Raw genomic sequence first — 121,398 nt, forward strand, 5'->3', positions numbered from 1 at the left:
CTGTGTTTCTGATTCTAGTTGCCATAAATCCCCTGCTGTTTTTGATTTCCTCAAGCTCTCTCTGTCTCCACTGCTGTTTCTCTTGTCTACAATTAAGCTCCAGTGAGAAAAGCATTGACATATATACACTGTCATATGCAAAACAGATAGCTAGTAGGAGCCTGCTGTATAGCTCAGGGAGTTCAGCTTCATGCTCTGGGATGACCTAGAGGGGTGGAGGGGAAGAGGGGTAAGAGAGAGGCTCAGAGGGAGGGGACAAATGTGTCCATACAGATGATTCACTTGGTTGTATAACTAACACAACATTGTAAAGCAGCTATCAGATCAGATCGGTCGCTCAGTCCTGTCCGACTCCTTGCGACCCCATGAATCGCAGCACGCCAGGCCTCCCTGTCCATCACCAACTCCCGGAGTTCACTCAGACTCACGTCCATCGAGTCAGTGATGCCATCCAGCCATCTCATCCTCTGTCGTCCCCTTTTCCTCTTGCCCCCAATCCCTCCCAGCATCAGAGTCTTTACCAATGAGTCAACTCTTCGCATGAGGTGGCCAAAGTACTGGAGTTTCAGCTTCAGCATCATTCCTTCCAAAGAAATCCCAGGGCTGATCTCCTTCAGAATGGACTGGTTGGATCTCCTTGCAGTCCAAGGGACTCTCAAGAGTCTTCTCCAACACCACAGTTCAAAAGCATCAATTCTTCAGTGCTCAGCCTTCTTCACAGTCCAACTCTCACATCCATACATGGCCACAGGAAAAACCATAGCCTTGACTAGACGAAACTTTGTTGGCAAAGTAATGTCTCTGCTTTTGAACATGCTATCTTGGTTGGTCATAACTTTCCTTCCAAGGAGTAAGCGTCTTTTAATTTCATGGCTGCAGTCACCATCTGTAGTGATTATGGAGCCCAGAAAAATAAAGTCTGACACTGTTTCCATTGTTTCCCCATCTATTTCCCATGAAGTGGTGGGATCAGATGCCATGATCTTTGTTTTCTGAATGTTGAGCTTCACGCTAACTTTTTCACTCTCCACTTTCACTTTCATCAAGAGGCTTTTGAATTCCTCTTCACTTTCGGCCATAAGGGTGGTATCATCTGCATATCTGAGGTTATTGATATTTTTCCCTGCCATCTTGATTCCAGCTTGTGTTTCTTCCAGTCCAGCATTTCTCATGATGTACTCTGCATATAAGTTAAATAAACAGGGTGACAATATACATTCTTGACGAACTCCTTTTCCTATTTGGAACCAGTCTGTTGTTCCATGTCCAGTTCTAACTGTTGCTTCCTGACCTGCATACAAATTTCTCAAGAGGCAGATCAGGTGTTCTGGTATTCCTATCTCTTTCAGAATTTTCCACAGTTTATTGTGATCCACACAGTCAAAGGTTTTGGCATAGTCAAGAAAGCAGAAATAGATGTTTTTCTGGAACTCTCTTGCTTTTTCCATGATCCAGCGGATGTTGGCAATTTGATCTCTGGTTCCTCTGCCTTTTCTAAAACCAGCTTGAACATCAGGAAGTTCATGGTTCACATATTGCTGAAGCCTGGCTTGGAGAATTTTGAGCATTACTTTACTAGCGTTTGAGATGAGTGCAATTGTGCGATAGTTGGAGCATTCTTTGGCATTGCCTTTCTTTGGGATTGGAATAAAAACCTACCTTTTCCAGTCCTGTGGCCACTGCTGAGTTTTCCATATTTGCTGGCATATTGAGTGCAGCACTTTAACAGCATCATCTTTCAGGATTTGGAATAGCTCAACTGGAATTTCATCACTTCCACTAGCTTTGTTCATAGTGATGCTTTCTAAGGCCCACTTGACTTCACATTCCAGCATATCTGGCTCTAGGTCAGTGATCACACCATTGTGATTATCTGGGTCGTGAAGATCTTTTTTGTACAGTTCTTCTGTGTATTCTTGCCATCTCTTCTTAATATCTTCTGCTTCTGTTAGGTCCATACCATTTCTGTCCTTTATCGAGCTCATCTTTGCATGAAATGTTCCTTTGGTATCTCTGATTTTCTTGAAGAGATCTCTAGTCTTTCCCATTCTGTTGTTTTCCTCTATTTCTTTGCATTGATCGCCGAAGAAGGCTTTCTTATCTCTTCTTGCTATTCTTTGGAACTCTGCATTCAGATGTTTGTATCTTTCCTTTTCTCCTTTGCTTTTCACTTCTCTTTTTTCCACAGCTATTTGTAAGGCCTCCCCAGACAGCCATTTTGCTTCTCCAATAAAAAATAATTCATTTTACAAAAGCCTCCATCACCTGGCACCTGAAGAAAAAGATTTTAGCTTTTGCAGGATATCCCTAAATCACTGCATTCTCCTTTCTTCTGGTGCCCATTTCAGCTTCAACCTACTTCTTGAGTCTGTCTGCTTCTTTTATCTTCATTGCCAGGTTGCTGGTCCAAGTTATCATTAGTTCTGGACTAATATACACTAAGTAAGTAAGTGAAAGTCATGCTCAGTCATGTCTGATTCTTTTCAACCCCATGGCACTGTGTGTAAAATAGGTAACTAGTGGGAAGTTGCAATATAACAGGGAATTCAGCTCAGTGCTCCGTGACAACCTTGAGGGGTGGGATGGGGGTGAAGTGGGAGGGAAGCTCAAGAAGGTGGACATATGTGTATAATTTATAGCTGATTCACATTGTTGTATGGCAGATACCAAACAACATTGTAAAGCAATTATCCTCCAATTAAAAATAAATAAAAATAAAAATTAAAAAAACAAAAACAGTATGGACTCCCTTAATGCCCTTCGGCCCCCTCAACCCACTTTCCAAGTTGCCTGGAATATTCTTCTCTCTGCCCCCACCCCCAACTATTTCACTCCTATTCATCCTTCGGGTCTGAGCTCAAACCTCCCCAGGGATCTTTTCTTGACCTCAAATGAGGTCATATTCCATGCAGGGCACCTTGTTTCTTCCTGCTGAAGCACTGACTCAGTTTGTGATGATTGATCCACTTACTTTGGGTCCCAAAAATCAGTGCCTACATCTCCCATGAGACCCTAAGATCCACAAGCACAAAGCTTCTGCCCCCTTGCTCAAGTTCATGTCTACAATGAACGGTACAGGTCCCAGCCTTTCTCGGGAACTTGGTAAATACTTTCGTCAAATGTCAATCTTTCAGAAGGTTGGACCATAAAGAAGGCTGAGCACTGAAGAATTGATGCTTTCAAATTGTGATGCTAGAGAAGACTCTTGAGAGTCCCTTGGATTGCAAGGAGATCAAACCAGTCAATCCTAAAGGAAATCAGTCCAGAATATTCATTGGAAGGACTGATGCTGAAGATGAAGCTCCAATACTTTGGCTACCTAATGGAGAAGAGCTGATTCACTGTAAAAGTCCCTGATGCTGAGAAAGATTGAAGGCAAAAGGAGAAGAGGATGGCAGAGGATGAGATGGTTGAATGGCATCACCAACTCAATGGACATGAATTTGAGCAAATTCTGGGAGATAGTGGAGGACAAGGAAGCCTGGCACTCTGCAGTCAAGTTCAGTTCAGTTGCTCAGTCGTGTCTGACTCTTTGCGACCCCATGAATCATAGTACGCCAGGCCTCCCTGTCCATCACCAACTCCCGGAGTTCACTCAGACTCACGTCCATCGAGTCAGTGATGCCATCCAGCCATCTCATCCTCTGTCGTCCCCTTCTCCTCCTGCCCCCAGTCCCTCCCAGCATCAGAGTCTTTTCCAATGAGTCAACTCTTCACATGAGGTGGCCAAAGTACTGGAGTTTCAGCTTTAGCATCATTCCTTCCAAAGAAATCCCGGGGCTGACCTCCTTCAGAATGGACTGGTTGGATCTCCTTGCAGTCCAAGGGACTCTCAAGAGTCTTCTCCAACACCACAGTTCAAAAGCATCAATTCTTCGGTGCTCAGCCTTCTTCACAGTCCAACTCTCACATCCACACATGGCCACAGGAAAAACCATAGCCTTGACTAGACGAAACTTTGTTGGCAAAGTAATGTCTCTGCTTTTGAATATGCTGTCTAGCTTGGTCATAACTTTCCTTCCAAGGAGTAAGCGTCTTTTAATTTCATGGCTGCAATCACCATCTGCAGTGATTTTGGAGCCCAGAAAAATAAAGCCTGACACTGTTTCCACTGTTTCCCCATCTATTTCCCATGAAGTGATGGGACCAGATGCCATGATCTTCATTTTCTGAATGTTGAGCTTTAAGCCAACTTTTTCACTCTCCTCTTTCACTTTCATCAAGAGGCTTTTGAGTTCCTCTTCACTTTCTGCCATAAGGGTGGTGTCATCTGCATATCTGAGGTTATTGATATTTCTCCTGGCAATCTTGATTCCAGCTTGTGTTTCTTCCAGTCCAGCGTGTCTCATGATGTACTCTGCATATAAGTTAAATAAGCAGGGTGACAATATACAGCCTTGATGTGGACTCCTTTTCCTATTTGGAACCAGTCTGTTGTTCCATGTCCAGTTCTAACTGTTGCTTCCTGACCTGCATACAGATTTCTCAAGAGGCAGATCAGGTGGTCTGGTATTCCCATCTCTTTCAGAATTTTCCAGAGTTTACTGTGATCCACACAAAGGCTTTGGCATAGTCAATAAAGCAGAAATAGATATTTTTCTGGAACTCTCTTGCTTTTTCCATGATCCAGCGGATGTTGGCAATTTGATCTCTGTTTCCTCTGCCTTTTCTAAAACCAGCTTGAACATCAGGAAGTTCACGGTTCACATAGGATCACAAAAAGTCAGACATGACTTAGCAGCTGAAAAAAAAACAACAACCTTTCAGAAAGAGAAGGCTGGACTTATGGTCCCTACTCCCTGATTCTCATTCTCTGCTCATCACCACAGCTCTTCCAGTCACATGGATGACTTCCTAATGGTCAATACTATCTGCCTTCAAGACACCACACTCTCCACGTCCTCCTAACTTCCAGGATAGGTTTCTGCCCTCCTTATCTTTTGGCCTCTTTCCCAAACTCCTCTCACTTCCTCCTTAAATGCTGATTTCCCCTCAGAGTCTGACCTTTTTGCTCTAATCTATCCTTATCTATTCATTGACCTTTGGATACCTCCCAGGATCTGATCAAAGTTACAGACACATTCCATTGCAGCATGACAAGTGGAAACTCACAGAGAACACTGTTTGTCTCTGCTGGTTGTAGAGTCTTGATATGTCCTCCCATGGACAGAGGAGCTGAGTGGGCTACAGTCCACTTGAGTCCTAATCATGGAACCACTGTGGATCCCAGTTAGGACCCCCTTCCACCCGCTCTCCTGGCACCATTTCCCAATTCCAACAACTGTCTGCTAAATTTCCTTCTGGCTCTGAATTCTTGAAATGAAGCCCTGATTTCAATTCATTCTTTCCATTGCTTTCTAGTTGGTCTACAAACACTGTCAACAAGGAAACTCTTATTTCTTTCTTCAAACCTGCTATTTTCCCCTTCTTTTCCCATCTCAAGCAGTTGCCCCAAAGTATGTATCTTTTTTACTTTAAAGAATATCTTTTTTTAATCCATGGTGTTTCTACAAAACCAGCCAAGATTCTTCCCAGAAGAAAAAAAGAAAAAAAACTTTAATTTTCTCAATCCAAATTTTTGGGGGGTTGTTGCTTGGTTTCTTTCTTTTTTTTTTATTTAATAATTGAAGTATAGTTGACTTACGATGTTGTGTTAGTTTCAGATCTCAATCCAATTTTTCCAACAGTTTTTCAAAATGCACTCAACCTCTTTCTTAAAAACAAACCAATTCTAAAACTAACGAATTAATAAAACACAGGTGCAAAGAAAGGAATGATGAAATCATATTAACAGACCCCACCCATTCGTCAATCCACCAAAAATATAATAAACGTGCTAAGGAACAAATGAGGAAGAAGAGAGTGTCCTGGGCATGAAATTGGGGGAAAAAAAGAAGTGCCATGAAAGTGGCCCACATCCTGATCACAGCACCTCTGGAAGTCCTCTTACTTTATGAGCTATCACAGTTCTGCTTCCCTGGTGGCTCAGTGGTAAAGAATCCACCTACCAAAGCAGGAGACATGGGTTTGATCCCTGGGTTGGGAATATGCCCTGGAGAAGGAAATGGCAACCCATTCCAGTATTCTTGCCTGGGAAATCCCATAGACAGAGGAGCTGCGTGGGCTACAGTCCACCGGGTTGCAAAAAGTTGGACACAACTGAGGGACTGAACAGCAATATCACAATTAGGCTCCAAAACATCTTGGCCCACCTCCTCCCTGACCCCTTACTTTGTCAAACTAACCATCAGCTCTGCTGTGGTCATTCCACCAAGGGTGCATCTCCACTCTGTTTTGGCTTTTCAAATTCTTCTCAGGGTCCAGGACAAAGGATTCATGTAGGGGCAGTCTGTCACCATCTAAAGACCTCTCTCTGTCTCAAGTAGAACTCAAGCTCCACCTTCTCAACAAAGCATTCCCGGATTCAACTATGTCAGCAAATGCTTACTGGGCCCTATTATGTGTATGGGCTTCCCTGGTAGCTCAGCTGGTAAAGAATCCAGCTGCAAGGCAGGAGACCCTGGTTCAATTCCTGGATCAGGAAGATCCACTGTAGAAGGGATAGGCTACCCACTCCAGTATTCTGGCCTGGAGAATTCCATGGACTGTATATTGGGTAGCAAAGAGTCGAACACGACTGAGTGACTTTCACTTTCTTTCACTATTTTGTGCCCTGTGGAAGGATGGTGGTGGTGAAAAGGGGCTGCTGAATGTACTAGAATAGAGAGGAGAATGAAAGGTGAAAATAACATAGCCTCCAACTCAAGCTGTCTATCGTCCAGCAGAACAGATTTTCAGAAACAGAACTAAAACCAAGTGAAATGCTAAGCCAAAAGGCACAGATGTTGTGGTCCAAGCAGAGCCAAAAATAGTTTCTCCTTTCTCCAAAACTGCATCGTATTTGTACTCCTTTGTGGTTCTATGATTCTTATGTGCTAAACACTCACAGTTGGTTCAGAAAGCTTTCTGAGGGCAGGAACAATGTTTTTCCTGTTTCTAAAGAAGCCTCAAGAACTGGTCTTTGAATGGAGGAAAGGGAAAGTGGCTACAGAAGGGATAAGAGGTCACCCCATTCAAAGGAATGTGAAGTGAAAATGAAAGTGTTAGTCACTCAGTCGAGTCTGACTCTTTCTGACCCCATGGACTGTAACCCACCAGGCTCCTCTGTCCATGGAATTCTCTAGGCAAGAATACTGGGGTAGGTTGCCATGCCTTCCTCTGGGGGATCTTCCCAACCCAGGGATTGAACCCAGGTCTCCTGCATTGCAAGAAGGTTCTTTACTGTCTGAGCCACCAGGGAAGCCCTTCTTTTTTAAGGAATGCACTATTTATGTGCCAAAGGACACACATCAGAATTTTCAACCAATGATGTTGTCAACTGCATTGGCCTCAAAGCATCCTCAGTTGAAAGCTAAGATAAAATGTCTTCCAAGATCTCTTAGTGGCAGTTGAGAACTACATATGAGGAAAAATGAATCACAGTATCCGTGTCTAAATCCCACAGTTGGACTTCCCTGGTGCTAAGACTCCATGCTTTCAATGTAGGGGGCCCAGGTTCAATTCCTGGAGAGGGAACTAGATCCCACATGTCACATCTAAAAGACACCATATGTCGCAACTGAGACCCGGTCCAGCCAAATAAATAAAAATGTTAGTTGCTCAATAGTGTCTGACTCTTTGGGACCCCAAGGACAGTAGCCCGCCAGGCTTCTCTGTCCATGGAATTCTTTGGGCAAGAATACTGGAGTGCATTGCCATGCCCTCCTCCAGGGGAGTTTCTGAACCCAGGGATCAAACCGGGGTCTCCTGCACTTCAGGTACCATCTGAGCCACCAGGGAAGCCAAAAATAAATAAGTAAAAATAAATTAAATTTAAAATAGAATAAAATAAACCCTATTGTTATCATCCCCAGAAGGTGCTAGCAATGATCGAAAGCGCAGTGAGCCAGGTCAAGTGGAAGTAGATGCAGCTCTGGGCGGTTGGCCTGGTACATGTCCAGCTGGTACAGTAGGTGGTTCGCTCTGGTCTATGAGTCACCCATGAGGGAAACTGCAGTTCTTCACCAGGACTGTAGGCGCTAAGATCCGGTATTTGCTTTTAGACCGTGGGAGCAAAGGAAAATACAGCAGAACAGCTGGGAAACAAATTCCCTTCTGACTCCACAGAAAGCTTGTTCCTGCCAAGTCCCTTTCCGTCCTAGAGACAGGGGTCCACAAGGATGTGTGCCTTCCTGTCCTTCAAGTTCATTTCTTTTGCCTCACGTATCACTACATCCCCCACTCCGTTAAAATGATACTGAGCTTCGGACTCTATTTTGTAACACGAAACATGACAAAAATATAACATTGGACAAGCAGCTGGAGACATTTCCATTTCAGTGTTTTTCTTTTCTCCCTGCCAATACTGCTTATTCAGCAATTTTGAGATTCCCAGATACAAAATATTTGTTAGCTTGTAGGCTAGCACAATTTTACCTCTTCCTATTAAGGCAGTTTCCTAACTTCATATGATTCTTGTCACCTGTGTGACTGAAATAAGTATTTGAACCCCATCAAACACTACTGGACAGAGAGAGAATTCTATAAGCCTTAGAGAATGCAAATTAACACTCCTTCTCTTGATTTCAAGAGAGGGTGAACAGCTTTGTCAGGAAACAATTCTCTTGGAAAATCACTTGAATTCCAGGAAAAACCCTGAATAATTGGAGTAAACCAGCTGTCAGAAGAACTCATGTGTTTTAGGAACTATGGTTTATTGTTCAGTGGCTAGAGTTAAAAGATTTTTTTTCTATATGGCTAGGCAATATTTTTTTTTTGTTTAACTCAATTCATTTTTCAATTCAAAGTTCTAACAACACATTTTTCCTTTACTAACATTCATCTTTGTGGCACACGCAGTCCTGTAGTTTCAGTGACACTTTTCCTGAGCTGCTTCTTCCTGTGAGATGTCAGTTATCAACCATATGTATTGGGGGCATTCCTATGGAAAGGATGATCTTCTTGTAGAGAATCTGCAAAATGCATAATCTAGTTGAGGAGAAGCAAACAAGCTAATTACGCCTCGAGGTAATATCCAGCCAGATAGGCATTGTCATCACCCTCTGTAGTTTTCCTGGCCTACGGCTCTGTTAAAATGAAGGAGTAACATTGCAGAAGAGAAAATGCAAAATCAGCAATATCTCACCTTCAGTTAATTGGAACTCTGCAGAGAAGAAGAGAAAGATTGGTCAACAGTCAAAACAGCAACAAAGGAGTCCATTAAGTCTCATCACACAGCAAGGAGCAGACACAAGGACAAGAAGTGGTGACTCCCTGGGACAGGAAAGAGAACCACTGTAGAACAAGCCAGTTTGGAGGCAAAAAGCTCGAAGTCTCTCCAGAGACCTCACATGCCATCCCTATAATGGGGTAGAAAAGCCACCTGCACATAGTAGGTCCTCAGGATGCATGTTTGATAAATGATGGAAAACGACTTTTTAAAAATATTTATGTATTTGGCTGTGTTGGGTCTCAGCTTGTGGTAAGCAAGATCTTTGTTGTGGCATGCAGGTTTCTCTCTAGCTGTGGCACTCAGGATGTAGAGCAAGTGGGCTCAGAAGAGGCGTGCGGGCTTAATTGCCCCAGGGTACGTGGGAACTTAGTTTCCCAACCAGGGATCGAACTCACATCCTCAGCATTAGAAGGCAGATTTTTAACCACTCAGCTATCAGGGAAGTCCACGGAGAATGACTGTTTTAATGATGATCTAAATAATGATCCAAGACCTCAGTAATGAGATCATTGTATTTAATTGTGCTTAGGTATGGCCAGAGGGGCTTCCCAGGTGGCTCTAGTGGTAAAGAACCCACCTGCCAATGCAAGAGACATGGGTTTGATCCCTGGATCCAGAAGACCACAGGGTCACAAAGAGTTGGACATGACTGAAGTGACTTAGCACACACACACACACAGGTATGGCCAGAAGCAGACAACACTTTACAATTTCTTTTTACAAAAAGCTTTTTATATAATAAAGCAAACATCAGGCCTGGACAACAGTTCTATTGGTTCTAAAACAGAATCCACGTGTTGTCTTGGAAGCAATGAAATTGTGTCCTGCTACAACAGGAAATGGCCAGGTGTAGAAATCTATATGATAAAGAATGCCTGCAATGCAGGCGATGCAGGAGATGCTAGTTCGATCCCTGTGTCAGAAAGATTGCCTGGGAGGAGGGCATGGCAACCCATTCCAGTTTTCCCTGGAGAATCCCATGGACCAAGCAGCCTGGCAGGCTACAGTCCATGGGGTCTCAAAAGAGTCACATGTGACTGAAGCGACTAAGCACACACAGAAATTTACACAAAAGGGCCTTTTTAATTTCCATTCCTATGGAGCAATTAGGAATGTGGTAAAATGTCTTTACCACATGGAGAGATGAAAGAAAATTGCTCTCTCTGATGTATTATTTTTAGAATTAAAAAGCATCCTGGATAACCAGTAATATCTCACATTTGTAGACGCCAACATCCTTGCTTGTCTCCCCAACCTTGCTCTCCTCGAAGTCTCTCTCCATCCCCTTATTGACAACTCCATCCTCTGGCCATTCAGGCCAAAACCCTAGGAATCATTGCTTTCCCTGACATCCTACACCCAACCTATCAGCAAATCCTCTTGGCCCTTCCTTCAAAACAGATCTAGAATCTCACTGCATCTCAGCACACCCGCCACCAGCACTCTGGGTCAAATCACCTCTGTCTTCCACTTTAATTGTCCCAAAGCCTCTCAACAAGCCTCCCTGCTTTAGGTCTTGCTCTTTTGAAGCAATGCCATACTCAGGTCAGAGGGACTCGTCTATCATGTATTTAGGCACTTCAGTGGGGCCCTGTGGGCTGCAGCCACCAAGTTTGGCAGTCCATGGGATTCTCCAGGCAAGAATACTGGAGTGGGTGGCCATTCCGTCTTCCAGCTCTTAACATGTACGATGGATCTACACCCCTCCTCTGCTCAGACCCTCCCATGGCCCCTTCTTATGCAGAATAAAATTCTAAGTCCTCAATTCCTCATGCTCTCCCTGCAGCTCACTCTGCTCTAGCCCACTAGCCTTCTTGCTGGTCCTTGAAAATGTCTGCTCTGCAATGCTGTCCTCTCTCTCTGGAAAGGTCTTCCCCAAATATCCTTCTAACTCACTCCCTCACCTCCTGCAGGTGCAAATGCCACCTCCAGGAAATCTTCCTTACTAACCTATTACAAACGGAAACAGACCCTCTACCTCCTCACCTGGCATTTCCTATCCTCTTTGTTTTTTCTTTTTAAACCTTTTTTTTTTTTTTAATTATTGAAATATAGTTGGTTTACAATATTGTGTTCATTTCGGGTGTACAGCAAAGTGATTCAGTTATCTATATATATTCTATTTTAGATTCTTTTTCACTATTGTTTATTACAAGATATTGAGTATAGTTCCCTGTGCTACAAAATAGGTCTTTGTTGGTTGTCTGTTTTATATATAATAGTGTGTACATGTTAATTAGAGATACTAAGGGAACATTTCATGCAAAGATGGGCTCAATAAAGGACAGAAATGGTATGGACCTGAAGGAAGCAGAAGATATTAAGAAGAAGTGGCAAGAATATACAGAACTGTACAAAAAAGATCTTCATGACCCAGTTAATCATGATGGTATGATTACTGACCTAGAGCCAGACACCCTGGAATGTGAAGTCAAGTGGGCCTTAGAAAGCATCACTACGAACAAAGCTAGTGAAGGTGATAGAATTCCAGTTGAGCTATTTCAAATCCTAAAGGATGATGCTGTGAAAGGGCTGCACTCAATATGTCAGCAAATTTGGAAAACTCAGCAGTGGCCACAGGACTAGAAAAGGACAGTTTTCATTCCAATCCCAAAGAAAGGAAATGCCAAAGAATGTTCAAACTACCGCACAATTGCACTCATCTCAAACGCTAGTAAAGTAATGCTCAAAATTCTCCAAGCCAGGCTTCAGCAATATGTGAACCATGAACTTCCAGATGTTCAAGCTGGTTTTAGACAAGGCAGAGGAACCAGAGGTCAAATTGCCAACATCTGCTGGATCATAGAAAAAGCAAGAGAGTTCCAGAAAAATATCTATTTCTGCTTTATTGACTATGCCAAAGCCTTTGACTGTGTGGATCACAATAAACTGTGGAGAATTCTGAAAGAGATGGGAATACCAGACCACCTGACCTGCCTCTTGAGAAACCTATATGCAGGTCAGGAAGCAACAGTTAGAACTGGACATGGAACAACAGACTGGTTCCAAATAGGAAAAGGAGTCCACATCAAGGCTGTATATTGTCACCCTGCTTATTTAACTTATATGCAGAGTACATCATGAGAAACGCTGGACTGGAGGAAGCACAAGCTAGAATCAAGATTGCTGGGAGAAATATCAATAACCTCAGATATGCAGATGATACCACCCTTATGGCAGAAAGTGAAGAGGAACTCAAAAGCCTCTTGATGAAAGTGAAAGAGGAGAGTGAAAAAGTTGGCTTAAAGCTCAACATTCAGAAAACAAAGATCATGGCATCTGGTCCCATCACTTCATGGGAAATAGATGGGGAAACAGTGGAAACAATGGCTAACTTTATTTTTCTGGGCTCCAAAATCACTGCAGATGGTGACTGCAGCCATGAAATTAAAAGACGCTTACTCCTTGGAAGGAAAGTTATGACCAACCTAGATAGCATATTCAAAAGCAGAGACATTACTTTGCCAACAAAAGTCCATCTAGTCAAGGCTATGGTTTTTCCAGTGGTCATGTATGGATGTGAGAGTTGGACTATAAAGAAAGCTGAGCGCAGAAGAATTGATGCTTTTGAACTGTGGTGTTGAAGAAGACTCCTGAGAGTCCCTTGGACGCAAAGAGATCCACCCAGTCCATCCTGAAGGAGATTAGTCCTGGGTGTTCATTGGAAGGACTGATGTCGAAACTGAAACTCCAATACTTTGGCCACCTCATGTGAAGAGTTGACTCATTGGAAAAGACCCTGATGCTGGGAAAGATTGAGGGCAGGAGGAGAAGGGGACAACAGAGGATGAGATGGTTGGATGGTATCACCGACTCAATGGACATGAGTTTGGGTAGGCTCCGGGAGTTGGTGATGGACAGGGAGGCCTGACGTGCTGCAGCTCATGGGGTCGCAAAGAGTCTGAGTGACTGAACTGAACTGAACTGAACATGTTAATTCCAAAGTCCTAATTTGTCCTCCCCTTTCCCCTTTGGTAACCATAAGTTTGTTTTCTATTTCTGTGAGTCTGTTTCTGTTTTGCAAATTAATTAATTTCCATCATTTTTTTAGATTATGCAGATAAGTGATATGGTATGGTATATTTGTCTTTGACTTCACTTATATGACAATATCTAGGCCCATCCATGTCATTGCAAACAGCATTATTTCATCCTTTTTATGACTGAGTAATGTTTCATGGTGTATAAATATTTCATCTGTTGGTAGATATTTAGGTTGCTTCCATGTCTTGGCTATTGTAAACATTGCTGCAATGAACACTGGAGTACATTCATCTTTTCAAAATAGAATTTCCTCCAGATACATGCCCAGGAGTGGGATTGCTGAATCACATGGCAACTACATTTCTAGTCTTTTTTATGACCGTTCTCCATAATGGCTGCACCAGTTTACATTCCCACCAACAGTGTAGGAGGGTTCCTTTTCTCTCCTGCCTTCTTATTCTCTAACACTTGCCATCAGCTTACATACTCCACATCTGGCTTTGTTTACTAACAGACTCTCCCGACTAGGATATAAACCCCAAGAGAGTAAGAATGTGCAGCTGCATGTTCATCGCTGTGTCTCCAGCCCCGACAACAGTGCCAGACCCAGAGTAAGGGGATCAGTATCTGAACAAATGAGAACTGTGATAGATTCAATGTTCTGTTTTGGGCTAGGTTCCCTTCTATTTCAGTGAACACAGACCTGGCACCTCCTGCCAGGTCTTACTCCTGGAGTAAGGCACACGCTTTACTTCACACCATCTAGACGTGTAGAGTTGACAGGGAGAGACCAATCCTGCCTTCGTGGAGCTGACATTCTGGTCTAAAGAAGGAGACGTTAGAACAGCAGTGCCAGGAAGTGCCAGGAATAGAGATGTTCAGGAAGCAGGTCACAAGGACCCTCGGTCTAGCCTAAGGAGTCAGGAAAGACCTGCCATAAAGTGATATTGAAACTGAGAACCTGTTGACAGTACCATTGGCCAGATACAAAGAGAAGAAGGAGTATTACAGGCAGAGGAAAGAGCAGGACAAAGTTTGGGGCTGAGAAGATTAGATCCAGCTCCCTGAAGGGTAATGAGAGGACAACGACAGAGACAGAGAGACATAATAAGGAGCAGCAGCTCCAGAAGAATCCTGGACTTGGTTTTTGGGCAGGGAGAAGTCAGGCTTTAAGTGATATCATCAGATTTGCAAGTTTGTAACATTTGCTCTAGAGTAATGGAAAGGAACTGGGAGACAGGCAAGAATGGATGTGAGCAAATAATTTAGGTGGCCAGAGCTGATAGAAGCTTGCACTAGGCTAGTGGTTGTAGGAAAGACATACCAGCAATGTAGTTTATGAGTTTATATAAAAAAATTCACCCTTACTTAGATGCTCCGTGTCCCTCAAACCTTCATGATTCAAATCACCCAACAACCTAAACAATGAGAGAAGAGAGCTATAGATGAGCTAAGATCAAAATGATTCTTTTATTACAATTGTATGTATTATTTTAGAAACACTGCAAAGTATGTTAATAGTATCTTATTATTTATTTTGCAAGAGTAATCAAAACAAAATATTTTAGAACATTCACCAAATTAAATGTGCCATTAGCAAAGTACAAAAATGACTTATTAATGGTGCTGAAGAAGGGAAAGCCCAGAGAGGTAATTTATTTCATTTTACAAATGAGGAAATTTAAGCTTAGAGACGTTAAATCACTTTCCCAAGGTAACACAGCAAAGAAGTGAGAAGTACTAGGACTTTAAGCTAGGCTTTTGGACACCAAGCCTGGTTTCAATCCACTGACTTTTCCATACAGAATCCATCAAAGTCCTTTAATGTATGACTCTGATTTAATGCCTTCTTATGGCAACCCACTCCAGTACTCTTGCCTGGAAAATCCCATGGATGGAGGAGCCTGGTAGGCTGCAGTCCATGGGGTCACGAAGAGTCGGACACAACTGAGCGACTTCACTTTCACTTTCACTTAGGATTTTACTAATGAGAAATAATTTCACTTGTGTATTAAGTGTAACCTATGTGCACAACCGGTCTCCCAGGTGGCTCAGTGGTTTAAAAAAATAAAAAAATTCTTCCTGCAATACAGGAGATGCAGTTTCCATCCCTGAGTCGGGAAGATCCCCTGGAGAAGGAAATGGCAACCCACTCCAGTAGTCTTGCCTGGAGAATTCTATGGACATTGGAGCCTGGTGGGCTGCAGTCCATGGTGTCGCAAAAGAATTGGACAAGACAGTGACTAAACAACAATATGTGCACAACGCCAGGCTCTCTGGACACAACGACAGATAAGACTAGAAGCTGACCTCAAGGGACTTGCAGCTTTATAAATAGACAATGATAACACTGTCAGCAAAATGCTAAAGGACACAAGAGTACAGGATGGCTAGGGTGTGTCTGGGGAGCACAGATCTGGGTGCAGGAAAGGGTAGGGGCAGGGAAAACTTCCTTGAGGAATTGTCATACAAGTTATTCAAAGATGGGTCTTCCAGGAATCACTAAAACCTCACTCTAGAATGAATTCCCAATGTGGAAGCACTTTCCTGCCTGTATCACATTTTCTTTCTAAAATAATGACTACAAGTTACTTCCAGAAAGAGCTTTAGAAAGTGATTCTACAAAGTGAGTTTGCACACAGTATATCATTGGATTCCCACAATTATCCTGGGGAAACAGGCCACCTAGGGGTTATAATTTCTATTTTATAAGTGGAGCAGACAGGGACTGGAGAGTTTAGATGACATTGTGCAACATCATACAACCAAGCAGAGAACTCAGTCAGAACCCAGGTTTCTATATTTCTGGTCAACCCTGTTTTCATTGTGTAGACAAGACATTCTTTCCTTCCTGACCACTTTCTTTCCTTCAGGCACTGTGTACAAACTGAGGCCCTCAGGCCTGTGAGCTGGCTGGTGAGAACATTCACAGAATAACTCACAAATGATCAGAAGATAAGTTAGTGCTTGGTAGGTACATTTGTAAATGAACCAATCAATTTAATTCAAAACAAACATGCCCTGGGCACACTATCATTAATTAAGAACTTTCCAGCAAGACCTTGATGATAATTTTGAAGGGAAGAGAGGGAGAAAGAACGACAGGAATGAACAGTGCAATCTACTCCTTTTTATCAGGCTGGGAACAAGATGTACTCCTAAATTCTAGGAGTACATGTTGTTTTTATTTAACTAATTAGTCACAGGTTAAATGAAGCAACTGAAAAAAGCAAATGGCAAGAAGGAATCCACACGCTGATGTTGGTCATCAGAGAAACAGAAAGACATGACTCGCCACCTATGAAAAGTATAAAAACAAATTCACCTCAAACAAAAATGTCAACTTCAAGGTAATTTTTTCTTAAGGGGTAATCTCATCAGAGATGTGAAAGGAATTCACAGCACTTAGAAAGAGGAAGGTTGTGAACTAGATTCCTAACATTTATCAATGCACTCCCAGGACACGTGGGTGTGCAGTGGGGCTCCGCTTTGCAGGGTCAGTTATTATGCACAAGCGTAGGACATTAGGGGACATGGTCTTAGATTTATGGGGGTGAAATATGTTCAAGGGACTTCAGGGGCCCGGCCTCACTTTCTAATGCTAGAAAGCCCTGGAATTCATTTTCTACAAGTCCCTTGTGACAGGGCAGGCAGATCCAAGCACTTTTTCTCTTGAACAAAGGAGCAGCCATGCCTCAAGCCCAGTCCAACCTGAAATACCAGATTTCCTAATGAGAAGTCAGCCCAGCGGCCTGCCCCAGCAACTTCCTACTCTGTTTAACCCCTTCCTTCCCTCCTGTAGGTCCCCAGAATTCTGCCTGCAAATACCATGAAGACTATTTGAATTTAAAATACATGTATATCTCTGAAAATCCTCATCTCTGACTACTTTTTAGATAGAAACATGAATCACATTCTCATACACACATCATCAACCCAAACAGCAAGTGAGAACACTGCAGGAGACAGTGAATAAAATAGTGCCGCCAGGGCTTCTCTGGTGGCTCAGTGGTAAAGAATCCACCTGCCAATGCAGGAGACATGGGTTCATTCCCTGATTAGGGAAGATCCCACATGTCTCGGAGCAGCTAGGCCTGTGTACCAGAACTATTGAGCCTATGCTCGAGAGTCTGAGAGCCACAACCATTGAAACCCGAGAGCCTGGAGCCCATGCTCTGGAACAAGAGAAGCCATGGCAGTGAGAAGAGCCCGCACGGCAACTAGAGAGTAAGCCCGCACTCGCTGCAACTAGAGAAAAAAAGCCTGAGCAGCAACGAAGACCCAGCACCGCCAAAAATAAATAAGTAAAAGTATTTAAAAAAAAAGAAGTACTGCCAATCACTATAAAGTTATACATGCATCTTTCTAATTCACATACTTTTTTGGATAAAAAGAATAATAGTTCCAATCATTTTTCTAACTAGATCACTGTAAAATTTTGAGCTGGTTCACAAATAATAACTGCCACTCTCTTGGCTCAGTTGGTAAAGAATTGGCCTGCAATGCAGGAGACATGAGAGATGTGAGTTCAGTCTTGCCTGGACTCATGGACAGAGTCCCACGGACAGAGGGGCCTGGTGGGCTACTGTCCATGGGGTCGCAGAGTTGGACAACCAAGCAGGCACGCACAAATAATATAGATCAGATGTCTCTTAAGTCACCAAAAATCCTATTATTAATAAAACTTTACACACTCCTCTCTAGTAATTGAAAATACCAAGTTCCAAACTGAGTTTCTATGATTCCGATGGTTGCAAATCCTGTTGTCCTTTTTAAAAGTCAGTCTTTAGGCTCTGGATTTTAAAGTCTCGTCATCTTTTTTAATCTCACTTAATACATGTAATAGCAGTATCTCTGTCTCTTCTTTTGTTTAACTTATGTAGATTTTGGGGGGTAAGTATTAGATATGAAAAGTTTTGGGAGTTAAAAATCCTGTGAACAGAAAAACTGAAATCTGAAGCACACCTTTTTAAAAACTAATAAAGAAATGTAAATGAGAGTTAAATGTTTTCTCCCCTGAAAGAATGAGCTATACCTTCTTTGTTTTTCCTATTTTCTTCTTTTTTTCTCTGCTTATGAATTTAGGAAAGATAAAAAAGCAAATACTCTTTGATAGCCGAAATATAGAGAAAATGAACATTTTAAAACACTACTGCTAAGAGTAGTGGTTTAGTTGATAAGTGATGTCCAACTCTTTTGCAAGCCCATGGACTGTAACCCGCCAGGCTCCTCTGTCCATGGGATTTCCCAGGTGAGAATACTGGAGTGGGTTGCTATTTCCTTCTCCAGGGGATCTTCCTGACCCAGGAACGAAACCTGTGTCTCTTGCATTGGCAGGCAGATTCTTTACCACTGACTCACCAGAGATGCCTTCGGTAAGAGTATAAATGAGTTTAAAAAAAAAAAAAAAAGAGTATATATGAGTAAAACCCTATTTGGAAAATAAGCTAGCAATTAGTATGCAAAGACTCGATCATTTCCTTTGATTTGATCATTCTGCTTTGTGCTTTGATCTATTTATTCTAAGGAAATAATTAAAGGTGCACAAAAGTTTTGGATAAAAGATGTTCATTTCAGCATCATTTATAACAGTGAAAACTGGAATCATCCATGGGAGAATTGAAAAATGAAACTGCATTTCCCTGACCACTAATGGCCAAGAGACCTGCCAGAAGTCTTTACCTCCTACTTCTGGAGAGCCAAAATATAGAGAAAGTGAACACTTTCAAACACTGTTGGTAAGATTTGTTGTTTAGTCGATAAGTTGTGTCCACCTCTTTTTTGACCTCATGGACGGTAACCTGCCAGGTTCCTCTGTCCATGGGATTCCCAGGCAAGAACACTGGAGTGGGAATACTGTACATTAATGTAGCTTAATCTGTGCACTGCATTCTTCAGGAACCAAGTCACTGAGTTCAATAAATTGTAGGCAATCTACCAATCAATCAAGGCTCTGACTAAAATAACTAAAATTCAAGAACTGCATTAAACTTTTCTGCCCAAGAATATACAAGCCCTTTATTTAAAAAGTTTTTCATTTTCCTGAGTAAGAACCCTACCAACAAACAGCAATTTGTTGTGACTGCCTTTAACATGATCCAATTCTTTATCTTACAAATAAATACAGCTATAACCTGGGAAGCCCTTTTATTTATTAACATTTAACTAATATAATTAAATGAATAATAAAAAAAATAAAGTATTTTTAAAGCACTTTCTCTAATGAGATCTATGCAATGCACATAATGACTTCCTCGAGGAATGAGCAATGTGACAACTAGCTTGTCACAATCAGTGAGTGTTCGAGGAATTTTACTTGCATTGATTCACTGAGACTTCACTGCAGTGGAGGAAGTGGGAGCTATTATTATCCCCTTTTACAGATGAGTAAACTGAAGTATGAGAGCTTGAGTAATTCACCCAATAACCTGGCTGGGAAACGACAAAGCTAGAATTAGAAACCAGGCAATCAGCATGGAGGTCTCAACCTCCTCAACCACATTGCTTTTAAAATACAATGATTACATACAAATGAAATAATTAAAACTTATATAACCTAGATTAATATTGAGAACACATTGGGCTTTTGGTAACATAGAAGCAGAGGAGGCAGGGGGACTTCTCTGGTGGTCCAGTGACTAAGACTCCACACTCCCAAGGCAGGGGGCCTGGGTTCAATCCTTGGTCAACGAACTAAGATCCCACAAGCTGCAATGAAGATCGAAGATCCCACGTACTGTAACTAAGACCCAGTGCAGCCAAATAAATAAATATTTATATATATATATTTTTTGAATAAATGAATATATATATATATATATCTGTATGTATAAAGAAGCAGAAGAGGGAAAGAAGAGTTGATCACAAAAGGTTTATCAAGGAGGTGATGATGCCAAACCCTTCACTGATCCTCATGGAGGGGAGGTGACTGGCAAGGGATATTCTAGGCCCACAGCACCATGTGATCAAAAAGACAAACCCAGGAGTGATGGGCTTGTCCCTGAGGCTGGAATACCAGTGATCAGGAGGAAAAAAGGGTGGGCAAGGATTAGAAGACAAGGTCTGTTTTATCTTGTCCCTATCTTTTCCGTGTGTGTCTCTCTGCTTTTTAAATTATTATTATTTTCTTTCTGGAAGAAATAAAGGTGAAAGAAATTTAAGTGGCGGAATGACATAACCAAGTATGTTTTCCAAGGCACCACCACTTGGGGAGCAGTGTAAGAGGCAGTTGAAGAACGGAAGATTTGGGAGTTATAAAGACCAGTTTGGGACTTCCCTACAGCTCAGATGGTAAAGAATCTGCCTGCCAACACAGGAGACATTGATCTGTTCCCTGGGTCGGGAAGATCCCCTGGAGAAGAGAATGGCTACCCACTCCAGTATTCTTGTCTGTAGAAACCCACTCCAGTGTTCTTGCCTGGAGAATCCCAGGGACAGAGGAGCCTGGTGGGCTGCCGTCTATGGGGTCGCACAGAGTCGGACACGACTGAAGTGACCTAGCAGCAGCAGCAGCAGAATCCCATGAACAGAGGAACCTGGCGGGCTACAGTCCAGGGGGCAACAAAGAGTTGGACACGACTGAGTGACTAAGCAGCAACAATAAGAACACCCATTAAAATGCAAGAAGTGAAAGCAGCTGCTGAGCAGCTGGATTAAGAGGAAGGGACAGATGAAGAGTTTTATTTACCAGACAGAGTTCAGGGCTTTGGTCACCAATTAGATGTGAGAGATGAAAGGAAGAGTGTGACAGATAACTGGCTAATGAAAAATTACCTAAATACATATGCATGCATGTTATTTTAGAGGCACCACGCTGAGTAAACTTCTTTTCAGAAGACCACATAAGTTTCAAAGAGGGGAATTTGCATTTTTTCCTTCCTTGTATTTCCCCTCCTTATAATAACATCCTGAATCACAAATGTTCTATTTTCACTTTTAATTACTGAGTCACCTCAAGATAAATACAGTATGAAAGAATTGGTTTCTCAATCATCTTTCCATCATCAAGTTTCCTTTGAACTTATTAAAGACCGATGGAATCCCATTGAATACAGACAATCCCTAGTAACCTTGTTTTTTAGAACATAAAAGTTGTTTTTAAAGTACAAACCTGATTCTGACATAGAAATGCCAATATCATTAAAAAAAAAAATCTCCACTTGACCTTTTTCAAATTTTATCCGTTAAGTAGTCAGTTTCCTAAAATACATTTAAAGGAATACAATGATACGTTTATGTTATGGAGTATAATTAAACAATGAGTTTGAGGATCTTCGTCGAGAGTAAACGTGCCTTTGTCTCATCAAATTTGCAATTTTCTGTCACTCAGGGGAGCAAATTGTCCAAATAGTTGTCAAAGACTGATAAAATTAAAAACTAAGGAATATATATTGACCATACACGATAAAAGCCTTTGAAAACTACTAAAAACACTAAAAAACAATTATTACTGACAACCAGAGAGTGGCATCTGAAAACCCCATATGAGACACAGTAAGGATGACACACCAGAGAAGCATGTAACAAATCCACTGTTCTCAGAGACAGGACACAGATCTCTGCTAAAGCTCTGTGTCCCGACCTCCATGGCTAGGAGGCTGAATTACAGCCTAATTAGAGTAAGAGAAGAAGGCTTTGTCTCTTTCTTCTCCCAAGAGGTACAAAGGTAAAGCTGGAATTGTAATTTGCTGGGCGGCCTAAAACTCCATCTTCTACAGTAAGAGAAAAGTATATAAGGGAAAAGCCTTAATGGGAATATAAGACATCAGAGCCATGACAAAGAAAGCAAGTTCAGAAAAATGACAAGAGTACATGTATTTTTTCTAAATCCAGTAACATGCCCTTTTAGCAATAAATGTTCTTACTAAGTAATAATGGAAACAAGAAAAAGTATACGGGCTTTGAAGGCAGACGGACCACCACCACTTGGGAGCTGTGTGACCTGAGACAAGTTACTCACCTCTCTGACATATCACTTCCTTCATCTGCAAAGTGGTGGAAATGATACCTGTAATTACAGCTTTCAAGACATTGTACAAAGATTAAATGAAATAATCAGTTCAGATCAGTCGCTCAGTCGTGTCTGACTCTTTGCGACCCCATGAATCGCAGCACACCAGGCCTCCCTGTCCATCACCAACTCCCGGAGTTCACTCAGACTCACGTCCATCGAGTCAGTGATGCCATCCAGCCATCTCATCCTCTGTCGTCCCCTTTTCCTCCTGCCCCCAATCCCTCCCAGCGTCAGAGTCTTTTTCAATGAGTCAACTCTTTGCATGAGGTGGCCAAAGTACTGGAGTTTCAGCTTTAGCATCATTCCTTCCAAAGAAATCCCAGGGCTGATCTTCAGAATGGATTGGTTGGATCTCCTTGCAGTCCAAGGGACTCTCAAGAGTCTTCTCCAACACCACAGTTCAAAAGCATCAATTCTTCGGTGCTCAGCCTTCTTCACAGTCCAACTCTCACATCCATACATGACCACTGGAAAAACCATAGCCTTGACTAGACGAACCTTTGTTGGCAAAGTAATGTCTCTGCTTTTGAATATGCTATCTGCTAAGTCACTTCAGTCGTGTCCGACTCTGTGCGACCCCATAGACGGCAGCTCACTAGGCTCCCCCGTCCCTGGGATTCTCCAGGCAAGAACACTGGAGTGGGTTGCCATTTCCTTCTCCAATGCATGAAAGTGAAAAGTGAAAGTGAATGAAAAGTGAAAGTGAAATCGTAAGTCGTGTCCGACTCTTAGCGACCCCATGGACTGCAGCCTACCAGGCTCCTCCATCCATGGGATTTTCCAGGCAAGAGTACTGGAGTGGGTTGCCATTGCCTTCTCCATGCTATCTAGGTTGGTCATAACTTTCTTTCCAAGGAGTAAGCATCTTTTAATTTCATGGCTGCAGTCACCATCTGCAGTGATTTTGGAGCCCAGAAAAATAAAGTCTGACACTATTTCCCATCTACTTCCCATGAAATGATGGGACCGAATGCCATGATCTTTGTTTTCTGAATGTTGAGCTTTAAGCCAACTTTTTACCTCTCCACTTTCACCTTCATCAAGAGGCTTTTGAGTTCCTCTTCACTTTCTGCCATAAGGGTGGTGTCATCTGCATATCTGAGTTTATTGATATTTCTCCCGGCAATCTTGATTCCAGCTTGTGTTTCTTCCAGTCCAGCGTTTCTCATGATGTACTCTGCATATAAGTTAAATAAGCAGGGTGACAATATACAGCCTTGATGTACTCCTTTTCCTATTTGGAACCAGTCTGTTGTTCCATGTCCAGTTCTAACTGTTGCTTCCTGACGTGGATACAGGTTTCTCAAGAGGCAGATCAGGTGGTCTGGTATTCCCATCTCTTTCAGAATTTTCCACAGTTTATTGTGATCCACACAGTCAAAGGTTTTGGCATAGTCAAGAAAGCAGAAATAGATGTTTTTCTGGAACTCTCTTGCTTTTTCCATGATCCAGCAGATGTTGGCAATTTGATCTCTGGTTCCTCTGCCTTTTCTAAAACCAGCTTGAACATCAGGAAGTTCACGGTTCACATATTGCTGAAGCCTGGCTTGGAGAATTTTGAGCATTACTTTACTAGCATGTGAGATGAGTGCAATTGTGCGGTAGTTGGAGCATTCTTTGGCATTGCCTTTCTTTGGGATTGGAATGAAAACTGACCTTTACCAGTCCTGTGGCCACTGCTGAGTTTTCCAAATTTGCTGGCATATTGAGTGCAGCACTTTCACAGCATCATCTTTCAGGATTTGGAATAGCTCAACTGGAATTCCATCACCTCCACTAGCTTTGTTCGTAGTGATGCTTTCTAAGGCCCACTTGACTTCACATTCCAGGATGTCTGGCTCTAGGTCAGTGATCACACCATCGTGATTATCTGTGTTGTGAAAATCTTTTTTGTACAGTTCTTCTGTGTATTCTTGCCATCTCTTCTTAATATCTTCTGCTTCTGTTAGGTCCATACCATTTCTGTCCTTTATCGAGCCCATCTTTGCATGAAATGTTCCTTTGGTATCTCTGATTTTCTTGAAGAGATCCCTAGTCTTTCCCATTCTGTTGTTTTCCTCTATTTCTTTGCATTGATCACTGAGGAAGGCTTTCTTATCTCTTCTTGCTATTCTTTGGAACTCTGCATTCAGATGTTTATATCTTTCCTTTTCTCCTTTGCTTTTCACTTCTCTTTTTTTCACAGCTATTTGTAAGGCCTCCCCGGAAAGCCATTTTGCTTTTTTGCATTTCTTTTCCATGGGGATGGTCTTGATCCCTGTCTTCTGTACAATGTCACGAACCTCCATCCATAGTTCATCAGGCACTCTATCTATCAGATCTAGGCCCTTAAATCTATTTCTCACTTCCACTGTATCATCATAAGGGATTTGATTGAGGTCATACCTGAATGGTCTAGTGGTTTTCCCTACTTTCTTCAATTTAAGTCTGAATTTGGCAATAAGGAGTTCATGGTCTGAGCCACAGTCAGCTCCTGGTCTTGTTTTTGCTGACTGTATAGAGCTTCTCCATCTTTGGCTGCAAAGAATATAATCAATCTGATTTCGGTGTTGACTATCTGGTGATGTCCATGTATAGAGTCTTCTCTTGTGTTGTTGGAAGAGGGTGTTTGTTATGACCAGTGCATTTTCTTGGCAAAACTCTATTAGTCTTTGCCCTGCTTCATTCCATATTCCAAGGCCAAATTTGCCTGTCACTCCAGGTGTTTCTTGACTTCCTACTTTTGCATTCCAGTCCCCTTTAATGAAAAGGACATCTTTTGGGGGGTGTTAGTTCTAAAAGGTCTCGTAGGTCTTCATAGAACCGTTCAACTTCAGCTTCTTCAGCATTACTGGTTGGGGCATAGACTTGGATTACTGTGATATTGAATGGTTTGCTTTGGAAACGAACAGAGATCATTCTGTCGTTTTTGAGATTGCATCCAAGTACTGCATTTTGGACTCTTTTGTTGACCATGATGGCTACTCCATTTCTTCTGAGGGATTCCTGCCCGCAGTAGTAGATATAATGGTCATCTGAGTTAAATTCACCCATTCCAGTCCATTTCAGTTCGCTGATTCCTAGAATGTCGACATTCACTCTTGTCATCTCTTGTTTGACCACTTCCAATTTGCCTTGATTCATGGACCTGACATTCCAGGTTCCTATGCAATATTGGTCTTTACAGCATCGGACCTTGCTTCTATCACCAGTCACATCCACAGCTGGGTATTGTTTTTGCTTTGGCTCCATCCCTTCATTCTTTCTGGAGTTATTTCTCCACTGATCTCCAGTAGCATATTGGGCACCTATTGACCTGGGGAGTTTCTCTTTCAGTGTCCTATCATTTTGCCTTTTCATACTGTTCATGGGGTTCTCAAGGCAAGTATACTAAAGTGATTTGCCATTCCCTTCTCCAGTGGACCACATTCTGTCAGATCTCTCCACCATGACCCACCCATCTTGGGTTGCCCCACGGGCATGGCTTAGTTTTATTGAGTTAGACAAGGCTGTGGTCCTAGTGTGATTAGATTGACTAGTTTACATGTAAATAAATAAAGCCTCTAACACAATGCCCAGCATATACCACAAACGTGTGATTGCACGTGTGCTCAGTCTTCTTCGACACTCTCTGACCCCACGGACTGTAGCCCACCAGGCTCCTCTGTCCTTGAGATTTCCCAGACAAGAATACTGGAGTGGGTTGCCAATTCCTCTTCCAGGGGATATTCCGGACCCAGGGATTGAACTTGCTTCTCCTGCATCTCCTGCAATGCAGGCAAGACTCTACTGCTGAGCCACTGGGGAAGCCCAGACCACAAATTGGTGTTACAATAGTGTGCCTGAGGTTTTTCCTTGACTTTGTATTTGTAAAAAAAAAAAAATCAGTTGTTAAATGTTTTCCTCTTTTAGCACAAAATAAAGCAAAGTTGACTCTTCTCTTCCTGCCTGTCCAACCCCAGCCTTGTCTTATGATTTGAATCAGGGTCAAAAAAAAAAAAAAAAGAGAGAGAGAGAGAGAAAGAAAGAAACACCATCACCACCACCCTTGCAAAACCCCAAATAAAAAAACTTGAGTGCTTTCTGTATGGGACCAGGATCAGACTAAGTGCTAGTGTAGACAAGAACACAGAAAAAGGATGATCTCTGTCCTCATGAGTCTTGCAATACAAATAAGAAAGTGAGATCTCCACAGACAAAGCATCTAGAATAAAGCTTAAAAAATAAAAGATCCAGTATAAGATGAGACGATACTGACAGAATCACCATGGTGACGCACAAGACGGGAGAATTGATGCTTTCAAACTGTGGTGATGCCGAAGACTCTTGAGAGTCCCTTGGACTGCAAGATCAAACCAGTCAGTCCTAAAGGAAATCAACTCTGAATATTTATGGGAAAGACAGATGCTGAAGCTGAAGCTCCAATACTTTGGCCACCTGATGTGAAGAGCTGACTCATTGGGAAAGACCCTGATGCTGGGAAAGATTGAAGGCAAGAGGAGAAGGGGGTGGCAGGGGATGAGATGGTTAGATAGCATCATCGACTCAATAGGCAGGAATTTGAGCAAACTCTGGGAGATAGTGGAGGACAGAGGAGTCTGGCATGCTTCAGTCCATGGGGTTGCAGAGAGTCCCACACAACTTAGCGACTGAACAAGAATAATGCTCAAATTCTCTATGGTGAAGGACCACTTTTAACTTTCAGTCCATCATGAACCAAGAAGTTGTTCTGTTGCCTGTGGCTGTAGAACATCTGGGGCCACATCCAACTCATCACTTGAGTTTGACAGCACTCGGGGGCTCTATGCTTTGTCAACAAGACGAATTCATCAGTCACATCCTTAGATGCTGGGGGTGATGCTAAATTGCCCAAGTCTTTAAATGCTGTTCTCTGCTCATCCTGTTGCAGACTGTAATAGTTTCTGGACTAGTTTTGAACTTGTACTCTGTGGACTACTCTCCAAGTTGTTTAGAGTTGGACCTAAGGGGCAGGCTCTTGGTTGTTGTAGTAGGAGCGGCAGTCCACAGGCTGAGAAAGTTTAGGGGCTGGGATGAGCCTTGCATGGACTGGGATAATTATTTTGATCACAACTGGGAATCAATCAGTAGAATTTGGGGCAGGACCTAAAAACATAGAGCAAGCAACTCTGGATATCTAAATTTGCTTCTATTGTTCAGTCGTTAAGTCATGTCCGACTCTCTGTGACCCCGTGGACTGCAGCACACCAGCCTTCTTTGTCCTTTACTATCTCCTGGAGTTTGCTCAAATTCATGTCCATTGATTTTATGATGCCATCCAACCATCTCATCCTCTCCAGCCCCCTTCTCCTCTTGCCTAAAATTTTGCCCAGCATCAGGGTCTTTTCCAATGAGTCAATTCATCACATCAGGTAGCCAAAGTATTGGAGCTTCAGCTTCAGCATCAGTCCTTCCAATGAATATTCAGGGTTGATTGCCTTTAGGATTGATTGATTTGATCTCCTTGCTGTCCAAGGGACTCTCAAGAGTCTTCTCCAACACCGCAATTCAAAAGCATCAATTCTTCAGCAGTCAGTTTTCTTCACAGTCCAACTCTTACATCCATACATGACTACTGGAGAAACCATAACTTTGACTAGATGGACCTTTGTCAGCAAAGTAATGTCTCTGCTTTTTTATACACTCTCTATGTTTGTCTTTTTTTCCCAAGGAGCAAGCTTCTTCTAATTTCATGGTTATAGTCACCATCCACAGTGATTTTGGAGCCCAAGAAAATAAAGTCTGTCACTGTTTCCATTGTTTTCCCATCTATTTGTCATTAAGTGATGGGACCGGATGCCATGATCTTAGTTTTTGGAATGTTGAGTTTTAGGCCAGCTTTTTCACTCCCTCTTTCACTTTCATCAAGAGGCTTTTAGTTCTTCTTCACTTTCTGCCATCAGGGTGGTGTCATCTGCATATCTGAGGTTATTGATATTTCTCCCTGCAATCTTGATTCGAGCTTGTGCTTCATCCAGCGTGTGGCATTTCGCATAAAGTACTCTGCATGTAAGTTAAATAAGCAAAGTGACAATATACAGCCTAGATATACCTTTCTGAATTTGAAACCAGTCCGTTGTTCCATGTCCTGTTCTAACTGTTGCTTCTTGACATTATACAGGTTTCTCAGGATGCAGGTAAGTTCAATTCAGTTCAGTTCAGTTGCTCAGTCATGTCCAACTCTTTGTGACCCCATGGACTGCAGCATTTCCAGTCCAGGCTTCCCTGTCCATCACCAATTCCTGGAGCTTGCTCAAACTTGTCCATTGAGTCAGTGATGCCATCCAACCATCTCATCCTTTGTCATCCCCTTCTCCTCCTGCCTTCAATCTTTCCCAGCATCAGGGTCTTTTCCAATGAGTCAGTTCTTCGCATCAGGTAGCCGAAGTATTGGAGTTTCAGCTTCAGCATGAGTCCTTCCAATGAATATTCAGGGTTGACTGCCTTTAGGATTAACTGGTTTGATCTCCTTGCTATCCAAGGGACTCTCAAGAGTCTTCTCCAACATCACACTTGGAAAGCATCGATTCTTTGGCACTCAGTTTTCTTTATGGTCCAACTTTCACATCAATACATGACTACTGAAAAAACCATAGCTTTGACTGGATGGACCTTTGTTGGCAAAGAGATGTTTCTGCTCTTTAATGTGCTGTCTAGGTTGGTCATAGCTTTTCTTCCAAGGAGCAAGCATTTTAATTTCATGGCTGCAGTCACCATCTGCAGTGATTTTGGAGCCCAAGAAAAGAAAGTCTGTCACTGTTTCTATTGTTTCCCCATCAATATGCCATGAAGTGATGGGACTGGATGCCATGATCTTCGTTTTTTGAACATTGAGTTTTAAGCCAGCTTTTTCACTCTCCTCTTTCACTTTCATCAAGAGGCTCTTTAGTTCCTCTTCACTTTCTTCTGTAAGGATGGTGTCATCTGCCTATCTGAGGTTATTGGTATTTCTCCTGACAGTCTTGATTCCAGCTTGTGCTTCATCCAGCCTGGCATTTTGCATGATGTACTTTGCATATAAGTTAAATAAGCCAGGTGACAATATACAGCCTTCTCGCACCCTTTTCCAAATTTGGAACCAGTCTGTTGTTCCATGTCCAGTTCTAACTGTTGCTTCTTGACCTGCATACAGATTTCTCAAGAGGCAGGTCAGGTGGTCTGGTATTCCCATCTCTTGAAGAGTTTTCCAGTTTGTTGTGATCCACACAGTCAAAGGCTTTAGCATTGTCAATGAAGCAGAAGTAGATGTTTTTCTGGAAATCTCTTATGTTTTCTATGATCCAACAGATGTTGGCAATTTGATCTCTGGTTCCTCTGCCTTTTCTAAATCCAGCTTGAATATCTGGAATTTCTTGGTTCACGTACTGTTGAAGCCTCATTTGGAGAATTTTGAGCATTATTTTGCTAGCTTGTGAGATGAGTGCAATTGTGCAGTAGTTTGAACATCCTTTAGCATTGCCTTTCTTTGAGATTGGAATGAAAACTGTCCTTTTCCAGTCCTGTGACCACTGCTGAGTTTTCCAAGTTTGATGGCATATTGAGTGCAGCATTTTAACAGCATCATCTTTTAGGATTTTAAATAGCTCAGCTGGAATTCCATCACCTCTGCTAGCTTTGTTTGTAGTAATGCTTCTTAGGGTCCACTCGACTTCACATTCCAGGATGTCTGGCTTTAGGTGAGTGATCACACCATTGTGATTATCTGGGCCAATAAGACCTTTTCTGTATAGTTCTTCTGTGTATTCTTGCACCCCTTCTTAATCTCTTCTGCTTCTGTTAGGTCCTTTTCACAATAGAACATAAACTTCAGGAAGGTGGGAACCATGTCTCCTGCTTGTCTGACCCTGGAAGCCCCAGAGCCTAGCCCAGTGCTTTGTATATAGTAAAGTGAAAGTGTTAGTTGCCCAATTGTGTCCGACTCTTTTCTACCCAATGGACTATTGAGCCCTCCAGGCTCCTCTGTCCATAGAATTCTCCAGGCAAGAATACTGGAATGGGTACCCATTCTCTTCTCCAGGAGATCTTCCTGACCCAAGGATCGAACCCAGGTATCCTGCATCGCAGGCAAATTCTTTACTATCTGAGCCACCAGGTAAGCATGTATACAGTAGGCACACAATAAACAGATGAAGAATTGGCAAAAAAAAAAAAAAAAAAAAAATAGAAGCTAATGAATGTGCTTACTAATTGAAGCCCATTAATCTCACCTTTTTCTTGTTTATACTCTGACTAGAAATATTTATATGCTTTATATGGTTAATGTTATGAAGAATATGTGAAAAGAAAATAAAGAAACACTGGGAAAATATGTGGGGTAAAAACTTGATCCATGTGGTAAGAGAAAAAACAGAGCCTTAGTATTCATAGGGGATATGCTTTAAGGTCATGGGAATAGAGAATTGTCACATAGGAAGATGACTGAAATATCTTTATATTATTTGGTAATCATTATGGGAGGTAGAAACATATTTAGATATGGCTGCCTTTTTCTCTTCTCCTCCTTCCCTCCTCCCAGTAAAAGCCAGACATATTTTTATAAGCTGAATTAAACTACTCTGGGGAATTCATTTACCAGTATAAGGTTATCTTTGTTCACTCACTTAAGCAACACTTGTGGGAACATACACTGTTTTAGCTTCCAGGAGCACAACAGTCATTAAACAAACTCAGTTTTGACCCGCGTGGCACTTCTGTGCCTGGTGGGGTAGTAGGACAAGACAATAAAGCAATAAATAGATTTACTGCTGGTGATAAATGCTATGAGGTGGTGTGACATAGAGTAATGAGAGGGAGGTTACATTGAAGCCACCAAGAATGAGAAGGCAACCATCAGAACAGCCAGGGAAAGAGCACAGGTGGCCAGAACATCATGAACAAGGGAAGAGCTCCACGCAGTCCATTCCTCTGATGGCATCTCTCACCACTCCACCTTGACTCACTGGTCCTCGAACACGCCAAGAAGGCTTTTGCCTCAGGCCCTTTGCCCGTAGTGTCTTCCAGCACTCTACTTGTTCACTTGACTCAGATCTATGCTCGATAAGGTAATGATGCTACAATATCCCTTCCTGTGTTAATTCAACACATATTGATTGAGCATCTATCACGTGCCAGGTACTGCTTCAAGCCCTGGGGGTAGATTGATCAGATGCAAGATTAATTTCCTGCTCTCACAGATCCTACATTCTACTTAGGGACAGAAAACAAACAAACAAAAAAACCCCATAAAATGTCAGATAGTGGTACATGTAAGAGGATGATCTTCTATTTTAGGTAAGGTGGTCAGAAGAGGCTTTCTTGAAGAAATAAGGTTTGAGCAAGGAGCTGCATGATCTAAGTAAGCCATGAGAAGACTGGGGAGTGGGTGGGGGAAATTAGAGACAGAAACACAGCAAATTCAAAGTCCTAAGACAGAAACTATCTTTCAGAAGACCGCAGGAAGCAAAGACTTCCCTGGCAGCCCAGTGTCTAAGATGCCTCCGATCTTCCAATGCAGGTGTCCTGGGTACTATCCCGAGTCAGGGAACTAGATCCCACATGCTACAACTCAGGGTTCCCATGCTGCAACTAAAGATCCTGCATGCTGCAGCTAAGACCCAGTGCAGCCAAACTTAAAAAATCAACAACAACAACACAGGAAGCTATCTCAACAAAGCTGTTATGCAAAAATTCCATTATAAATGCTGAGTCGCACACAGCTATATTTAAAATGGATAAACAACAAGAACCTACTGCATAGCACAGGGAACTCTGCTCGATGTTACATGGCAGCCTGGATGAGAGAGGAGTTTGGGGGAGAATGGATACATGTATATGTATGACTCCATCCCTTTGCTGTTCACCTGAAACCATCACAAACATTGTTTGTTACTTGTGCTGTGCTTAGTTGCTCAGTCATGTTCGACTCCTTGCTAAGACCCCACAGACTTTAGCTCGCCAGGCTTCTCTGTCCATGGGGATTCTCCAGGCAAGAATACTGGAGGGGGTTGCCATGCCCTCCTCCAGGGGATCTTCCCAACCCAGGAATCGAACTAGGGTCTCCTGCATTGCAGGAGGTTTCTTAACCAGCTGAGCTACGAGAGAAGCCCATCTGTTACTTGGCTATACCCCAATACAAAATTAACAATTTTTTCTTTTTTTTAATGTTGTGTCCCTCCAAAAGGATATGCTGAAGTCTCAACCCCCAGAACCTTACAATGTGATCTTATTTGGAAAAGGGGTAAGATAATTAGTTAAGATGAGATCATAGTGGAGCTAGGGGGACCCTTCATCCAATAGGACTAGTGTCCTTAAGAGAAGATCATGTGGTGATGGGGGCAGAGATGGCAGGAAGGCAGCTGCAAGTCAAGAAACTCCAAGGGCTGTTGGCCACCATCGGAAGCTGGAAGAGGCAAGAAAGAATCCTACCTCCAAGGAGGATGGCCGTGCCTACATTTTGACTTTGGAGCTGTGCACCAATATGTTTCTGTTGTTCTAAGCCACCCAGTTTGTGGTGCTTTGTTACAGCAACCCCAGGAAACAAATACAATGCCTATTAGAAATTCAAGGCCTGGAGCTGAGGGGAGAGTCTGCGGCTTAAAGAGGTCAGTTTGGAGATACAGTTAGAATACCATTAGCAAATAGACTAGACTTCACTATAGAGAAAAATCCACCAGTCTGCTACAAACAGACAACTGGAGTTACACATATGTGAACAGAGGTCAACTTTTGAATTAGCAAGATGGTCTATACTCTAAGACACCTACACAAATTTAAGAGCAGAGTGATCACCATAGTATCAGATTAAATCAATGCCACAGCAAGAGCAAAGCATAAAAAATCACCATATAATGGTAAACCATTAGACAATAAAATCATAACACCATGGGGACTTCCCTGGTGGTCCTGTGGCTAAGACCTCAGGCTCCTAATGAAGGGGACCCAGGTTCAATCCTTGGTCGGGGAATTAGATCCCACATGCCACAAGAAAGACCCAGGGCAGTCAAAATAAATAAATATTTTAAAAGCAAAACAAAACAAAACCATTACATGAAATTCATGTTCCATTGAATATAATAAAAATGTCTTAGGTGGTGAAAATGGGACCAATAAACATATATAATGGTACCTGGAATCTCAATACTTACCCAAGTGACAGGATTAAATATCAAAGAATTAGACAGAGAAAGTAACCCTGGGTGACACAAAAATGGGACAGTGAGCAGGTATAAGTGGAGAAAACTGGAAGGTCAAAGTCAACTTCCTTTAACAGTATACAATCTCTCTCCTAAAAGCTTCCGAATTCTAGAACAGAATTTAGTGATAGTCTTAGATCTAAATAAGACCCCAAAAATGAATGAAAAGAAAAGGTATCTTGAAGTAATCTAAACCTACATACTAGGAAACAACATTTTAGAATGGGATAAAATTTAGAACATCAGACTACTTTTCATAGTGACTACGAAAGATATAACACATCCATTTACAAAATGCTATCTTAAATTAGGGCTTCCCAGGTGGCACAGTGGTTAAAAAAATAATCCTCCTGCCAATGAAGGAGACGCAAGAGATGAAGGTTTGATCCCTGGGTCAGGAAGATCCCCTGGAGTAGGAAATGCAACCTTCTCCAGTATTCTTGTCTGGAAAATTCCAAGGACAGAGGAGCCTGGCAGGCTGCAGTCCATAGGGTCTCAAATGAAAGGTCCTGTTCATTAGGCTCTTGGGGGTGATGAAAGGTTGCCTGGGAAGATGGTCTACAGTGGTTGGCCTGGCTGACTGTTTAGGCTGGGTGCAGAGCTCCAGCCCCAGAGCTCAGGCCTCATCTGGAGGGAGTAGGCTGGGTTTTTCCTGGAGAAGCTGTTGTTCCCTTTACAGAAACTTTCCTACATTTTAATTTTTCTTTTCCTTTTCTAAAAAGTCTCTGAAGATGCCCATTTTTAACGAAATCTCATTGCATCTAAACTCCGGGTCCAAATTTGTATTCCAGCAGCCTGATAATCAAATTAAAAACTGTGTAGAATCCGTTCTAACCAACAATGATTCTCAGACTCCAGTGACTGTAAGTGGGTGTCTGGCAGCGAGAGGGATTTCCTGCCTGCTGTGTTTGATGAAATCTCTAGTTATGACATTGTTATGTCACCAAGACACATAGCTTGCCAAACCTCATCCAGGACATTTATGTGGGTTTTCCCGAATTCCCTTCAGCAGCTTAAATCCTCGATGCGATTGCCAGCTACCAGAGAAATTAAACAGGGAATATTCAGGAAATCTAAAGTGACTAACAGTTCACAGTTGCACAATCATTTCTCACAGCCATTTTCCGTGGCTGGGAAACAAACTTGAGGGTACAGTGGAACCCAGGAAAGTGTTCACACAGTCTGAGGTCCAGAGTCTACAGACATATTGCAGATATTTCTGGTTCTGTTCCTGGAAGGACAGGGTGTTTCTGTCATGAACGTCTCTGCCTGGGGCTTGTTCGATGATGTCCCAATAGTCACGATTAAACACAATCTGAACTGTGTTAGCAAAGGTCAGTGTTTAAGTCTTACAGGTACATGATCACCTTTCCCTCCTAAAAATAATTAATTCCTTGTGTTAGGAGCTAGCCAAATCTGCTGCTGCTGCTGCTGCTAAATTGCTTCAGTCGTGTCCGACTCTGTATGACCCCATAGACGGCAGCTCAGCAGGCTCCCCCGTCCCTGGGATTCTCCAGGCAAGAACACTGGAGTGGGTTGCCATTTCCTTCTCCAATGCAGGAAAGTGAAAAGTGAGAGTGAAGTCGCTCAGTCGTGTCTGACTCTTAGAGACCCCGTGGACTGCAGCCTACCAGGCTCCTCCGTCCATGGGATTTTCCAGGCAAGAGTACTGGCAAATCTAGACATCACTTAATAGTGTTACAGGACTTTCAGAGATAAAGGTGTCCAGGAAGCAACTATGATTCTTAGGAAAGTAGAAAAGATCAATGTCAGCTGTCTAAGCTCATTCCTAAGTGTATCCAAACAGAACAACCAAAGGCCAGAAAATACAACATACTACTGTTTGAAATGGACTGAAAAGATATCTTCCACAAAATGGAAAACAGAATTTTTGGATAAGGATTATAGACTTCTAGAATCCCCTCTATTTTTGGACATAATAAGAACCAAAACCTTCCATGAAAACTTAACTTTTTATAATAGGCTTGTTTAATCTCAGACTTTCCTGTGGCAGTTAATTTATATTTATATATAAACTGAATTATATATTAAGTTGTTTATTTGCAAAATAAGTTGCATGCGCTATCTCTGTCCCCATTCATCCTGTAACTAACAAAGAGAGGGTGGGGTAGGGGAACTCAAACTCTCTAAAATCCTGCTTGGGTAAAGTGTCCTTTGTATCTGCAGATCCATCTCACAAACTCATCAAATGTTACACTCAGCGCTTGTCTACCCTCCAGGATATGTGCTGCAGCCAGATGGAAATTCCACTGACTAAATTAAAACACACTAATTGGGCATCAAATTTCTCCTGAAAATGTTCCTTCCCAGCATCACAGATGAGGTATCGTGTGGGTGTCGGATGTACGACTAAGAGGAAATTCATTCTTTCTGCACAAATAAATCATTCAGATTCACTTTGCTAAACTTTCTTATTGGTTCCTGGAAATGATCAAACGTAGGGTGTGGGAATCTAACTGCTCAAACATTCAAAAGGTTTATTCAGTGAATGGGAAAACAAGAGTAGTCGAAACGAGACAGCTAAATCATTTATAATAGATAAGATGTGGTCTTCTGCAAAACAATACTAGAAAGTCAAAGGCTACATCTGAGACACAGAGGTGTACAGATCACAAAAGGGGATGTGCACAAGTATTTTTGCCCTCGAAATAATTTGTTAAATGTTTTGAAGAACCAATTTTAAGACTTTCTGTTCTAAGATTAATTCCTAATTTGTAGTATCACCAAAAACACACTGAATAACAGTAACCTTATAGTCAAGGAATTTTCATCAATGTATCATTCAGGTTCATGAATTGCAATGACTATAACAGTTCTCTAGCTATTGTGCAGCTTTCATGATGATTAAACGATAACTTGAGGCACCTTCCCTGGTGGTCCAGTGGTTAAGACTCCACCTTACAATACTGGGGAATTGGGTTTGATCCCTGATTAGGGAGCTAAGATTCCACATGTTGCAGAACAACTAAGCCCAAGTTCCACAACTACTGAGTTATCAAGCTGCAGTAAAGATCGCACATGATGCAACCAAAATCCTGCATGCCAAAACTGAGACCCAAAGCAGCCAAAGAAAGAAAAATACTTTTTAAAAAATAAAAATAAAATACAACTTGAACCTCCAAATTTTGCTCAGAATAGTTGACCTGACCTAAAGGCCACTGATGATGTTTATTTTATTTCATATTGGACTATAGTTGATTCACAGTGTTGTGTTAGTTTCAGGCACACACAAAGTGAACTGGTCATACATATATGTATGTCTATTCATTTTCAGATTCTTTCCTCATTTAGGTTATTACAGAATGAGCAGAGTTCCTTGTGCTATATAGTAGATCCTTGTTGTTCATCACTTTTATGTATAGTAGTGTGTATATGTCAATCCCAAACTCCTAATTTATCCCTCCTCCCAACCTTTCCCCTTTGGTAACCATACGTTTGCTTTTTATGTCTGTGAATCTCCTTCTGTTTTGTAAATAACTTCATTCGAAACCGAGGATGTTTATATAGACATTAAAAGGCTCTGGATTCCTGAGATCAAAGTCAACATCAACAGTGACAAATGAAGTTAATAGCCTTTTGACATGAATTCAGACTTAATAGGAAGTGATGAAGACCCTCCATGGTCTTCCTCTCCCAAACCAGTAACATCATGAGAAAAACACTTTTAGAGGTAGATTAGACAAAAACCTGACCAGTTCAGTTCAGTCCTCCTCAAAACTCAAAGATCATCAAAAACAAGAAAAATTTTAAAAACTGTCACACTACCAAGGAACCTAGGGGGACATGAAGACACAAGGCCATATAGTGTTCTAGGTGGGCTCCTGGAACAGATAAAGTACATTAGGTAAAAACTAAGAAAATCTGAATAAATGATTCACTTTAGCTGATAACCTATCAATATTGGTTCTTTAATTCTAAGTACCATAAAGTTTATTTTAAACATACTTATGGCTATTTTTTTATATGCCATAGCTTCATGTCTATCAGTTCAAATAAAAATTATATAGATAGAGAAAACCAAAAATAAAAAGATGAAAGTACTAAAATGTTAACATCTGTGGACTCTGGGTGAAGGTACTAGAGAATTCTTTGCACTAACCTTGCAACTTTTCTGCAAGTCTGAAATTTTGTCAAAATTTTAAATAATTGTCATAAACAAAAAGAGATATATACTAAAATGTATATACATATATTTGTAACATGTGCAATAGACAATGAATTAATTCATCAATATATAAATCATAAGAAAAAACAAGTGACACAATAAAAAAAGAGAAATGAGCAAATAAACCACAAAAGAAATATGAGAGCTAACCATCATATGCATATGTACGTATATATACATATGTACACATGGATACACACACACATAGATATATACATATATTCAATGTATATGTATATATATACATATATATGTATATATATTCATCTTCAGTACCAATAGGAGAAATGCCATTTTCTGAGAGCTATGCAAAAATTTTGTCTACTAAAGCAACCCTCAAAAACAAAGAAACAAGAAAAAAAAAATCTGAAATTAACCCAAAACTCCAAAGTTGAAGAGCATATCATTAACTGAACACTGTACTTCTACTAGGTGTCCCAAAAATCTGGTTGCCATTTAGCAACTGAAAAAGTTTTGAAAGATGATCCGTCTCTTTGATTCAACATTTTCTTTACATGGTAGAATTTATCCTGAGGAAAGAAGCAGAGAGATGGAAAATTACATACAAGGCAGTTCATTATAACATTATTTAGGGGACTTCCCTGGTGGTCCAGTGGTTAAGACTTTGCCTTCTAATGCAGGGGGTGCGGGTTCAATCCCTGGTCAGAGAGCTAGGACCCCACATGCCTCCTGACCAAAAAAAACAAAACATAAAAAGAAGTAGTATAGTGTAACAAATTCAATAAAGACTTTGAAAATGGTCCACATCAAAAAATCTTTAGGGCAAAAAACATTACTTATAATATTATGTTCAGAGTCTAACACTCGGGACTGGTCGGTCATCATACAGATACAATCGTGCTGTATCCGTATGATGGATTACGAAGTAGCTATGAAAAAATCCTGTTGTGAAAGGGTGCTTAGTGACAATGGGGATAATATTGTTGTTAACAATACATGCACTGTCAACAGCAGTTATCTTTGGGTGCTGTCATGATTTTGTGGGCAGTAACTTTCAGATACCATGAAAAGAGATTCTTCTACACGGTTGTAGGATATAAGCACAGCTGCGATTCTATTCTTGATGAATGCAATGGCTCTCATGGAGGCTGATGAGCCTTAGGAAGAGCTAAAGATGAGAAATGGCATGGGCTTCATGATAAAATACTGAATTTTCCCAACTTGAAAAAAATCTATATATTCACCCATTTTACAAATATCTAAGTAGTCAAAATCGTGTGCTAGGGGCTCTGTGAGGGAAGTGGAGAAATCTACAAAGTTGGATAAGGGATGTTCTCTGTTCTAAACGAGTTTACAATTTAGCAGGGATGGTCAAAACAATTTTACAAAAAACTATAATACAAGGCAGAACACTGGAGGAGAAAGTATATCCAATTGAGATGAAAATAAAGGACAGGGTATCTGAGAGGAGATCTGCAAAGAGACTCATTTTTTAACTGGCTGCCATTGCCATAGGAAACAGCAGGGATGAAATGTGCAAGGATAGTACAGGGAACAGAGTGAAAAGGGAGAGATGGGGGGAAAGGCTTATTCAAGAAAGGAAGTAGAGGACTTCCCTGGTGATTCAGTGGTCAAGAATCTGCCTGCCAATGCAGGGGACACAGGTTCGATCTTTGGTCTGGGAAGATTCCACATGCTGCAGGGCAACTAAGCCCATGTGCCATGAGTACCGAAGCCTGTGCCCTAGAGCCGGTGCTTCACAAGAGAAGCCACCAAAATGAGAAGTCCAAAAACTGCAACTAGAGAAAGCCGTAGTGCAGCAACAAAGACTCAGTGCAACCAAAAATACAAATAAATCATGTTTTTAAAGAAAGAAAGGGAGTAGAGGGAGCTAAGGATTGGAAAGATTTGCTAAAGACAGATTACAAAGACTTAAACACCCATCTGAGAAGTTTGAACTTAATATGTTAAGTAAAGTGAAGTGAAAGTTGCTCAGTCATGTCCAACTCTTTGCAATCCCATGGACTATACAGTCCGTGAAATTCTCTAGGCCAGAATACTGGAGTGGGTAGCCCTTCCCTTCTCCAGGTGATCTTCCCAACCCAGGGATTGAACCCAGGTGGCCCATATTGCAGGTGGATTCTTTACCAGCTGAGCCACAAGGGAAGCCCAAGAATACCAGAGTGGGTAGCTTTTCCTTGCTCCAGCGGATCTTCCCGACCCAGAAATTGAACTGGGGTTTCCTACATTGCAGGTGGATTCTTTACCAACTGAGCTATCAGGGAAGCCCATGTTAAGCAAATGTAGTTATTAAAGTTTCTCCCAGTGATTTGAAAGTCTGAGAAAACCTGCTACCTCAGTCTGTAAAGAATCTGCTTGCATTGCAGGAGACCCGGGTTCAATCCCTGGGTCGGGAAGATCCCCTGGAGAAGGAAATAGCAACGCACTCCAGCATCCTTGCCTGGAAAATCCTGTAGACAGAGGAGCCTGGCAGGCTGCAGTCCATGGGGATGCAAGAAGTTGGGCATGACTTAGTGACTTTCACTTTCATTTTCAAGATGAATCTGACTCTCATCGCTGACTTCCATCCAGAGAAATCTTCCCAGTGCGGAACAATGCAACTGCAAACAAAATATTCTAAAACATCCTCATAAATACGTTGCTAAACTGGCAAAAAAGTAAGTAAAATCTTCAGAGACCTGACAAAAGAAGAAAGCCTGACTCTAAGCAGGTAAGAAAATGATGAAGTTGGCATTTGCTCTGAGGGCATCAGCCATTTCCTGATGGCCTAGACCAGAAGTCAGAAAACTATGGCCCAGGGACTAATCTAGTTTATCACCTCTTTTTGTAAATAAAGTTTTATTGGAACCCAGCCCTACACATTCATTTATGTGTTGTCCCTAGCTGCTTTCATTCTAAAATAGCAGAGATAAGTAGATGCCACAGAGACCATGTGGTCTGCAAAGCCTAATATATTTACTCTGTGACTCTTTGCAAAAAAAGTTTGCTGACTCTTGGTCCTGAGTTTTCATGGGTTGAGTTTATGGGATTGGGGAAACAAACCCAGGCATGTGCATAGAGTACGATGCCTCATGAAAGAGTGAATAAAATTGGGATCCTAAAAGGTGACACCTTCTGTAGATGAATTAGGAGAATGCTTGTCTGAAAAGGGAGATGAAGGGGATACTTGCTTGTTCATATCTTAGCTGCAGTAGAAAGGAAAATGTTTTCTTTGAGAATTCCTACCCCAAGTCCATCCTCACATAGGTCAGAACCCACATTATCTCTGAGGTGGTCCAAAAAAAGTCTTAGCCAAAACTTCAGCTTATTGAAGTGATCCTGTCTCAGAAGTGCCCCTAGGTGTCTAGCATAAACAAACAGGAATCCTTGAATTCCCATAGATAAAGTTCCAGAGAATCAAAGTTTCAAATCAAAAAGCACAAAATGCATGAGGAAACAAGTTATACAAGGGAAAAATTTGTCAACTTAGAGTTTTATATACATGAAACTATCTTTTAAGAAGGAGGGTTTAAAAAAAGGACATCTATAAGCCAACCAAAACTGATAGATCTTTCAATTAACATATCACCCCAAAAGGAATGTTCAAAAGAAATATATTGTAGAGAGAGAGTAAAACTAAGTGGAAAAAACAAACATCAAGAGTAGACCCACAAAGACTGCTGATATTGGAATTATTAGAGACCAAATGTAAAACAGTATGTCTACTATAATTTTAAAAATAAAAGAAAATATCAGAGAAGAAAAATGAGATTATTAAAAATGAACAAGCATATTTGAAATAGAACCAAATACAATATCTAAAAATGACAAGTATGACATTGATATTGTTGTTGTTCAGTCACCCAGTCATGTCTGACTCTTTGCAATCCCATGGACTGCAGCACACCAGGACTCCCTTTTCCTCACCATCTCCCACAGTTTGCCCAAGTTCATGTCCATTGCATCAGTGCAATAATGTTGATATTACAAAGTACATTAATGTTAAGTAGCAGATGCAGTGAAAGAGAATAGTAACAGATTGGAAGATAGATGTGAAAAAATTACACAAAATCCAACACAGAGAAACAGAAATAGAAAATACAAGAGAGATAAGAGACACAAAGGACAGAATAAGAAGGTTTATTACTCATCAAACTTATAGAAGGAGAGGAAAGAATAGGGAGGAGGCAAAAGAAATAATGCCTAACATTTTCCCAGAACAAATGAAATACAACATTCCTCAAATATAAATGAAAGAACTTCCATAAACCAGCAATGATCAACAAAAAGAAAGTCTTTAAAGACAGAAAGAAAAGATGATACCTGCAAGAAAAGACAATTAAACTGACCAATAATTTTTCATCAATAATGATAATATTCAAAGACAGTGAAATAACACTTTCAAATTTCTGAGGAAAAAATTGTCAACTCAGAGTTGTACATACATGAAATCATCTCTTGAGAAGGAGGGTGATAAAAAAAGACATCTACCAGCAAACAAAAACTCATAGAATTTTCAATCAACTTATCAACTTCCAAGGAACTTTCAAAAGAAATATATAGTAGGGAGATAAAAAACTAACCCTAAATAACATCTGAGGGACAAAAAGGCATGATGAACAAAAAAGATATAAAGTTAAATTAAATAAATATTGACTATATAAACAATGATAACAATGTCTAATTAGGGGTGATGGAGAAAGGGAATACAATTATAAACAATGCAATGAAAAGTGGGAGGCAGCAATTTGAGTTAACATATTCCCAAAGTTTTTATCGTATTTTTCAGGAGGATAAAAATAATCTTTTTAGACTTTTCTATGTCAAGTATGCATTTTACAATCTATATAAGCACATTAAAAAAGAAAAACAGAAAGTAAAACTTCTAAATTGGGATGAGAAAAATATAATAAGTACCAAAAAAGCCTTTCCTTTCTCCAGGGGATCTTCCCAACCCAGGTATCCAACCCAGGTCTCCTGTATTGCAGGCAGATTCTTTACTATCTGAGCCTCTAGGGACGCTGAAAACCAAGGAACTGACCCCAAATCTGTGCATTTGTTTTTCCCTTTTCTTCTTATTTCGCATTCACTTTGTAATCACTGCCAAGCGTTGGTGCAGGTCTCCACATCCCAGGATTAGAAGAACCGATGCCCTAACAAGAAATGATAATGCAGAACTAGGAAGATAATTTAGCCGCCACCACAGCCCCTAATTAAAACTCTTTGGTCACACAATACCCATGGCAATAAGAGTGACATCTCTAACATGCAACTTAAACCTTTTTAATGCCCACCCTCCCCTATTTTAGCACCAAGTCTGAACTTCAGTTCTATGATGACCTCCAAGACCTTCTAGAACTAACACCCCAAAAGATGTCCTTTTCATCATAGGGGATGGGAATGCAAAAGTAGGAAGTCAAGTGATACCTGGAGTAACAGGCAAGTTTGGCCTTGGAGTACAAAATGAAGCAGGGCAAAGGCTAACAGAGTTCTGCCAAGAGAAAGCACTGGTCATAGCAAACACCCTCTTCCAACAACACAAGAGAAGACTCTACTGATCAGATGGTCAATACCAAAATTGGATTGATTATATTCTATGCAGCCAAAGATGAAGAAGCTCTATACAGTCAACAAAGACAAGACAGGAGCTGACTGTGGCTCAGATCATGAACTCCTTATTGCAAAATTCAGACTTAAATTGAAGAAAGTAGGGAAAACCACTAGACCATTCAGGTATGACCTGAATCAAATCCTTTACGATTCAACAGTAGAAGTGACAAATAGATTAAAGGGATTAAATATGATAAACAGAGTGCCTGAAGAACTATGGATGGAGGTTCATGACATAGTACAGGAGGCAGTAATCAAGACTATCACCAAGAAAAAGAAATGCAAAAAGACAAAATGGTCGTCCGAGGAGGCCTTACAAATAGCTGAAAAAAGAAGAGAAGTAAAAGGCAAAGGAGAAAAGGAAAGATATATCCATCTGAATGCAGCGTTCCAAAGAATAGCAAGGCAAGATAAGAAAGCCTCCTCAGTGACCAATGCAAAGAAATAGAGGAAAACAATAGAATGGGAAAGACTAGAGATCTCTTCAAGAAAATTAGAGATACCAAGGGAATATTTCATGCAAAGATGGGCACAATACAACAGAAGTGATATGGACCTAACTGAAGCAGAAGATATTAAGAGAGGTGGCAAGAACACACAAAAGAACTATACAAAAAAGATCTTAATGAACTCAGATAACCACAATGCTGTGATTACTCACCTAGAGCCAGACATCCTGGAATGTGAAATCAAGTGGGCCTTAGAAAGCATCACTATGAACAAAGCTAGTAGAGGTGATGGAATTCCAGTTGAGCTATTTCAAATCCTAAAAGATGATGCTGTGAAAGTGCTGCACTCAATATTCCAGCAAATTTGGAAAACTCAGCAGTGGCCACAGGACTGTAAAAGGTCAGTTTTTATTCCAATCCCAAAGAAAGGCAAAGCCAAAGAATGTTCAAACTACCTCACAATTGCACCCATCTCACACACTAGCAAAGTAATGCTCAAAATTCTCCAAGCCAGGCTTCAACAGTATGTGAACCAAGAACTTCCAGATATTCAAGCTGGATTTAGAAAAGGCCAGGGGAACCAGAGACCAAATTGCCAACATCTGTTGGAACATTGAAAAAGCAAGAGAGTTCCAGAAAAACGTCTATTTCTGCTTCATTGACTATGCCAAAGTCTTTGACTATGTGGATCTAACTGTGGAAAATTCCGAAAGAGATGGGAATACCAGACCACCTGACCTGCCTCCTGAGAAATCTGTATGCAGGTCAAGAAGCAACAATTAGAACCTGACATGGAACAGACTGATTCCAAATTGGGAGAAGAGTATGTCAAGGCTGCATATTGTCGCCCTGCTTATTTAACTTATATGCAGAGTACATCATGTGAAATGCCAGGCTGGATGAAGCACAAGCTGGAATCAAGATAGATAGGGGAAATATCAATAGCTTCAGATATGCAGATGCCACCATCCTTACGGCAAAAAGCGAAGAGGAACTAAAGAGCCTCTTGATGAAAATGAAAGAGGAGAGTGAAAAAGTTGGCTTAAAACTCAACATTCAAAAAACAAAGATCATGGCATCCAGTCCCATCACTTAATAGCAAATATATCGGGAAACAATGGAAATAGTGAGAGACTTAATTTTGGGGGGGCTCTAAAATCACTCCAGTATTCTTGCCTGGAGAATCCCAGGGGCGGGGGAGCCTGATGGGCTGCCATCTATGGGGTCGCACAGAGTTGGACACGACTGAAGAGACTTAGCAGCAGCAGCAGCAGCAAAATCACTGCAGGTGGTGACTGCAGCCATGAAATTAAAAGATGTTTGCTCCTTTGAAGAAAAGCTAAGACCAACCTAGACAGCACATTAAAGAGCAGAGACCTTACTTTGCCTACAAAGATCCATCTAGTCAAAGCTATGTTTTTTCCAGTAGTCATATATGGATGTGAGAGTTGGATCATAAAGGAAGCTGAGCACCAAAGAACTGATGCATTTGAACTGTGGCGTTGGAGAAGACTCTTGAGAGTCCCTTGGACTGCAAGGAAATCAAACCAGTCAATCCTAAAGGAAATCAGTCCTGAATATTCATTGGAAGGACTGGTGCTAAAGCTGTAGCTCCAGTACATTGGCCACCTGATGCAAAGAACTGATTCATTGGAAAAGACCCCGATGCTGGGAAAGATTGAAGGCAGGAGGAGAAGGGGACAACAGAGGATGAGATGGTTGGATGGCACCACTGACTTGATGGACATGAGTTTTGAGCAGGCTCCGGGAGCTGGTGATGGACAGGGAAGCCTGGCAGGCTGCAGTCCATGGGGTCGAAAAGAGTCGGACACAACTGAGTGACTGAACTGAACTGAACATCTAATGGCAGAAAGGGAAGAGGAACTAAAGAGTTTCTTGATAAGGGTGAAGGAAGAGAGTGAATAAACTGGCTTAAAACTCAACACTCATAAAACAAAGTTCATGGTATCCAGTTCCATCACTTCATAGCAAATAGATGAAGAAATAGTGGAAACAGGGACAGATTTTTATCTTCTTCGGCTCCAAAATCACTGCAGACAGTGACTGCAGCCACAAAATTAAAAGACACTTGCTTCTTGGAAGAAAAGCTATGACAAACCCTTGACAGCATTTTAAAAAGCAGAGACACCACTTTGCCAAAAAAGGTCCATATAGTCAGAGTTATAGTTTTTCCAGTAGTCATGTATGGATGTGAGAGTTGGACCATAAAGAAGGCTAAACACTGAAGAATTGATGCTTTCCAAGTGTGGTGTTGGAGATGACTCTTGAGAATCCCTTTGTCTGCAAGGAGATCAAATCAGTCAATCCTAAGGGAAATCAACCCTGAATATTCACTGGAAGGACTGATGCTGAAGCTGAAGCTCCAGTACTTTGGCCACCTGATGCAAACAGCTCACTCACTGGAAAAAGACCCTGATGCTGGGAAAGATTAAAGGCAAAGGGAGAAGAGGGTGACAGAGGATGAGATGGTTGGATGGCATCACCGACTCAATGGACATGAGTTAGAGCAAGCTCTGGGAGATGGTGAAAGACAGGCCAGCCTGGAGGGCTGAAGTCCATGGGGTTGCAAGGAATCAGACATGACTTAGTGACTGAATAACAACACATATTGAATCCTGATTGGGACCAGGCCATGATCTAAATACTTTTAGGTGTATAATCTTATTTATCTGAACAGTAACCCTACAGAGTAGGAAGCACTGTTAGCCCCAGCTCATAGCTAGTGACAGAGTGGGGATTCAAACTCATCCCTCCAAATACAGACCCTTCATCACTGCACCATTTTCCTTATTCTTCTTTTATCCTGAAGAAAAGAAAATATCTCTTACCAGGGAACCAATTTGGTAAATTGGCCTTTTAAAAAATATTATTTTTATTTCTTTGGCTATTTCAGATCTTAGGGCTTCTCAGGTGGCAAAGTGGTAAAGAATCTGCCTGCCAATGCAGGAGACCCAAGACATATAGGTTTGATCCCTGGGTCAGCAATATCCCCTAGAGAAGGAAGTGGCAACCCGCTAAAGTATTTCTGCTTGGAAAATCCCATGGACAGGGAAGCTTGGTCCACAGGGTCACAAAACAATTGGCCATGACGGAGCACACACACAAGCACTGGCTACATACTGGCTTTGTAGGGTCTTACTTGTGGCTCGTGGGCTCTTTAGTTGTGGCATGTAGGATCCTAGTTCCCTAACCAGGAATCAAAACCAGGCCTCCTGCACTGGAAGCAAGGAGTCTTAGACACTGGACCTCCAGGGAAGTCCCCATACCAAGTTATTTTAGAACTAAATCCAAAGAAGTAAATAGCTCTAAGTTTTCCTGCTTTCATATAATGATGTAACTTTCCATATGTGTTGTGTGTGCTGAACTATTAGCTTGTGTCTATATAACCATACCTCGTCTATGTTGGTGGCAGTGAAGGAGTGAAATATATTTCTGAAATCTCTTAATGAAGAGCTGACATTAATATTTTTAATTAATTAATTAATTTGGTAAGGGGCTAGAGCACACCCTACTGGCCAGCTCATGGGAAATACAGGATTTACTTGGAAGAAAATGTCATGTTAAAATTTGAAGATAAAAATCAGATTAGTGTTTCAAAGAAATTTGAAAAAAACTGTCTTATAAACATCTATACATTAATGTATCTATAGGGCAATAAAAAAAGGGTTTCAAGTTCTAGAAATGGGATAAAACTAGAAATATAATAACGGCCAACAGCATCAAATGTTTGTTAAGGGAGCATTAAATGAAAAAGTGGCCCAGTTAAAAGAAAACTATACAAACAGCCCTCCAAAACTCATACTAAGCAAATACAGGTAGGCCCTGGCCCTAACACTTAAACCAGTAGACAGATAAATTAAAACCAGCCTGTTTGGTATTTTTCCCAGGCTGAATATACTGCATAAATATATATATATTTAGGGGGAAAGCTAAGAAGGTGAAGTTATATCCTTCATTAACATCCCTGGGAAAAATGAAAGTTGTAAAGAAAATCTTTTTCTATGAAACTTTTCAAATGACTGCTAAATTTGAAAGCTGCATGCAGACTTTGTTTCGATGAGGCAATCCTCATGGGTGAATCTCAGCCCTTATCAGTGTGAGTGTCTAAAATAATCCACAAAGTTTATTGGAAATACTGTGTGTATATATATGTATGTATATTTCCAATACATATATATGTGCATGTATCTATGTGTGTGTGTGTGCCCAGATGTTTCCAAAACATAAAGTGACAACTAAACAAATGAGCTATACAAAATGCAATTCTTTTATTGTCATGTATTTTTTAGTTGCACACATCTATAAATTAGTTTTTTTTAAGTGCATATCTACATATATTATGAATAGAAAAAGCTCTAGGACTAAGCAGTTAGGCAGAAAGTGTCTCACTTTAAAATATATCTCTATAAACAAGTCAAAATACAAAAACATCTGTAATCAAGATGAATAAATGCCAAATTGTGATCCTCTTCTGCAGGATTCATGTAATATCAAAACAGAAATTCAGAAGGGTTGCAAGGCCCCTCTCTGGCACAATGTGAGCTTACACACAACTTGCAAGGATGCTGGGAGAGGACAGACAGCAACAATGTCCTCAGGAAAGCAGAGATTGTGATCGTAAGATTTCTGAGCTAGAACCTTCCCCTGTTCTTATTCCAAGGACAGCCTCTTCTTACTCTGAAATAAGCACAAGTGTAAAGTGACATTCTGGGTCAATGTGATATAAGTCTAATGTTCTAGATGCTATGTTTAGAATCTTTTATATAAAATAACATCAGATAATATAAATTCCTTGGGAGGTGACCTCAAAATTAGATGGATTCGGAGAGATGTAAAAAAACATTCTGACTTTAAATTTCTTCCTTACTGGAGATAATTTAAAACATGCTAGATTCAGTACAAAGAAGGTACTTTCCCCCCTAAACCTCTAGACTAGTGTTCTAATCTGTGAAAAATCACCAAATGATCACTTGATAAACACAAAAGGCTCATTTCAACTTGCTTAGCATTTTCCTTTTAAACTCTTCCCCAAATATTCCACAGTATTATTGACATGCTAGTGCTATTACAAAATATTATTAATAGAGTCTTAGATAAAAGATTTGTGGGGTTAAGTCTTCTCATGTAATTCATCCACAGCTGAGAAAGCCATATTATGTGAATATCATTATAAGCAAAATTCAGTAAGCCATCAGCTATAACTGGTTTTTCCTCCAAAATGAATAAATCAAAATGTGTATTTTGGGGAGGGGGATAAATTAGGAGTTTGGAACTAAAATATCCACATTATATCTAAAATAGATAATCAATAAGAGCCTACTGTATAGCACAGGAAACTATACTCAATATCTTATAATAACCTATAATAGAAGAGAATGTTAAAAAAAGAAAAAATTATACATATATATATAACTGAATCACTTCATTGTATCTCTGAAACTAACACTACATTGTAAGTCGACTATTTCAATAAAGAAAAATTTTTAAGATGTTTATTTTGCAAGTTTTAAATAGATCAGAAGAAAAAAATTGGATTCATGAGGAATGACTCCTGTGATTTTGTGAGTTTGTTTTTTTTTTATATAATTTACCAAAACATTAGCCCCTCATTCGGCTCCCAGCTCCCAATCCTATAGTGAGTATCCTTTTGATCTTCTTTCTCTAAAGAAGGGGTGTGTTTGATGGTTGCTCTAGTGATTATCACTGTTTAATGAATGAGAGAATGTAAAAGCTCGCCAGTAAGGCCAAAGCACAAATTACAGCTGTATTGTGGCAACTTGAAATAGTGCAACTAGGGTTCCTTTTGGGTGAAACTTGAGCTCAGCTAAGTCCCCATTCATTAAATGCTGGACTGTGAGGTCTGAAAAGATGTCCTCTGGCAAGTTCTCATGCTGATCCCTTTTTTACACTGATAACAGTTGTATGGGTAAGCTGTAAACTTTAGTGAAATCAAAATGGGGTCGGGAGGAAATCTGTGTAACTGTGAATCAAAAAATCTAGTTGATTCGTAAGAAAGTTAGCATTAGTTATGCCTAATTGCCGTCATTTCCTAAAATAATACCAAATGGCAATAAGAAAACTTAACAGAAAGATGGAACAACTGAACTGTTGATAAATAGCCTAGCCATGAAAATGACCTAAGAAAATGACCCAAAAGAGCCCATCAAAATGGGGGGATAGAGTTCTCTTGGCTAAATATCTTGCACATAAAAGAGTTTTGTTTTCTTGTTTTATCTTTCTTTCTTTTCTTTTTTCTTTCTTTCTTTCTTTTTTTTTTTTTTTTTTTTTTTTTTTGGAGTTTAAGGCCTTGAATTCAAAATTAGGCCTTAGAATTAAATTTAAAAGAAAGTAAGTAAATAACAGTGTGGAGAAGGCAAATCATTTCGTGCAGTGTAAAGTTAATAGTTAACCTGATAATGAGGTCGCAATCTCATTCCATATGTTAAACTACCCCAATTAGGCAGCGCTAAATGTCTAACTATCTGGCATTACTGCTGAAATGCAAAAAGGGCCTCTGCAGAGACCAAAGAGGTCAGCAGGAGGTCTCTGGCCTCTACTCAACAGAGTACCATTCAGGGGATTTGTTCTAGTTAAAACTGGAGGGTTTCTGTCTGTTTGCTTTTTTTCTTACTTTAGTTACTCTTGGTTTGTTATCATTTGTATTATTTATTTTACGGTTAAACTATAAGCCTAAGTTGCATCACTGGCGCCCTGAGAAACCTCCTCCCGCCGGCTCGCTGGTGTTTTGTCCTTGGACATCAGTGGCTGCCCTGATGCCAAGAGATGTTGAGGTCTGCGTGGGTCTATTAAGTAAACAAGAGATTGGAACTCAAGCGGACACCGGGTTGTGGGTGGGGGACACCTTCTGGAAGCCCGTGGGCGGCCCTATCCGAGTCAAATGCCAACCAGGCCTGGGCTCCATGTGCAGACGTGTGGTCAGAAGAGAGATGACCGGGCACCCACACGAATGTGGCCTCGCTGACCCTCGCCGTCTCACACTGTGCCACCCTGCCCACGCTGTCCTCCGATGCCCCGCTCTGTCCTTTCTTGTCTTGCGCAGACCCTTGATGCCCCGCGCTGTCCGTCCCACACCTTGGCCCGCGGGCCTCGTGGTGAGCGCGGGTCCTGCAGGCGGGAGACGCGCCCCCCACCCGCCTCTCCAGGCCGGCTCGCAGAGGCTCTGCTCGCCTTCCCGCAGTACCTTCGGCCCACCCACGCGGCCCGCGGACAGAGGAAGAGAAAACCCTCCCCAGGTCTGCAAACGATGGAAACCCCGTGCGAGGCATGGCGCCACCTTTGGTTCGGGCAGGAACCGCGGCCGAGGCCGGGCGGCCTGCACTCTTCAGAGGAAGATTCAGGGGAAGGAGTGCCCGGAGGCGGGCAACAGCCTCCCGGATTTGGGAGAGCAGGGGGACGCCCGGGCCGCAGCAAGCCAAAAACACATCCCTCGGGAGACAAAGACTGCTTCCCTGGCGAGGGGCCACCCGACGCCAGTGGACCCCACGAGAGCACCTTGACCGCGACATCGCCCCTTTAAGGGGCTTGAGGCCGGGATTGGCTGCGCGGCGGAGGTGGGGCTGTGAGCGGCGACGTCACGGCCCCGCCCCCCCCCTTGCTATATAGTGAGGCGGCGGCGATAGCGACGACGGCGGCCGAGTGCGAGCTTGGAGTGCGAGCGGGAGCGAGCGGCTGGTGTTGGGCGAGGCGCCTGCGCGGTGTAGGGCCCCTGAGCCCGAGTCGCTGAGACAGCCGGGACGGACATGCGCGGGAGGGCGCCGTGGGGCAGCCGCGGCTCTGGTGGGGTAAGGAGCCTATGGGCCCGGGGCGGGAAGGGCGGCGCCGCGCCCCTCGGGACTCCGGGCGGGTCCCCGGGCTCGAAGAGGGTCTCCCGGCGCGGAGTCTCCCGGGACGAAGGGAGGGGCCGGCCCGGCGCGCTGGAGACGCGCGGCTCCAGGAGCGGCGAGCTGGGGTCCTGCGGCCGCGGGTTGGCGGCGGCCTCGGGCTCTTTCCTCCTCTTTCCCGGGGCTGCGCGAGTCTGGTCCACACCGCGCGCCCGCAGACTGGGTCGGAGAGCTGCTGGGGGCCGGGATCGGCGCGGGTTCTGACCCACGGTCCCACTGCTTGGTCTCGGCGACGACAGTCATCCCCAGTCGGTGTTCTTAATTCATCCGGGCAGCCCTGTGCCCTTCTTCTCCTCCCAGGAACGCGATTCTTTGCTAGAACGTCCTAAATGCTGTCTCAAAAGGGAAAGAACTGCAGAATTATGTTCGAAACGTGAACGCTTATTAGATATTTCGCCTCTGTGCCTGTGTGTATTTATATGTATATCGTAGTCTTGTACAAATTAGATGACTCTTTCATCAGGATTAGTACTGTATTGGTACTTGCAAAGTCTTTATTAGGATTTCGTCATTGCTTGAAAGAAACCAGTCTCTTACCTGATAAAAAAATATGAATAGATTGTTAGTCATAAACTTAAGTGCAGTCAGAATAGAGACTGTAGCTTTAAAAGAGATGTGTTGGTGACTTTAGGTACACCTGCAACACAGGTAGGGCAAGACTGGTTTCTAGGCAACTGTCAGGGGTGAAGAAAGGTGAGGTTAAAATGCTTTTTCCCCCCCTTCTCTTCTGGAGAACAAGTGTTCTGCAAAATTTCAAGCTTTTATAAATCTGTTAAGAATGCAGTGAGAAAGCATTTGTTGAGAAGACTGAGGCATCTGATTAAGTTCACCATACCTTGTCTTGCTTTCTTTTTTTAAACTGCATTTCTGGTTTTTTGTTTGTTTTTCCTTTTTCTTTTCTTTTTTAAACCTCACTGGAATTATGTAGTTGTAAGTGGAGTTTTTCTTAAAGGCATTTTGATACCCATTTCAGGAAATGACCAAGTTTCGTTAAGACCAAAATGAAAGAAATCAGGTCCTTGTTAACAGGCTGACAGTAATTGGTTATCAGTATGTTATCAATCAGGCCCGTTTGCAGATATTAGCAAATTTGAAGAGAACTACAAATTGGTTATAGCATGGAGTTCATTGCCTTCACTTCAAGCACAGAGGTTTCCTTTTCAGCTGTGTGTTCTTGTGGACACTCACTGGGACTAACATTGTATAACCCAACAGATACTAGATTGTAAACTCCTTAAGGGCAGGAACCCTGCCTTGCACAGCTTCTGTCTTAGGCAGCTTTGCACATTAGTTGATGATTGATAATTTCCGGAAAGCGTGTTTTACATTTTAAAATTCAGCAGGATTGCACCAGTCACTGATAAAGCTCAGAAAGCAAATCTGCTTTTTTTGAATGGCTGTTATGAAATGTCTGAATTATTCGTATTTTTGACAGATAGGGAGAACCAGAATTGTGATGCACTGGGTTTCCTACTTTAAGTTCACAGTGGACGCTAGTCGCTGGGTTCTGTGAGATTTAATTACAGTGTACACCTGAGTTTTTGTGTGGAAAGAGCTCTTAACTGCCGCTCCTCGGAAGCCAAACCAGATAGTACTTCCCTTCTGCTGGTAGTAATGGTAGCTTTTAAAAGCAAGTCACCCAAATTACAGGTGCAATCTAACATGCTGGAAACTGACCTGAATTTCTGCATACCATCAGGTTTCTTTAGAAAGATGAGCAGAGGAGGGGAAAGGTGGTGCCAAGGGTAATTCCAGGAATTTGAATGTCACCGTCTCCCTCTAGCAGAGGCACAACTCTTTTCTTGATCTAAATACAGTTGAATCGGTACAGCAGCATCAGGATTCCTGGAGCATCCTTTGGTGCTGCTGTTTGGTCACGCATTTTAAAAGCTGATGGATAATTTCGTTTTAGAGAAACGAAATCTTGTGGCATTCTGGCATTATCCGCACAGCATAAACACATGCTTTATAAAGATAGATAAAATTGGTAAGTTTCGAGGGTTCTGAACCTAAGTGACTAGCTTCATACAGCAATTATTTTAAGGGAGAGTTAGCATGGGATTCAGATTTCAGAAGAGAGAAAAAAAGAGTTCTGCCATTTGGAGTCACTGCTACTTGAATCCAGTCCCTGTACCATCAAATTGGGCAATATTACCAAAAGGCTATTGAATATATCTTTTAAATATGGGGCTGTGGCTACATGAGTTAGCCCTTTTCAACTCCAGAGTGCCATGATTCCACAAAACATTACAGTCTAACAGAGGACACAGTAGGAAGGCAAGGATGAGAAGATACTGTCCAAGAGCGCTTGTTAAATAAAGGCCCCCCCAGAATATGAAACTCGACGAGTCACAGGTTGTCTTTTGAAGATACTGTTCCCCCCTGCATGAAATGCTCTCCTCCTGAGTCTTCTCACGGCTGCCTTTTCTTCATCCTTTAGATTCACATTTGAAAAATCACGCAAGAGAAGCCTGCCTTCACTGCCTGCGTGAATAGGTCCTCATCCCTCCTTGTCCTCTTATTGTTCCCCATTTGGTCCCTTGGCAGTGACCACAATCTGAAACTGCATGCCTGCCTGTTACCTCTCTCCTCGCTAGACTGGGCCTTCCTCAGGCAGCACCATGTCCCTTTCAATGAGCGTCGTATCTAGTCAAAAAGAATAAGCATCTGGTAGCTGTTTGTGAAAATATCAGTGAAACCATGCCCGCTTAAGAACCCATGAGCTAAACACAGGAGCTGAGTTCAGTCTTGCTCTGCCCAGTGGACCAGTGCTCGGGTTCTGTTCTGTGTATCAGTCTCCCCACCTGTAACCAAGAGGAGGAGAAACGTGGCTGTTGCCTACAAAGCAGACACTCTAGAAAGGAGAGGTGAGGAAAGTGTAGCTAGGAAGATGCTGGACCGTGCTGACCCTTAGCAGATAGGAGGATGCTTCACCTCACTTCACCCCCTCCTCTGCAAAATGGAGATCATGATCCCTGCCTCTTCTTACAGGGATGTTGTGGGGATCAAGTGGGATGACATGTTAGAAAGTGTTTTGTCATTTGTGGAACACTTTCCAAATACAAGACATTCTATCATTATATTCTGGGTCTTACAGTAGAGCCTGATTATAAGACTCTATTGTAATAATGCCTCACAGAGATCCAGGCTGGGAGTAGATTCAAAGGAGGCTCTCTGGGTATATGTTGTGACCCCTTTTTATGGGTGAAAACAGACCTGCATTATTATCAAACGGATTAAATCAAGCGGAGCATCCCTGTGTCACTAAAGGTCGAGGGTCTCAAAGAACTGTTTGAGGTGGTCACAGAGTAGATCAATACCTTAATCCCCCCTCTCCTTTTAGAGGATAGATAGGACAGAACTGCAAGTAATAACTCTTACTGGAGATCTGAGGGACTGGAGCTTAAATAGGAACTTTGATACACTAAAGGTAACCCAAGAAAAACTGTTACCAGTCAACAGAGCCCCAGGACAGTCTGTCTGAGCCCCCCCAAAGACTTGGGCTCCACAGTGGCTCAGATCATCCATCCGTCAGCGAGGTGTGTGGGAGAACCTGGCTCAAGCCTGGAGCCTGGGTCCCTCTGCTCTGTGCCTCCAGTTCCTTGTCTGTAAATGAGGGTAATCACAGGCACCCAGCTCCCAGGGCTGTGGATTAAATTAGGTAATACACATGAAGCACTTAGAACAATGCCCGTCAGATAAGCATCCAGGGAACTAGTGATTATGCTTGCTGAGTTTCTGTTCTCTGTAACAATCCCAGGTTACCCACTGGGTGACTTAAACGCTCGTTAAATAAATTTGAAGTTTGAAAGACACGCTTCCCATCATTAGACTATTGTGCTCATCGTCATTAAGATTTGAATAGAAATCCTGTATCTCCTACAATTGGAAACCTACCATGCACGTGTCTGAAAGGAATAATATTTTTCCCTGCAGTGTGTCTGTGTGTTCTGCTGATGCTAGTGGTGCTCTGTAGGGAAGGGACAAAGGACAAAAGCATCTGTTCTTGCCGCGGGGTGTTTCTGCTGTGTCACCAGGGCCGTGTGGGAGACGGCGGGAGTCCAGAGGCTGGCAGTGACCATGGAGTTGAATACATAGGTTTTCCATTGGCTTGCCATTTCTTAAAATACTTAGCTAGAAAATATTATGAATTATTCCTGAACTTAGGTCATCCAGCTTTGACTGTGACAGAGTGAAGGTGAAATATTCTCCTGGTCGCGTTGGTTTTTACCACCTGCCAATGGGCTATTATGTACCAGGCCTGGAGCTGCATGAGGACGAAATATGTCCATTCCCACTGGGCCACTCATTTCTTCACAGAAACCACGGAGTTTCATTCCATGTTATTAACTTCGTTCAACACCCTTGTAAGTCATCTGGGCATTCAGGGTGAAGCTGTTGATGCTTCCACAGAGCAGCCCCTACCTTGCGGCCCCCTCTCTTCCTCTGCCCTCCGCCCCTCGGCAGATCACACCTGTTAAAATCTGAGCAACACCCTGAATTAAAGCCAGTGATTTTTGAAGAGCCTTCTGCTTTCAGTGAATCAACTCAGACCACACAACACCATAGCAGTTGTGAACACGGAATGTGTTAGGTGAGGAGCAAATCAGTAGGTTTTCTCATATTCCTAATAAAAGTGAAAACCCTCAGAACAGCCAGACTGAATGTTCAGTGCAGATTGCTCGGCCATTACTGCTGTAGACACTGATCACAGGAAAAATAGTGAGGTTTGGTTTGGTTTTCTTTTTTTTACTTTCCCAAAGGTGACTATTTTAGACATTTTCAGAATGAAAGATGAGTTGGTTTCTTTGAGGGGTTGGAGGGGTATCTAAAATCCTGGTATTTGTCACAGTCTGAAGTCTGTTTCTTTTTTCTCAAATTTTGGCTCTAAATATAGTTACCTGATAGCTCCCTGGATATGGAAATTGTTAGGGAGGTAATTGTTAAATGCAGCTGAGGAGACCATTTATCACCCTGAATAAACAGAAATCAGGTTCTTAAACCAGATTGAAAGAAGGAAATTACATCACACTTTTAAATAAGGAAGCACTGAGTAGAACTGGATGAGTCGTGTGACAAAAATGTGCCCCTCCCCCTCTCGTGGATTGCTTCTGAGATTTATTAATGAGATCTGTGGCCAGGTAAGCATATCTAGGTTACTGTCTTAAGGTAGCCTGGTTTTTTAAAGAACAGTATCAAAGAGGTTATCCTCAAACAAAAAGCATGTGATTTCACCTATTTAATAAAGAATGTGGAATGTGCTTTTGGGTGTACCCCCCCTGTTTTTTTTTTTTTGGTTTTTGGTTTTTGGTTTTTTGTTTTTTTTTTAGGAAAATGAACTTAAATTTAGCAGCAAAAACACAGTAGGTGCCTTATAATCCAGAAGAGAAGGTGACATTGTTTCTGTTGTTAGGAAGCCCCTACCTGATTGCTTTAAGCAAGCATGTAGTAACAGCTGCTAGTTTGGAAAGCTACAGTGTTAACCATTTAAGCTTCTAATCTTTTTACTGCTGCTGCTAAGTCACTTCAGTCGTGTCCAACTCTGTGCAATCCCATAGACGGCAGCCCACCAGGCTCCCCTGTCCCTGGGATTCTCCAGGCAAGAACACTGGAGTGGGTTGCCATTTCCTTCTCCAAATCTTTTTACTACCCAGTCTCAAAACCGTCTGCTTTGGGCTTTGGAAATGAATTTAGTAAGCATTCCTTGCCGGCTCCACGTCCCTAGACTTGTTGTATTATAATTGACCAGTGTCACCAAATGTTTATCCCTTACAAATCTGTGCTTTTTCCCTTCTTCACTGATTTATATTATAAATTACATGAGTCTTTCATGTAATTACTTTTTTTAAAAAAATAAGGTGAATGTTTTCTCAGAGTCCACTTAATAAGCACGTGTTAGAGATGAATGAAGCCAGGATCTGTTGAAGGAGGGGAGGCGGAGAGTCCTGATGTAGAAAATCAGCATGATAGAAGGGGACTAGGGCACAGCACAGAATAATCAGGCCCTGGAGACACTTCTCTGGCTTTTCCGGAGAAAGCAGGTTCACGGAGAAGATAGCCTGAGAAGCCGCCCTAAAGGATATGTTGATTTCTAACAGCAGTTTGGGGAAAGGAGAAGCGAGAGCTTGAAAAAGGTGGACTGGGGCCTTGTTCCGGAGGCCTTCAATGGCAGGCTGAGCGGCATATATGGAGAAGCCTTTGAAGGTCTTTGAGCAGCGGAAGATCTAAGCTGGAGCTTAGGTTAGGTCAGGGACAGAGATCCAGCGTGTAGGGTGGATTGGGGATCTTCATAGCCAAGGCAGATTAGGACGGAAGGAAGATAGATTTGAGAAAAACAGCATATAAATGAGCTCTGGCCCTTGGTGATTCAACGCACGTCTACTGTGGCTCAGGATAAAAATGGTGCCTTTGGGAGACGTGTGATCTGCTTAGACCGTGAACTAGTTTGGGAAGGGAGTGTGGCAAGAGGGGTTTGGTTTGTGGAGTTCCAGATGCCAGGGGACCATCCAAGTGGAAAGGTAATCACCAGACAATAGGACATACAAAGTGGAGGCTTGAGCCAGGGCTGGACCTGGGATTCAGGAGCTGTGATGCGGGGTTGAAGCCCTCTACGGGGATCAGAACTCAAGGCGGCGCCCAGGTTGTTAGGACAGAAAGTAAAGGGGCAACCTCAAGAAACAGATGGTTTTAGGGTTGTCCTTTGTTTTTCCTTGAATTAAAAAAAAAACAAATCAAGTGATGTTAACAGGAAAAAGGAGTTCATACCTGCCATTGGTACTGAACAGCATTTTCAACCCTAAAAGGCTAAAGATTAGTCCACATATTTCAGAGGAGCTACCATAGCCAAGATTATGGAGACCCTGGTCAGTGTGCTAGGCTGCCCAGATGCCCATCAGGTTTCGTGTTTCTGCATTTCATCACCCAGTGCCATCTTGGACTTGTAGATCCTGGTTTTCCCCAGGACGGGGGAGGGGGGTATCTTTTGCAGTTGTTTTCCTAATGAATCTTAAGGCAGAGCTCGTTTTACACATGTAAGGGGACAAAATTCACAACACAACAGTATCAGCTTAAGTTTCCTTGAGCTCCGCGCACATTTCTTTTAACTCAGGGTTGACCAATGGATGGATCCACCACCCCTACTCCAAGGAGTACATATATTGAATGCTTCTAGAGTTTTTTGAGAGGCATAAAAGAATTCCAGGTGGTTCCGTCCCACACCCAAAGTTTATTGCCTGGGGAACACACTGTAGAAGTTGGCTTCTGGACCCCGAGCGGGCTGCCCTCCTGGGAGTCCACCGTGGGGGGAGTTATTCTCCAGAAGGAGAGAGAGAGAGCAGCGACACTGCCGCGGAGCTCCCCGTGCGAGCCAGTGGGAGGTTTGGACAGTTTCATAACACAGCCCATTCACAATTCCCCATTGAAATGTAGAGGCAGGTCACCTTCGATGAATGCACAAAGACACTATTGTGGTCACAAGCGAGCTGCCTTAGTGAACACAATTCTTTTTATACTAAAAAAAAAAAAAAAAAAAAATTTTTTTTTCCCTTTAAGAAAGCTAACAAGTAGGTGATAGAAACAATGACCGAAAAATAACTTTTTCTAGAACATATACAGAATGTTAAGGGACCATTGACAACGGAGGGCCAGGATTCCGAGGCCATTTCAGCAGAGGCGATGGTTACACAATCACTCTGTTGAAAGCGAAGATTTAGATGGCATTAGGAGTCTGACACACAGTAATTACTGGTAGTTCTTGTTGGCCTGCAGACAGGTGGGGGCTGGGCCTCCACAGTCCCCCGCAGCACTTTCCTGTAATCTGGATGGGCGATCTTCAAACGTGTGCTTTCAAACCACTTAAATACCATATTCTTCTTCCTCTCTGGCCTTTCATTTTTCTATCACCACAGATAGGCTCCCTGTCGTCCTGCCAGCGCTTGTAGATCTCTTAGGAAGAGCACTATAAACCACCGGGCAGGGACAGAGAAGAAGTGTCTAGCAAATCTTTTTCTAAAGCTTGTCTTTAAAATTTTTTCCTTAGAGCTTAAACTGAATTCAAAGGAAGTAAAAACACATTTCGCTGTGTTCCTAATCTAAAAACCAACCCTCAAAAACAACAGAAAAGACCTCCCCTAAATAACTTAGATTTCTGAAATGATGGGTTCTCCCCTGCTTCTTTATCTTTAGAGACTGATGAAAGATAAAGTTTGACTATTAGAAATAATATTTTAAACCTGTTAAGTCTCTGCCTGGTATATTCAAACAGCTGACTTTGGGAGAGTGAAAAAGCTGAGAAGTGATAATTGGGCCCCCGGTCCTTTGTCACTGAAACAGTACCTTCTCTACATTCCTTTTTACAAAAAAAAAAAGAATATTTGCAGAGTGTTTTTCTAGACCCTTAACTTAAAAACAGCTCTGTGCCTTACATATTGTATACATTCAGTTGATACTGACAAAACTAATAGTTTGATGGCGTTGTACAAACACATTCAACAAACGTCTCCTTACCCAGCACCTCCTGTTCAGGTGGTGATAGTTAATGACTGGGACACAGCTTCTTTCCTGAGCTCACAGTCTCGTAGTGGGTGATAGATCGGTCCCTAAAACAGAACCCTGACCCGTGTGCCGCTTCCCTCTGCTCCGCACACCCATCTCTCTCGTACTCAAGTCACCCACAGCCCTCAGCGCAGCACCCAGCTCTCTCGGTGTGTTCAAACACAGTTGCCGAGTGGATGAGAACGGGTCATAAAGTGTATGTACACATCACAGAAGGGGTCACTGTGACGCAGAGGGTCGACAGGGTATGTTCTCAACTTGTTCTAAGTGGATATGAGTATCTGAAGAGGGGGCAGAGACGGGTGCTAATCACGAGTACACCTTGCCAACGAATACAGGAAACTAAAGAGAGGCAGTGGGGACTGAGGGGAGAGGGGAGGGTTGGAGGGCTCTGAAGAGAGGGGCGGCTGGATTAGGAGAAATTGCACTGACTTGGCCTCTGTCACCCATGCCTCACAGCGAGGCAGCACATAAATTACCAGGCACTCCACCGGGGAGAATGCAGAGAATGCAGACCGCAGTTTGCCTTCAAAAGGGAGGAGGATGCTGTCCAGGCCTCTGCCCGAAGCCGGTCATCCTGCAGAACTTGATTTTTTTTACAGGAGAACAGGAGTGAGTGTCCTCTGTGCGTGAGGACTTCTTGATTCCTGCACAAGTAGTGACTGGAGAATTTGTCTTCCCGGGGCCCATCCCCACCCCCCACCACCACCCCCAACCCCTGAAATACAGAATCTAAATAAGTGCTGGGCTTGTGGGGTCATCAAGTGACAGCTGTAGACCCTCTGCTTCATCAAAGCGTTGGGTCTTAGTGAACAGTGGTGCTGCCGTATTGAACACAGTAATTCCTGAAATGACTCTTAGCCTGGGACAGGGTGGGGTGCAGGGAGTAAGGAATGAGCTCCACGCTCAGCGCAACCACACGGGCAGTTCGGTCTACTAGGAGGCTGGAGAGATGTCTGTGTGAGGCCTCTCTGTGTGCACTTGTCTGCCCCCCACACCCAACCCCAAGGTCTGCCCTGGCCTGAGACGGACTGTTTCTCATTGGCTGAAAACATCTCAAATCTTAGTATTTACTGCATGCATGCTAAGTTGCTTCAGTCATATCCAACTCTCTGCAACCCTGTGGACTGTAGCTGCCAGGCTCCTCAGTCCATGGGATTCTTGAGGCAAGAATACTGGAGTGGGTTGCCATTGCCTCCTCCAGGGCATCTTCCCAACCCAGGGATCGAATCCACATCCCTTAATACCTCCTGCATTGGCAAGGAGGTTCTTTACCACTAGTGCCATCTGGGAAGCCTGTATTTAACACCACCACCCGTACCCCCCAAAAAAGACTTTTAGTGTTGGTATTTAAGTAACCTCATGAAAAGTAAGAACTCAGTAGTGTCACGACGTGCTGCGGTCCATGGGATTGCAGAGAGTCGGACACAGCTTGGTAACTGAACAGCAGCAGCAGCAAATGTAAACCTGACTGGGAGGAAGTCTGTAACTGGATGTTTCTGTTCCGCAGGCCCTGAAATTCTCTCCCCTCAAGTTCCTCGTGTTTGGGGATTGTTTACCCTGCTCTTAACCTCCTCTGTACCCATCCCCTCCCCTCCACCAGGCAATGAAAGCCACTGGTTGACCGTACGCATCCCTGGGCATCACAAGTCTGAAGACGTCCCAGAATAAGGCACAATGTCCATGGCAGGAGTGGCTGCTCAGGAGATCAGAGTCCCGTTAAAAACTGGGTTTCTGCACGATGGCCAAGCCTTGGGAAGCTTGAAGGCCTGCTGGGGTGGCCGCAGCGAGTTTGAGAAGTAAGTGCAGGATGTGGGGTCGCCAGAGCCCCCAAGCGGGTGACATTGGAGTGAGAGAGGGGACGTGATTGCTACTTGTTTGTGACCCAGATGTCCGTCCTTCCCTTTCAGCGGCTTTTTAAACATCAACCCAATAACCATGGCCTACAGTCTGAACTCGCGGGCGCAGGAGCAGCTAACCTCCATCGGTACGTATCCAGAGCGTCCTGAGAACCTGGGTGGCTTCTGCATAGGGAGAGGAAGCTAGCAGCCCTGAGGGAGCCTGTGCCCCAGTGCTGTTTTCTAAATGAGGAAGTGACCGAGGCCATTTCCGACAGGAGTCTGACCCCTAGTGGCAACAGATCCTGAAGTAAGCGTGTTCTTGTCAGGCTCTCGGTGGCTCAGCCGGAGTCACGGGTCTCTGTGTGGAGGCGTGAAGCCACCCCAGCCAGGAGACACACTGAACTCACCAGAACCTCGGACATGAGCTCTCTTCTTCCTTACTAGCTTCGAACACCTGTTTGAAAGTAACAGAATAGTACAGATACTGACAGAAACTTAGACGAATGTGTGTATCATCAGCCCTTCTAGATTTTTGCCAAGGGCTGCCTGTCACATCGCGGGTGAGTCTCCTGGCTCTGGGTATCGCAATGGGCCAGGTAAGGCCTCGTCTTATCTCAGGCCTGCCCTGCGTGTCCTGGGTGGCCTGTCTTGCAAATGGCCAGGTTGGTGTGGCCTGGCTCCCCAAATTACATGCTGTTCACCTTCCGTGGACTTCGCACACGTCACAGAACCTGTCTGGGGCGTGTGGGCGTGCGCCACGCACACGGCCAAGACGATGGAAGAGATAATTTGTTCTTTGAACCAGATCAGGTGCGTTCCCCGCCTCTGGCCCTTGATTACACCCGTGGCAGTTGCCTGGGTGTGCTCAGTGTTCCAGCAGCTGGTGTTTCACCACAAGTGACCCAGCCGAAGGCGACAGGAATCCAGGCTGCTGGGGCGGGGTCCAATTCCCCCCGTGGGGAGAGCACAGACCATCCTCCATAACCTCTCGTTTCCTTCCAGGGCGCACCTCCAGATCCACCCTGATGAGCAGCAGCCACTGTGCAGAGCACGGCCCCCCTCCGAAGTCCCACCTGCCTCCCCTCATCATCCCCCCAAGTGAAGGCTGGGGGCAGCAGGAGCAGGACCGGGTGGCGTGTGGACTGAAGAAGCTGGCGGTGAACGGGGTCTGTGCCGCCACACCCCCGCTAACCCCCGTCAAGAGTCCCCTGTCCCTCTTCTCCAGCTCAGCGCCCTGCGAGCGGGGCTCCCGGCCCCTGCCGCCACTGCCCATCTCCGAGGACCTCACCCTGGACGAGACAGACTGCGAGGTCGAGTTCTTCACCAGCTCGGACACGGACTTCCTTCTGGAAGACTGCGGGCTCTCCGACTTCAGAGCCGACGGCCCCGGCAGGCGCAGCTTCCGAGGGTGCGGACAGATCAACTATGCATATTTTGACACCCCAACCGTCTCCGCCGTGGATCTCAGCCAGGAACCTGACCAGGCGGCCGGGGCACTGAGTGCCAACCCCCCTCCGCCCCAGGCCCACCGGAGACTGAGGAGGTCTCACTCAGGCCCCGCGGGGTCCTTCAACAAGCCGGCCATCAGGATCTCCAGTTCCGTGCACAGGGCTTCTCCCAATTCCGACGACGACAAGCCTGAAGTTCCCCCTCGGGTCCCCATCCCTCCCCGGCCGGCCAAGCCAGACTACAGAAGGTGGTCGGCCGAGGTCACCTCCAGTACCTATAGCGATGAGGACAGGCCCCCCAAAGTCCCACCGAGAGAGCCCTTGTCCCGGAGCAACTCCCGCACCCCAAGCCCCAAAAGCCTCCCCTCTTACCTCAACGGGGTCATGCCCCCCACGCAGAGCTTTGCCCCCGACCCCAAGTACGTGAGCAGCAAAGCCCTGCAGAGACAGCACAGCGAGGGGGCTGCCGGCAAGGCACCCTGCATCCTGCCCATCATTGAAAATGGGAGGAAGGTGAGCTCCACGCACTACTACCTGCTCCCTGAGAGGCCACCCTACCTGGACAGATTCGAAAAATTTTTTAGGGAAGCAGAAGAAACACACGGAAACACCCCTGTCCACCCCCTCCTGGCCAATGGCAGTATCTCTTCAGCCCCAGAAAAGCTGGACCTAAAGCCACGAGTGGACCCGGGAGGCCATGTGAAGCGCAAACATTTCTCCTACGTGGTTTCTCCTTAGACCCTGGAGTCCCAGCTCAGCAGAGATGCCATGGGAGCGAGTGGTTCTCTCGCAGTTCCCCAGACCTGTCAAGGTTCCCTGGGAAAGTAGTCCAGATCACAGGATCAGAGAGTCAAACTCTCCGTCTGAACGGGAAGAGCTTAGAGAGTCGGGAGGTGCTGAGGTGCTGAGCATCCCTGGCCGTGTGAGCGTCAGAGAAAAGTCTGCTCAAGCCTGTCATTTAAAGATGCGCTGCAGGGAGGAAGGACAAGGGACACGCATCTGTGCACGCTGGACGCCTGCGTCTGCACTTGTGGTAAAACCATAGATTCTAGTTGCAAGTTAACCCAGTAGTTCCTGTCTTAGAGTAATATATATTTAGAACAAGAAAAACTCAAGCTGGAGGATGGCTCCTGAGAGACTGAAAATTGAGCAAATGGGAGAAAATACAGTATTGTTTAGCTCAGAATCATAAAATATTATATATATATATTATTATTATTTTTGCATAATAAGGTTGAAGATTGCCAGCTCTGAGGCCTCTTCTGTTTTGTTTCATTTATTTTTGCAAGCAGTTTTTCCATGGTGGGCAGGCCATACATTCTTTCCGTGACTTCACCTGCCTGCTTTAAGTCGTCCTGAGACCTAAATCCTGTAGGTCTTGCTGGAGGTATGGCAGCAGCTTTGGTACCGTATTCTCACCTGTCTGGGTCTCATATGAACAATGGGAAGGTAACAGAATAAGTCACTTTTCCTTACCATTCCTTCTCTGTTCCACCCCCAGGAAATGCAGGACACATGGGGAAAAGCAAACTCTTGGCCAGTGTTGAGGATGTCAGTTGAGGCAATGAAACAGTCAGCTGTTGGGTTGAGAGTATCTGTGTGGAGATGTGTGTTGTGGGTTTCTTTTTTTTTTTTTTTTTTCCTCCCCTATTTTAGTTGCATATGAATAAACAAATACAACACAAGCTGGCCTTGTGTTGCTGGTTCCTCTTCAGTATTTCCTGGGGATTATTTGCTTTCTAAGTAAAACCCTTCTGACCAACAGCCCAGTACGTCTTAAGACCGGAGGTCATATCACCTACTTTGGAAACTCTCACAGCAGGCTGCTCTGCTCGGATCTGGTGAGACACAGAGCTTATGTTGCACTTTGACGTGCTTCGCTGTATTTATCTTGTGTAGAGCAGCACAGAAGAGATGGTGCTCATTAACAGCAGTACCTTACTACAATGTTCTCCACATTAAACAAGCTGTTTACAGTTTAAACTGCTGAGTGATGTTATTTGAGCTATTTAAAGCTTATATTTTAGTATGAACTAAATGAAGGTTAAAACATGCTTTAGAAAAAGGCACTGATTTCTGCATTTATGTGTACAGTATTGGACAAAGGATTTTATTCATTTTTGTTGCATTATTTTGAATATTGTCTTTTCATTTTAATAAAGTTATAATACTTATTTATGACACCATTAATAATGTTTCTTGCCTACACTCTTATACAATTTTGTGTCTCGAGTAGTATGACAACTTGACCATTTTTAAGCACAAAGGAAGATGTTTTGCAATCTAATGTACACTTGAAATTTACCATCATTCCCTAAAATGAGAAATAATTTGAGCAATTTAGATTTAAGTAGTATACAGACAACAGCAAAAATGAGCTGTTTGTATTTACCTGTAACAATTTAAAGGGTACTTTGAATTGATGCTGGTATGTTGCCATGGAAACAGTTTCCATGTGGGGAGGGATGTCCCCATCAAGTGGACTGTAGCAGGAAGGAACCAGCTCTGACATGGACGTGACATGTCTCATCTTGGGCTTGAGGACTAGCTCTGGATTGCCCTGGGTCCTTTGGAAGGCCCTGCTTTTTGCTTGACCTGAGGCCCCCAAAGAAAGTACAGCCTGCCCTGGCCTCTCAGAGTCACAGTTTTGGGAAGTAGGAGGATACAGGGATGCTGTTGGGGAGGGCACCCTCCCGTCCAGTGTCACTCGCCTAGTTTCCTTTGCTCTCCTCTGCCCTCGAGCTTCCCACATGACAGCAAAGCTTCCGTGACATTGACTGCATCCTCGCCTGTACTGGGTTGCTGCCAGTGTCAAGAGTCAGGATTCAACACACACAATCTGGGCTGAAAGTCCAGTGCAGGCTCTTTCTAATGACCTGTTGGGCGGATTCTTCAAAATCTGTACCTCGGTTTTCTCACTGGTAAAGTTAATAGGGGGGCAGGGGTGATACCTATGGGAATTACCTTTGACAATTACATGTAAACCAGTAACGCACACAGTGAGGGCCTGGTCTTTGAGTTGATTTTGTCATTCTCTGTTGCTCACCCTAAGCCCACAAGTTGGGCATTATTTCTGGCATTTAACAAATGAAGAAATGGACTTGAGTTCATTTATCAGACGTTCGTTGAGTAACTACATGCTTGGAACACACACCCAGGAATTTGAAGCAGTACATAATGACCATTTGTGATAAACCCTAGGAAGGCAATGAACAGTGGTGGTGACAGGATAACAAAACACCCCTCCCCTTGCTGCATCCCCCAAGGTGATAGGGTCTGAAGGGGTGGAATCTGAGCTGAAGGAAGCAGAGTGAACAGGGAGGGACAGGAGAGGAGACACTGAGGCCAGAGGAGAGCTGGGTGTTTTCCAGAAGCCAGAAGTTATACAGTGAGATGGACAATGGGAAAGGGTGGTCAGTACCACCCAGAGGTCCAAGCGGAGGATGGATGCGGTGGGATGTGTTTTCAAAAGGCCAGTTGTATGGAGAATAGATTGGAAACAAGGAAACTTCAGGACAGAGGCTGTCAGAATTGAGATCCGAGCGTCAGACGGTGGGAAAGAAGAAAAATTGGCTTTGAAGGTAATACTTCAAGGTAGAAACAGAAGGCTGGGGACCTTAGGTGGGAGGCAGTCCCAGGTATGTGGCTTGGGCTGCCGTAAGTATCCCCCAGCTTTCTGCAAGCCTTTTCTTGGTACAGTGGTCAAGTTGTTTAGTCACCAAATCATGTCTGACTCTCGCAATCCCATGGACTGGAGCCCACAAGGCTCCTCTGTCCATGGGATTCTCCAAGCAAGAATACTGGGAATGGGTAGCCATTTCTTTCTTCAGGGAATCTTCCCAACCCAGGGATGGAGTGCATGTCTCCTTCATTGGCAGGCAGATTCTTTACTGCTAAGCCACATGGGAAGTCCGTTGTGGTCAAGACAATCTTTAATTCATTGTGTATTTGTTTCACTCTTCACCTTTGAGTTTTCCTTGATTTTGCAAGAATGTTATCTCACTTTTTTTTTGGTGGGGGGCAGGCTGTGTTGGTGTGCAGACTTCATTAGTTGCAGCCCACAGGCTCAGTTGCTCTGGGACATGTGGGATCTTAGTTCCCCGACCAGGGATCGAGCCTGTGTCCCTACATTAGAAGGTGGATTCTTAATCACTGGACTCCCAGGGAAGTCCTGCAAAAATATTATCTTTTCCTATTTCTTCTTGGCCATTGCCACTAGCAACCAGAATGTTATCCATTTGCCAACTCAGTCCTTGTCCAGCACACAGAGCAGAAGGAATGCTAAGCACTTCCCTGGCCTAGGACAGCCCTGGGCCTGCTCTCTTAGTGTTGATAAGGCCATTATGTCGAGGAAACGGCCACTCTTAGCAGCCACTGAATGCACTGTTGAGGTCTCTCCCCATACCCAGTAACAAAGCTCTGGCTTTAAGTCAGGAAATGCAGGTGCCTCTCAGCTTCCCACAGTCTCTGTTCCCCATCCATGGGAGACCATGGCAGAGCAGGACCCAGCCCTATAAAAATAGAAGGAATTTATTATTAGGGATTGTTTCATGGTAGAAAACAGAAGCTAAGTTCAAGAGGACTTTTTTGTAAGTCCAAATCTGAATGATATTAAATTCAAAGTCTCTCTAGGCTGCAACAATCAAATATACATTGCCAGTCTCACAAAGTTCCACATTCTAATGAAGTTTAACCTGGTTTATATGTTGCTTATTTCTCCTTAGGTCTCAAGGGCTGTCTTAACTATGTCATGAAAAGATTAAGAGGATGTTTCTTCAATGCTAGGGCCCTGAGTCAAAACAATAAAGTTGTAGATTTTTCTAGAGCAGTTCATAGAAAAGAGAACTACATCTGCCCACTGGTCGAAGAATCAAAATATTTATTATGCTGTTCTCTATTTATAGTTCTCCCTTTTTTTGGCTGCACTTCTAGGCCTATGAGATCTTATTTCTCAAACCAGAGATCAAATCCATGCCCTCTACAGTGGAAGCATGGAATCTTATCTACAGGACTGTCAGGGCAGTCCCAGTAATTTAATTCTTAATTTCATCACATTATCTATTATTTTAGGGTACATGGAGACTTTTTCTCAAAAATAAGCTCCTGGTTATTTCATATATAGCTTGTCTTTCTTTTTTTTTAACTTTCGTTTTGAGATTAATGATAGATTCTTAAGTTTCAAAATCAGTACAGAAAGGTCCCCTGGACCCATTAACCAGATTCCCCAACAATAAGATATAATCATCATCCATTATCAAAACCAGGAAAGTGAGGACTTCTGGTGGTCCAGTGGCTAAGACACTTCCACGGCAAGAGGCGTGGGTTCAATTCTTGGTCGGGGAGTTCCAGGGTACGGCCAAAAATAACCCCAGGAAGCTGACTACATTGCCACAACACGCATAATACAGTATTTTATTTAGCAATAGTTACATCAAAATAGACTTAGGTCCTACTTTTAAAAATTAACTTAGAAATTCATTCCGTCATTCTGTTAGGCATTTTGTGAAAAGCTAATAAAGCTTCAAAACTATGTTACCTTGTAAAAATTTCTACATTTTGGTAATGGTAGTTGAGAAGATAGAACTGACTCATGTTCATTTTGATCTGCCAAGATTTTCTGCAAGATTAATTTTCATTAACTCGAGTAAAGGTATTACTTCAAACTTTGAGGATTCATGAATGATTTTTCCTTTAAAGGCCTTCAGATAGACGGAGACTTAATGTTCCATATCTTTGAATCTGAACCTGAGGCAAGCCAGGAGGCACACTGTGAATTCCTAAACCAGTCCTAAAGCTTGAGGAGTCGGTGTTTGAATGCTTGTTCTTAAGAAAGTAAGTTTGGGTCAAACTAAAACACACTCAGGGACTTGTTCACTTTGCAGACGAGGCCATTTGGCAAATGTTCTGACCCTTCTCCTCTCCACATTCAAACCTTACACCTTTTAAGAGAAGTTTTGGAGTTTTATTTGGAAGAAGTAGAGAGAAGTGAGAATGGGATAGAAGGTTCAAGTCCATTCAAAGTTGGCTGCCTCTCCTTTTATCAGGACTAAGGGAGGAGCTTCCCTGGTGGTCCAGTAGTTAAGAGTCCGCCTGCCAATGCAGGACACACGGGTGCAAGCCGTGGTCTGGGAAGATCCTATATGCCTCGGGGCAACTAAGCCTGTGCGCCACAACTACTGAGCCCACACACTCTAGGGCCTGTGCTCCACGATGAGAAGCCTCATACGGCATCTAGAGAGTAGCCCCTGCCCACCTTAACTAGTGAAAGCCCTTGCGCAGCAACGAAGACCCAGATAAAAAAAAAAATTTTTTTTTTTAAAAAGAGCTCAGGGAATGGAAAAAAAAAAAAAAGACTGAGTGAAATAATGTAACTCAAGCATGCGTAATGCAATCTGAGGGTGTGAATTTTCATGCTTGCTTTTTGCTTGCCATGTATCAAATTTCAAGGTATTTCTTCCTCAGCCACCCAGATCTGTGACTAGAGCGTGTTTAAACAAGCGCACCTCGGCTTCCATGTGATATGCCCAGAAATCAGTGGCAAACCTACGTACACCACCGTGCATGTTTCCCCACGCTTGCAGAAGTGCTTTCACGTCAGAGCAGCCCTCGACAGCCCTTTGTTCCTCAGCCCATGGCCACCTGGTAGGTGGAGCTGCTTGGGAAGGTTTTCCCTGCCTAGAAAGAGAGCTGCTAGCAGGCCACTAGGCTTACACGTGCCTCCCCTATGCCATCGGCCTTCACCCCGTGATCTCATAAAACGGCCAGGAACCCCAAGCGAGCCCACCTGTAGCAAGTCCTCTAAAACAGCATCCTTTATGGCAGATAACCCTGCCCTTCCCCTTCCTGCAACCAAAGCAGAAGCTGGCAAGGGGGGAACCAACTGGTTATAATCAAGGGACCAATCCCTGGGAATGTAGGAGCATTCGTCATCTTGACTTTTTGCCCTGATGCAGAAAGGCAGTAGCTTCATTCCCTGGCAATCACTGTGGATCCTCATCAAATAAACATCTTCATCACATGCTTCTGGTGTGCTTCTTCAAAGATTGCAGTCATGAGGGATGAGCCCAGCGCCTCCTCCGGGGACTGCGTGACTTCTGTCCTCTCCCCTCTTGTGTAAGGCAGGATGAGTCCGTCTGTCTGGCTGAGCCCGGAGCAGCCCCCAGCTTAGTGTGCAGGAAGCTTATTTTGCTGGTTTCCCTGGCCGTGCTGGGGTTCCTGCAGGTACTGGTGTCCTGTACACAGTTTTCTGTCTATTGACAGTAACCAATCACAGTTCCTGGCTAAGCAGAAGCCAAGGCAGGATCCCAAGGCACAGGGAGGCCTGGGAGCCCAGCTCAGCGCACCCACAGCAGCCCAGATGCATGATAAGACTTGTCCACGCATCGTCCGGGCCCAGGAGCCTCTAATTACACGTCTGGGGCTCGCAGGAGCCCAGGTGGCCCAGCTCACATGATTCCAGAACTGTGAAGAGATTGCGGGAACAGTTCTCACTGCCCTCGCAGCCGGGTGGGCGAGGCTCCTCTGAGCCCCGTGCGTCATTTCAATATAAATTATAACAACCGCCTTCCAAAGACAACAAGAGTGCATTTAACCAGGCAGCTCTTCTCCAAGCATTGCCACCACTGTATCCTCCCATCAAGGTTCCGACCAAGCTCTACCTTTGCAGTCTTTCCAGCTCAACTTTCCACCTCCTCCAGACCTCCAATTTGAATAGCAGAAAACTGTTGGGCCTCGCAGCAGAACCAATGCAAAAACACAATATCAGGTCCCCAAGCAGCTGGGTTTTCCCCCATACAATGAAGCTGTGGCCCACGAGGTGGATCGTGGGAAGCCACTTTGACTAGTGGACCCTATTCCTGCAGCTCCTTGACCATGTTGACAGCCAATGGAAACTTCTGTTTCGCAGGGTCTTCACAAGGCACACTGAAATCTTCTGTGAAAGACGTCAGCATCCACCTTACAACCAAGCCATCTTCCTTAAAAGAAAAGACACCTGGGGACTCCCCTGGTGGTCCAGATTCTAAGATTCAGCGCTCCCAATGCAGGGGCCCAGGTTCAATCCTTGGTCGGGGAACTAGATCCCACAGGCCACAACTAAGACCTGGCATGGCCAAATATATAAATACATTTTTTTAATAGAACATGTAAAAAGAAAAGACACCTGTGCGGAGCCAAGCAACAAAGTCACTGTCACTGGAACCAAAATCTCAACTGGCACACGCCGGTCAGCAGCTTATTCAGGAAAGAAAGCTGAGCCGTGGGAGCGGGTAACACAACAGGTGTTGATCCTGTCGTCAGTCAGCTGTGTGGGAGGATTTTGAGGACAGCAGCCAGAAATCTGTTTTTGTTTTTGTTTTCAAAGCTATAAGTTTGTTATTTTTTTTTTTCTTCCAAGCTCACTGGATGCTGAATCAGTTCGATTGTTCCTTCTGTAAGAAACCACACACTTTAATGGGATTAAGCAAATAGCCACTTATCTGGTCATTGATAAAGATCCTAAAAAGAAATTGATTTATCAAACTGAAATCTTCATTTTATTATTTTTAAAAAATATTTATTTCATTTATTTGACTTCACCTGGTTTTAGCCACGACACATGGGATCTTCAGTCTTCAGTTGCAGCATGTGAACTCTTGTTGTAGCATCTAGTTCCTTGATCAGGGATCAAACCCAGGCCCCCTGCATTGGGAGCACAGAGTCTCAGCCACTGGACCACCAGAAAAGTCCATGAAATCCTCATTTTTAATATTTTCCTCTAAAGCTTGGAGTATCAGTCTGTTGTTGTTCAGTCTCCGACTCTTTGTGACCCTATGGACTACAGCATGCCAGGCTTCCCTATCCCTATCTCCCGGAGTTTGCTCAAATTTATGTCCATTGAGTCAGTGGTGCTATCTGACCATCTCATCCTCTGCCACCCTCTTCTCCTTTTGCCTTCATTCTTGCCCAGCATCAGGGTCTTTTCCAATGAGTTGGCAGTTCGCATCAGGTGGTCAAAATATTAGAGCTTCAGCTTCAGCATCAGCCCTTCCGATGACTATTCAAGGTTGATTTCCTTTAGGATTGACAGGTTTCATCTCCTTGCAGTCCAAGGGACTCTCAAGAGTCTTCTCCAGCACCACAATTCAAAAGCATCACTTCTTTAGCACTTGGCCTTCTTTAGGGTCCAACTCTCACATCCATACATGACTATTGGAAAAAACCATAGCTTTGACTAGACAGACCTTTGTCGGCAAAGAGATGTCTCTACTCTTTAATATGCTGTTTAGGTTTACGATAGCTTTTCTTCCAAGGAGCAAGCACCTTTTAATTTCAAACCTGAAATCACCATCTGCAGTGATTTGGGAGCCCAAGAAAACAAAATCTGTCTCTGCTTCCACTTTTTCCCTTTCTAGTTGCCATGAAGTGATGGGACCTTATGCCAAGATCTTAGTTTTTTGAATGCTGAATTTCAACTCAGCTTTTTCACTCTCCTCTTTCACCTTCATCAAGAGGCTCTTTAGTTCCTCTTCACTTTCTGCCATTAGAATGGTATCATCTGCTTATTTGAAGTTTTGATCAATCTGTAGACATCTATTTATGTCTATTTTTTTTTTCTCAAATCTATTCTTAATGATTTTATGTATTCAGTAATCCTAACAAGACAGTTTTCTGGATACAGAGCTTTCTCTGAACTGCCTTATAGGCAAAAAGGGGTGTTCTCTTCCTACCCTAGTGGCTCAGATGATAAAGAATCTGCCTACAATGCAAGAGACCCAGGTTCAATCCCTGGGTTGGGAAGATCCCCAGGAGGAGGGAATGGCAACACACTCCAGTATTCTTGCCTGGAGAATTTCATGGACAGAAGAGACTGGCGGGCTACAGTCCATGGGGTCGCAACGAGTCGGACGTGACTGAGTGACAACACGCACACACACCATCCCACCCAGGGTGCATTATAATTCTGTCCTTGCTTAATCCCCACCCCATGCTCATTTCCAGCTATGCAAACTCATATTATTCTTTCTGAATCATACAGAAGTGCCCCGCCCTGAGTTGCACATAAAACTTTGCCATATTATTTATGCATCAGTGTGTACTGACACAAGTTGTGGCTGACTTAGAAGAGCCCATTTATACTTTTCTGGAATTATTGATCACCTCACTTCCCCATAACTGGTTCTAGATGGGAATTTCACAGAAAGGTTTCCTTCTAAAATTTTGTAGTCTAATTTTGAGGCTATGCTTTCAACTCCTTTTCTGGTTACTAATTCGGATGTTGGAAGGTCCTTTTCCTAAAGTTGGAGCTTATTTGGAGTGGTGCAGAGCCCTCATTATTTTTTTTTTTAACTGCCTCCGTTTATTTCTGGATGCTCTGGGTCTTTACTGCTACGCAGGGGCTTTCTCTCATTGTGGAGAGTGGGGGCTACTCTCTAGTTGTGGTACACAGGCTTCTCGTCGAGGTGGCTTCTTTTGGTGCAGAGCACGGGGTCTAAGTGCACAGGTTTCCGCAACTGCGGCACATGGTCTCGGTAGTTGTCGGAGCCCCTCTTGTAGTTCACAGCCAGGGATGTAACACGGCAGGGCTGTGGGGAGTCCATCCAGGGCCTAACATGTATAGCCCTCCTGCCTCCCTGCTAAACATCTCCTGAAATCTCCCGAAATGAAGAATAAAAGCCAAAAACATCTCTTTGGCAGTGCAGACTGTTTCAGGAATTCGTGAAAGACGAAGAGCAGATAGGTGTGGTCTGATGGAGCAATCGGATCAAAGGGAAAGGAAGGCTAAAATATTCGAGGCCATGACTTCTGTGAAAGCCGTTCCAAGAGTTCTGCGAAAGTTCTGTGTTTATGGGCACAGAACAGGAAGCAGCCCTGGGGCAGTTGTCGGGGTGATTATCTGCGGAACCACTTGCAGAGTGGCCAGCCGCTCCCACCCCCAACCCTGCGCTAAGCCGTGCCAGCGAGTGTCTGCCTCCAGGCTAGAGTGCTGGTGTCCAAGAGACAGGCCCCAGGTGACGAGGAAGTCTCCAGGTGGGGTGGAAAGCCCTACCTGATGAAAAGGACCCATCCCCACCACACACCCTGTCCAGAAGCACGGACCCTTCCTCTTCCTAGGACACAAGATCTGAGCCTGGATCCACCGACAGAAGGGGAGTTTTCAAACACAAACATGAGCATAAAATGAAAAACCATTGAACCTTTGGGAAAAAATTAATATCAAGAAGAGCACAAAACTCTATAAACAGAGACCAGCACTCGTGCAAACATTTCACAAAGCAAACACATGAAAATAATCCTCAGAGATTAGACACAGTATTACATGACACAAAAACAAGGCATTTAAAAAAGAAAAAGGGCTCCCCTGGTAGTTCAGCTGGTAAAGAATCCACCTGCAGTGCAAAAGGCCCTGGTTTGACTTCTGGGTCAGGAGGATCCTCTGGAGAAGGGATAGGCTACTCACTCCAGTATTCTTGGGCTTCTGTGGTGGCTCAGTTGGTAAAAGAATCTGCCTGCAATGTGGGAGGCCTGGGTTTGATCCCTGGGTTGGGCAGATCCCCTGGAGGAGGGCATGGCAACCCACTCCAGTATTCTTGCCTTGAGAATCCCCATAGACAGAGGAGCCTGATGGGCTGCAGTCCATGAGGTTGCAAAGAGTCGAACACAACTGAGTGACTAAGCACATATGGAAAAAAAAGATCCAAGGAACAGAAAAGGGGAAGAAAAGTAAAGACACAGAATCTGAGGAGGCAGGAATGAAGAATGGAATGAAAGAAATAGTATTAAAATGTAACAGAGATTTCTCTAGTGGCACAGTGGTTAAGAATCTCCCTTGCAATGCAGGGGACAAGTGTTCAATCCCTGGTCGGGAAACAAGATCCCCCATGCCTTGTTGTTTTTCAGTCGCTAAGTTGTGTCCAACTCTTTGCGACCCCATGGACTGCAGCATACCAGGCTTCCCTGTCCTTCACTATCAAGAGTTTGTTCAAACTCATGTCTATTGAGTCAATGACGCCATCCAACCATCTCCTCCTCTATCATCCCCTTCTCCTCCTGCCTTCAATTGTTCCCAGCATCAGGGTCTTTTCCAATGAGTCCAATCTTTGCATCAGGTGGCTGAACATGTGTAGGGGTGCTGAGCCCACATGCCACAATGGAAGATCCTGTGTGCTGCAGCTAAGATAGACAAATACATAAATATTTTTAAAAAATCATAATAGAAGAAAATTTCCCAGATCTGAAGAAAAGATACAGGTCTTCACATGGGAAGGGCCCTCTGGTGACAAATTACTTACCTGGAAGTAAGACACACCCAGACACCTTTCCCAAAATTTCAGAATACCAAGGAAGGAGGGGGAAATCCTTTCCAAAGGAAAACAAGGAGACACTTATCTACAAAGAGTTAGGAATTATGAGTCCCAGCAACACAGGATGTTGGAAGAAAATGGAGCAATATCAATATCAAGAATCTCAGAAAAAATGACTTTGATCCCAGAGTCCTTTTCCCAGTCAAATCAGCATTCTGGTGAAAAGCCAACAGGGAGTATTTAGGGCATATAAACCTCAGGACTCTGTAACTCTCAGATTTGCTCTCTGAAGGAATTTCTCAAGGTGAAACAGAGCAAGAAAGAAAGAATCCAAGAAGGAGGAAACTGCGTTATCCAATGGGCCAGAGGCAAACAGGACAGCCATTAGAATTTCTCGTGAAATTTAAATAATTTCTACACATTTCGTTGCATAGTTAAAAAATGAATAATAACAGAGAATTAAGATTCCAGATTAATTCAGGGAAAAGGAGAATGATGGGGGAAGTTAAATCAAATGCATGTTTTTGTCTTTTTGGAGAAGAGGATAGAATTGATTAATTCTGGATATTGAAGGAAATGGCAACCCACTCCAGTATTCATGCCTGGAAAATCCCATGGACCAAGGAGCCTGGTGGGCTACAATCCATGGGGTCGCAAAGAGTCAGACACGACTGAGCGACTTCTGTGTGTGTGTCTATGTTAGTATACATGGGGCTTCCCTGGTGGCTCAGTGGTAAGGAATCTGCCTGGAGACATGGGTTTGACTCCTGGACCAGAATATCCCTGAAGAAGGAAATGGCAACCCACTCCTGTATTGCCTGGAGAATTCCATGGACAGAGGAGACTAATGGGCTATGGGCTTCCCAGGTTGCGCTAGTGGTAAAGAACCTGCCTGCCAATGCAGGAGAGGTAAGAGACGTGAATTTCGATCACCCAGTGGGGAAGATCTCCTGGAGGAGGGAATGGCAACCCACTCCGGTATTCTTGCCTGGAGAATCCCATGGACAGAGGAGCCTGGCAAGCTATGGTTCATAGGGTGGCAAAGAGTTGGACATGACGGAAGCAACTGAGCATGCAATGGGCTGTAGTCCATGGGGCCACAAAGAATCAGACATGACTGAGCGACAGAGCACACACAGTGTAATCTGGTGCTCCAGTGGCCAAGGCTCTGTGCTCCTAATGCGGGGGGCCTGGGTTCAATCCCTGGTCAGGGAACTAGAGCCCACATGCCACAACTAGGAGTTCGAATGCCACAACTAAGACCCAGCAGCCAAATAGATAAATAAATGTTTTTTTTAAATCTACAGGATAAGTTTCACTTCAGATAATAGCACAGAAGCTTGTGTCAGATTCACCCAGCCAACTTGTGACAATTATATATTCAGGAAAAATATAAAAAACAACTATGTGAAGGTGCTAGAAAGGAACCAGTGCCCTACAAGGAAGGAATCCAGGGGTGATCCATGAGTAACCAGCTTTCCCCTGAGAGTTCTTAATTTTCTCTGCACACAAGAAACAGAACTCAAACAGAAAATGGCCGTCTTGTTGTTTAGTTGCTAAGTCGTGCCTGACACTTTTGTGAGCCCATGGACTATAGCCCACCTATATAGGACAGGCTCCTCTGTCCATGGAATTTCCCAGGCAAGAATACTGGAGTGGGTGGCCATTTCCTTCCTTCTCCAGGGATCTTGCCAGTTCAGGGATTGAACCCTCATCTCTTGCTTGGCAGGCCATCTTACAGTGCTGAAAAGATAGAAGTTGGGTTTCAGGCCTGCCAGAGTAGCTTGGAATCGAGGGAGGGCAGATCCCAAAAGGAGGAACCCCCCAAATCTGTGTACAAACACCCCTTCAGTCCTTGGCTGGCTCCGGTACAGTATGTTATGGGTCATGCCTCCAAGGAGCCTGTCTTTTTGGAGTGACACCTGGAGGGGCAAAGGATGGAGCTGAGATTTCAGCAGCTGCCCAACTGCATACGCAGAGTTTGGAAGTGAAGTCCACTCAAGTTTGAGGTGCTTGGTAAACCTCTTGGACTTTCTACTAAAACCCCAGAAGAGTGATGTTTTAGAAGTGAGGCCCACATCCCAGACTGAGGGCAAAACTGAAGTAAACCTACCCAAACAAAGCAGAGAACTAAACTGCCATGGGATCAAAGCTTATCTGCCAGTAATTGAACTGCTTTCTAGAACAAAGTTCCTCACCTTTCAGAGGAAGATGACAGAAACCACTGTGTTACGTGCATCGCCCATAATGTTCAGGGTACATCAGAATTCACGAGACCTGCAAAGAAGCGGGAGAGGGCACCCCATAATCAAGAGAAGAAAGCAGTCCACAGAAGAAGGCCCACAGAAAAGCCAGGTGCCAGACTTAGTGAAGACGTGAAAATAATTGTTATACGTGTTAAAGACTTGACAGAAAAAGATGGATATAATGGGTGAAGATTTAGGGTTGACTTTTTCTAACATTGATTTATTTGGCTGGCCAGGTCTTAGCTGAGGAACGTGGGATCTTTGTGGGATCAGTGGGATCAGTTGTGTCATGCAAACTCTTAACTTGCCACATGTGGGATTTAGTTCCCTGACTTTTTCTAACATTTATTTATCTGGCTGGGCCAGGTCTTAGCTGAGGCACGTGGGATCTTTGTGGGATCACTTGGGATCAGTTGTGTCATGCAACTCTTAACTTGCCACATGTGGGATTTAGTTCCCTGATCAGAGATTGAACCCCGGTTCCCTGCACTGGGAGTGGGGAGTCCTAGCCACTGGACCAGAAGGGAAGTCCCTAGGGACAACTTTTTAGGAATGATATAGAAATCGTAAAAAGAGAGCCAAATGGAAGTCTTAGACCTGAAAAATGCTATACTTGAAAAAAATTTTAGGAGTCTGACAACAAATTAGATACTGCAAAAGAAAGGATTTTTAATGTGAACATGAAAACAAACTTTGAGGTAAGGAGAAGGTATTCAAGGGCCTTCCCAGGTGGCTCAGTAGTAAAGAAGCCACCTGCCAATGCAGGAGACACAGAAGACTTGGTTTCAAACCGTGGTCAGGAAGATCCCCTGAAGGAGGAAATGGCAACACACTTGCCAGGGAAAACCAGTGGACAGAAGAGCCTGCTGGGCTACAGTCTGTGGGGCTGCAAACACTCAGACACCACTGAGGGAGTGAGCATGCACACATGCACAGATGGTGTTCAAACTACAGCACAAAAAGAAACAAGACTACAACATTGTCTCAGGAGGGATGGTAGAAACTGGATGTACGGCTCCTAAAACACTTGATGAAAAAGAAAATGAAACTTTAAGAGAATGATTAATCCGACAAATGGTGAAAGAGAAGAAATTTAACATGAAATAACCGTGGTAAAAAGCAAATATAAGATGGTAAGAATAAGTCAAAACATTTCAGTAATCACAGAAGGGGAATAAGTTAAATTCCCATTAACCCTCTTTGACATAAATTGCAACAGTGGAAATAAAAACAAAATACAAAAACAAAAATAAACAAATGGGACTGAATTAAAGGCTTTGCACAGCAAAGGAAAAGATAACCTCAGAACAGGAGAAAATATTTGCAAGCCACACAACCAACAAAGGATTAATTTCCATATTAATTTCCAAAATATACAAACAGCTCATACAGTTCAATATGTAAAAAAGCAAACAACAACAACAAAAATAAGCAGAAGACCTAAATAGACACTTCTCCAAAAAAATCATACAGATGGCCAACAGGTCAACTGCACTAATTATTAGAGAAAAGCAAATCAACACTACAATGAGGTATCACCTCACTCTGGTCAGAATGAATCTCACCAAAAAGTCTATAAATAACAGATGCTGGAAAGGTAGAGAAAAAGGAACCCTCCTCCACTGTGGGTAAGAATGTAAATTTGCAGCCACTATGGAGAACAGAATGGAGGCTCCTTAAAAAACTAAAAATAGATATCATACTACCTTCAGTTCAGTTCAGTTGCTCAGTCGTGTCCGACTCTTTGTGACTCCATGAATCGCAGCAGGCCAGGCCTCCCTGTCCATCCCCAACTCCCGGAGTTCACTCAGACTCACGTCCATCCAGTCAGTGATGCCACCAGCCATCTCATCCTCTGTCGTCCCCTTCTCCTCCTGCCCCCAATCCCTCCCAGAATCAGAGTCTTTTCCAATGAGTCAACTCTTCAAAGGACCCTGCAATCCCATCCTGGGCACGTATTTGGAGAAAACTCTAGTTCAATATCATACATGCACCCGAATGTTCACTGCAGCACTATTTACAATAGTCAAGACTCACAAGCAACTTAAATATCCATTAACAGATGAATGAATAAAGAACATGTGGTATAGTTGGACACAATGGAATATTGCTCAGTCATAAAAAGAATGAAGTAATGCCATTTGCAGCAACCTGGATGGACCCAGAGATTGTCATAGTAAGTGAAGATAGCCAGACACAGAAAGACAAATACCATATGATATCGCTTATATGTGGAATCTTAAGAAGAAAAAGATACAAATGAACTTATTTACAAAACAGAAATAGGCCCACAGACAAAGAAAACAAACTTATGATTATCAAAGGGGAAAGCGGGAGAGGGATAAATTAGGAGGTTGAAATTAACAGACACACACTACTAAACACAGAACAGATAGTCAACAAGGACCTACTATGAATATATAGCACAGAATACTATACTCAAAATATTGAGTATAGTATGAAAATATATTCTCTATAAGAGAAAATCTGAAAAAGAATACACACACACACACATGTATAACTGGATCCCTGTGCTATACACCTGAAACTAACAGGACATTGTGAATCGACTATACTTGCATAAAATAAAAAGCAACAACAGCATTAACAACAAAGATGAGGGTAACCTTTTAAAATAGAGACTTTCAGGTTAAGTTAATAGCAACCAAATTGATATATTATTCACAGAAGACGTATGTAAAAAAAGTTATATATTGGTTGCAGCTCCTTTTGAATACTAACAGAAATGCCAATTAACAGTGGCTAACAAAAGAGCTTATTTTTCTTGTTGAAGTCTGGAAGTATGTGGCTGCTGATGTTGGTTCATGAGTATAAGGGTGGGACCTCAGCAGTTCTCTTGGCTTTTTCTCCATGGTCACAGAATGGTTGCCAAGGGTTCAGGTATTGCATCTACACTGAAGGTAGGAAGCCGAGAAAAGCAACACTGGTCACATGGCTTCCTCTTTCGGGAAAAGCAAAAACCTCCCCAGAGCTCTCAACAGACTTCTGCTTGTGTTTCAATAATTAACACTGTTGTTAGCTGGCAAAAGAGGCGGTCACCCCAGCTTACTTAGTGAAGGTAGACAAGAGATGGGGATTGCAAAATGAATGTTCTATAGCCAGTGAACAGTGTCTCCCGCAGGTTCAAAATATTGGGATGGAAAAGACACACTAGGCAAAAGCTGATAAAAGGGCAAAGAGTGGCTGCAGAGAGGTGAGGCGCTCTCTGGTAGCTCTGAGCAGGACAAGCTACGGACTCAGCACACATTCCCACTCCCGTAATTGTAGAGGCTGGAACATAAAAGCTTAATTTCTGACGCTCTTTTGCAGCGAGGTTCTAGATATGAATCGTTGTTGTTGTTTAGTTGCTAAGTTGTGTCCGACTCTTTTGCAATCCCATCGACTGTAGCCCACCAGGCTCCTCTGTCTATGGGGTTTTCCAGGCAAGAATACTGGAGTGGATTGCCATTTCCTTCTCCAGGGGATCTTCTCAACCCAGGGATCAAACTCAGGTCTCCTACCCTGCAGGTAGATTCTTTACCACTGAGCCAGCAGATAAGCCCAGATGTGAATTAGGTTCTGCCAACTGCATGGACCTGCATGAGATTTGGTAGCTGCAACTGAGGCAGAGACTGTTCTGCTGACAACCAAGGTCATGGGGATGAATATAAAAGATTGGCGGTAGCCAGACACAGCATTTCAGGGTTTTATCAGCAGCTTTGTGGGTAGATTATGGTCACTGTGGTAACAGCGGCAGCAGCAGTAGCCTCCTAGCCCTGGCTTCTTTATGCCTGAATCGAAACTACAGTGATGCGGTCTTCAACTCAATAATTCTGGGGGAGGCTTCCTGATTACCATGACTCCAATTTTTCCTGTGATTTTATAACCACCTAATTTCCTGTTTTAAACCCCTTTGAAATCAACCCTGAATATTCATTGGAAGGACTGATGCTAAAGCTGAAGCTCCAATACTTTGGCCACCTGATACGAAGAGATGACTCCTTAGAAAAGACCCAGATGCTGGGACAGATTGAGGGCAGGCGGAAAAGCAGGTGACAGAGGACGAGATGGTTGGATGGCATCACAGATTCAATGGATGTGAGTGTGAGCAAACTGGGAGACAGTGAAGGACAGGGAAGCCTGATGTGCTGCAGTCCATGGGGTCGCAAATAGTCAGACATGACTTAGCAACTCAACAACAAAGTCTTAAAATGCAGTAAGTAGTTTCTGTTTCCTACATTGAGCTCTGAAATTGATCACACACCCACACTTGGGTCTTAGAATGATAGGTCCCCTCGGGTGACTTTCTGAAGCAAGTGTAAACTCTCTCTGGGAGGAATTCAAAATTATTCTGAAGCTCAAAGAATCCTACAGAATTAAAAATAAAGGAAAATGAACACTTCTGAAGCAAAAACCATAAAACACACAAGGAAACGAAGCACTATAAGTAAAAACAGCAGGAACCACAGACAGCAGAGACAGAAATGCAAAGACTTTAGATTCTAGAATTATCACACACTGCTGTATTTAAAACAGATAGCCAACAAGGTTAGCACATGTATAGCAAATGGAACTGTATAGCACATGGAACTTTGCTCAATACTCTGTAATATCTAAGTGGGAAAAGAATTTGAAAAAGAATATATATATATATATATATATACACACACACATAAGCAAATCACTTTACTGTACACCTGAAATTAACACAAAATTGTCAATCTACTATACTTCAATATGAAATTTAATTTAAAAAGAGTTATCAGACATAGAACATAAAAAATATAGGTTTGGTATACTTAAATAAATAAATATGTGAATAAAACAAACAGATTTGAAAAAGACTAAAACATTTTAAAATAAAATTAATATGTAATGATTAAAAAGAATAATTCAAAAGACATGTCAGCCACCTGGTTGGAAACAGCTGAAGAGTTAATGAACTCAATGATGGATCTGAAGAAATTATGAAGAATGCAGTACCAAAATACAAAAATCTGGGAAAAGAGAGGTTGAGAGGTATGAAAGATACTGTAATAAAAGGAGGCAAATTACATTATCTGGAAGAAGAGACAAGGGAATAAGGAAGAAGAGACAAGGGAATAAGGAAGAAGCAATGTTTGAAAAAATGATGCGTGAGAATTTGCCAGAATTGTTTAAATATACCCAGGCTCATACAGTAATGCTTAAAATTCTCCAAGCCAGGCTTCAGCAATACGTGAACCATGAACTTCCAAATGTTCAAGCTGGATTTAGAAAAGGCAGAGGAACCAGAGATCAAATTGCCAACATCCGCTGGATCATCGAAAAAGCAAGAGAGTTCCAGAAAAAACATCTATTTCTGCTTTCTTGACTATGCCAAAGCCTTTGACTGTGTGGATCACAATAAACTGTGGAAAATTCTGAAAGAGATGGGAATACCAGACCACCTGACCTGCCTCTTGAGAAACCTGTATGCAGGTCAGGAAGCAGCAGTTAGAACTGGACATGGAACAACAGGCTGGTTCCGAATAGGGAAAGGAGTACATCAAGGCTGTATATTGTCACCCTGCTTATTTAACTTATATGCAGAGTACATCATGAGAAACGCTGGACTGGAAGAAGCACAACCTAGAATCAAGATTGCTGGGAGAAATATCAATAACCTCAGATATGCAGATGACACCACCCTTATGGCAGAAAGTGAAGAACAACTCAAGAGCCTCTTGATGAAAGTGAAAGAGAAGAGTGAAAAAGTTGGCTTAAAGCTCAACATTCAGAAAAAGAAGATCATGGCATCTGGTCCCATCACTTCATGGCAAATAGATGGGGAAACAGTGGAAACAGTGTCAGACTTTATTTTGGGGGGCTCCAAAATCACTGCAGATGGTGATTGCAGCCATGAAATTAAAAGACGCTTACCCCTTGGAAGGAAAGTTGTGACCAACCTAGACAGCATATTCAAAAGCAGAGACATTACTTTGCCAACAAAAGTCCGTCTAGTCAAGGCTATGGTTTTTCCAGTGGTCATGTATGGATGTGAGAGTTGGACTATAAAGAAAGCTGAGCACCAAAGAATTGATGCTTTTGAACTGTGGTGTTGGAGAAGACTCTTGAGAGTCCCTTGGACTGCAAGGAGGTCCAACCAGTCCATCCTAAAGGAGATCAGTCCTGTGTGTTCATTGGAAGCACTGATGTTGAAGCTGAAACTCCAGTACTTTGGCCACCTGATGCGAAGAGCTGACTCATTTGAAAAGACCCTGATGCTGGGAAAGATTAAGGGCAGGAGGAGAAGGGGAGGACAGAGGATTAGATGGTTGGATGGCATCACCGACTTGATGAACATGGGTTTGGGTGGACTTTGGGAGTTGGTGATGGACAGGGAGGCCTGGCATGCTGCAGTTCATGGGGTTGCAAAGAGTCAGACACGACTAAGCAACTGAACTGAACTGAACTTAACCCAGGCTCAATTCCAGAAATTCTAATGAATCCTAGCAGATTAAAAGGAAGGAAGGAGGAGGGAGAAAGAGGGAGGGAGAGAAGGAGAAGGAGGGAGGGAGGGAAGGAAGAAAGAAATAAATCCACAAATCATGGATTTGTAGGGCAAAACACCAAAGCAAAGGGAATGTTTTAGAAGCAGCCACAGCAGGAGGGGGAAAAATCACCTATGAAGAAAAAGTAATTAGATGACTAAATTCTCAACTGCAACAATGGGAGTCAGAAGAAAGATGCCAATTAAAAGAAAACATTGTGCCAGGTTTTAAAAAATAATTCTTCCATATGTTATCCACAAGAGGTGCTTCCAAAATGTAAGGACACTGCTGTTGCTGCTGCTAAGTCGCTTCAGTTGTGTCTGACTCTCTGCGACCTCATAGATGGCAGCCCACCAGGCTCCCCCGTCCCTGGGATTCTCCAGGCAAGAACACTGGAGTTGGTTGCCATTTCCTTTTCTAATGCGTGAAAGTGAAAAGTGAAATTGAAGTCGCTCAGTCGTGTCCGACCCTCAGTGACCCCACGGACTGCAGCCTCCAGGCTCCTCCGCCCATGGGATTTTCCAGGCAAGAGTACTGGAGTGGGGTGCCATTGCCTTCTCCAGTAAGGACACTAAAAATTTGAAAATATAGAAAAATTAATCCAGTAAACCAAAAAGTAGTGGCCAAAAAAACCTGGAATATCTTACTAAGCATAAAACAAAATAAACATTAAAGCAAAAATCAATAAGAGGACTATTACACAAGGATTTTAAAAATTCAGTTTCCCAGAAGGAGATAACAATTCTAAACTTATATGCATCTAGTAATATAGCCTCAAGATATATAAACAAATGTTTACTCATCTGTGAGAGGAAACTGACAAAGCCACCATTACAGCGGGAAAGTTGAACACACTTCTCTTAGTAACTGACATCAAGTGTGTAAGAAATAGATAAGGGTAGAGAAGATTTGACTAGCACAGTTAACATTCTTGATTTACTGAATATATAAACAGTGTGTCCAGCAATTAAAGCATTTTTATTGACGTATAGTTGATCTGGGGAGCTTCTCAGTTGGCACTAGTGATAAAGAACCTGCCTGCCAATATAGGAGATGTGAGAGGTCCAGGTTCGATCCCTGGGTCAGGAAGATCCTCTGGAGAAGGAAATGGCAACCCACTCAAATATTCTCCAGTATTCTTCAACCCACTTCTTGCCTGGAGAATCCCATGGATGGCGAGCCTGGCAGGCTACAGTCCATAGGATCGCAAAGAGTTGGACATGAGTGAAGAGATCTCTTCAAGAAAATTAGAGATACCAAGAGAACATTTCATGCAAAGGTGGGCTCAATAAAGGACAGAAACAGTATGGACCTAACAGAGGCAGAAGATATTAAGAAGAGGTGGCAAGAATACACAGAAGACCTGTACAAAAAAGATCTTCATGACCCAGATAATCATGATGGTGTGATCACTCACCTAGAGCCAGACATCCTGGAATGTGAAGTCAAGTGGGCCTTAGGAAGCATCACTACGAACAAAGCTAGTGGAACTAATGGAATTCCAGCTGAGCTATTTCAAATCCTAAAAGATGATGCTGTGAAAGTGCTGCACTCAGTATGTCAGCAAATTTGGAAAACTCAGCAGTGGCCACGGGACTGGAAAAAGTCAGTTTTCATTCCAACCCCAAAGAAAGGAAATGCCAAAGAATGCTCAAATTACCGCAGAATTGCACTCACCTCACGTGCTAGCAAAGTAATGCTCAAAATTCTCCAAGCCAGGCTTCAGCAATATATGAACCATGAACTTCCAGATGTTCAAGCTGGTTTTAGAAAAAGCAGAGGAAACAGAGATCAAATTGCCAATATCTGCTGGATCATGGAAAAAGCAAGAGAGTTCCAGAAAAACATCTATTTCTGCTTTCTTGACTATGCCAAAGCCTTTGACTGTGTGGATCACAATAAACTGGAAAATTCTGAAAGAGATGGGAATACCAGACCATCTGACCTGCCTCTTGAGAAACCTGTATGCAGGTCAGGAAGCAACAGTTAGAACTGGACATGGAACAACAGGCTGGTTCCAAATAGGGAAAGGAGTACATCAAGGCTGTATATTGTCACCCTGCTTATTTAACTTATATGCAGAGTACATCATGAGAAACGCTGGGCTGGAAGAAACACAAGCTAGAATCACGATTGCCGGGAGAAGTATCAATAACCTCAGATATGCAGATGACACCACCCTTATGGCAGAAAGTGAAGAGGAACTAAAAAGCCTCTTGATGAAAGTGAAAGAGAAGAGTGAAAAAGTTGGCTTAAAGCTCAACATTCAGAAAACGAAGATCATGGCATCTGGTCCCATCACTTCATGACAAATAGATAGGGAAACAGTGGAAACAGTGTCAGATTTTATTTTGGGGGGCTCCAAAATCACTGCAGATGGTGACTGCAGCCATGAAATTAAAAGACGCTTGCTCCTTGAAAGGAAAGTTATGACCAACCTAGATAGCATATTCAAACGCAGAGACATTACTTTGCCAACAAAGGTCCATCCAGTCAAGGCTATGATTTTTCCAGTAGTCATGTATGGATGTGAGAGTTGGACTGTGAATAAAGCAGAGCACCGAAGAATTGATGCTTTTGAACTGTGGTGTTGGAGAAGACTCTTGAGAGTCCCTTGGACTGCAAAGAGATCCAACCAGTCCATTCTGAAGGAGATCAGTCCTGAGTGTTCATTGGAAGGACTGATGTTGAAGCTGAAACTCCAATATTTTGGCCATCTGATAGGAAGAGCTGACTCATTTGAAAATACCCTGATGCTGGGAAAGATTGAAGTCAGGAGAAGGGGATGACAGAGGATGAAATGGTTAGATAGCATCACTAACTCAAAGAATATGAGTTTGAGCAAACTCCAAGAGACAGTGAAGGCCAGGGAAGCCTGTCATGCTGCAGTCCATGGGACTGCAAAGAGTTGGACAGGAATTAGCGACTGAACTGAACTTATATATAGAATCTAAAAAAATGATACAAATGTACTTATTTACAAAGCAGAAATAGACTCACAGATATAGAAAACAGTCTTATGGTTACCAAAGAGGAAAATTGGAAGGAGAGATAAATTAGGGGTTTGAGATTAATAGATACAAATTATCAAATATAAAATAAATAATAAGGACCTACTGTGAACTATATTTAATACCTCATAATAACCTATAATGGAAAAGAATCTAATATATATGTATTTTGAATATAGATATATAGGAAAAGAATCTAGTATATATATATATAAATGAATCACTTTGCTATACCTTGAAACTAATAGATCATTGTAAATCAGCTATATACATCATTGTTTTTTAAGAAGTGTGAAAAGGCAAGCCACAATCCGAATGATATCTGCAAAACATAAATTAACAGGGCTTTTGCCTTTGCTTTTTCTTTTTTATTTAAATTAAAATCTAAACCAGTTCACTCACTTCTCCCCTTTTCTTCTCATGTAAATAATAATGATTACTATCCAGAATGTATAAAAAAAAATCCCTACAAATAAAAAGACAAAAACTCAATAGGCAAATGAGCAAAAGAGAGTCATTACACAGAAGAAACCCCAAGAAAAATGCTTCCTGAGTAACCAGGAAAAGGCAAAGTAAAGCCTCCAGGAGATACTATTTCACATGCACCGAACTGGCAATAACTTAAGAGTTTGATAATAACTAATGGTCTCATGGGCCACCTCATGCGAAGAGTTGACTCATTGGAAAAGACTCTGATGCTGGGAGGGATTGAGGGCAGGAGGAGAAGGGGATGACAGAGGATGAGATGGTTGGATGGCATCACTGACTCGATGGACGTGAGTCTGAGTGAACTCCGGGAGTTGGTGATAGACAGGGAGGCCTGGCGTGTTGCGATTCATGGGGTCGCAAAGAGTTGGACATGACTGAGCAACTGATCTGATCTGATCTGAATGGTCTCATGATATGAAGCAACAGTCATTCTTTCTCACTGCTTGTGGAGAATAAATTGCCAGAACTGCTTGGGAAATGGCTTAGCAATTCCTAGTGCAGGAGTTCTTAACCTGGATATGCAATTAGAACTCAGGGGGTCCATGTACTCGAATGGGAAAAAAAACAATGTCTGTGTTTGCACTAACTGTAACTGAGACTTGCCATTTCCTTCTGTTACCAACTAAACTTTTGTGTCACTAGTACTTGTGACTTCTACAAACCAAAAGAATATAGATTTTGTGTATCGCATTGAATTTGTTGCAGGTATCTCAAAACCACTTTGCCAACAAAAGTCCGTATAGTCAAAGCTATGGTTTTTCCAGTAGTCATGTACAGATGTGAGAGTTGGACCATAAAGAAGGCTGAACTCTGAAGAATGGATGCTTTTGAACTGTGGTGCTGGAGAAGACTCTTGAGAGTCCCTTGCACTGTAAAGAGGTCAAATCAGTCAATCCTAAAAGAAATCAACCCTGAATATTCATTGGAAGGGTTGATGCTGAAGTTGAAGCTCCAATACTTTGGCCTTCTGATACGAAGAGTCAGCTCATGAAAAGACCCTGATGCTGGGAAAGTGAGAGTGAAGTTGCTCAGTTGTGTCTGACTCTGCAACCCCATGGACTGTATAGCCTGCTAGGCTCCTCTAGGATGCCTCCAAGATAGCCATGACATCCATGGATTCTCCAGGCAAGAATACTGTAGTGGGTTGCCATTTCCTTCTCCAGGGGATCTTCCCAACAGAGGAATTGAACCCGGGTCTCCCACACTGCAGGCATACTCTTTACTGTCTGAGTCACCAGGGGCTCCTGATGCTGGGAAAGACTGAAGGCAAAAGGAGAAGGAGATGACAGAGGATGAGATGGTTGGATGGCATCACTGACTCAATGGACATGAGTTTGAGCAAACTCCGGGAGACAGTGAACAGGGAAGACTGGCATGCCACAGTCCCTGGGGTCGCAGAGTAGGACATCAGTGAGCGACTAAACAACAACCAGAGAAACTCTGGCCCATATGTATCAGGAGATGTGAGCAAAACACTGGGAGCCTGGAAAGGGCTTAAATATTCATCAGCAATATAATGGATAAACGGTGGAATATGCCTGCAGTATAATTACATTTTTTTTAAAGCACTTGAAGACTCAGGTGGCATTGAGCTTGATGCCTTATGGACTAATAGCATAGTATTATCCACAACCCAGAGGTAATTTATTCTGTTGTAAGTATGATGAATGTCTATTATTCTTGTATTAGGGATGGAGAAACACATGTAGCTGAAAAAGCTTATGTTGTTCAGTTGCTAAGCTGTGCCCCATTCTTTGTGACCCCATGGACTCCAGCACACCAGGCCCCTCTGTCCTCCACTATCTCCCAGAGTTTGCTCAAATTCACATCCAAGAGTCACCATCGAGTCAGTGATGTTATCCAAACATCTCATCCTCTGCTGCCCCCTTCTCCTTTTGCCTTCAAAGAAGTATAACCAAATATTAAAGAAGAAGGTGAGCGCATTCCTGCTTGCCAACTTGTCCATTATTCTAGAGTTGATCTGCTGCTTAAGGCAAATCAAGGGGAGGGGCTAAGGCTCTAAGGCATGACTATCAGTTTCTGTATCATCCTCTTTTACCTGTCTCTCACCCGGCAGGTGTTAGTCACTCAGCTGTGTCCGACTATTTGGGACCCAAAGGGCTGTAGCCCACAGGCTCCTCTGTCCATGGAATTTCCCAGGCAAGGAGACTGGAGTGGATTGCCATTCCCTTCTCCAGGGTATCTTCCCAACCCAGGAATCGAACCTGGGCTTCCCGCATTGCAGGGAGATTCTTCACCATCTGAGCCACGTAACTGCCTCTAACACCCGAGGGCTAGTCATTCAGGGAGGCTAAAGGAGAAGGCTACTTTTATGAAACTGACCACACATGACATTGGGGACCTGAGGATCAAGGCAGGTGGGCCCAAGGCCTCCGCCCTACAGGCTGGAGCGGAGTGGGAGCTGGAGGGACCAGCCCTCAGGACACAGGCATTCAGGACTGACACTGGCTACATTCCATGTGTCTTTTAAAACAAAGCACAACTCGCCCTTCAGTAAACTGTGAAATATTATTCTCCACTTGAACAAAGAAATCTGAGCCAAACACGCCTTTGTGACATTCTCACTTCTGCTTGGTTTTGAAGAAAACCTCTCAGGCAAAGCTGGGACATCTATGGAGGCCCCATGGCTGGATTCTGGGTGCTCTCCTGCAAGGCAGTGCCTGGTATCTCATCATCATCAACCCAACATCTGTGTCTGCACATGGCTCCTCTGTTCCCCACAACTTTTCTTCTTCTTTTTTAAGACAATGAACTTTCCTAATGTTATTTTTAAGCCAAGGAAAAATCTCCAAAAGCAGGCTGAATTAAAAAACAAAACAAAATGTTTAAAGTGAAAACCTGAGAATGTGATCACAGGCAGAACTGAAAAAGCAAAACAGCAGCTGAGGTGTGAGGCCCGGGGGGAGATTGCAGCTGATCTGGGATTGCAGCTGGCCCAGGACTCGGGGAACCTGAAACAGACCCTGCGGGCTGCAGGAAGCCCAGATGGCGATGCTGATGGCAATGGTGATAATGACGGTGAGGATGGTGAATCCTTGCTCAGCAGCCGGCCATGTGAGAGCCCTGGCCCTCCTGCCCTAGGCACCTAGAGGCTGGAGCTGGGATTTGTAGGGAGAGGCTAGCAGGGTGTGTCCAGCCCAGATGCTCCTCAGTCCCTTCCTGTGCACCTCACTGACTCTGCCCCGCATGTGTCTGGGGCAGGGGTCGGGGGTGGTGGAGGTGCAGTGGCCCTGACCTACAGTAGTAGGTAGCTCCATAGGTGCCCAGGTCCCTGACCAAGGGCTAAGGCAAGGAGGTTTTTTTAAAAAAATAACTAACTATACTAAAGGAAATCAACCCTGAATATGCGTTGGAAGGACTGATGCTGAAGCTGAAGTTCCAATACTTTTGGCCACCTCACTTGAAAAGGCCCTGATGCTGGGTAAGATTCAAGGCAAAAGGAGAAGGAGGCGACAGAGGATGAGATGGTTGGATGGCATCACCAACTCAATGGACATGAGTTTGAGCAAACTCTGGGAGACAGTGAAGGACAGGGAAGCCTGGCATGCTTCAGTTCATGAGGTCGCAAAGAGTCCGACTGGACTTAGCAATCGAACAACATGAAGTGATTCCTCAGAAAAAAGGAATGTCTTCCTCATTCCTTGGAGAAGCAACAGCCTAGAATATAGAACACATATCCAGACTTTAAGATGATAGTGTTGGTCACACTAAAATCATACTTTACATTTAGTGCTTCACAGTTTAAAAAACGTACTTCCCCCTTTATGGCCGCCTTTGATCCATGGGCAACCTGTAGCACAGGATAAAGAGACGGCTTCTCTTCTTTTTACAACAGATGATGACAACTTTGTGGGGATATTGGGAGAACTGAGTTGCATGATGTAGTAACAAGCAAGCAAATGTGCTCAGTCACTCAGTTGTATCTGTGATATTTTCCTGGCAAGAATACTGGAAGAGTGAAAGTGAAAGTCACTCAGTCGTGTCTGACTCTTTGCAACCCCATGGACTGTATCAGCTCAGTTCAGTTCAGTTGCTCAGTCGTGTCTGACTCTTTGCGACCCCATGAATCGCAGCACACCAGGCCTCCCTGTCCATCACCAACTCCCGGAGTCTACTCAAACTCATGTCCATAGAGTCGATGATGCCATCCAGCCATCTCATTCTCTGTCGTCCCCTTCTCCTCCTGCCCCCAATCCCTCCCAGCAGCAGGGTCTTTTCCAATGAGTCAACTGTATAGTCCATGGAAATCTCCAGGCCAGACTACTGGACTGGGTAGCCTTTCCCTTCTCCAGGGGATCTTTCCAACCCAGGAATCGAACCCAGGTCTCCTGCATTGCAGGTAGATTCTTTACCAGTTGAGCCACAAGGGAAGCCCAAATGAAAGTGAAAGTTGCTCAGTCCTGTCTGACTCTTTGCGACCCAGAGACCCAGTTCTCCAGGCCAGAATACTGGAGTGGGTTGCTAGTTCCCCCTGCAGGGGATTGTCCCAACCCAGAAACTGAACCCATGTCTCCTGTGTCTCCTGCATTGCTGGCAGATTCTTTACCACTGAGCCACCAGGGATGGCATAATGTAGTAGCCAGCCTATAAATCAGTAGGGAAAATTTACCTAAGATGTGATCAGTGAGGGCTTTCCTGGTCATCCAGTGGTTAAGAATCTGCCTGCCAATGCAGGGGACACGGGTTTGATCTTTGGTCCAGGAAGATCTCACACACCGCAGGGCAACTGCTGTGCAGCAGCTACTGAAGCCGAGTACCCTAGAGCCTGTGCTCTGCAACACGGTAAGCCACTGAGATGAGAAGATCAAGCACAGCGATGAAGAGTAGCCCCTACTCTCCATAACTAGAGAAAGCCTGCATGCAGCAACGTAGACCCAGCACGGCCAAAAACAAATAAATAATTTGTTTTTTTAAAAGAGAGATAATCAATAAAAAAAAAAAAAAAAAAGGACAAAACGTGACATATGTAAGGATTCCTTTTGTATCAATTGTGAAAGGTTAGAACTGGACATGGAACAACAGACTGGTTCCAAATAGAGAAAGGAGTACATCAAGTCACCCTACTTATTTAACTTATATGCAGAGTACATCATGAGAAATGCTGGGCTGGAAGAAGCACAAGCTGGAATCAAGATTGCCGGGAGAAATATCAATAACCTCAGATATGCAGATGACACCACCCTTATGGCAGAAAGTGAAGAGGAACTAAAGAGCCTCTTGATGAAAGTGAAAGAGGAGAGTGAAAAAGTTGGCTTAAAGCTCAACATTCAGAAAACGAAGATCATGGCATCTGGTCCCATCACTTCATGGGAAATAGATGGGGAAACAGTGTCATATTTTATTTTGGGGGGCTCCAAAATCACTGCAAATGTTGATTGCAACCATGAAATTAAAAGACACTTACTCCTTGGAAGGAAAGTTATGACCAACCTAGATAGCATATTCAAAAGCAGAGACATGGCAACCCACTCCATTACACTTGCCTGGAAAATCCCATAGATGGAGGAGCCTGGTAGGCTGCAGTCCCTGGGGTCAGTGCGAGTCAGACACGACCGAGCGGCTTAGCTTTCACTTTTCACTTGCATGCATTGGAGAATGAAATGGCAACCCACACCAGTGTTCTTGCCTGGAGAATCCCAGGGACGGGGGAGTCTGGTGGGCTGCCATCTATGGGGTCGCACAGAGTCGGACACGACTGAAGTGACTTAGCAGCAGCAGCAGCAGTCAAGGCTATGGTTTTTCCAATGATCATGTATGGATGTGAGAGTTGGACTGTGAAGAAAGCTGAGCGCCGAAGAATTGATGCTTTTGAACTGTGGTGTTGGAGAAGACTCTTGAGAGTCCCCTTGGACTACAAGGAGATCCAACCAGTCCATCCTAAAGGAGATCAGTCCTGGGTGTTCACTGGAAGGACTGATGCTGAAGCTGAAACTCCAATACTTTGGTCACCTGATGCGAAGAGCTGACTCATTGGAAAAGACCCTGATGCTGGGAGGGATTGAGGGCAGGAGGAGAAGGGGACGACAGAGGATGAGATGGCTGGATTGCATCACCGACTCGATGGACATGAGTTTGGGTAAACTCCGGGAATTGGTGATGGACAGGGAGGCCTGGCGTGCTGCAATTCATGGGGTTGCAAAGAGTCAGACACAACTGAGCGACTGAACTGAACTGAACTGAACTGAACTGAAGGGCTTCCCTGATGGCTCAGATGGTAAAGAATCTGCCTGCAATGCAGGAGACCTAGGTTAGATCCTTGGGTCAGGAAGATCCCCTGGAGAAGGCAATGGGTACCCACTTAAGTATTCTTGCCTGGAGAATCCCATGGACAAAGGAACCTGGTAGGCTACACTCCATGGGGTTGAAAAGAGTCAGTTAGCCATCCAGTCAGCCCTGGGCCCTCTCTGCTCTATTCAGCACCTGGGACACAGCCCTTCCTTCATTTTATTCATCAGACTTTCACTAAGAATCAAAATCACCATCACCAACCCCCTGCGGAAAAGCAGTTTGGCCATCACTTCCCTAGGGCACCACTGCCTAGGGCCTCAGGGATTGCAGCCTGGCCACATCTGTCCAGTGAAACGGCTGGGAAGGCTGTGGCCCAGAGCTGCTGAGTCAAGGTCTCAGAGCCGCTTCCTGCAAGAGGGATTTGCTCCTTTCAGTCGAGGGGACTGGACTCTGGGTGAGACTTGATTTCCAGACCCCAACCCCTCTCTAATTCTACAACCAGCCTTGGGCAGGCACCAGGGCTCCCAAAGCCACAAAGGTGAGCATGAAGGAGTTCAGTTCAGTCGCTCAAATCCAGGTCACTTGGAAATGTGGACAGTACCCCTCCTCAGTCTTTGTGACCCCTTGGACCACAGCACACCGGACTACCCTGTCCATCACCAACTCCCGGAGCTTGCTGAAACTCATATCCATCGAGTTAGTGATGCCATTCAACCATCTCATCCTCTGTCATCCCCTTCTCCTGCCTTCAATCTTTCCCAGCATTAGGGTCTTTTCCAATGAGTCAGTTCTTTGCATCAGATGGCCAAAGTATTGGAGCTTCAGCATCAGTCCTTCCAATGAATATTCAGGACTGATTTCCTTTAGGATTGACTGGTTTGAATTGATCTCCTTGCAGTCCAAGGGACTCTCAAGAGTCTTCTCCAACACCACAGTTCAAAAGTATCAATTCTTCAGCACTCCTTAAGGAGCCGCATAAGCTTTCCTTATGGTCCAACTCTCACATCCATACATGACTACTGGAAAAACCATAGCTTTGACTAGACAGACCTTTGTTGGCAAAGTAAAAGTGATTCCCAAAGTGGGGTGAACCTTGAATGAGGAGGAGGTCCAGCTGGATGGACCACACACCTAAATTCTAAGTCCAGATCGCTTGGAAATGTGGACAGCACCCCTCCTCAGGTCCCAAGTTCTCTTTCTGGGCATCATGGCCCCCTCCCACCTTTTCTTCCTAGAAGAAAGATATTAGGTGTGTTTAGTTTAGGAAAGAAGTTGACAGATAGAGAGGGTGGAGGCAGTTAAATGTTATTGATATGCCTAAAGCCAGTAATTCCTGACCTGGCCAGAAAAGGCCCAAGGTTTAGATAAAGCAGATCCTGGAACCCCCACCCCAAACACAGGGGAAAAAAAATCTCCTGGACTCTGATAATCTGAGCCTCTTAAAAATACTCTTTCCCTTTTGTCCACTTGGAATCACCTTTCCTTGCCCGCTTCCTGCAGATCACTCAAATTCCAGGGAGCTGAATCAGAGGTGGGGGTTGCTGGTACAATATGCTTGTGACTTGCAAGAGCTTTGTTGTCTTTTCAAACGAAATAATCAATTTGTTTCCTTTTTCTTTTTTGGCCCCAAGGCATGCAGGATCTCACTCTCCCAACTAGAGGCTGAACCCATGCCCCCAGCAGTAGAACTGCAGTCTTAACCCCTGGACTGCCAGCGAAGTACTGCAAGAGTTTTTAAGGTTCACTGTTAATAATGAATAATAAATGTCAGTAATTTGTGACTTTTGACGTAGCAGGTTTTGAGTCTTTCTTCATTGAAAGTGTATTTTATAGACCTTTCAAATTCATCGATCTGAACTCCAGATTCACCAGCCTACCACAAGGGCTCCTTCTCTGGCCAAGGACACAAAGTCTCCACATGACCTTGTGTTCAAGATGGAATCTCAGAAATGGTTTCCCTCTTACCCACATGTGTGCCCACCTCTGGGGTCCTCATTCTTGCTCCCCATGGGGTCCTCTCTCAACAGAGCTGACTCTGGACCAAGAAGGGTCAGGGCCCTCATCTGACTATTTCCAGTGGTGCCAGCTCCCTCTCCAACCCCACCCCTCAAGCAAGCCCTCCGCAACCCCGTGCTCCACCTCACCCTAGCCACAGGGCCTTAGCTCTTCCAGTTTCTTCTTCCTGGAATGCTCTCAGCAGATACCAGGTCTCCCCCCAGGCCTTTTTTTCAGAGGCCTCTCTACACACCCTGCCGAACAGTCTGTCACTATCTCTTCTCTCTGCTTTTCCACATAGAATGTAGATCTTTTCCTCCCTCCCGACCCCACACATCCATTTTGGATCATAGAAAAAGCAAGAGAATCTCAGAAAAACATCTACTTCTGTTTCATTGACTATGCTAAAGCTTTTGACTGTGTGGATCACAACTGTGGAAAATTCTTCAAGAGATGGGAATACCAGACCACCTTACCTGCCTCCTGAGAAATCTGTATGCAGGTCAAGAAGCAACAGCCAGAACCAGACATGGAACAACGGACTAGTTCCAAATAGGGAAAGGAGTACGTCAAGGCTGTATACTGTCACCCTGCTTATTGAACTTAAATGCAGAGTACATCATGCAAAATGCCAGGCTGGATGAAGCACAAACTGGAATCAAGATTGCTGGGAGAAATATCAATAAACTCAGATAGGCAGACGACACCACTCTCATGGCAGAAGGCAAAGAGGAACTAAAGAGCTTCTTGATGAAAGTGAAGAGCAGAGTGAAAAGCTGGCCTAAAACTCAACATTCAAAAAACAAAGATGATGGAATTCAGTCCCATCACTTAATGGCAAATATATGGGGAAACAATGCAAACAGTGACAGACTTTCTTTTCTTGGGCTCCAAAATCACTTCAGAAGGCGACTGCAGCCATGAAATTAAAAGATGCTTGCTCCTTAGAAGAAAAGCTATGACAAACCTATGACAAATTAAAAAGCAGAGACCATTACTTTGCTGACAAAGGTCAGTCTAGCGGCTTTGGTTTTTACAGTAGTCATGTATTGATGTGCGAGTTGGACCATAAAGAAGGCTGGGCACTGAAGGATTGATGCTTTCCAAGTGTGGTGTTGGATAAGACTCTTGAGAGTCCCTTGGACTGCAGGGAGATCAAACCAGTCAATCCTAAAGGAAATCAGTCCAGAATATTCATTGGAAGGACTGATGCTGAAGCTGAAGCTCCGATACTTGGGCCATCTGATGTGAAGAGCCAACTCATTGGAAAAGACCCTGATGCTGGGAAAGATTGAGGGCAGGAGAAGGGGATGACAGAGGATGAGAAGGTTGGATGGCATCACCAACTCAATGGACGAGTTTGAATAAGCTCCGGGAGTTGATGATGGACAGAGCAGCCTGGAGTGCTGCAGTCCATGGGGTCACAAAGAGTCAGACACAATTGAGCGACTGAACAACTCTACACAGAGGATCTAGGACAGACTGTGTCTCCCCATGCTTACTCCAGCCCCAGGATCAGGCTCAGCAGACCGTAGGTGCAGCAATGCTGACAGTTGCTGATGGAGCCGGGCCTGCCCTCAGGTCTCAGCTGAAGCCTCAGTGGTCCCCACCCCTCATGAGGTCTCTTCTGTTCCCTCTTCTCACATCCTTTGAGGAGCTAATCAAAACAAGAAGCTCATCAAAACAAGCAGTTATTATTTGCATTTTTAGTAATGAACATCCACCTTGTCTTCTGGTTCAGGGGTCAATCTACAAACTGCAGCCTGAGGGTCCAGCTCTGCTGCTGCCTGGTTTGGTGAAGGGGGTTTTGCTGCACAGCAGTCCTGATGGCTGGCTGTGGGTGCTTCTGTGCAGCCTGGTCAGAGCTGAGCAATTGTGATGGAAGCTTGACAGCCCATACACCTAAAGTACTGACCACCTGGCCTGGCCTTTTCAGAAAGTTCACTGATGTCCATGCTGTGCCCAGGAGGAAAGGAAGGATAGCCAACGACGAGGCCGCCCAGCAACGCACGTTCTCTGTGTTGGGCAGTTTTACTTAGTAGCTCAGCCCTCTGCCGTCAGAAGTTTACTTCCATCTCATCAGTCCCTTATAAATGATTCCAACACAAAAGTCAAGGGAACTGACACGTGTTCAGAAGTCCAGGAGCTGTCCTGCTCTAGGTGTAGACAGACCTTGGGTCAAGTCTCGTCCTCAGCTTCCTACCTCTTTCTGGTGCCATGCTAGGGCAGTCTTCCTGAGCACTTGGCAGATAGAACCGCAGCAGGCAGGGTAGGTCCCCGAACAGAATCCCACTGGCTGACGGGTCTCACCTGGGCTGCGTGGTCAGGTGTGCTGGGCTGACTGGATGGGCCCACGCCCTGGTGTTCAACTCACCCACCCCACCTAGGGACCTGGGCATGAGAGAGCTGGGTGCTGTCCCCTGAGGAGGGGGAAACAGGCAAGGCCAGCCTTGAGAGTTTCTCAACTCCCATCTCAGGACTTTTTCTGCAACAGGAGACAAGGAACTGACTTACAAAAATTCTACAGTAAGCCAACTGCGTGGGTATCTTTAATAGCACATTAGGGATACAGTTAGTTAATGAAATCGGAGAGAAGTCACAAGCCTCTTTCGTCTGTTGTATGTGTTTTCACCTTGCTGTGTGAACCATGTCCCCTGTTCAGTTATTTTAGCAGCTGGATCAACAGTTATGAGCTACCAGTTTTGCTGATGGTTCAAATAGTGAAGAACCTGCCTGCAATGGAGGAGACTGGAGTTCGATCCCTGGGTCAGGAAGATTCCCTGGAGAAGGGCACAGCAACCCACTCCAGTACTCTTGCCTGGAGAATCCCATGGGCAGAGGAGCCAGGCTGGCTTTAGTCCATGAGGTTGCAAAAAGCTGGACATGACTGAACAGTAGTTACGAGCTGCAGACGAAGCTGATACCACTTGGTTTCATACAAGAATACAGAGACCAGACAGAAAAGAAGGAACAGTTGGTAGTTTGCTAAATGCCCTATTTATTTTGCAATCAAGGTTCAGAAATGAGGGGATATAACTGGAATCTGCATAGCTGTCATGTCAGAGCCACAAATGGATGGGGAGGGAGTGAGGAGGATGGCTTCTCTGCACAGTGACCGCCCCCCCTTTTAGAAGTGAACACAACGAGGCTGGATTACAAATGGCCTGTCTCTCTGACCCATCATCAAGCCTCTCCACTTTAATCTTTAAGAACCAGTGGGGCCTTCACTTGGTCGGCCACCTCCTTGCCGACCAGCACCTCGACGATCTTCAGAGCAAACTCAAAGCTGGTTCCTGGCCCCCGGCTGGTAAGGATCAGGCCATCCTTTTCCACACGGTTCTCGGAGTAGCTGTAATGACCTGGGAAATAAAAACAAAGAAGGGTTACATCCTCATGGGCTATGTAGGACAGCCATGAACACCACTCGACACTTCCATTCCCTTACCACACACTACTGCCTCACAAAAATGAAAACACAAATGAGCCAAAATTTAAAAAAAAGCAAAAGCTCACAACACCAACACTGTAGCCAGTCACTCATAACTCTATTAGGCACCCCCAGCTCTCAGAACACAGCAGGACAGAAAGGGAGAGGGTTTCTCTGAACCCCTTTCCTGCCTAAGCACAGACTGTCCAAAAGGAACACAGCTATCAGAAATCCCCTCCGGGAAGTTCCATCAATCAGAAGAGAAAACCTGGAGCTGATACCACACCCAGACAAACCTTGTCACAAACTATCATTCCTCCCATCTACTCTTCAAAGGGCCCCTTCATCTTTCTGAAAAGCCAATTACCTTCCCCAGAGAGGCCTGTCTCCCCTTTCCCTATTAAGATGGAATTCAAGCCAGAATTCTAAACCACCTCAGGGAGTTACTCATTTTCCCCTGGGGCTCTTCCATGTAAACATGAGTTCTAGTGCTTAGCTGCTTAGCTGTGTCTGACTCTGCGACCCCATGGCCTGTAGCCTGCCAGGCCTCCGCTGTAGCCTCCACAGCCCCCAGTGAGGTCTCCTGCATTGGCAGGCGGATTCTTTACCACTAGCACCACCTGGGAAGCCCAAACATAAAGTATACATGTTAATAAACTTTGTTCTTCTCCGGTCAACCTGTCTCCTGTAACAAGGGTCTCAACTAAGAACTCAGAAGGATACAAGGGAAAATTACTTTTCCTTTCCTATAAAATGCTGGAGGAAGGGGGATGTAGGGGAACCAGTGCTGAAGGCAGAAACGAGCTGTAATATACAGACCCCCTGGGTGATGCACACTTTCTGCTGCCTCCAAAGCAAATAAGCAGAAACCATGCACAATGTGTCATGGGTGGGGAGAGAGAGGTGCAAGTGGGGAGAAACCTACTTTCTCATCAGGCACTGCCTGCTTTCGGAGGCCACAGCTGGCTGTATCTTTGCAAATGTAATAAGAAAACAGGCTGCTCCTATATTCGCATGAAGTAAACACTACCACCTCTGAGGAGATCTGAGGGCTCAAAGCTGGGATTCCCTGAACCACCCCACACCCTCACATTCCACATCAGACGGTCACCAAACCCTCCCACTGCACAAGCACCAGGCCCGAACTCCTCACATGCAGCAGCACCCCATGTGGCCTGGCCCCGTGACCCCACAGCTGCCCTCAGGGCCCACTCTCCCGCCTGAAGCTTGCAGCTCTGCTACAGAAGGCACTGTAGTCTTTCTGGCCCTGGAGGAGCTGCCCAGGCTGCTCCCTCTGCCCAGAAAGCTCCTCTCAGAAACTCACTCCTTTGAATTCAGCACGGACCCCTCTCTCACCAGGACCCCCAGATCACTCAATCATGCACCCTCCCAGCACCCAGGAAACCATCTGGCTCCTATTTACCTCTGGTCTGTGAAATGCTGAGCCCTCACCTACCCGTCCGGTCTAGAACGCTAATGGCACCAGGGAGGTACTCCCAAGTGTCAGGTGAAGGAAAGATCGAATGAACAATCCCTGCCTGCTGCCTCAATGCAGGACCTCTGCGTGCAGAGTCCCCCTTCCTCCTGCCTTTCCCTCCACTCTCAGCGCCACCAAACAGGGCACGTTCCACAGTGTAAACCAGAGCATATCCAGGTGCCCCCATGAGAAGCCTTCACCACTTTCTCTGGCACCTTGAAGTGACCCTCAACTCCACATCATGGTATACAAGCCCTGAGGCCCAGCCTGTGCACAAAGACAGGGCAGAAAGAAGCAGAGGGGAGACAAAAAAGAACCCACGGGAGTAAACAGCGACCTGGATGGGACAGATGCCACGGTGAGGACATGGAGGCCCGAGGTGTGTCTTGGAGATAAAATGCCCAGACCCTGCAGAGGGACTGGACGTGGGGAGACACCAATGAGGACTCCCGGCCGCCTGGCTGCATGGTGACACTGCTCAATGACAGGACATGATGGACTAATAGATTCAGGGCCGGGGTCAAAAGCCCACAAGGGTCCTCTATGCAATCCTGCCCCATCTGGTCCCTGCAGGCAGAGTTGGACCTGCAGCACTGCACGACCTCTGCCCCCTCCCCCTCTGAGGAGCCCCGAGAACATGGCTTGATCTTGTCCCCTTCTCTGTCCCCAGAGCCCAAAGAGCTCAGGAAATGCTTGTTTGATGCTCACACAGAACAGTGCACCTGAGCAAGATGCTCCTGCTGCACCAGCAAGCTTTAGAGACCATGTCCTAAGGAACCCGTCCTCTCCCAGGGATGAACACCACTGCCCTGCTTCAGGGCTTCCTCTCCTCATTACAAATCAAGTCGCCAGTGAAACAACTGACGACAATCCGGGAGCGCTCTCCCAGTTACCCTTCTACAGAAGAAACGGGGATCCCTGGTCTGCAGGGGAGCGGTTTTCCTAAGCTAACCTTGTATACTGTTGGTTAGAGATCATCCCAAGTGCTGAAGTAGAGAACCCAGAGCCAAGATGGACACCAAGACACAGGCAGTGAAGGCAAGGCTCTGAACGATTCAGGTAACAACCTCTTTGTGGGTAAAATACTACACATATGGCTTACACTGGTTAAAAATGTTTAAAAATTCCAGTTCTTCTCAAAAATCTCAGCCAGGAAGAGCTAAAGGTCTGCTTACAGACCACCTCCACCTAGCGGTGAAGACGGAGAAAAACGACACCTGCGTGCCAGTCCATTCCTGGTCAACCTGCAGGAGGTGTTCATTCCTTTTTACCTTTAAGCAAACACCCCAAAGCCTCTCTCAAAGCCCAGAGACGAAGCAACGGGGGAGGCTAGGGGCCACAGGGTAGTAACCAACAGCCGCTTTCACCTGCACACCCTCACCTTCGTGGTCTGGGAGCCCCCGAGACACGGTGGCCCAGACAGCCCTAGATCATTACTATCCAGCCCTTCCAGGAAAAGCCACTGACCCCTGAGCACATCAGCTCAGGTATCAGTCTGCCAGATTCAAACCTCAGTCTGCTAGTTAGCAGCTGTCTGACCTCCCTGTTTTTCTCTTCTGTAAAATGGGCATGATGCCAACCCAACAGGTTGAGCCTGGCAATAGCAGTCCGTCCACTCTGCATCCCCAGCACTCAGCCAGAGCCAGGCAGAGCCAGGCACTGACTGGTGGGCCCTCTGACACAGCTTCAGTGACCCACAGACGTCCAGGTGTGTCACACACACTGCCTCACGGAGCCCGTCAATAGCCCCGAGAGGCAGGAGCTACCTATGGTCCTCCTCAGGTGACAGATGGGGAAACCGAGGCCCAGCGAGCTTACAGGACCAGCCCTTGGGGGCAGGGAGGGGTGGGGCTGGAGCCACATTGGAGTCACCTGCTCCAGAGTCCCTGCTCGTCCCTGGGAGCCGGCATCCAACCGCTCAGTAAACCACACAAATGAGAACTGAACAAATCTTTGAAGTCACCCCTTCTTTATTTAAAGCTGAGAAATGGAAACACTCTGTCCTTCAGATTGGATGGCTTATGTGAGTAAAAAATATCACACTGCTCTTAATTTGAAGTTCACGATGAGGACAAGCAGAAGGGCCTCCTCACCCAGGAAGTGATTACAGCTCCACTTCTCAGAATGCAGACACTGCAAATGTCTTTTTCTTACAAGAGGCCTTGCTGACTGAACCCAACGCCTGGTGACTTCAGTGTGTGTGGGCCTCATGTGGACAGACACGGGGCCCCAGTTCCGGACCAACTCAGGCAAGCGGCCTGTTTCTTCGTTGGTGAAGTCCATACGTGCCTTACTGGGTACCTGGGCTGCCAGGCTCGAGATAACACATGTGAACGTGCCCTGTAAGTGCCCAAGAGTCAACAACCTCATATTCTTCTACTTCTGATCAGCCTCGTCTTCCTGAGGTGTTACGAGGAAAGAGCCACAGAGATACACGAGCAGATAACGGGGAACATGTTCCACTCATTTCTTCCTTCTCACGAGTCGTTACTGCTAAAGGAAGCCTGATTCTGCTCTTTCTGACCCTCCAAAACCCCATTAGCTCCAAGTAAACTAAACCCCTAAATTAAAAAATGCCCAGAAGTCAGAGCCTTAAAAAAAAAAAATCAATTTTCACATAGATGGTTTTACTGACAATTTATCTATCAACCAGAAAACAACTATAGATTTTTCAAAAAAAAACATCAATACTACCTTGGATCAAATCTAAGAATATGCAGAATGTCCAACACCAAGAGTGAACCCTAAGGTAAACTATGGACTTTGGGTGGTGATGACGTGTCAGTGCAGGTCCATCGACTGTTACAAAGGTACCGTCTTGGGGGGAAAGGAAGTGGATGGGGAGGGAGGTGGGGATGGGGGCACAGAGGGTTTATGGAAACTCTGTACTCTTTGCTTAATTTTGCTGTGAACCTAACACTCCTTTAAAACATAAGGTCTGTTGGTTTACAAGGCAGTAAAATGAAAACTGCATCACTTTACTTTCCTATGAAAGGATGAACGAAGAAAGAACATGAATTTCCCTCCTTCTAGTTCAGAGGAAGTCCAGAGCAGAACTGATACAGCGAGAAAATCTATCAGTGGCACAGCTATTTTCAAATCTGCTCTTGACATTATCAGTCTTTTGATGTAGCCACTGGCTGCTGGTTAGCGGGTGTTTTCAATGGAGCTGGTCACCCAGTCTCCCCACTGGTTAAACGCCAGCTGAGCCACTTATGATTTCCAAGTGGGAATTTCTGATTCCCTTGTACATATCCACACCCAGTGTGACGTCCCTTTCTCTATACAGGTTTTGGTCTCTGCTCCCTTCGATATGCATGCCAGGCATAGGTGGCAGAGGAAGACACTTCCTGGCTGGTGCTCTGAACCACACACCAAGAAGCACTGTTTCTGAGGCAGCATCCATCATGACACAGCTGCACATCCAGGGGCACAGTGACCCTGCTGTGCCCCTAACTATACACTGCCTCATAATTTGAAATTTGATGCATTTTTAAATTTGGTGCACATATCTCTTCAAGATATTAACCCCTGGAGGGCAGAGACAACAACATGCGTTTTTAAAAACATAACCTCCAAGTACCAAGTAACATTAGAGAAATGATAAGTTAGGGGAGAAGAAAGGTATAATGTTAGGTTTGAAAAGCAAGCTGCAGAACATATTTAGTAGCTCTCATTTGAGTAAAAACATTAAACTACAAAGGATAATGAGTATGTGCAGAGAAAATTCTACAGGATTTTATTTTTACATTTTTAATTCTACAGGATTTTAATTTTACATTTTTAATTCTACAGAGTTACACAGGGAACCTAACAGAAGTTACCTCTGAAAAGTAGAAAGGAGGTAGGCAAGTCAGAGAGAAGCGAATCATTTACCTTTACTTCATTCCTTTCTGTACTGCTTGTTTTGTTTTTTTTTCTTTTTTTACCATGAATAGAAAATTGTTTTTATAAAAATAAATGCATAAAAGTTAAATGTCTGGCTGATATTAATATTTACAAGGGAACCTGTCAATGAAGGAGCAGGCCTCCTCTGCAGGAAGGGAGCAATGTCCATTTTACTCTGGACTGTGGGCAAAAGGGCACCCTCTGAAATTGCCACCAAGGTTTAAATTTTATCCTCAGACTGCTGGCAAAGTATTTAGCAAACTAGTTAAACTGGCATTTGCAACCACTTCAATCTGTGACCACGAGGAACCCGGCTGGCCTTTGGCTCAGCCCCTGTACCCTGTTAGGCAACCTGCACACAGAGACCCACCCCATTAGCCGGTCTTTCTCATTAAAACACTTGCAAAGAAAGTGAGGAACACATCACACCCCAACCCACAGAGAACCCCTATGTACAAAATATCTTCCAAGTGGGAGACAACGTTGCACCACAGCTTTCTGAGTAGGTCTTTCTGTACGTTAGAACGCAAGCATGTACTTACTTCCGTTCATCATTTTGTCTTTAGCAAGTGGGTGTGTTGTAACTTTGCTTCCAAAACCTATTTCATGAGCCAGCAGAGCTGTAGGACCTAAAAAGATGAATAAAGAGATTTAAGTGCGTACACAGAAAAACCCATGTTTTAAAAACTGCAGCAACAAGAGCATTCTTTGAATCAGGGGGCTCTTACCTAAAAATATACTTATGATTCTGAAACTAAACACTTACTAGTATGAGAGGTAAAGTATGTTTATAATTAACCATCTGCAGAACACGTGTGGCAAAAATGTACAAACTCAAAACACTTCAATAACCACTTAATCAGAAAGATTTACCTTTATACCTAAGGAGCAAACAGATAAACAAACCATGCCCCCTCAAGGAACAGTCTGCAAGTGTACCAGGGGTACAAAGACTGGGAGACCACCAAGGGTTAAACGTCTTGCCTCTTTGCAAATGGAAGACTTTGTTATACATTGATCGCAACCAGCATGCTCTGAACCTCTGGGCTTGACTGCTATTTCATGGACTAATTTTACTTTTCTACTTGAAAATGAAAGATAAGCACTCACCCATCTACCCAAATGTATCAGGTGGCATATATTAAATGAATATATTAAACTGAATGTGACATTTTCCCAGCCCCACAGGAGACACCCATGAAATGCCTACATGGCTGAGACACAGAGGCGTTGGCGTTTCTTTCTTACAACCACGCACTGAAGAGACGAGTACAGCACAAATGTCCACTGTGGTCCTCTACACTGTCTCTCTTAAAATGAAGGTTAAAAAAAAAAATGCAGGTGCCAACTTGAGACTTTAATGAGTGGTCAACTTTACTGATAAATCATTTTGTAACAATTCTCAAATAGACTAAAATCAGAAAGATTTCTTACTTTTTGTTATTTTAAATCTATTTTTTTTAAAAAAGGAGTCCCTCTACCTTTTTTCTCTAAGTCACCAAAAATTAAAAAAAACAAAGAAAAACTTTCTAACACCTCATGTCAAACCTAAAAAACTTCAGAAGAACACTGTGACCTTCTAAATGGTTAGGGCACTTCAGCTAAGGTCCCAAGACAGACTCGCGCACTTCAGCTCCAGCAAACCCAAGCAAACCCTTGCTCTTCTGACCTTTCATATTTCAACACGGTTCCAAGGAAAAAGTAGTTACATAAACAGACCTACAGGCAACTCAAGATCTTAGCAGCTACTAACAGGAAGATCGAACAAGTATCATCTAATTACATAAGCTGTCGGTCTAACATCAAGTGTTGGTTTTAGACCAAGTCCTCATTTATAACTTACATCAAAAGTCTCTTAAACATGCCTGATGTCGCCTCCCTCCTTACTTGTATTCTGTATACAAGAGCTGTGTTTGGAAGCAAATTTTAAAAGTCTGTCATAATTATCACTCAATTTTATTTGAACGGATTCATTATCTTTCTTATTTTGTAAGATCTTAAGAAACAATCATTTTCTCCAATACATTTTAGAGCAAATTTCAAGAGATGATGGATCATACTTGAGGACAGTGGTCATATGGTGAGTTAGGAATTTTTAGGTTGCTCCCTCCAGGTGATAAAATTGTTACCTATAATGATGTTAATAAATGTATGGTAAATTCAAAATTATGGCTTTCTGGGCATGAGAACCCTAGTCGGGGGCTTCCCTGGTGGCTCAGGGGTAAGGACTCCACCTACCACTTCAGGAGGCACAGGTTCCATCCCAGATCTGGGAAGATCCCACATGCCACAGAGCAGCTGAGTCAGTGCACAACTACTGAGCCTGTGCTCTAGAGCCCGAGAACCACAACTACCGAGCCCACGTGAGTCCACGTGCCCAACTACTGAAGCCCAGGGCCTGTGCTCCACAACGAGAAGCCACCGCAATAAGAAGCCTGTGCACCACAACCAAGAGTAGTCCCAGCACACAGTCAAAAGTAAATAGATTATATATATATATATATAAGTACATAAGGGTCCAGCTCTGCGCTGGGAGCAGAGGGCACAGTGGACAGAATCACCCTGGGAGGACCAGAGGGAAAGTCAACAGTGCCACCATGTGGTTCCTTATGGAAAGGGTCCTAACCTCTCCAGGCCTCCCAGAGCTTGAGCCTGTACCTGAAGCCCAGCACCTGCCAACTGGCTTCCATACTCCTCATGCCTCCCCCTCTCCCCCAATCTCATTTTATTTCTCCAGAAAGCCTCCCTTCCAGGTTTTTTCTCTCGCTTTCACTCAGTATTAGGGGTTAAGCTAACATTCCTTCAGTTCAGTAAACTGTTCCCAACCCCTAAGTGTAAGCTTCATCTTGTTCTCATCTACTGATTGAAACATCTGAATCTCTGCCATTGCTTGTTCCAATCTCTCCTCAACACATGATCACGCTTCTCTCGTCTTCTGCAGCACCCAGCAGATCAGTGCAGGACATTCAACCAGACGACATGTTACCAGCGCCGTTTACTTTACAGCACGGATGTAAATGATAAGGGCTGCATGTCTCAACAGCCTGGGAGTCAATCTTGCCTCAGCACAACACTGGGAACCAGAAGCAGCTCAGGATTCTGCTACCTCAGTGACACAAAATGACAAACTGACATGTGATTTTTTATTTTCAGCAGTCCCAAGGGAACAAACCCAACGCAAACCCTTCCTTTTTTTCTTTGGTCTAAGCACTAAGCACCAAGAATGCGACAGAGGTGAGGGGTCAGCGTGTGGGGTGGGGTGGGGTGAGGTGGGGTGAGGGTGGACTGGACTAAGTCCATATTCAACTAATACCACCTATGTCCTCCTCCTTCTTAGTATCTTCTGCTTCCGTTAGGTCCATACCGTTTTTGTCCTTTATTATGGCCATCTTTGCATGAAATGTTCCCTTGGTATTGCTAATCTTCTTGAAGAGCTCTCTAGAAGAAAAGCTAATACCAACCTAGACAGCATATTAAAAAGCACAGACATTACTTTGCTGACAAAGGTCCATCTAGTCAAAGCTATGGTTTTTCCAGTAGTCATATATGGATGTGAGAGTTGGACCATAAAGAAAGCTGAGTGCTGAAGAACTGATGCTTTTGAACTGTGATGTTGGAGAAGACTCTTGAGAGTCCCTTGGACAGCAAACCAGTCAATCCTAAAGGAAATCAGTCCTGAATATTCACTGGAAAGACTGATGCTGAAGCTGAAACTCCAATACTTTGGTCACCTACTGCAAAGAACTGACTCACTGGAAAAGACCCTGATGCTGGGAAAGATTGAAGTCAGAAGATGGGAACAACAGAGGATGAGATGGTTGGATGGCATCATCGACTCAATGGACATGACTGAGTTGGAGCAAGCTCTGGGAGCTGGTGATGAACAGGGAAGACTGGCGTGCTAGAGTCCATGGGGTCGCAAAGAATTGGACATGACTGAGTGACTGAACTAACTGATGTCTTCCTCCTTAAGGAGCAGTGCAGCTACTTGGGCTTCAGTGTCTTTTAGCAGAGAAATCCTTAAGCCACAAGGGCAGGTCAGAGGTCAGTACTGACTGGAACCCAAAGATGAGGACTGCCAGGTGGATGCCCCTCAGTCCTTCCTAGTCTCTTACTCGGGGGTTCTCAAACACTCAAGTCTTAGGGTCCCTTTAGCTATTAGTGTGAGTTATATTTATCAGTAACTGCCATGCCAGAAATTAAAACTTGAAAGGTTTATGAGCTAAGAACACTCAGCACACAAGCCATGCCTGAATGATGCCACTGTCATTCTCTGATGTAATTCCTATCAGAATTAAAAGCAGAAAGGCAAATAATGTGTGAGCAGTATCTGCTCTGCCCTTACAAACCCTCTGGAAAGACTGTGAGAACGACTGCTCTAAGGCACAGTCCCCAGACCCCCAGCCTATGACTAAAAGTCTACCGTATTGAACAAAATATCGTGTCATTTTGTCTAACCATCCATTCATTTGCTTATCTGTTCTCTTGATAAGACATTTAATGAAGACCTATGAATAAGGAAAGTGAAAGTGAAGTCGCTCAGTCATGTCCGACTCTTTGTGACCCCATGGACACCAGGCTTCTCCGTCCATGGGATTTTCTAGGCAAAAGTACTGGAGTGGGTTGCCATTTCCTTCTCCAGAGACTCTTCCCGACCCAGGGATCGAACCCAGGTCTCCCGCGTTGTAGACAGATGCTTTACCATCTGAGCCACAGGCACCTGCCAAAATTACACTATGAAAAAAATGGAAGATGGTGGAATATCATCTATTAGAGCAAAAAGAATGGACTTTAAAATGGTATCAAAAACCAAAGGACTGATATTACTAGGTCTCAAAGATGTGAGGACCCCTGCAAAGCACCACCATCCTTACTCTGAATCATGTGGCAGAGAACATACAGTACCTCACACTTGGAGCTGAACACTGAGGATCAGGTGGGAAGCCCCCGTGGCAAGCTCAGGGCAGATCTGTGATTGTTAACGCTGGCCTGATTCTTGCTGACCTTGTCCTGGCAGAAGTCCTCTCTGGCACTGGGACTGGCTGTAACAACTGTTTATTGAATTCCAGAGGGGCCTTGCTTTCCTCCAGGTCCATCATACACAGAAAACAACAGGTTCCACAGAATGCACACCAAAGGCAGGGAGAGGCAGAAAACGGAGTAACTGCAGTCACTTCTGACATGATACCAACCTCATGCCCCCAACTAAACACACCGACACAGAAGCCCTTCATGCTTCAGGAAGTGGAAGAAGTACTGGGAACACAACCTTGTACTCAGAGACAATCCTGTCATGTGTTTTTTGAAGCAAGCTGCTGCAATTCACGAGGTCACAAGAGTCGGACACGACTGAGCGACTGAACTGAACTGAAGACACCCTTGGACAGGGGCCGGCCTGAGGTTACCTGCACAGATGGCAGCGATGAGGCCCTTCCTCTTCTCTTGTTCCTTCAGTATCTCCTTCACAGCAGCGGACTAGTCAGAGAACCAAAGTACATCAAGTTGTCATTAAGCTGCAGCCAATCCTGGCTAGAAACTTTGGTAGAATCTGGTTTTAGCTTAACCACAACATCTTCCATCTGTTTTTCAACAACATTGCTAAATCATCAATATGAAAACTATCAAATTCATACTATTTCTACAGGCTTAAACCCAACCACAACGTTTATACAGAAAAGGGTACCCTCTCTTTAAAGATGTTTAAAGATAACTATTTCCCTTGGGCATGCTAACCTTTGCCATCTTGTACTCTAGGGATACAGCAAAGAGGAAAGGTGCTGTTTGGGGTTTTTTTTTCAGATAGCAAAGTGAGGAGAGTGCCCCAAGGTCCCAAATGACTGACTTGATCTGGTTCATGAGTTTCTGTCTCATGAAGTCCCTGACCCTCTCATCTCCTTTTCTCTTCCCTCCTGCAGGCTGATGCTTCACATAACAGAAGAAGCAGTGGCTTCCTTATACCATTTCTCATTCAAGCTGGCAGCTCTAGGCCCCTGCAATCTCCCTCACTCCAATGGCTGAATAGACAGCCAACCTCTTACCTTGCAACGCTTAACCCTTCACAAGCACAAAATAAATCATTCTGTTGCTATTGGAGGGGGGCAGTAATCTTACATTTGGACTCTATTCACAGAATCTATTCACAACTGTTCCACCAATTCTGCTTACTTCTACAGTAGATATTATTAGAAATGACTTTTTAAAAAATTAAGCTGGAACAATGTTTTGTTCATCTTTTCCTATTCTATTCACAGCCTCCTTCCTGAAATATTTTAATAACAAAAACAACAGAATACAAGATGTTGGAATACTCTCTTTACATACTTTACCTCGGATAAATTCTGTGCGCCCAGATTACCTCCTGGAAGAACCACCACATCATAAGGTCCCTGTAACAGTTTAAAAAATAAGAAAAGTGAAAATGTTTTATTTGAAATGTGCATTAAACAGTAACACATTCATATGTTAAATATGGTCACAGCAAAAATATTGTTCATAGAGAAAGTTAAATAAATCAAAGTGTTTCTCTACAATGGAATACTGTAACTAGCCAACAATGCAGAAAACCTCCATATACTAGGAACACGAAATGATGTCTGTGCTGCAGAATTCCAGGTGTAGCATGATCTCATTCTTGTAAAAACAATAAATGTATGTGAATGCATATGTGTGTGTCTACACCCCCCCCCCATACATGTGTACAGTATAGATACTCATGGACAAAGGAAACTGCCAACTGATGCAGGGAGCAAGGAAGGGAAGAATGAGAAAGGGACATTAACAGTAACATGTGACTTTGTGTTTGTCTACATTGTACGGATTATTTTTCAACAAGAATGTACACAGTAATAAATTAAAAAAAAACTCTAGAAGGCACAAAAGAATGTTTTAACCTTAAGTAAAATGGAACTTGGGGTATTAAAACAAATGACACAATATTTTATTCTCTCAGATACTAAAACACCCTAGAAATCTAATGATTTCAAACTTGCTTAAATTATGAAATAGAAATCGATTTAATACAGTATCTTAAAATGTTAAAAAAGTTTTTTAAAAAATTTAGTCATTAAGCAAACAACAAAATGAAAATTACATTTTTACTCCAACATATACTATTTAGTTACTTTTAAAGACTATGAAATGTCCTATGTTGTTTCAAAGCCAAGCAAAACTTAAAATCTGTGAAGTATGAAAATTTCTTTCACTCCATTTAGAAACTGAACAATAAACAGACACAAAATGTAACCACTATTCCAGAACACCCAGACCCTACAGGACAAAAAAGATGAGGGAAGAAACACTTACTGCTACTCTCTCATTTTTAACCTCCTATTTAGAGATCCAACAACTACAAAATATCAACATTCTTAAACTTCACAATCTAGCACTGAGATATGTGAATTTATCAGAGAGGAATACATTTTTCTATGCTTTTGAGGAGAGCCAGGCACAGGGAATTCTACGCCCAGGCTCCTCATAGCACAGAAAAGCTGTCATGGGTGGTGATCTGCCCCACCCCTGCTCTAAGAGGGTGCACCCCACACTTCTATCACACTGGCCCCTGAAGCCTGAGCCCCGTGAAAGCGCAGGCTCAAGTGTCTGGTATGTGTGGGCAGGCATGCTTCTGAGGAAAGGGACCACAGCTCTTGATGGATTCCCAAAAGCGTTGGTCCCCCATAAAAGGAAGAACCTCAATTCTGAAGATACTGAAAAAATGACACAATTTAAGGAGAACTCACTCCTCCTTTAATCCAACCACAAATCAAGTATGAGTTGTTCCGTGTAAAATGAATCACGTAACCCCACATCTGTGTCACTGATAAAGGAAAGATAAGAAGCAGCTTTCGAATAAAGGGTAAGAAATGAATGGGAAATGTGCAGGTAGGTGACTCTCATACTAAGTAATGTAGTTACAGAAGGAGGCAAGGCTGCCTGTATGAGCCAGAACACTAGTGATGGTGTCCTGCCCATCCACCCACACCAAGCACAGGAGGTCAGGGACCTGCTAGGTTCTGAGGATACAGAGTGGAAAAAGGCAAAGTTCTCCACTCCCCAGGACTTAATTTAGTGATGAAGACCTCTAAGCAAAGTAACTTTCTTAAAATAAGTCTGCGCTAATGACAGTTTTAGATGTAGTTAAGAGAGAGTTCAAGAAACTGATAAAGAAGCGGTAGGAAGAACAATTCCAAATCTAGAGAACAAACCTCTTTTTTTGCATCTTCCAGACTGGCATCAGGACAAATGACAACATCTCGGCTACACTGTACCGGGTCTTTTCCAGCCAGACCTGCAACGGTGACCTTAATCTAAGAGGAAGATGTCATCGTGATATTTAAGAACACTGAACATAAATTTAGAGTAACATTTTCACAACTGGCCTGTGTTTTAAAATAACCTGGCAGGAAATACGGCAACAAAACCATGCTGACTTTAGGCTATTAAGTTGGCTAAATATATTTAACCACTACATCTGTCCCAGTTTGTCTGACTGTATGAATTAAAGATGCTGTCTCAGTACCCCATCTGCTTAGCCTCCTTTCTTTTACAAGTGTTCTTGTCTGTGTGATAAATCATATGATCATCCTATCAATAAAACACCTTGCAAAGTTGCTGTTGCCATTTAATCCTCCTGGTATTTTCATAAGGTAGAAATGCAAGTTAAGACAATGAAATACTACTCCACTGCCCTGCAAAAATTCACAAAGTTGACAATACTGAGAACAATAGGAGTTTTCCTCACTGCTGGTGGGCCCACATATCAGTACTTTGGAGAGTCACTTGACAAAATCTAGTAACATCATATATGCAAGTAGTAATTCCTTTTAGGCTCAGAGCCTAGAAAAACTTTCATATCTTTAAACAAGAAAAACCTGCACAAGAATATTACAAATGTTCAGCTATAAGATAAATAAGGATTAGAAACTAATGTACAACAGGATAGGTACAATTAATACTGTTATGTGTAGCATGCAAAAGTTTTTAAGAGTAATTCCTAAGAGTCCTCATCTAGGAAAAAAAAATTTTTCTTCGTCTTTACTTTTGTATTGATACAAGATGACGGATATTCACTAAACTTATTGTGGTCATCATTTCATGATATATTTAAGTATGCTGTACACCTTCAACTTACACAATGCTATATGTTGATTATATCTCAATAAAACCAGAAAGACCAAAAAAAAAGTATTACAGCACTATAATGCTGTAAAACAATGCAATAGAGGAATGGAGACTGGGCATATTTCCATAGTGCAATATTAAGCAGCAATTTTAACTAAACCTTGCATCTACATTCTTTACTACAATGTGATTAGTTCACTTATTTAAATATTTGATTCACTCACTGCTTCTCTGCCTGTTTCTTCAACTGTAACAAGAGGTTGGCAATAACTCTTAGGGTGGTTTTAACGTTTTACAAATTAGTGTAAGTGCTTAGAATGGTATCCACCATTCAGTAAAGGCTACTTAAGCATTCACTATGGTTATGTGGGCGTATAAAGGTTTATAATACAGATATGCACAATGAGAACCACAGTCTAATGTTACTTTAGACATGCCTGGGCTGGATTCACATCACTGTGAGGAGAGCAGTTATTTCTGAGGCCAGAAAGGGAATTGAATTAGGGAAATAAAAAGAGCTTTGCAATGTTTATTCCTTTAAAGCATTTTTATCTTCAAGAAACAGGTCTGAAAAAAATATAGTAAAATGTTAACAATATTAAATTGCAGACAAGTAATTATTACACAGCCTCTGTACTGTTGCGTATGTTTGAAATATTTCAGAAAGAACATTCAACACTACTTTATCCAAAATTACTTATAAAAATCCAAAAATGCTTTCAAACGGAGGAGGGCTAAAAAACTTCGAGGGACTTACTCCAGCTCGTCTCATGACATCTACAGGGATAACCGTCTCCATTTCCTCTGCTCCTTTAGCCAGGATGACTAGAGCTCTTTTTGAAGCCATTTTTACCTTGTATTTATTAAAGACTCAATTAAAACAAGATTTTCAAGAACTTTCACTGCAACCGTAGAAGACCTAAAAACAAGATTAAGGAACACATTTAAGCAGAGTAACCAAGTGCTTCCCAGGGAAAAGACTTTGATAGGCAAACAAAATAAAACAGCATTTTTGGTTAATATTGACTTAAACAGAATTTCAGTTCCTGTTTTTTTGAGATGACATCACAGCAAGATTGCCAACACGTTGGTTACTGTTCAGATTTCATCACGTTTATAAAAATCGAATTTCTAATATATTGTAAATGAAGCTTTCCAAGACATAAGCACATAGGCCTTCCATTTCACACAATTCAGGGAGAGGGAAATACAAAGCCGCCTTTTTTCAAGTACTATTTCACAGAGAAAAGACTGAACTTCACGGATTAAAAAAAGAAATACTGTCTTTAGCAATTACCCCCTGATATTTTTGGAGGGGATTTTATTTTTTAGTTCCAGTAACTGCACTAAATTTTCGGGGGCGGTTAACAGTGTTACATATTTGAACACGGTTAAAAAAAAAAAAAAAAAAAAAAAAAAACGGAGAAAAATGGTAATTCCCCCACGCTACACTCAATCCTGATAGATTCTTCGCACTTAGCTCTCTCGTCAACGACGGCCGCTATGCCGGGGTCTGAATCACTGTTAGCCTATTTTTCTGGACTTTGTTTCCCATGCAACACAGATTTTAGTAAACGATGTCAACAAACAACATTAATAGCTCCAAGCTGGTGCGATGTTATGCACGCAAATTCTAGGAGCTTCAGCGTTGCTACTACGCTGGCGAGCGAACGGCCCCCTCTGCGAACCCTGGGAGACCGCCTCCTCCTCAGACGCGGCTAGACGCCGGCCGGGTCCGCGCCGCTTCGGGGACCCTCTAGGGGTCCAGCGGGCGGCCCGTGCCCCGACGGCCTGAGCTTGCGCCGCGCTCCCCATGGCCCAGACCTGAACCTCGCCTCTCTTCCCACAGCCAGCCAGCCTCGGCCCGTTCCGTCAGCAATTCTGCGCCCGTGACGACTGGGCCAGTACCGCACTAAACCGGGACGCACGCAAGCACGCACGCGCGCCGTCAGGCTCGGCCTTTAGCCCCGCACTGCGCAGGCGCGCGCCGCCCTGCCTGGCTCCTCAGCCCCGCACTGCGCAGACCCACGTAGCTCGCCTCACGTGATGTCATATCCGGCCGAACTCACCTTGGGGAACGTGCGGTAGCTCCTGCCCTTCTGCGTGTAGATTGTACGCCTAGGCTTGATTCCATTTGAAACAACAAGCGAAAGCGGAGTCTTCTAAACTCACGCATTCTCCCGAAACCTCCCGCATCCGAGGGACGGCCCAGCGTGCCCCCAGCGCGCGCTGAATTTAACCCGTTTTTCATGCCTGCAAGCCAGACGTTTTTCTCTGTGCTCGTCTGTAGAGCCGCGTGGGTTTGCTTTAAACCCGCATTTTCACAAAATAAAATAGTTCCTTCTTGCTTCCTCTGTGCCCTCGGGGCTTTCTTTGCATTGTTCTGTTTCTTGGCGCGCGTTATCCAGTCACCTCCGCTCTTTTATGACTCTTTAAGGTCCCCCCAGTTTCTCTGTGACTGATTTGGCTAGTGGCTAATTTCACGTGTATTTGGTTCTCAAAATAGTCTTTTTAATAGAGTTTAATACTGCATCCACAGGATTTGAATAGGAGCTCAACACCGAAGTCAGGGACACTAGATTGGGTTTCAGACCAGTTTTTTGTTTGTTTGTTTGTTTTCTAGTGCATAATGTGGAGAAGGAAATGGCAACCCACTCCAGTGTTCTTGCCTGGAGAATGCCAGGGACTGGGGAGCCTGGTGGGCTGCAGTCTATGGGGTCGCAAAGAGTCGGACACGACTGAAGCGACTTGGCAGCAGCCGCAGCAGCAATGCATAATGAAAGTTATATGTAGCCTGTTAAGTATGCAATAGGATTATGTCTTAATAACAGTATATGCTTTATTTAAAAAATATTCCTAAAAAATGCTAGCCATGAACTGAGCTAATGAGTCCTATCTTTTTCCTGATGAAAGGGTTTTGCTGGTGGAACCTGGGGTATTGATGACTGACAGTATAGGGTGATGCTTGCTGAAGGTTGGGGTTGGCTGTGCCAATTTCTTAATAAAATTTGTTGGATCAATTGGCTCTTTCGTGAAGTGATAAGGCCCACATTGCTGGGGGGGTGGGGGGTGGGGTCTCATTGTTAACATGGCTCATTATGTTGACCTGGCAAACAAAGAATAAAATCACAGTGATCCTTGAGACTGACCAAACTGCCCAAATAACATTCTGGTTTCTCACTGGCGCTTATCTTCTCAAAGCTGCGAGACCACCAGATTCCAGACCTCCAGCTACATGACCACAGGACTTAACTACAGGCTAAAAATTAACCATCCCTTCAGAAAATTTTTCATTGGTGGGATATAAGAAAGACCTCACCAGAAAGGGAGGACAATGGTTCTCCTCAAGGGCCAGTCTCCCTCTCATTTCCCTCTAATAAATTTCTCTTTTCTTGCCTGAATGCCCAGCTCGCACTCTTTTTCTCTGCACTCCCCTTAGAAGCAATGCAGAGATAGAAGGAGTCATTCTATCACGCAATACTATTTGGTAAAATTTTGCCCATGGCAAAGCTTTTTTAAAATCGGAATTCTCTCAAACCCCGCTACTGCTTTGTCAGCTAAGTTTGTCATTTTATAAATCCCTTGTCATTTCAATTTCACAGTGTCTTCACCAGGAGTATATTCCCACTCAAGAAACCACTTGCTTTGCTCATCCGTAAAAAGTTATATCTCATCTCATCTGAAGATAAAGTTTTATCACGATATTACAGCAACTGAGTCATCTTCAGGCTCCACTTACAGTTCTGGGAGAATTAACAAAGTGCACCACAGAGACACAAAGGGAGCAAATGCCGTTGGGAAAACGGCATTGGTAGGTTTGCTTGATGCAGGGTTGCCACAAACGTTCCATTTGTAAAGAACGAAATGTCTGTGAAGCACAAGTAAATGCAATAAATTGATGTATGTCCATGCTTGATTAATTAATTTATTGAAATTATAATCTTGTGAAAATGCACAAAGGAAACCTAAATCAGAGTGGAGTGGGGAAACCATGAAGGGAGGGTCTAATACACATACCACTCACTGCACCTCACAGGCTCGGGGAAAGAAAGAAAATTTCCTTTTGACACAGCAACAAGCTGCCCATAATTGCAGCCAATGAAAAAAACCACTACAGCCCTCCCCAATTTCATTCTAAAATCTAATAAATGTTGACTTTCCCTTGGCTTCCTGAACTTGCCTATGGTTCACCATAGTTAGTTGGGCTTGTCCTGAGTTGGCAATTTCTCTGCTATTCCCAAGTAAATTCAGCCCTCTGAATGTCTTATTTTTTTAAGGTCAACAATCTCAAATTATGTTTTTAGAAGTCTTTGATTAGTGATACTTTTACTAGTTTCAAAACCCCAAATGATAATGATTCCATAGAACAGATGACTCCTAGCTGGGTCCCCATCCAATTCCATTCCCACCTTCTAGGTAACCCACCTTCTGGGTCCCCATCCAATTCCATTCCCACCTTCAACGTTACCTAGAAGTTAACGTTATCTTCTAGGTAGCAACGTTCTTAGTTTCTTGGGCATACATCCAGTATTTCTTTATGCATTCACAAGCAAATACAAATACTATTGTTTTCCTTTCTCATAGAAATGTAGCAGACTATTTTGTTATACACTTCCCTTCCTGCTGCCACTACCATGTTAAGAATACCTTGAAGATTTTCCATATCAAAAAGAAGTTCCTCATTTTATTTTTCTCCTGAACAAAGTAGTATGCCACTGCAGGTGGGCATGTTCCATATCTTATTTACTGCCGCGTGCATGCTCATTTGTGGCTGACTCTTTATGACCCCATGGACTGTAGCCGCCCAGGCTCTTCTATCCATTGGATTTCCCAGGCAAGAATATGGGAGTGGGTTGCTATTTCCTTCTCCAGGGGATCTTCCTGACCCAAGGATCGAATCCACACCTCTTGAGTCTACTGCATTGGCAGGTGGATTCTTTACCTCTGAGCCACATAGGAAGCCCTTATTTACTGGTGTCCTACTGTCAACACTTAGGTTATTTCCAATTGTCTTCTGTCAAAAGCACTGCATTGAATGATCATATTCTTAGGTCGTACTCGTGCAAGTATAACTGGAGGGTAAGTTTCCAGAAGTGGGAAGTACATTTGATTGAGTCCATATAAGTTGAAGCACTTAGCATTCTCACCAGTAATATGAGGTCAAAAAGGATTTTTAAACGTCAGTGTTTTTGTTTCAATTTAAATTGAATATTAATATTAAAAATTAAATTAATATTAAAAACATGTATCTTCTTAAGAAACAACAGGCTGTTTTTGTTTACAAAACACTTCCATACATTTCATGTGACCCTTACAATGGTGGTGAGAGTGGTTTCTATTTTTTTTTTAATTGTAAATAGATTATTAATGCAACACTATTTTATGCATGCATGCAAAAAATTTAAGTGTCTTCAATCATGTTGCATTTTAAGAAGAAAAGGTTTGGGGAGTTCTTGAATGATGTCACGTTTGGCTATTTGCAAAGGAGGGAGGCAAATATTGCCCCTTTTAATTTTGAAGTAGTGTGGGAAATAGGACAGAGAGGGAGAAGAGGCAAGTGGTCAGGACATGCTTCAAGAACAAAGGAAGGATTTAGGTAGATGAAAGGAAAACTAAGAGAAAACAAGCTGTTTTGCTCCAGTGTCCACAGCAAACATGTAAAGAGACAACCATGCTGGTGGCCTGATGCAGCATGAGACAGCCGTGACAGGATAAAAATGGCAAGATGACGCTTAGTAAAAGAGAGAGAGAGAATTTGAGTTATACCACTCCTAGCTACATCACCATTATGATCTGAAATGGACCTTCGTGTGAATTTTCACCAAATGAATACACTGCATACAGTTTTCAAAACTCAAATGTTTCTTAGGGTAGACTGGATTATTTTTCAGAAATATTTTCTCTTTCCTCTTCACCTACAGCCCCTTGACTTTGGGCTTGTCCTTGCTACCATTCCATTTGGCTAATGGAATGTTAACAGACATGACCTGATCAAAGCCTTGTAAAGCAGTAACGTGATTATGAGGCTTGCTTGCTTGTACTTTCGCCTTGTCATAAGGAAGACCTTTTCCCCAGGGAACAGAAAGCAATACCCAGGTTTTGTTACACAGCCCACTAATACTGCCTGCAAAGAGTCATCATGAAAAAACAGCTTCCTGACTCCATTCTTCATATCCCTCAGCCCTGCTCTCCAGCCCTCCTCTCTTCAACTCTTTAAATGATTTCTTCTGGTGATATTTTAAAACAATATACTAATACTGTTATTTCTTACATGTTGGTTTTAGACATTGTATATTGACTTCCTGGCGGGTATGAACATAATTTTCATTTCACAGATGCTGAGGTTGAGGTCCAGACGGATGAAATGACTGTATAAAGTCCTGCAGAGTCTTTGTCAAATTCAGATGTTCTGATGTCAGATTTCACACTATACTCACCATAGAGTCTATCAATATTACTTATTAATAAATCAGCAACTCGACACCCTTCAACCTTATAGTTCATACTTATTTCTCATTACACATTTACAAAACAAAGCCAAAAAATTAAACCATTTCCCCTAAAAACCTTGCTCTAGTATGAGAAATGAAGACACCCCCTAGTTCAGTCCCTTGTTTCCAGGTAAAACAATAATGTCATCCTATCCACTACATTTTTCAACTTTGACAAGTCTTTAGGCCTTGGGGCAAGTAGAAACTAAAACATTCACCCTGTTTTCAAGGAGCTTAAAATTGTCAGTTTCTTGCAGCTGTTGCAACATGTATTTAAGAGATACTGATCTGCTTTTTTTGGGGGGGGGCTCCAAAACCACTGCAGATGGTGATTGCAGCCATGAAATTAAAAGACACTTACTCCTTGGAAGGAAAGTTATGACCAACCTAGATAGCATATTAAAAAGCAGACATTGCTTTGCCAACAAAGGTCCGTCTAGTCAAGGCTATGGTTTTTCCTGTGGTCATGTATGGATGTGAGAGTTGGACTGTGAAGAAAGCTGAGCGCCAAAGAATTGATGCTTTTGAACTGTGGTGTTGGAGAAGACTCTTGAGAGTCCCTTGGACTGCAAAGAGATCCAACCAGTCTATTCTGAAGAGATCAGCCCTGGGATTTCTTTGGAAGGAACGATGCTAAAGCTGAAACTCCAGTACTTTGGCCACCTCATGAGAAGAGTTGACTCATTGGAAAAGACTTTGATGCTGGGAGGGATTGAGGGCAGGAGGAGAAGGGGATGACAGAGGATGAGATGGTTGGATGGCATCACTGACTCGATGGCCATGAGTCTGAGTGAACTCTGGGAGTTGGT

At 43.6% G+C, this 121,398-nt stretch overlaps 2 protein-coding genes and 1 pseudogene across 2 annotated transcripts; 1 reads left to right on the plus strand and 2 right to left on the minus strand.

Moving 5' to 3' along the window:
• Positions 1-24,658: 24,658 nt before the first annotated feature.
• Positions 24,659-25,583, minus strand: LOC129654003 (craniofacial development protein 2-like; annotated as a pseudogene).
• A 25,727-nt stretch (positions 25,584-51,310) lies between these two features.
• Positions 51,311-65,587, plus strand: ERRFI1 (ERBB receptor feedback inhibitor 1). Its single transcript, XM_055582411.1, has 4 exons — positions 51,311-51,465; positions 61,721-61,916; positions 62,028-62,104; positions 62,961-65,587. The coding sequence occupies exons 2-4, from the start codon at positions 61,795-61,797 to the stop codon at positions 64,142-64,144; spliced, it is 1,383 nt and encodes a 460-aa protein (XP_055438386.1). The 5' UTR covers positions 51,311-51,465; positions 61,721-61,794; the 3' UTR covers positions 64,145-65,587.
• Positions 65,588-99,167: 33,580 nt separating this feature from the next.
• On the minus strand, positions 99,168-116,079 carry PARK7 (Parkinsonism associated deglycase). The gene is made up of 7 exons (XM_055582412.1): positions 115,923-116,079; positions 114,856-115,017; positions 113,183-113,284; positions 111,308-111,367; positions 110,387-110,456; positions 105,524-105,610; positions 99,168-99,548 (listed from the first exon to the last, which is right to left on the minus strand). Exons 2-7 carry the CDS (start codon positions 114,943-114,945, stop codon positions 99,388-99,390), a joined length of 570 nt encoding a protein of 189 aa, XP_055438387.1. The 5' UTR covers positions 114,946-115,017; positions 115,923-116,079; the 3' UTR covers positions 99,168-99,387.
• Between the last annotated feature and the right edge of the window lie 5,319 nt (positions 116,080-121,398).

This window comes from Bubalus kerabau, chromosome 5 (assembly GCF_029407905.1).
Source record: "Bubalus kerabau isolate K-KA32 ecotype Philippines breed swamp buffalo chromosome 5, PCC_UOA_SB_1v2, whole genome shotgun sequence".
Lineage (NCBI taxonomy): Eukaryota > Metazoa > Chordata > Mammalia > Artiodactyla > Bovidae > Bubalus > Bubalus kerabau.

Coding starts and splice junctions, on each gene's coding strand:
- ERRFI1 (XM_055582411.1), top strand. CDS start 61,795: ATGTCCATGGCAGGAGTGGCTGCTCAGGAGATCAGAGTCCCGTTAAAA. Junction 61,917..62,027: donor GGCCGCAGCGAGTTTGAGAA/GTAAGTGCAGGA, acceptor CTTCCCTTTCAG/CGGCTTTTTAAACATCAACC. Junction 62,105..62,960: donor GGAGCAGCTAACCTCCATCG/GTACGTATCCAG, acceptor GTTTCCTTCCAG/GGCGCACCTCCAGATCCACC.
- PARK7 (XM_055582412.1), bottom strand. CDS start 114,945: ATGGCTTCAAAAAGAGCTCTAGTCATCCTGGCTAAAGGAGCAGAGGAA. Junction 111,368..113,182: donor TGGAAGATGCAAAAAAAGAG/GTTTGTTCTCTA, acceptor AAACTGTTACAG/GGACCTTATGATGTGGTGGT. Junction 110,457..111,307: donor GCGCACAGAATTTATCCGAG/GTAAAGTATGTA, acceptor TTCTCTGACTAG/TCCGCTGCTGTGAAGGAGAT.